Source organism: Sarcophilus harrisii, chromosome 3 (assembly GCF_902635505.1).
Source record: "Sarcophilus harrisii chromosome 3, mSarHar1.11, whole genome shotgun sequence".
Taxonomy (NCBI): Eukaryota; Metazoa; Chordata; class Mammalia; order Dasyuromorphia; family Dasyuridae; genus Sarcophilus; species Sarcophilus harrisii.
Window position 1 is genome coordinate 159,090,868 of NC_045428.1, and position 124,945 is coordinate 159,215,812.

General features: G+C 33.3%; 2 protein-coding genes and 1 long non-coding RNA gene across 7 annotated transcripts; 2 read left to right on the plus strand and 1 right to left on the minus strand.

Moving 5' to 3' along the window:
• The first annotated feature begins 38,638 nt into the window (after positions 1-38,638).
• On the plus strand, positions 38,639-43,465 carry LOC116422278. The gene is made up of 2 exons (XR_004232847.1): positions 38,639-38,918; positions 42,892-43,465. It is a non-coding gene; the product is annotated as an uncharacterized LOC116422278 (long non-coding RNA).
• A 10,079-nt stretch (positions 43,466-53,544) lies between these two features.
• LIG4 (DNA ligase 4) lies at positions 53,545-65,314 on the minus strand. The gene is made up of 3 exons (XM_003765741.4): positions 65,204-65,314; positions 63,613-63,716; positions 53,545-58,178 (listed from the first exon to the last, which is right to left on the minus strand). The coding sequence occupies exon 3, from the start codon at positions 58,148-58,150 to the stop codon at positions 55,415-55,417; it is 2,736 nt and encodes a 911-aa protein (XP_003765789.1). The 5' UTR covers positions 58,151-58,178; positions 63,613-63,716; positions 65,204-65,314; the 3' UTR covers positions 53,545-55,414.
• A 2,413-nt stretch (positions 65,315-67,727) lies between these two features.
• ABHD13 (abhydrolase domain containing 13) lies at positions 67,728-119,926 on the plus strand. 5 transcript variants are annotated; one of them, XR_004232848.1, is made up of 5 exons: positions 70,613-71,268; positions 85,720-86,753; positions 90,042-90,176; positions 118,858-119,144; positions 119,411-119,926. XR_004232848.1 is itself a non-coding variant. In XM_031958701.1 (3 exons), exons 2-3 carry the CDS (start codon positions 85,755-85,757, stop codon positions 90,060-90,062), a joined length of 1,020 nt encoding a protein of 339 aa, XP_031814561.1. In that variant the 5' UTR covers positions 67,728-67,908; positions 85,720-85,754; the 3' UTR covers positions 90,063-90,182. The 5 variants fall into 5 exon arrangements, 3 of the variants coding, with proteins under 3 accessions (XP_031814561.1, XP_031814559.1, XP_031814560.1); XR_004232849.1 differs by lacking the exon at positions 118,858-119,144 and having other exon boundaries at positions 119,411-119,925; XM_031958701.1 differs by lacking the exons at positions 70,613-71,268; positions 118,858-119,144; positions 119,411-119,926 and adding an exon at positions 67,728-67,908 and having other exon boundaries at positions 90,042-90,182.
• Positions 119,927-124,945: the final 5,019 nt, after the last annotated feature.

Consider the following 124,945-nt stretch of genomic DNA (forward strand, 5'->3'; position numbering starts at 1 on the left):
TATGGAATATTACTGTTCTGTAAGAAATGACCAACAGGATGATTTCAGAAAGGCCTGGAGAGACTTACACGAACTGATGCTAAGTGAAATGAGCAGGACCAGGAGATCATTATATACTTCAACAACAATACTAGATGATGACCAGTCCTGATGGATCAGGCCATCCTCAGCAACGAGATCAACCAAATCATTTCTAATGGAGCAGTAATGAACTGAACTAGCTATACCCAGAAAAAGAACTCTGGGAAATGACTAAAAACCATTACATTGAATTCCCAATCCCTATATTTATGCACACATGCATCTTTGATTTCCTTCACAAGCTAATTGTACAATAATTCAGAGTCTGATTCTTTTTGTACAGCAAAATAATGTTTTGGTCATGTATACTTATTGTGTATCTAAGTTATATTTTAATATATTTAACATCTACTGGTCATCCTGCCATTTAGGGAGGGGTGGGGGGTAAGAGGTGAAAAATTGGAACAAGAGGTTTGGCAATTGTTAATGCTGTAAAGTTACCCATGTATATATCCTGTAAATTAAAGGCTATTAAATTAAAAAAAAAAAAAGAGAAGAAAAAGAAATTAAAGCATTTAGAGTAGGTAATGAGGAAACAAAATTATTACTTTGTAGATGATATGATGGTATACTTATAAAGTCCTAGAGAATCAACTAAAAAACTACTAGAAACAATTAACAACTTTTGCAAAATTGCAGGATACAAAATAAACCTGCACAAATCATCAACATTTCTATATATTACCATCAAAATCCAGAAACAAGAGATATAAAGAAAAATTCTGTTTAAAAAAGCTGTAGATAATATAAAATATTTGAGAGTCTTACCTGCCAAGACAAAATCAGGAACTACATGAACACAAAATACTTTCCACACAAATAAAGTTAGATCTAAACAACTGAAATTATATCAAGTCCTCACCGGTAGGCCAAACTAATGTAATAAATGACAATTTGACCTAAATTAACTTACTTTACAAAGCTAGAAAAAATAATAACAAAATTCATCTGGAAGAACAAAAGATCAAGAATTTCAAGGGAATTAATGAAAAATATGCAAAAATAAAAGGTGGCCTAGTTGTAACAAACCTAAAACTATATTATAAAGTAGCAGGCATCAAAACCATTCTGTACTGGCTAAGAAACAGAGTAGTTGGTCAATGAAATAGATTAGACTCACAAGATATAATAATTATTGACCTAGTAATCTAATGTTTGATAAATCCAAAGACTCCAACTTCTGGAAAAAGAACTCACTATTTGACAAAAATTGCTGGGAAAATTAGAAAATGCTATAGCAGAAATTAGGCATTGATGCACACTATACCTAACACCCTATGCCAAGATAAAATCAAAATGAGTTCATGACTTAGACATAAAGGATGATATTATAAGCAAATTAAGAGAACAAAAAAATAGTCTACCTCTCAGAGCTGTAAAGAAGAAAAGAATTTATAGCCAAAGAAGAATAAGAAAACATTATGAAATGCAAAATGGATTATTTTGATTTTTACTAAATTAAAAAGTTTTTGTACAAACAAAACCAATGCAGCCAAGACTAGAAGGGAAGAAGAAAACTGGGGGAAGGGGGTATTTTATATCCAAGGATTCTGATAAAGTCTTCATTTCTAAAATATAGAGAGAATTGACTCGAATTTATAAGAATACAAGCTATTCGCCACTTGATAAATGGTCAAAGGATATGAACAGACAATTTTCAGACAAATTAAAACCATTTCTAATCATATGAAATCTATTTATCTATAAATCACTATTGATTAGAGAAATGCAACTTAAGACAACTCTGATGTACTACTACATACCTCTCAGATTAGCTAAAATAACAGGAAAAGATAATGATTAATGTTGGAGGGAACATGAGGAAACTGGGACTCTAATATATTGTTGATGGGGTTGTGAAACAATCCACCATTCCGGAGTGCAATTTAGAACTATGCCCCAAAGACTGTCATACTGTGCATACCCTGTGATTCAGCAGTGTCTCTACTTGGTCTGAATCTCAGAGAGATCATAAAAAAGGGAAAAGGACCTACATGTGCAAAATTGTAGCAGCCTTTTTTGTAGTGACAAGGAACTGGAAACTGAGTGGATGCTCATCAGTTGGAGAATGGTTGAATAAGTAAGTTATGGTATACAAATGCTATGGAATATAATTGTTCTATTAAAAAAAAAACATCAAGAGGTTAATTTCATAAAGGCCTGGAGAGACTTACATAAACTGATAATAAGTGAAGTGAGTAGAACCAAGAGAACATTGGACACAGCAACAACAAAATTATGCAATGATCAATTCTAATGAATGTGGATCTTTTCAGTGAGGTGAAGCAGGCCAATTTCAAAGTCTAAAGTCAGGTCCCACATTTGAATACTGGCTCTGATAATTCCTTTGTAACTTTGGTAAAGCCAATTAACCTTCCTAGGCATTAGTTCCTTCAAATTCTAACTTGGTGTAATCATATTCTCCATAAATAAGAAGGTTATGCAAATGACAAGTTTGAAACCTAGATTGCATACAGATGGGGAAACTGAAGCCCAGGAAACTGTGCATCGTGCTTTAATATATGTATATGTATGTGTGTGTGCATGTATTAATATATCTGGTATATGGCTATATTTATATATACAAACATACATATATATTCCAGTGACCCTCTTTTCTTTCTTCTTTTTTTGCCAAGCTTATTGCTATTTCCTTCTTTCTCCCATTATCCCCAATTTTAAAAGAAAACCAAATTCCTTGTAACATGTATGCATAATCAAGCAAAGCAAATTCTCCCATGAGACTTGTCTGATTTGATAACTTATTTCCCTCACATTTCTGTCAGAAGATAAGTAGCATGTTCCATCAATCTTCTGGTGTTGTTGTTGGATGTTGCATTGATCAGAATTTTTAAATCTATAAAAAATTTTTTGACAATATAGTTGTTATTATTTAAATTGTTCTCCTGATTCTGTTTACTTCACTATATTTATCCATACAAATTTTCCTAGGCTTCTCTGAAATTGTCCTTTTTATCATTTCTTATGGCATAATAATATTTTATTATATTCAAATACCATAATTTATTCAGTCATTCCTGTCCTGAGTTTTAAATTTTTACAGCAGATAGAAGTACTATACTTATTTTTGGGCATTCTTCCTCCTCTTCATTCTCTTCCTTCAGTATTTTTGAAATATATTTTCCCCTTCTTCTTTGATGTCTTTAGTATACAGGTCTATTCCTGGCATCAGTGAGTTAAAAGGTAAATACAGTTTAGTGACTTTGGGTTGGTTGGTTGGTTGGTTTGTTTCCAAATTCTTCCAAATGGTCAACTAATTCTACTTCAGCAAAGAGCATTAGTGTGTTTCTTTTCCTACAGCCCCTCAAACAATTGTTGGTTTGTTTGTTTGTTTTTCTGTTTCTGTCCTTCTTTCTTGTCATCTTTGTCTGTCTGATAAATTTGAAATGGAATCTTAGACTACTTATCATTTTCACTTCTATTATTGTTCCCTGATCCCTTGGTAAAGGACATATGGTTCCTTCTTAGTCTTTTTAAGCCCTTGTGACTAGGACTTGTGTTGTTGAAGTTGATTAAATAATAGTTCTAGGAAGAAGGGAGGAGAGACTTTCCTCTTTTTAGAGGTAGCTTCTTTGATGGGCTGCATATAATGCTAGCTTGGCCTTGGACCAGAAAGGAGGGGAAAATGAATACAACTTTTTCTTCCTGAGATTAGCCATTTAATATATGATTCCCTCTTCTGTCCTTGTATTTCTTTTTCTTAATATAAGTGACTAAACAGAAATATTGAAAGATGACTATTCCCAATTTTTGTAATTAAATTGCCAATTTAAAAAGTCTGTTGTTACTGAATTAGGTACTGGTGTCCAGAGAAAACCATTCTCTACAAATATTTTCTTTTCAGAAAAAAAAAATGATGATAGCTAGGAGGATGAATCTTTTATATATATATACACATACATATATATATATATATATACACACACACATATATAGTGGCCATCTAGATATTAGACAGATATTAGATAGAACTATTTTGCTTATGGAGTACAAATCTGAGATAAATGCAAAACAACTGTTCAAACAATTCTGAGGAGTCTTGTCTGCTTCCCAGATGAGTATAATGGGAATAATTATGTATAGTTTAAATTTCAAATTTGTATTAATATGAATGTATTAAGTCTTCTGTTGTAAACGTTTGTTTTGTGGTAGAGGAAATAAATAGATGTCCTACATATACAGATATAGGACATCTATTTATTTATATGTATATATACACACATATGTGTAAAATTGTAAACCTATGCATATACACACACACACATACACATATATATATATACACATGCATATATGTTTTATATTAAGATTGAATGCTATCAATTTCTTTTGATAAGACCTTACACAGTAGTTTAGCCTAAGCTTTACTTGAGTGATTTACCCTCCAACTTTGAATTGAAAGTATAATGAACTAAAGAGTGTGAAGGAAAAGCCTGAATCTTTTCTTTGTTGTCAATTTACCCCAGGGTTGGACCTCTTGTGAAAAAGCTATTTCTTCCTGTCTGCAAATGCCAAGACTAACAGACTGTTTAGGTAGGTAGATAGGTAGGTAGATATATATATATATATATATATATATATATATATATATATATATATATGTATGTATATGTATATATATATATATATATATATATATATATATATATACAGGTTAAAAGATTTTATCTTGAATACAATCAAATACAACAAGAACTCAAGTGGGGGTGGGGGTGGGAAGGAGGAAACATTCAATTCACAGAAGTAGAAAGGGAATCCAATAAGCTTCAATTAAGTAAGAGGTTGCTTATTTCTCAGACTTGGAGAGAAAACAACTCCTGCAAGACACAGAAATAAGTTCTATGAAAAGGACCTATATATACAAAAATATTTTTAGCAGCTCTTTTTGTAATGACAAAGAATTTATACATTGAGGGGATGTCCATTAAGTGGGAATGGCTGAACAAGTTGTAATATATAATTGTAATGAAATTCTTTTGTGTTATGAGAAATAATGAGCAATATGCTTCCAAAAAAAAAGAAAAAAAAAAAAAAAAACCCTGAGCAGACAACTAAGAACTGACGCAAAATGATGTGAAGAACCAAGAGATACAATAACAGCAAAACTGTAACAATGATTAACCATGACTCTGAATGCATATCATAGTGATGAGGTGGAGATGATGAGATGGGAATGAATGAGAAAGTACCTTTTGCTCAGAGACCTGAGTTCACCAGTTCTGAAGTGTAAAAAAAAAAAAAAAAAAAAAAAAAAAAAAAAATTGCTGACTCCCAGAGGCTATGGATAAAAGGAGGCTTTATTTTAAAAAGGCCAAGTGGCATTCTGTTAGAGGGCATATCTTTCTCAATGGAGAGAGATCTGCAAATAATCATTTTTAGAAGACCCATTTTATGTATATATCTAGGGGAAGTTTGATAATTCTCAACTGAATATGAAATCTTGCCTGGCATTGTAACTTTCTGACAAGATCAATAGGAGCTTGATTTGCTCTTGAATGGCACAACTTATGGTACTCTGAAACTGTTTGGAGGTATAGATCAAAGGGGACATGGTTTCTGTGATTTTACATAGTTTTACAGAGCTCACTCAGGTCACACAGAGTTCACTCATTAATAGCACTTTTTTAAACTTTATTTTTCTAGGAGGAACAAAAAGGGGAAGGTTTGTCTATATTTTCTTTTACAATATAACTAGTATGAACTATGTTTTGTATGACTGCATATGTATAACTCAAATCAAATTGCTTGCCTTCTCTCTGAGGGCACAGGGGAGGGAGAAGAAGAGAAAATTTGGAAATCAAAATTTTAGAAAACAAGGGCTAAAAAAATTGTTTTTACATCTAATTGGGGAAAAAATAAAATATTTGGGTAAAAAAGAGAAATCATGCCATAATGTTAAAGTGTTTCTCATTACCAAATAGTTGTTATTCTATTTTTTTTTAATTTAGTTAGTTTTTTAGTCAGTAGTATTTTTAGTTATTTGTTTTTTAGTGATCCTGAAGAGGTTCGGGTTTCAGGGTTCCTGGAGGTCAGAGAACCAAATAAAGGGGTTCAGCTCCCTTTGATTTCCAATGGTGAAGAGATTCAGGGTTGTGTCCCCAAATGATGAGGTTCGGTGCAGGGCAGGAAGGTGTGGGAATCCCTTTGGTCAGCACAGGGTCCTTTGTAAAGGAATTTACAAACCCAAAAACCTAGATGGGAAGTCAGCCTTTACTAGAAAGACTGAATTCCTTGGTGGCAAGGTCACAACAGAGGGATAAAGTTTTTAGCAGAAAAATCATATCTTAGCAGAGAAAGTGAATAAAAGTCTTGTTAGGGAAATAGAAACATAAAATAAAGATGGAGCAATGCTGAAAGAGAATACCATATCAGTGGGCAGAGGGTTGAAGCTTATGCCAGGGGGAAAGAGAAGTTCCTTGGCATGGTATATTAGGTCCTCTTCAAGGAGTGAGCCCCAAGTTGGCTCTTTTTATAATTGAAGCCTTGGCTGGAAGCTGGGGACAGCTCTTGATGGGGGCTGGGTGCAGTTTGAACTGGAATCAGAATAGAAAATCTTGGAATTGAATGAGTGTCTCTGGGTTAATTTCCAACTCAATAGAGTTGGAATCTCCAGCTCCAGGTAAGCAGGAGTGGTCCTGTACTCAAATAGCCCCACCTAGATAACAGCATGAAATCTCTTTATCTTGATTCCCTGGAGCAGGTCTCTCAGGGGAGAGCTTAGCTACCTCTCTCAGCAAATTTTGGAAAAAAAAAAAAAAAAAACAAAAACTAAATATTAATTCAGCATGCATGGATGCAGTTAAAAAAATCATATCTCTAAGTCAAACATTATGTGGTGTGATGACTAACATAACCAGAATTTGAGAACTAAGATCAAGAGGAAAAAAATATCTTTAAATTAAATTATGTCAGTGCATCAAAGAGATAGAAAAAGAATTTATCCCTTTAATGTTGCTGTTAAATTGAGTTCCTTATTAAGGGCTATAATTTTAGCTATGGAGCTTCCATGTTTTGAGATTTGTTCTGTGTATGTGTATATATACATAGAAGTATATGTATAAGTATACATATATTTATGTACACATACATACATATGGGTATATATATGATTTATAGGCATACATGTACATGATTTATGGGCATACATATTTACATATTTATGTGTGCATATATATGTATATATAATTTCTTAAGCGATTGATGTCCATATTATTTATGAACCTTTGATAAAAAATTTTCCATCTTATCTATACAAATGAGAAACCTATATTAAGTGGTATTTTGCATATATTTAATAACCAACTCTGAGGGAGGAGAACAGAGCAAGGGGAATCAATGTTGACACATTTTTAAGTTTAAATTTCACTATTAACATTTTCCCCTCACTCTCTTAAGTTTAGAGATGCTCAACAAAACCACAAATTAAATCCTCATTTGTAGCATTTGTCAATTTCTGAAGTGTAAATACTCACATTGAAAATTTAATGATTGACTCTCAGGAGCCAGTTGGATCTGATTCCAAACATATATGCTTATATCTTTCTTACTTAAAGCAAAGGCCATTGCTCCATTATTACTTTTCCCACCTTTCTTTTTTTTTTTCTACTATTTCTAAATTTCAAAACCCTAAGCACTACTTGCTCTATTCCTCTTTACCAAAAACTTATTCCATTTTTTCCTAATATTATGTTAATCATATACCTTATACTCATGAAAGAGAAATACATGCAGCTCATCCATTAAACAGTTGGGATTTTACTTGCTTGTGACAATCACAGGATGACAATACTATTCCTAAACTGAGAAATACTTTCTTAAAAATATTGATTCTCCAAATTCATGCTACATGTATATGTAAATGTATTTTTAAAGTATATGTATGTATTTGTGTGTATATAAATTGTTGTGTATATATAATATATGTACATTTGGGCTTGTGCATGCATGTATGCATGTATATATGTATCAAGCTTAGCCCTAGGGGAGAAACTGTAAGTCATAAAAAGTCCACTTTTTAATCACTGCAATATGCTTTTAGGATATTCAATGCTGCCACCTACTGTAAATGAAGATCACCTTGAGAATATGAAGCAAAATTGAGAATAGCCACAGCATATATATACTACAATTTGACATGTAGATAGCATGAAGAATATTAAATGCATTATTCCAAATATTCAGCTGAATTATTAATCTCAGTGGTTGCAACATCTAAAAAAGATTACAAAGAATTTTATGAGTGATTTTAAAAGCATTGCGCAACTTTTTAAACAATTATTTATATACATATATACATACAATATAATAATAATATTACAATAATGCCTTATCAATTTTTTCTACAAAATTTGTATTATGCTATTTTCTCATACCATAAGATAATAAAAAAGATGAATACACATGAATCTGTAATTCTATTATATACAATTTGCTATTACTTTTTTTTTTCCTGAGGCAGTTGGGTTTAAGTAATTTATCCAGGGTCATACAACTAAGAAGTGTTAAGTATCTGAGGTCAAATTGGAACTTAAGTCCTCCTGACTTCAGGGCTGGTGCTCTATCCATTGCCCCACTTAACTTGCTATTATTTTTAAATATATAATAAACATATTAAATACATAATAAAATCAATATGTAATAAAATAATTTAAATAATAAATAATAAAATAATGCAAATTTCTCTTTTTTCCCCCTTTTTTCCTTCCCTAAAGATAGCTACCATTATACACAATTAGGGGTGTGTGTGTGTGTGTGTGTGTGTACATATAAAATTATTCTATACATACTTTTATTTATCTATTTTTTCTCTAGATGCAGTTAGCATCTTTCTTCATATGTTAGAGTTAGTTTGTGCATTTATAACAAAACAATTTATAGTCATAAAAATTCTCTAAATCATTATTGATTAAAGAAGTATAAATTAAGACAATCTTGAGACATCATTTTATATATACCAGATTGGCTAAAATGATTGAAAGAGAAAGAGACAAATGCTGGGGAGACTGTGGAAAAATTGGGACACTATTTCACCGTTGGTGGAATTGTGACCTGATACAATTATTTTGGAAAGCATTCTGGAATTTGCCCAAAGTTATTAAATTGTATATACACTTTGACCCAGCAAAACCATTACTAGGTCTGTTTCCAAGGATGATTAATGCCTTATTTATTTGCAAAAAGTATGATATTTAAATAAATTTTTTTAATCTTACTGGTTTGAGTAGTCCCTCCTAAGACTCACTCTCTATATCCCTTTTAGAGCTAACTAGATTCTGAGAATGACAAATGCATCAACCAGTGCTCCCCCTCTCTCCATATTTGGTGAGAAAAGTATTTTTGTGCAAATTATCAAATTTGTATCAACTCAAATCAAAGTATCAAAAATGAACAAATCATCAGATTTGGAAGTGAAAAAAGGAAGGTCAATATGACTATGATGACCTTTGTAGGGAATGTGATCTGGTAACTAACTCTATAGATGCTGTAGCCATAGCTACTTAAGACCCTGTAAATAAGATTTTCATCATCAAAGTCCTTGGAATAATCAGTGGCTCAATATTTGAAATAGATCTGATTCTATTCATGGAAATAGCATTAAATAAGATGCATTACTATTTGCTTTGCCTTAATGAAGCACTTGACCTTTTCCAGGTGACTTACAGCTAAAATACCTCCTTTATATGAGTAGTCTGTATCATTAGAATTTGAGCTTCTTTATAAAAGATTCTGTCTTGCTCTTCTTTTTGTATCAATGGCACCCTTAGAATAGTACTTTGCTCATAGTAAGCACTTAGTAAGGCAGCTAAGGACACTGTGGAAAAAGTGCTGATCCTGGAGTCAGGAAAACTCATCTGAGTTAAAATATGGCTTCAAGATTCTAGATGTGACTCAAGTCATTTACTCCTGTTTGCCTCAGTTTCCTCATCTGTAAAGTAAGCTGGAGTCAGACATGGCAACAACAATAAGCATTTAATATATATATATATATGTATGTATACTTATATATGTATATATTACATATTATAATATAATAATCATAGTTATTAATTCATAATCTCCCAATCTTGGAAACTACTACCAATTGATGGACAAATTCTACACTGGTGAACAGTGATATATACTGGTGAACTGATGATGCAACTAGGATTGATCATGTCAGATTTAATAACTGACATTTAATACAAAATTAAAAAATAAATGGACCTTGGGTAGGAAGAAAGCCCCTGGAGTGCACCATGAGGAGTACTTGAATGTGTGGATATTAGAATTAGAAAATTGTGCTGGATATTTTTATGAAAATGTCTCAACTTTATGCCTTTAAGAAATCTATGGGGAATACTTCGAAATCTAACTCTAATAGCCATAGTCATAATAGTTTGGAGAGCAAAATGGAGAGAAATGAATATATTATAAATGTAAGAGCCTCCAAAGACTAAGGTTTGGCCTGAGTGAAAAGTAGATACCTCTAAGCCAAATGCATATCAACACAAATCAGGCCCTGGGGCAGTTCTGTCTGTAGATAGAATTAGTAAGCCTGTTGAAATTTCACCTCACAAACTTTCATTTAACAAATAGCAGACTCCACTGGTAGGAAAAGATTAAGGGACCTCCCTCTGTTTTTCTGGAAGCCAGGTTACTGGTGTTGACTAACAAGAAAGTAAGCACACATCCAATAACTGTGGAACAGTGAGGCTGGGCTACTCTGTTTTAGGGGAGGAAAGGAGTCCCTGAATTTGAGGCCCCCAATAGTAAGTGCAACAATAAGAAGTACCTGAGGCCTATAACAAACAACATTATCTCAACTTGGTATTAAAATTTGATTATAATAATAAGCTACTAAAAATAAAATAGAACAAATTTAAAATAAAAATGAATAAGCAAAAGAAAATAACCCAACCCTAGAGAGCTACAAAGATTTTGGGTTAATATTCAGAGAAAGATAGTGAGGTTAAAAAAAAAAAGTCTCAGGATCCTGTTTCAAAGAATAATGTCAAATCATCCACAAGCTCCCTACCCCCTCCAAAAACAAAAACAACTTTTAGAAGAATTTAAAAAAGGAATTCAAAAATCAAAAAAGAGAAAGTAAAAAAATAGGAAAAAAATAAAAGCAATCCAAGAAAAATATGAAAAGAAAGTTAACCAATTGGAAAAATAAAAAATCCTAAGGAAGAATAACTTCTTGAAAATAAGATTTGGGAAAGCAGAATCTAATAAAAAATTGGTACTCCAGCTTGTGCCAACATATGTAGCCCATGTTCTGTGCCTGCCTTTGCTTATTAATGATCTGGTTTCATCAGGTCACTTCCTGAAGAAATTATATGCTTTCTAAGTTTTTTCAACCTTTGTGATTTTGTGAAGAAGAAGAATGAAGGATGAAGTCAGATAAAGATATGGAGTTAAGAATGGAAAGGAAGGCAAGGCACAAAGATAAATGTAAAAGAGAAGAGAAAAAAAACAGAAAATGGGGGGGGGTGTGACCCAAAAAATCATAAAATAGCCATACTACTTCTAGGGACAGTCATACCATGTACAAAACATTTTATTAAGACAGAAAACCATTTTGAAACTAGGTCAAGACATATATATTGTATCCAGGATATACTATAACATATTTAACATTTATAAGACTGCCTGCCTTCTAGGGGAGGGGGTGGAGGGAGGGAAGGGAAAAGTCAGAACAGAAGTGAATGCAAGGGATAATGTTGTAAAAACATTACCCATGCATATGTACTGTCAATGAAAAGTTATTAATAAAAAGAAAAAGAAAAAATGTATTAAAAAAAAGAAAAGAAACTAGGACAAGGATTCAAGAAGTAACAAGGTCATCTGATATGACCTTAAACTAGTTTTAAAGCTTAGATTGACCTGTAAAGCCCCCTTTAAGGAGCATTTTCTTAGAATTTCAAAACTTCCAGTCAAATAGAAAAGGTCAAATTTAAAACTTCAAATCAGCAGCCTTGCAAACTAATGTATGTACTAAAGAGGTTTGGTTATCACCCTCCTAGCAAACTGTAACAGTATTTGTAAGTTAACTGAACCTTGTTTTAAGTCATTCTATCAATGGGTGCTATGAGTCTTTTATGTTTAATATTTCTTTTGTGTGCTTCATATAAAATACTTGTCCCAACATGATTCACACAATGATAATTGACAACTCTCCATTTTGGAGAGACATAGATACCAGCCAAAAGCTTCATCTTTAAATAATTGTCCCTGGAATTATGGGAGAGTTAGCCAAAGAATGTGAGAAAATAGAACCTCTCATTAAAGGCCAAGGTAGTCAAGTAAAACCTGCTCTATATTGCAGGCCTGGGTCTGGGAGCTGAGAAAAAACGCTTATTGGAAAAACAAGTAGATTCAAATCCAGCTTCTTGGTTCTAACAATAGGTACTTAATGTTAGACTTTTATTCACAAATAAATCACTCCCTATAAAGTACTGAAATCACAACTAGTTGGAAAATAAAGCCTAATATTAGCAACATAGTTTCAGTTCTTTGGAAGGAAAGTGTTATATAAATACCAAGTATTATTATTTCTTATGGTACATTTGATTGATTTGTTTCTTTTTCTGTCAAACATATCTATCCTTGTACTTCCCACTTTCAGAGTGCAAATTTAAGAATAACATCTGCTGAATTACCAAATGTCACCTTTTTTTTTGACTTGCTAATAACAATAACCAATGTCTTCCCATCCGTTTTGGTTGATCAGCTTGTATTTTCAGTTTATGCTTCTAGAATAAGTTATGTCTTCAGTGATTTCACATCATAGAATAAAATTTTAGATGCTTTAAAAAGACTGCCAATCACTGTGAAAGAAATTCCTAACAGGATTTTGTAGTCTATTGGGAATAGAGAAGGGCCTATCATCCTGAAATAGCCAAACAATAAGGTTTATACCCAGTAACTAGACTTGCATTCACCAATATTCAGTCTTTAGTTATAGTGTTTGCAAATATCAATAGAATGGTCTCTTGACAAGATATTTCCTACCTTCATGAATCTTCTTCTAATGGAATGATATCATTTCACTATTAAATATAAGAATATAGAATTATTTGGCCAGATTACTTTAAGGAACTCTTAACATTAAGCTATTGTTTATGAATTACTGCATCCCATTTATTGGTGTGAACTTGGATTACACTTTTGCATCATTCCCGAAGATCAATATTTGCCTGAAATAAAGGAGATTTTAAGTAGAATTGGGAAGCAATCATCCCTTTTCCTCTAACTTTGTGATATATTTCAAATATATCATTACTCTTCTATGAATTTTGTGTGTGAATCAGGCTAGGAGACCTCTATCAGAACTCAATAGAACTCAGAACATCACAAAGAGTTTGTCATATGCTTGGCTACCTGTGTGCTAATTCATAGCACAATACCCACACTACTGCTAGATCAGATGATCATATTTATTATGAATCATTTTTAACAAAAGGGGTTCATTTAAACTTGGTTTTGTATCTCTATACCAAAGAATGAGTCCCCCATCTTTGGGAATACACAGTCCTCGACATAATCAGCTCCACACTATTTCTTTCTTTCTAGAAAAAGGCAAAAATGATCCCAAACCAAGCTAAGTACCCCCTCAATACTGTAGCCTCAATTCTATTCAACAAACACTTATTAAGCAGCCAATTTAGGCAGAACAAATGCATGCTTGAGAAGCTACAAATTTTAGATAAATCAAGTATCTGGCCTCATAAAACCTGGAATCTAATAGACACATGTAAAGACAATAAATAATGTCTTTTTTTGTCATTGTAGAAAAAAGGCAAATACAATAACAACTATGATGCCAAAATAGTCACCTCACTTAATAAAAATAGAGAGCTTCCAACTTGCTGATAATTGTAAATATATTTTATTTTCCAAAATGATTCTCTTGTCTCTATGTTTTACATGATAAGAGCTCTGGTGCATATGGGAAATCAAAAACAAAAAACAAATTTCTAAGACTGAGCAATCCAGCTGGAATGCATCTGACTAAAGACTATGATATTCTTAAGTTGAAGAAAAAAGGTGTGTTATTAAAAGCAATATAGATGTCAAGAAGAAACATCCTAGTTCAATACCAACCCTATTTGATAAATACCTCAAAGATATATTTTTTTCAATTTGAACCAAAAAGTTCCTAATCTTATTTTTAGCATTGTGTTATTTTCTTCACGCTGAAATAATCTGTGATGTCTTTAGGCTAAAATGCTGCCATACCTCTAAAATTATACTTTTCTAATAACTAATAAACTTCTGTCTCTTCTTGCTTGGAACAATCTGAGATTGGTATCATGGTACTTAACTAGAAAATGCAAAATGCTTAATTGTTATTTATGATCTCTTCTCTTATTTTAACTGCAGATTCCTAGTACTAAATTTGTAGTAGTAAAATAATATGTACTATTTCTGTAATAGAAATATTCAAAGTTAGACCCAATTTATAAGAAAATATGTGTATATGTGTTTGCATTTAAGATATATCCTATTTACGTATATATCATATTGTGTGTTTTATGTATATATACATATATAAGTATTATGTGAAACATATATGCATAAAGATTATCTATTCAAAGTCCTCATTTAAGAAAACTTAGGAAGAGTACACAATCTGCATAGGATACCACAACTAATTGGTGACAGAGCCTAAACTGGAACCTCAAAGTCCTGAATCGTTGAATCTTCTAAAAAAAAATGCTATATTTTGTTTTTATATTGTGCAAATGCCCCCATATGTCCCTCTCTTTTTACCTCTATCTAAATAATGATTTCTGGGAGAATAATTGATATAATAACAACAAATTTTCATTTCTTTCTTTCTCAGTGAAGGAATTTCACTAAGCTCTCTGCTTTTGCACTTAATTATCCTGACACATTCTTTATTATTCTTTGGTAGAAGTGGTAAAAACAAAACAAAACAAAAGGGCAGGCAAAAAATCAATTTTATACTGAATATTCAATACCTGAATACTTCTACAATTTTACAAAGCCCTTCCTTTATCAATCATGGATAAATATCATTTTGAAGTAATTTGAGTAGTTCTATACAGATAAGAGTCTGAGAGAGTTCAATCTCTGTTAAAGCATTACCAAATTTCCAAAAGAAAGGATCCTCAGAGTTGACATTTCCCCTATCACCCTACACATCAGTTCCCTTTAATTGCTTCTATTTTTTCTTTAAGATAAAAAAAAAATCTATAGTCATGGAAAGAGCCTTCTGTAATGTCTCATTTTCAGTTCAATATTATCATTTATCTTTAATATTTTATTGGCTTTTTTTCTACCCTTTTCCTTCTTATTCCTAATTTAAAATTTACCATTATGTTAGCATTCTAACTTTTCAACCATTTGTGAATATTTATTTTGCTTTAAAAAAAAACAGCTATTCAGTAAAATTATGTGATATTATTATCTTGATGTATCTTAATTACACTATTATTTGTAAATTCTAAGCCCTCAGTAGAAAACAACAATATCAAGTAAATTACATGTGTAATATTCTGGTTGCTTTTCTGAAGGTCTTGGAGCAGCCTTTGTTTCAGTAGAATAATCACCATGAGAATAGCCAGGTGATAAAGTCCAAATTCTTTATTATCTCCTTCACAGTCTGTTTCCTTCACCTGGGGCCCAACCTAGCTTTCTTGAGGCCCGTTAAACGTCCTTGGTCTCAGTGGGGGAAGCAGGAGAGAGCCACCAGGAGCCTGATCAAAGATGGAATGAATCTCTGAGTCCCAGGGCTTATGCTCCAGCCTCCAGTCACCACAAAGGTAGGAGATGGAATGAATGTCTCTGGCTGAGTTTGTCCCAGCTTATATACTCTGGTATAATTACATCATAGGAGGTGTGACTCTTGTAGAATTATATTAAGTACTAAGTACATGTACTGAACTAGAGAACTATTAATCACCATGCTAAACTAGATAACCATTGTCTTATCAATTCCACGGAGTTAACACCTTATAAGAATCTTTGTTCCAAGTACAGAGTTCTGGCTCATTACAACATGTAAAAAAATAAATTCAAAATTAAATACATTTCTAAAATCATGAAAACTGGAATTATGAAATGTAAAATCAGAGTTAAGTCACTGGGTCACTAATCTCTCTGCTCTCAGCCCTTTATCCCACTAGATAGCACCAACCCACTTCCTCAGGCAAAGATGCACTTATATTCTTATATTCCCCTGTTTATTCAATCCTGGTATCCACTATGACATGATAAATATATTCATTTTGTAACTATAATGCAGTGGAAAAAATGTTGAAATTGAAATTAGAGGAGATGGCTTCAAATCCTGGATCTATAATCTACAACTTATTTGGCTTTACTTACACTTCACATTATTGAACCTCAGTTTCCCCAATTGTAAAATGAGACACTTCTGCTACATGAGCTTGATGTTCCTGCCCTTTCTTACATAGATATAAGGTATAATTAGTAAGTTTATTATATATAACCATAGGGACAATCAAAGAGATTTTATGTTCCTTCACTGAAACTTTTTCTCTAATGACTTATAATAGAGCAAAAATATCATGTCATTTTCATCAGTAGGGTCTTCATGACCCTATTTGGGGTTTTCTTGGTAAAGACACTCTAGTGGTTTGACATTTTCTGCTCTAAATCATTTTACAGATAAAGAAACTGAGGCAAATAGGGTTAAGTGACTTGTCTAGGGTTACACAGCTAGTAAGCATCTAAGTCCAGATTTGAAATTGGAAAGATGAGTTTTCCTGACTTCCCTGACCCACCTAGCTGCCCTAGAATGGTATATATATTGAAATTGGAAAGATGAGTTTTCCTGACTTCCCTGTCCCACCTAGCTGCCCTAGAATGGTATATATATGTGTGTGTGTGTGTGTATACATATAAACATATCATTATATATACATACATACATATATATTCATAGATTATATATACCCTAGAACACAGAGGTAACTGTGCTCAATTGGTTTCTAAGTGAGTTATACAAAGAATAAATTTTGACAGATTCCAACAAGATAGAAAGTTTTTGAATATTGTCACAGAGGCTCTTACTGAAAAATTAATACTAAAAGTTGCATTCCCAGAATACTAGTCACTAGTTTATAAAATTTGGAGCCACAGAAATTCATGAGAATATTTACCAAGGCAAAATGTTATTTTAATCAGAATTGGTGAGGGGCATACCCAAAAAGATGAAATCTGAGAATATCTGTCTAGAATACTTTGAGAAACAAATAAGATCATGCACATAAAGTCCTTTCTTTCCCCCTTTTTTTCTTCATCATCATCATCATCATCATCTTTTCCTCCTTTTAGTTTAAAATGAGATTATAAATAACAATTGACTGTTCTTTCTATTCCTGTCTCTCTCCTTTATGTCTCACATCATGCTGTTGTAGTGGATAGAGAGCTGGCTTTAGATTTCTATCTAGTTTCAAGTTTCCCTCTTATCCATACTGTCTGTGTAGCCCTAGTCAAGCTCTTAAATGCTCAGTATTAAGGTATTTTCTAGAATTTAGGTTGAAGAAATGGCATTGGTCTAAATTGGTAGGAATTCCTTACAGGGAGCAATATATAATATATGAAATATAGATATGGTGATAGAGAGAGAAAGAGAGAGAGAGAGAGAGAGAGAGAGAGAGAGAGAGAGAGAGAGAGAGATGGATAGATGAATGGATGAATAGATAGATAATGTTGCTACCATTATTACTGCATCTTTATCATCACCATCACAGAACAATTATCTTCAGCTTATCTGATAGAGTTCTGAGAGAAATGAACCTAAGACAAGTGGCTATTCTAATATCATTCTATTATGTTTAATATTAAATGAACTATAACACAAGTGGATAAAATAACTGCCTTTTTGTTATTGAATAAAAATAGTAAGATGTAAGCTCACCTTTTGTTAGGCTTACAGTAACACAGTAATAGAACAACAGTGATGCTATGTAATTCATCTATTGCCATATGATATTGATGTCCTTTGGAATTTCTCTGGAACTTTAAAATATATTTTCCCCCATATAGTTTGGATACCATGAATATTTTTATTATAACATTTATTAAAATGATGTTCACAAAATTTGTATGAATCAATGTTATGATTGGGTGATAATGAGTGTATTAATTAACATTTTCAGGATATTGTGAGATCATTGTTATTATCGAAAAGTATGAGGAGGAGGAGAATCTTTGCTGGTGGTGGCAGAGATGGGTAGTTGAAAGCGTGATGATGGGTATGTTAAGAGTGGCAGTGGTGCTAGTGCTGGTGGAGTGGTTATAATAGTCATAGTAATAGTAGTATCATCTTTGTCTCCTATTTGATGGTGTTCAAAAGGCCCAGGGCTGGGTAGCTAACCTGATATTATTGCTTTATATTTAAAGTTGCACAGACTACTACAGAGCTGGATAAAATATTTGTTCTTATTAAATCAATAGGGGGAAAAGGTTACAGAGAGGAAATACTCATTTATACAGTGTTCTAAGCACTGTGGTACACACTTTACAAACATTATCTCATTTGATCATCACAACATTCCTTGGAGATAGGTGTCATTCCATTTTACAATTGAGGAAAGAGGTAAATAGAGATTAAGCAACTAGTCTAGATTCAAATAGCTAAATAAGATTAAGCAACTAGTCTAGATTCAAATAGCTAAATAAGTATCTGAAAGCATATTTGAATTTAGGTTTGCCTCATTTCAGGATCAGCCTATCTATTGCATTACCAGCATGCAAACTCATTCCCTATAGTTTCTCTGTAAGTACAGTTGTAGTAGCAGACAGGACAATATAGTGCATCTCACTATGTTCTCACAAGAGTTTAGCTTTCTCTGTAAGATCTATATTCACAGACACACACACACAAACATATAGAAATACATATGCATATGTATATATACATACATATATGTACATATATTCATATATATGTATATATATATATATATATATATATTTTATTTAATAGCCTTTTTATTTACAGGTTATATGCATGGGTAACTTTACAGCCAAACCTCTTATTCCAATTTTTCACCTCTTACTCCCCCACCCCCTCCCCTAGATGGCAGGATGACCAGTAGATGTTAAATACATTAAAATATAAATTAGATACACAATAAGTATACATGACCAAAATGTTATTTTGCTGTACAAAAAGAATCAGACTCTAAAATATTGTACAATTAGCTTGTGAAGGAAATCAAAAATGCAGGTGGGCATAGATATAGGGATTGGGAATTCAATGTAATGGTTTTTAGTCATCTCCCAGAGTTCTTTCTCTGGGCGTAGCTGGTTCAGTTCATTACTGCTCCATTGGAAATGATTTGGTTGATCTTGTTGCTGAGGATGGCCAGGTCCATCAGAACTGGTCATCATATAATATTGTTGTTGAAGTATATAATGATCTCCTGGTTCTGCTCATTTCACTCAGTATCAGTTCGTGTAAGTCTCTCCAGGCCTTTCTGAAATCATCCTGTTGGTCATTTCTTACAGAACTATATATATATATATATATATATATATATATATATATATATACATATATATATATATATATATATTTCAAAATATTTTTATCCACAAGCTAGGGGATGAGGAATAGTTTATTTTCCAACATCTATTTTTTTTTAAGTTGTGGGAGACAAATCAGATCATAATAATGCTCGATTCCAATATAATGTATTGGTTGAATTCTACAAGATATATTGAGATCATCAATATTATGATATATAATTATATAATCAAGTATATAAAATTATAAAATCAATATAAGCTCACTCCAGAATAAATTCATCACAAGAAAGACCATCAGCATGGAAACTGATCTAGTTTTGAGATCCAACGCCTCTTCAGCATCCTCAGTTGTGTCTCCTCTGTAATGAAGAGCAATAAATTCATCCTAGCGCCTTCCTTTACAGAGTGCTCAGAATTTTCACTTAATATCAACTGGTGCTTGGTTTGGTTTTGACTCCATGAACATGATGTTTCTGGGCCAGGCACCTTTTGGCATAGCTCTGCCCCATCATAAACATACATCCTTTTCATTTCTTTTTGAGTACTGTCTTCCTCCGTTAGATTGTAAACTTCTGGAGGGCAGAGACTATCTTCCTTTTCCTTATTTATATTTTCATCACTTGGCATGACAGAGTAGGCACTTAATATGTGCTTATTAAATACTGACTATTTGTATTATGAATTTTATCATCTATCAGTCCAAGAAAGATAATGAACTTCTGATGTATAGTTATATCCCTCAAGTAATGTCTTGGAAAAGTATTTGGTGGATGATCAATTTTTATAGCCTGTAGTGATGTTAATGTTTTCTTGCATTTTAATTACTGTTAATTTCATTTGAAGTAATTACAACTATATACCCATATGACATTTTGAGCCTCAGTTTACTCATATGTAAAATGAGGAAATTGGGCTTGAAAAAGATAGTTTCTTGTCTCTCATCTATGTTATCAATGTACTGTGATCCTGAAAAGCAAAACTTAATATTGTAGTGTCCCATAGGGTATCAGAATGAACAAAATATAATGTGTTAAGGTAAATAATTCAATTTTTATTTGTAAAACTAAACAAAGGAGATGTGTTGGGGAAAGGTGAGGATTTCTCAGTGTCCTTGAAATCATAATATCTATACAACAAACAGCTTCATCTATGTATAAGGTCAGCCCTGCTGAAATAATAGTTTCCCAATGGCTTGCATAAATTTTAAAAGTAGGTGTTTATATAATGCAGTTTGGATTTATATGACTAAGCCAACCAGTAAAATCTAATATGGTTTGTCATCTAAATTATCTTTAGCAATAGAATTACTATTGTTTTGACAAGTGATAGTCTTTTCACTGCAACATGCCAAAGCATCAAGTATTAACACAGACATTTGGAAGAAATCAAAGAAAACATATAATTTATTTTTAAAAATTCCCATTTGCTAGTGGGCATGTAATTCCCAGTGATACAAGTGGGAGGTTTTCCTTTGCAATATCATGTTTTATCATCATGAATAAGGAATGGCAAACAATCATTGCTCACAGGTAAAATTGTCTCTCTATGAATAAGCAAACACTGAGAGTCAATAAGCATTCAAAAGACCTTGGCCTACATTATGTAAAATTCACATGGAAATAAGGTCTAGAAAAAAATCAAATCTTCAACTTTGAAAGTGATCGTAGACAATATATTTCATTTGTGAAAGAGCAGAATAGAAATATAAAATTTTAAAGCATTGCCTTTTCATAATTTTAACTTGACACCTCTGCTCTATGAAATTTCATGTGTTAGGTCTGAAAATTTTTTTAAAAGAAAAGAAACCCTGTAAGTATACTGTGACTTATTCTGACCACAAAAGGGGCTCTGAATTTTTATAAAATTGTAGTTGTGCTTGACTAAATTCAAAATAAATGAAGTATATAGAAGAATTTCATTTTCTGCATGGGGCTCTTTTTTAAAAAAATGTATTTTCCTTCCTATGTTTTAGAATTTCCTTAGAAATACTTGCAAATGTGCCTAAACATCCTATTTTAATGATACTGTATGTAATAAAGCATTGTGGTCCAATCCAGGCACTAACATTTTGTCATGACTTTGTTTGCCCAATTGGCCACAGAATTCATAGCACTTGAAGAAGAAGACAGGCAACAATGGGAGTCTTGAACAGTGAACTAGAAGGATTCAGGACTCTACAATACCAGGAACCATATCTGTACCCTTATTGTTTTCAGCATTAGATATGTGGCAGTCAAGATGGGCCATGTAGGCATACCCTGGAGATTAAATATTTCATAAAGATCTTCATAAAGATTATTCAATGAGGCACATACAAGGGGCAGATGTAAGGGAGTCCTAAGCAGAGCAATTTGATTTGAAAATTCATCCACGTTGTGACTCTCTTCAACAATGAGATGATTCAAACCAGTTCCAATTATTCAGTAATGAAGAGAGCCATCTACATCCAGAGAGAGGACTGTGGGAACTGAGTGTGGACCACAACATAGCAGTTTCATTCTTTCTGTTGTTGTTTCTTTGCATTTTGTTTTCTTTCTCAGTTTTTTTTCTTCTTGATCCGATTTTTCTTGTGCAGCAAGATAACTATATAAATATGTATACATACATTGGATTTAACATATATTTTAACATATTTAACATGTATTAGACTATCTACCATTCAGGGGAGGGAGTGGGGGAAAGGAGGGGAAATTTTCCAACAGGAAATTTTACAGGGGTCAATGTGGAAAAATTACCCACGCATATGTTTTATAAATAAAAAGCTTTAATAAAATTTTAAAAAGAAAAAAATTCATTCACATATAAACTTAAAAAGTCAAAATAAAAATTCATCCAAACATTCTGAAATGTAATTTGAAATTATTTTAGAAAAAAGCAATTATATTTGATATATGTCTAAAGAGATCAAACATATAAATAAAGGTCCCATATATACCTAAAAAATAATCATCTATATATAGACAGATCCTTAGACAAAGAACCCAGAGTCACCCATGCAGAGAATCCACCTAGAGAATACTGACATAAAGGAATAGGCAGCTTAGTTAAAATTAATAGTGCCCTCAAGTGTTGGGTAAGAGTCATTACATATACATGATAGATTTAGAAAAAGAAAAGTGTTTATAAAATATATACATATATGATTTCAGTTTTAAGTATAGCTCTATCTTTTTTCCTTTGTTCTTGAAGAGAATTATGGCATCAGGGAGGGGATGCCATGACATTCAAGTGAATTGGATTTAAGTGAGTGGGGGCTATTCTAGGTTACCTGCCTTACTTTTTCTTCCAGAGCCACCTGGGTCCAGTGACCAGATATAGATTATGATGATTAGAGATGGCCCTGGATACAATGGAAGACCTTGGCCTTTTAAAGCTAAGATCCAGGGTCATCTCAAGTTGTCTCAATTTACATCTTGCCACTAGACCCTGGTTTTGGAGGGAAAAGTGAGGCAGGTAACCTTGCTCAGCCCTCCCTCACTTAAATCCAACTTCCTTTCATGTCACAGCATCTCCTCCCTGATATCATAATCATCTTTGAGAAGGAAAGACAAACAGCAGGAACATTTACTCATCACAGATATTTCAAATATTTAGACAGCAACACTCCCAAGAATAGCCAGAACCAAAATAAAATGTAATTGGGAGGTATTTAACAAAATACAATAAAATATAGGCAATATTATACTTTAATCTAAATCAGTATGTGACCATATGGATTATTATTCTTTGCTTAATGGTTTCTTTTTCTGTTTGTTGAGTTCATTCATTTATAACAAGTTTTCTGAGTTCTGGTTCATACTACCACCAACACTACTGCTAACTGCTGTTTTAAGAAAGGTTATAATCTAATAGTTACTAATGATATTTACTCACTGAGGGAAAGTCAGTGTGGAACTAAGGAAAGGGTATCTAATTTGGAATCCAAGGATTCAGACCTCTCTTTATTCTGACTCTTCAACCTTGAACAAGCTTGATTAAAAGAAAGATCAACAAATATCATTTCTCTTCATGAGTGGCTAGATGGCACAGTGGATAGAACATTAACCTTAGAGTCAAAAAGTTCTGAATTCAAATCTGTTTGACCTTGACCAAGTCATTTAACCCTATTTGCCTTTGTTTCCCCATCTGTAAAATAATTTGGAGAAGGAAACAGCAAGCCATTCCTATTTGTTTGCCAAGAAAATCCCAAATGAGATCATGAAAAATCATTCAAGACTAACTAATTAAACAATACTTTTTTTTAGGTAAAGAACCAATAGACATGAATTCTCTGGACATTAATTTCTTCATGTATAAAATTAAGAGAGTTGGACTAGATGAAGAAAATTCTACCTCTAAATCTTTTATCCTATGATGACTAGTATTTATCATTGAGCTTCTTGAGTGATTTAGTTATTGTTACACAGTGGCTAATGAGAATTAATTGTAGAATAATTGTCATAGTAAAAAATTTCACTTACCTTATTTACAATAGGATAGATTTTCTTACAACCCAGAGCAAAATTAAATTCTGTAAGTATAAATAATAATTTCACTCCTAAGTGAATCTCACTTCTTCATTTTAGAGTTATTTAATTGTAAAGATATTGGATTCCCTTCTGATAGCCTCTTATACTAAAGCTGTGGGTTCCACTGGGAGAACAAATATTGTTGTCTAGATGAAGAAAGGAATCCTGGGAATTTTCCTGCTAATGTATAGGGCATTTCAGGAGAACTTTGGATTCAGTACATGATTGAAATTCAGTGCCAAAAAGGAAAAGATATTTGGCAAGGACATAAGTAGGTATGGCAGAGGACAAGAAAACTGAAGTGAGAAGAGCACAATAGCAGAGATCATATTAGCAGAATTCATGTCCATTGATTCTTTACCTAATATGTGTGTGTGTGTGTGTAACATATTATTAATCAGTTAGTCATGTCTGATTCTTTGTGACCTCATTTGGAATTTTATTGGCAAACATATAAGAATGGCTTATCATTTCCTTTTCCAATTCATTTTACTGATGAGGAAATGTTATGCCACAGTTCTCTTTAACTGTTCTGACTCGGTTTCCCTGAACTAGTTTCCTTTGTCTGAGTTTCCATAACTGTTCTGTCTCAAATCCCATAAGAACCCACTCTACTCCATTAAGATTGGGAACCGTTTACCCTAAGGTTATAAATTGTTAGCAAGATAAACAAGAGAGCAGAACTCCTGACCCTCACCTGTTCTCAAGAATTTACAATATCCCTCTAAAATATTCCAAGATACCTCACTGACATCTTTATCTCTGGGTATTCAGACATCTTGTCTCTGGCCTTTTAGGATTTATGGTCTCCCCCCCATCCTGACAGAAGTCTTCCCAGGCTTCTTGGTTCTTTGTTTCTAGAGGGGGTATTTAAGAAGCTGGTTTTCTCCTATTGATTGCTGGATTCTTTGAGATGACAGCCTCCCCCAGCCCTGGGACCAACATGGATTCCTTGGTCCCAGTATATCTTTATCTGACTGGATAATTTGAGACGAGAGTCCTGTCCAGTCAATTATACTCTCCAATTAATAAAATATTGAAAACTCTCTAATCTCTCTCCTGCCTCAGTTTCTCCAGCATTACAGAAACAGGCAAACAGGGTTAAGTGACTTGGCCAGAGTCATACAAATTTGAATTCAGAGCTTCCAGACTCTAGGCCAATGCTCCATCCACTATGCCATCTAGCCACCCATTAGGAGACATAATATTTGTTTCTTTCTTTTAATCAAGCTTCCTTTTCATATTTTGTAGCAGTATGCTAGATAGAGAATGAGTGCTAATTGATCAATTACCCAATGAAGAGATTTTCCCAGTTTTTAAGAATGGAAACATGAAACAAGAGAAATGTGACATCTTTATGACTTTGCTATTCTCGGCAACACAATGATTCACAACTACACTGAAGGACTTATGATGAAAAATGCTATCTACACCCACAGAAATAACTGATTGCATATGAATACAGATTGAAGCATGCCCTTTTTAAACTTTATTTTTCTTGAGGTTTTTTGGGGGGCAGAGATTTATTTTTTCTTTCACAATATCACTTTTATGGAAATGTTTTATATAGCTTCATATGTGCCTCTTTAATGGGGGTTTAAGGCGGGGAGGAAGGAAAAGAGAATCTGAAACTCAAAGCTTTAAAAACAAATGTTAAAAAAAATTTACATGTGATTGGGGAAAATAAAAATATTAAATAAAAAAATGTGACATCTTTAAAAGAAACTCAGATCCTTTGTGCCAAAAGCATATCTGATTAATGAGGCACATTATGTTTGCCTTCTATTTTTTGTAAGTAGGACAACATCATTTATTTTAATGTGAATTAAACTGTGGAAGATAAGTACCAAGAAGCTAATTTCCAGATGCAGACTGCTCATTAACTCTTGGATCTCTTTTGTACCTGAAACCAGACTGTCTTGATATGTATGGCTCACAGGGAAGCAAGAATAAACATTTCTAGCCTCTCATTCTCATATCTAGGAAGATAAGCCAGAGATTAGAGTCAGATGTTAGCCCTTCTGCTCTCCTCTGAAAAATTTAGTAACAGGTTCGAATTAAATCTATTTCCTTAAATATTACTAATGTATGAGATGTAATTTTTAGGTGAAACCTATAGCTTCTGACAACTATTTCTTAATGGAAAAAAAGAATGCTTCCTCAAACTTTATTTCTAAGATTTGTCTCCCTTCTAACTAAATGCCAGTTTCACAATGAACACACATTGCAAATAGCAATTAGATCCATTCATTCAAATTGATAGCAAAATAGATCATGAAAAGCATACATATATTCAAAAGCATCATTCCAATTGATAGCAAAATAGATCATGAAAAGCATAAAGACAGATCCTTAGACAAAGAATCCAGAGTCACCCATGCAGAGAATCCACCTAGAGAATACTGACATAAAGGAATAGGCAGGTTAGTTAAAATTAATAGTGCCCTCAAGTGTTGGGTAAGAGTCATTACATATACATGATAGATTTAGAAAAAGAAAAGTGTTTATAAAATATATACATATATGATTTCAGTTTTAAGTATAGCCCTATCTTTTTTCCTTCGTTCTTGAAGAGAATTATGGCATCAGGGAGGGGATGCCATGACATTCAAGTGAATTGGATTTAAGTGAGTGGGGGCTATTCTAGCTTACCTACCTTACTTTTTCTTCCAGAGCCATCTGGGTCCAGTGACCAGATATAGATTATGATGACTGGATACAATGGAAGACCTTGGCCTTTTAAAGCTAAGATCCAGGGTCATCTCAAGTTGTCTCAATTTACATCTTGCCACTAGACCCTGGTTTTGGAGGGGAAAGTGAGGCATGAATATATACACCTGGCAATATAGATTGAAGGAGCTTTCCCACTAAGACCAAGATATCTCAGCTCAACAGAGAAAGAGAGGGCAGCAGGGAAGAGAGGTGGGGGAAGGAGGGAAAGTGTCCCAGATCTTGTAGAGGTAGTCAAAAAGGAAAATTCCTCAAAGTCTCTAGTTCATTAAACTAAGATTACCAGTATGATAGAGACATTTGTTTTTATTCCAGCCTCTTTCCTGCATTCTCTCTTCAACAAACTGAAAAGGGGTTATCATAATAGATCTCTCCAGAAGTCAGAAGTAAGAAACACCCAGAATTTCTCTTTTCTGTCCCTTTTATCTACTCTGCCCACTTCTCATGCAGGAGGGATATTGAGCAATCAGTCTCCACCAGTGAGGACAGAATGCTATGCAAATGGCCCTTGAGCCAAAGATTACATACCTAATAAGTTCTGTTTGTTCAATACTGGCCCTGCCTACTCTTTCCTTTATTCTTTGTTCATGTCCTAAATACATCTTCAGCTATCCTATTGATCTAGCACTGTAGTCCCCTTGTTCCCTTTTTCACCTGGATTTCCTTGGTATATGGCTAATATTTATGGATTGTTGGCATTTCCATTCCTTTAACTGTGAATAGTGAGTGTGGAGGCCACTTGTGAATCCATCCACTGTGCTGTCTTATTGGGTACTTCTGATTGTAATTCTGTTGTACAAACAAGGAATAATATCAAGGAATTTTTGTACCTGAGTGAGAGGCAGGAAAGATCACCTACCATTTGGGGATGCTACCAATTCAAAAACATTGATTAAGTGCCTATTATGTGCAAGGAACTGTTCTAGATTTTTTTTTAAAAAGTGGTCTCTAGTCTCAAGAAGCATATATGCTTGCCAAGGAGATATAATATGAAAATAGAAAAATCTATACTTGATAATTTAAGGAGGATTCTAAAAATTAGAAAGATCAATAAATACTCCTTGCAAAAAGTAGATATGGAACCAAAGAGGAAGTATATTCTAGGTATGAAAAAAGCTTGTGAAAAGGTTCAAAGATGGGAAATATGTTACATATAGAGACTGCTAACTAGGCCACTTTAGCTGAAACATACAACCTATGAAGAAGAATGATATAAAATAAACCTGGAAAATTAAACTATATGAGGGCTAAGTATTTTAAAATGCTAAACAGAATAATTTATATTTTGTTCTAGAATAAATAGGGAGCCAGTGAAGTTTCTTCAGCAAAGGATTGGCATGGGCTGAAGTATTTATGAAATATTATTTTATCAGTTTTGTGGTGGTGACTTGGACAAAGGAAAGCTTGGAAACCATGAATTCAGTTAGGTCAGCTAGTATAGTAGGCCACATGAGAAATGATGAGGGGAATAACCATTAAATCAGTGGAGGAGGCAAATGCAAGAAATGTTTTCAAGGTAGAATAAACAAAATGCAGCAAATGAGTAGATATGGAAGGTGAAAGAGAAGAAAGACTCAAGGATGATCCCAACAATGAGAAACTAAATTATTAGAAGAATGGTGATGCATTCAACAAAAATACAAAAACTTGAAAAAGAGGTAGATTTTGGTCAGGAATGTAATTAATTCTTGTAGTACATGTTGAGTTTATGATGCCAATGGAATGTCTAGTTGTAGGTATTCAGAAAGCAAATGTTTAGGTCCATAGTGATGTGGGACTGGAGCTCAGAATAGAGATGAAGATTGGACATAATAGATCCATGAATCATCTGCAATGAGCTTTTACATAGTCTTATGGGAATCAATGAAATCACTGAGGATATACATAGAGGAGAGTAAACCCCTGAAGAAGAACTTTAGATGGCACTCACATTTAGAGGCTACAACATTAATAATTATCCTGCAATGGAGACTGAAAGGGAGTAAAAAGGCATGTAAGAAGAGAAGTTGGAGAGGGCATTATCAGGAAAACAGAAAAAGAATGGAGAATGGATAATGAAACATATATTCCCTCTGGAAAGAAAAACAGAGAACAGAGAACAGAACCCTCTGTGTTGTTATGTCATGATGTTTTTCCTCAGCTTTTGTGATGAAATAAAAACAACAAAAACTCATGTTTTAAAAAGTTATTGGCATAAAAAGGTATCCTTCCTTCCCTCCTTCATTCCTTCCTTCCTTTTCTTTTTCCTTCCCTCCTTCCTTTCTGCCTTCTGTTCCTTCTTTCATTCCTTTCTCCCTCCTTTCTTTTTTCTCTCCTTTCTTTCCTCCCTCTCTTCCTCCCTTCCTTTATTCTTTTCTTCTTTCCTCCCTCCCTTCCTCTCTTCCTCTTTCCCTTCTTCTCTTTCCTCCTTCCCTCCTTCCCTTCCTTCCTTCCTTCCTTCCCTTCTTTCTTTCTTCCTTCTTTCCTTCGTTTCTTATTTTCTTTCTTCCTGTCTCTCCAAATGGATATATGATTTAATTGGTTTAGGGCTAACTCTCTAATAGCTTGTACCTACAACTTAGTCTTGAACACTTCTTATTTGTACAGGTAACTGAAACACTAAATAACTTTTTTAATATATATGGAGTCTTTTTGTTTAAATCCCTCACTAAGGAAACATAGTATTAAAAAAAGAATAAATCCCTAATTTCTTAGGGTTGGATTCTTAAGGTTTGTTTTGTATTATTGAATCTTGGTTCCTCTTTCTCCAGCATTTATTAAAAAATGTTGCCATGTAACAATTTTTATTCTCTCCACCAGAGGGCAGTCAGAGGAAATTAAAAAAATTAATAATCCGCTTTTTTTTTTTTTTACACAGCATTGTCCAGTTACTATTCCTCTGTATCTGTACCACTAAAAAAGAGACACTCGATTTAGAGCTTTCCTTTCTTCTTTCTTTTTTTGCTTCCTTTCTTCCTTCTTTCCCTTTCTTCTTTCCTAGAAACACACATACACATACATACACAAAAGAGCAAAACAAAACAAAAAAATTCTAGGAAAGAAGAAAAAAAATATAAAGCTCTTAATAAAGTAAGATTACTATTTTAGAAATGTCCCAATATTTATTGGATTGCACATACTATTTGATACAGCTATATCACTATTAAGCTTTTAAGTCCAAAGAGATAAAAGAAATAGGGGAAAATTTTACATGTAAATATGTGTGTGTGTGTGTGTGTGTGTGTGTGTGTGTGTGTGTGTGTTTATGGATATATACATATCTACAAACATGTACTATGTGTGTAAATATGTTAAATATGATATTCCTAAATAAAGTTATCAAGAAGAATTAGTAATACAAAACAATCCTGAAAAGATTCAAGGCTTGATTGAAGAAGAAAACACTTTCCAGAAGGGACTTGCTGAAAAGAAGCTGGGCATAGGGTAGAGAAAAATAAGTGACTGAATGACTAACACTTTCCCCTCACAAGAGAGCTTACACACCTCTAGTAGATAAAGAAGAAAACTACAGCAGTTAACTGAGAAAACAATGTAATGAAAAAATCCAACCTTATTTTCTTTGCATCTATGTTGGGGGGTGGGGTTGGGGAATATTAGCGGATGGGGATGGGGGGAGTGGGGGATGGGGAGATGGTATAGTAAGAGAAAGATTAAGGAGCATCCAAGTACTTTGTTTAGGATGAATATTTAGAATAAATAAGAAGAAATGACAGAGAGAAAGTGAATTTATTAAGCTCCTATTTTGCTTCTGCTTTTTCTACCAAAGAGAATGATCTTCATCGAAAAGAAGAGGACAGACATTATTAAAAGGAAATTAAAATATTAGATAACTTAGGATATAGTAAGACAACAACTAAATGAATTCAAGTCACCTGGCATTAATGAACAAAAACCCTAGGACACTGAAAAAGATTGTAAATGTAGTTACTGAACTGCTGCCAAGATCTTTAAGACTTTTGTGGGAGTAGGAGTGGAGCCTTAGAACTAGAGGTCAGAAAATATTGTTCAGTTTTCAAAAAGATGAAAAGAACAGATTCCACAAAATAGAAGCCAGTCACTGAATCTGATATGAATTTTTGGTGAAACTCTGGAACATATTAAAGTGATGTTTTGTGATCTTTTAGATGGAGGAGTCATCTCTAAAAGGCAACATGATTTAATCAAGAATGAATAAGGCCAGACAAATTTCATTTCCTCATAGGATAAGATCACTAAAATGGTAGATATGAGAACTACAATAAAAATAATATATCTGTATTTTAGAAAGATATCAAAATTTCCCATGCTGAATAAATGAAGATATGTAAGTAAGTTTTTGTAGGTAGGATCCCAAAGTTTCTGCTTGGTAGAGTTCCTGCATTATCCAGAAAGTTAGAGTTGTGGAGAGGCCAGAATACAAAAATTAGTTGTATTCAAGAGTAATTAAAAGATTTAATTCAAAAGTTAGTGAATAAATCACTGTCAACAAGCTAGTGAAGATCCTCAGTAATCTGTCTGTGACCTTATTCCATTCAACATTTTGATAGTAACATGAATAAAAGTAAATGAAATATTATCAAAGATTTATCTATTACAGATCTGAGAAATAGTTAAAATATTGGAAGAAGACTCAAAAGAAGAATGACAGATTTGAATGGTATTTTATTTCTGATGAAAAGAAATATGCTCCAATATTTAAATACATTTAAATTTCTTTCCTTAAAAAATTACTAATTGTATTTAAAATTTTTAACAGCAATCTTTAAAATTTTGAGCTGCAAATTCTCTCCCTCCCGTCATCCCTCACCTATCCCTGAGAAGGCAAGTAATCTAATATTGATTATATACATGAAGTCATATAAAACATGCTCTAATTTCAATGTATATTAAAAACTTACCCATAGAGGTACCCTTTCCTGTGGTGCAGAACACAACATCCTATGTAACTCTCTTCTACATCCTCTCATAAATCCTCCATAAGGGCTCCAATTAACCTGCTGGGAAACCCCTTTGAGGTTTCTTAATATTATGTGGATGCCAATATAGCTCATGGTCTTGCCAATTTGTTATCCCACTTTTGCTAGATGAGCAGTCCACCTTGTTTTCTGGTAACATGCCATCTTGGTATCCTTTAAGAAGTCTTAAACATAGTTTTAAAAAAACTGGTGCTTTTATTTGTATCATACTATGTGCCCAAATGACTTGGAATCTTGGGTGGTCTTTTCATGTTTCTTTCAGTTGATCACATTGATTTTTTCACATGATTCATTTCATAATATATATGTATGTAGCATTAATATATATAATATTCATAACATATTTGTGTTATATTCAATTTATTCAGCTATTTCCCAATTAATAGTGACTATTTTCCAGCTTTCCTACCATTTGTTGTTGTGAATATACCACCACAACTTACTTATCTACTCTCTCTCTTCCTCTCTGTCTTAGTCTCTCACACACACACACATATGTAATATATTATTTCAAATGCAATATATTTTAATTTCTTCTTTCTGTTCTAGTCTAAGTTTGGCCATTGCCCAATTGCAGCGGAAATATATTTGTGAATAAGTTTATATTTGAATTGGATCTTTAAGCTTAGGTACAATTTGAATAAAAAGGAGGAAAAAGGGAATTTCAAGTAGAAAAAAAAAAAAAAAGCCTGAGTAATTCAGTGAAATGGGACTTAATATGAAATACAAAGATGATACTCCTATTAGGTCATATTCCAAGATTTTTTCATGGCATAGGGGCTGAATCTAGGTTCTTTTTTTAAATTTGAAAATAATATTTTATTTTTCCCAGTTACATGTCAAGAAAATTTTTAGCATGTATTTTTATAAGATTTTGAGTTCCAAATTTTTCTCCCTATCTTCATCTCTTCCCTTCCTCTGAAGATGGTAAATATAGTTTATATATGTCTATCATGTAAAACATTAATTTATTTATTTATCTAGAACTTTTTTTGGACTAGATAAAAGAGGAGGTTCTTTGCCTCAATTGCTATTTAGCCTTAATCATCGAATGGGTGTAGCCTTAGTCAAACAGATCTGTGGAAAACGGTTGCTTAAAAAGGCCAAAGTCTCCCATTTCATACAGGACCATCTCCACTCGATCTTGCCAATGATTCCAGACAGTGTGGAGAAGAAAGTGAGGCAGGTGACAGCCCCTGCTTACTTAAATCCAATTCACTTGCATGCCATGGCATCACCTCCCTGATGTCATGGTCTTCTCTGAGAACAAAAGACAAACAATAACAATTTCATATTAGTGACAGTTATGAAAAAATAAATCTATCAAAAGAGGGGAAAAGCATGAGAAAGATTAAAGGAAGTAGAAGAAAAAAATTTGATCTACATTCAGAGTCCGACAGTTTTTTAACTACATTTTCCTTTGTGAATTCTTTGTACTTGTCTTACATCATTATGGATTAAGAAGAGTTGAATAATTCATAAGTGATCACCACACAATGTTACTGATACTGTGTACAATGTTTTCCTGGTTCTGCTCATTTTACTTTGCATCAGTTCCTACAAATCATTACAGGTTGTTTTTTTTTTTCTTCCTAAAATGTTTGTTCAACATTTTTTATTGCACAATAGTATTCCATCACTTTAAGGAATGCTTCCTTTATTCCTATATTCTCTGATGTTTTTCACAGGAATGGGTTTTGCATTTTGTCAAAAGGTTTTTCAGCATCTATTGAAACAATCATATACTTTCTATTCGTTTTGTTACTGATATGTTCAATTACATTGATCATGTTCCTAATATTGAACCAATCATGCATTTCTGGTAGAAATCCCACATGATGTTAATGTATAATTCTTGTGATATATTGCCCTAATTACCTTGCTAGTATTTTGTTAAAAAAATGTTGCATCAATATTTGTTAGGGAATTTGGCCTATAATTTTCTTTCTCTGTTTTGGCACTTCCTGATTTAGCCATCAAAATCATATTTGTGTCATAAAAGGAGTTTAGTAGGATTCCTTTGCCAATTTTTCCAAATAGTTTTTCTAGTTTTGGAATTATTGTTCTTCAAATATTTGATAGAATTCATTCATGAACTTATCTAGATCTTGGAATCTTTTTCCAAAGGAGTTCATCAATGATTTGTTCAATTTATTTTCCTAAAATGGGGTTATTTAGGGTTTCTATTTTCTGATCTGTTAGTCTAGGAAATTTGTTTTTACTATAAATATTCATTGATTTCATTCAGATTGTCATATTTAATGGAATGTAATTGGGCAAATATTTCCTAATGAAGGCTTTAATTCTTTTTTCTTTGGTGGTGATTTCACTCTTTTAATTTTTGATACTTAATATCTGGTTTTCTTCTTTCTTTTCTAATCAAATTAACCAATAGACTAGTGTATCTTTTTGTTTGTTTCACAAAATCAGTTCCTATATTTATGAACTCAATAGTTTTTTGTTTCATTTTGGTTTTATAACTTTCACTCTTATCAATCTCACATTTGACCTTTTAGGATTTCCAATTTGGTGTTCAATTGGGGATTTCTAATTAGTTTTTTCCCCAAGTTTTTTTTTTTTTTCAGTTGCATGCCCAATTTGTTATTCTGTTCTTTTTCCATTTTGTCAATGTAAGAATTTAGAGAAACATATTTTCCCCTAAGTATTGCTTTGGCCAAACCCCATAAATTTTGATATGTTATCTCATTTTCTTTAATTACATTATTAATTATTTCTATGATTTGTTGTTTGACCCACTTATTCTTTAGGATTAAGTATTTCATTTACAATTAACTTTTATTTTTCTACTGTTCTTTGTTCAATGTAATTATTTGCATTATGATTTGAAAAGAATATATTTTATATTTCTGTCTTTTTACATTTAATTTGAGGGTTTTATGTCCTGTTACATGGTTTATTTTTGTCTAGGCACCATGTGGTTCTGAGAAAAAGGTATATTCTTTCCTGTTCCCATTCAGTTTTCTCCAAAGGTCTATTATATCTTACTTTTCTAATAGTTTATTTCCCTCTTTCATTTCTTTCTTGTTTATTTTTGGTTGCATTTATTGAGTTCTAAGAGGGGATAGTTGAAGTCCCAGTGGTATAGTTTTGCTTTCTATTTCTTCCTATAGTTTACTTAACTCTTTTCTCTTTTAATTGGTCTATTTTTGCTTTTACTTTTTCTGCTAGCCCTGATTTTCTTACTTCAACTGAAATATAACAGATTTTGTTCCAGACTCTTATCTTTAGTTTGTGTGTGTCTCTTTTTCAAGTGTGTTTCTTGTAAACAATATATTCTATTGTAGGATTCTGATTTTTTGATCCATTCTATAATCTGCTTCCACTTTAATGGGAACATTCATTCCATTCACCTTCATAGTTATGATTATTTCCTATGTATTTCTCTCCATCCTATCCTTCTTCCTTTGTGTCCTCTCTCTTTTCATCCTATCCCTCCTCACCAGTGTTTTGTTCCTTTCTACTATCTCCCTGACCTGCCCTTCTTTCTGTCAGTTCCACCCTCCTGTCCCCTCCATTACTTAATTTCCTCCTCTCTTCCTTCCCTGTTGAGAAAAATCTAATACCTTTCTCTATTCAACTAATATTGTTCCCTCTTTGAGCCAATATTTATGAGAGTAAGGTTCAAGTGATGCTCATTGCCTATCTTCTCATCGTCCACTCCATTGTAATAAATCTTTTGTGCCTCTTCATATGAAATAATTTACGCTATTCTACCTTACCCTTCTTTCTGCACCCAGTATATTCCTCTTTCTCCTTCCTTATTTTTTTTTACTTCATTCCCTCAAATTCACTTTATACAAATATCTTGTATGTATATTCCTTATAATTGTACTATAAGTGATTACTGAATGGATGTTGCCCCAGTCAAACTGAAATCTGTTAAAGACTTTAACTCAAAAAAGCCAAGGTCTTCCACTGCACCCAATTCCATGTCCAGTGATCCTTATCTATATCTTGGCACTGGACCCAGATAGGATTGGAGGAGAAAGTGAATTGGTGACTTTGCACAGCTCAACCTTGCTTAAACCCAATTCACTTGCATGCCATAATATTACCTCCTTGAACAACAACATCTATTAGTGATACAATTTTTAAGAATTACAAGTATCAGATTCCCATGTAAGAATACAAATAGCTTATCTCTATTGAATCCCTTATGTTTTCTTTTCCCTTTTTACCTGTTTATGCTCCTCTTTGATCTTCATGTTGATGGTCAAGTTTTTTCTAAAATCATCATACTTAAAATTTCTTAGAACATATTAGAATTCCATCTCAATCATATAGAACAATTTTTGCAGCCATTTTCCAATTGAGAGACATGTTCTCAATTTATATGTATTTTTCCCATCAGAAAAAGAAACATTGTAAATATTTGTGTGCATATGGACCCCTTTCTTTGATCTCTTTGGGATAAAGACAACATCAGAATCATTGAACTATCTAAAAGCTATAATCAAAAGGAAGATCTGGACAGCATCTTTCAAGAAATTATAAAAGAAAACTTCTCTGATATTCTGGGGCCAGAAGCTAAAATTGGCATCAAAAGAATCCATTGATTACCTCTGGAAAAGTCTCTCAGCCAAAGACACAAAGAAGATTCTGGATTTCATGTTTGACCAGCCACGTGACTCGGGCTGATCCCGAGGTCCTCCAGAAAGCTAGTCCAGACTTTACATTTTGGCGCCCAATGTGGGGCTGAGAGAGAGAGAGAGTCGTCTGTGTCTGTGGCAGAGAGAGTCCTCTGTGTTTATAGCTAAGAGATTCTTCTATGTCTGAGACTCCTTAAATATGTCAGTACAATTACATTACTATAATATACTATAGCCAACAGTTAGGAGAGCCATTATATCACCATATCACATTAAGTATATATTTAGAGAACCATTATCTCACACTGAGTAAATGCTTAACTATAAGTACCCTGCTGTCCTTGATTCAAGTACGCCTTTGCAGTGGACTTCATGCCTCCTTTAGGCTCTTTACCTCAATTAATTCCTAATTTATTATTATGAATTTTTTTCTTGATTGCACTTTCAAATCTAAGACAATAGCAAATAGTGTGTGTGTGTGTGTGTGTGTGTGTGTGTGTGTGTGTGTGTATGTATGTGTTCATGCATGCACATAAGGGGAGGGTCCATACAAATGCTGTTCAGTCTTGTTTCACTAAATCTATTCTTTATCTTGGCATTGAACTTTATAGGAGAAAGCACTAAGGATATTTGATATGATGACGTGTAGAGAAGTTTAAGGTCACAGATTTAAAGACTGGAAGGGACTGTGAAAGTTATTTAGTCCATTTTAGCAATAAGGAAACTGGGAGATTGTGACTTTACTTAGATCATACAGGTAGCTAGTGGCAGATCCAAGACTCAAATCCATGTCAAACCCATGTTCAGATTTATTTCTTTTTCTACAACTTTCTAACTCAAGCCTTAATCATCTTTCTGTTAGATTATTAGTCACTTTAAAAAAAAACCCACACAAATGCCAAACAAATATTACTCAAATTCAAATCTCACCGTATCATTCTCCTTCTTAAGAATCTTCAGAAAAAAAAAAAAAAAGAATCTTCAGTGCCTTCTTTTTGCCTCTAGAATAAAATGCAAACTCAGTCACTTAGCATTTAAAATCATTTGTTATCTAGCCCCAAGCTCTCTTTTCTGGATAATCAAATATTATTTTCTCTTAATCGCTTCATATTTCAGCAAATTAGCCTAGTTGCTGTTCCTATCACCCACCATTCCATCTTCTCTTTCCATATTTTTTTTTAAAGTTTGTCCCCCATTCCTGGTAGGTTCTCTCTCCTTATCTGTCTTTTGGAATGTCTGACTTCTTTTAAGGGTCTTTTAAATCTTTGTTGATTAGCCCAATTGTTAATATCCTTCCCCTTCACTCCCACAAATATAAATATAATTTAACATCTACTGGTCATCCTGCCATCTGGGGGAGAGGGAAGGGGGTAAGAGGTGAAAAATTGGAACAAGAGGTTTGGCAATTGTTAATGCAACATTTTCGGGTCCCTTCCCAATCTCAACACTGGTATCTAGTGTACCTACTCATTTTGTCTACAATCTCTTCTCCTAACTACCTTTTGCCAAAGAGACTAGCCATTGTGAATTCTTTAAAAGAGTGAACCCCAACATTTGATGCCTAAACATCAATCTCATCATTTGGTGCTAAATTCCAAACACAGCATTTGGAACTAGGAATTGCTACCCTGAACACATCAAAAGGGTAGGCACAGTATGGTGATTTTCTGAACCTCATTCTAATTTAATTTTCAAAATAGTTGGGCTTGTTCACAACCAACAACAATGAATTAGTGGAGCTATTTTCCTGTCTTCAACATTAATCATTTTCTTCATACATCTTTGTTGGCCAAATAGGCACAAGTTGAAGCATCAGAGTTGCTTTAATTTGAATTAACTTAGAGCAATATATAAAACTCAAAAAAAAAAATAGTCCACTAAACCCCATAGAAGACCATATATTGACTTAGAAAATATAGTAGAATTAGATAATATTATCTAATTCTACTATATTATTTATTTTGTTAAATATGTCCAAATTATATTTTAATCTGGATTGACTATGCTCTGGAGTGTTACAGACAGCAGGAAGATCAACGAATATTTGTTAGGGACTTTCCTTCTGAGAATTGCCATGTATGCCATGTCAGCGGGTGGGGTAGACCTGGGGTAAAAAGGGGCTTGTTCTCTGAGGCAGGAGGTTGTGTCTTACAGGTGTTCCTTGAGATGGTGAGGGGTGTGTCCTCTTGCTGTATCTTTTCTCAGGAAGCAGCACTAAGTCCAGATATCTCCCTTCTGCAGATCCACCTCTGCATTGCTAAGTGGACTAGACATAGGGCAACCCCAGAGGAGAGTAAATATAAATGGCCAGCTTTGAGTCCATAGGCAAAAGGATGCGAGAGGAAATAGAGGCAGAGATGTAGAGAGTTGCAGAGATGCAGAAAGAGGGACATAGAGACATGCATATACTTGCTTTTGCTTCCTGCTAACCCCTGCTGAGATTACCAATAAAGAAAGGCTGTTTGGCACATCAGCTTGTCTTCATGTGTATCCGGGGAAGATTGGTATGTATGGCCCTGGCAATCAGTAGTCTAGATGGGAAGTTACAGACATGATCTTTGACTCCTCTGATGTAGAGAATTTTCTTACACGATTATTGGTAGCTAGGATTTCTTCCTTAGAAAACTGCCTTTTTCACATTCTTTTCATGTTTCACATTTACTTCTCTCTTGAGGAATGGCTCTTAGTCTTAGGAATTCATTAACAATTCCTTATCTATCTTGGATATGAAATCTTTATCAGTCAGCCACTAAATAATTTATTAGGCACCTACTACGTGTTAGGCATTGTAACAGTCCCTGAACTTAAGGACTTTTTGCAAATATTTTGCCTGTTGCTTATTTCCCTTCTAACTTTTAGTAAATTAGATTTGTATTTGCAAACACTTTTTAATTTTATATAATAAAACTTGTCTATTTTACCTCATATGAGCCTTAATATCACTTGTTTAGTCATAAACTCTTCCCTATCCACAAATCTAAAAGGCAACTTCTTTCTTACTTCTCTAATTTGTTAATAATAATAATGAAACTTTTTAATATTTGTGTCATGTATCTATTTTGGTTCTTTGTTCATTCTAAGCTTTAATTTTAAAGAAATACTACTCATTACTTTAAAGAAAGTTGCATTTATTCTTATGCTTTCTATGCTTTTAACAGAGAATGGGATCAAATTTTGTTAAAAGATACTTCTATGTTTTTTGTAATAGGCATATGTTTGTTACTAATTGAGTTTGTTACTAATATAATATATAAGAATATGATTCTTTCTTGGGAAAGAATCTTTGCACAAAATATCTTTGGCAAAAGTTAGACATTCAAAATATACAGGGAATTGACACAAATTACAAAGATCAAGTTTTTATGATGGAAAGAAATTATATTACTAGCCAGGGAAACAAATTGAAAGGTCTAAATCTTGGTATGGATCATCAAATGACAGATTTAAAGTTGGAGACTATGTCAGAAGGCCATCTAACAAAAACTTTTTGTTATCCAAATGAGGAACTTCAGATTCAAAGAGAACAGCTTAATATAAGAAAGGTAGTAGATAGTACAAATGATTTGAACCCATGTTTTCTATATAAAACAAATTTGGTGATCTTTCCAGTGTTATACATATCTTTTATGTGATTATTACTTATTTATTTGGATGTTTGCTCTTTGACTTGTTCCTGTTTACTGGGACTTATTTTTTCTTGGCTTCTTACTTTCTCAGAAGAGAAAGGGAATTCCTAAGTGCCTGATTAATCTTCTCTTGCTTCCATCTTCATGCAGACATCAAGTGTAAGGTTAGTTTGGAAAGATTTCATCTTGAAATGTTGAAAAAGTCCCAAAGTCAGATTCATAGATTCAACCTCACTCCTTCAGGAACTAGTGAATGTGAAAGGTTGTATAAAAAATTAAACAAAACAAAACAAAAATCAGCATATGGCACTTTTTTACTTACTTCAGCTGGGACCACTTTATTATCTTTCAGCTCACTGCTCTTTATTAATGAGGCTCTCTAATGCCAGAAATCTGGATGCAGAACCTGCTATAAACTGCACTTATTATTAATGGAGCTACTGATTATAGTGGCTTCTGTATATCTCTGCAAAAAAACCTCACTTTTTTCCCCCATGATCATAGGTCTCTTGTGTAACTTTTCATCCATCTCTTAATTTGTATGAGCCATGATCAGCTGTTGTGTTCTTTTCCAAAACACGGCCAGGTGATAAAAGAGTTCAGATCTTTTATTGTGTCCTTCAATATAGCCCAGTTAGCCCAGAGGCCTATCTTTCTGCTTGGTTCTAAGAGCCTCAGCCCGAATGTCTCCAAATCCAAAGGTTTGTCCTTCGGACTTCAGCTAGCACCAAGGTAGAAAATACGATGAATCTCTCTTTCCTCAAGGATAGGGCTTGTAGGCTTTCTTGCAGAGTGCTCCTCTCCGACTCCTGGGAATGCTCCCAAGAAAAAACTCTCACGAAAAACTCTCCCAAGTCGCTTACTGGAGCTGTATTTATGCTACTTCTCCGATAGTGGGATTGTGGGATATCTCCCAGCATGCTCTCTGGCCCTAAGGGAGGTGTGAATTCAGATATCTCTTTCTAAACCTTGAATTCTCCCAAACATGTGAACTCCATTGAGTATTTAGATACTTATGAGCTCTCTAAAGGTGTGAACACAAGCATTGTTTCTATCAGTTGTACTTAGTACCTTGTTTCAAGTTCTGGCCCAAAATATCTCCTTCTAAGATCAAATCAATCATATTGAACCATGCCAAATTAGATAATTATTGTCTCTATCAACTCTAATGGCTTAACACTTTGTAAAGATTCCAACAATCAGCTTCTCTATTCATTAACATCAAAATTAAAACAGGTAGTTTTTGAAAGGAAAAACATAAGCTATCAAAAAATTTCATTTGAAAAAAAGTGCTTAACATACTAATTAGAGAAAAGAAAATTAAAAGAATTTTGAGATGATATTACTAGGGCAGTTAGAAGGAATATATATATATATATATATATATATATATATATATACACACACAAAAGGCACAGGTGAGTGTTGAATTGAAGGGATAATATCTTAAAATAAAATTAAGGGATCAGGGAAGACTGTATTGGGAGAAAGGGAAAAGGAAAAGTGGAGTAAATTATCTGCCATAAAAGAAGCAAGAAGCAGCTTTTACAATGGAAAGGAAGGGGAAAGGAGTGAACCTTACTCTCATCAGCATTAACTCAAAGCAGAAATAATATACACACACTCAATTAGAAATTGAAATATATCTTATCCTATAGGAAAGTAGGAGGGGAAAGGAATTTGAGAATGGGGATGGGGTAAAAGAAGAGAGGGCAGATTGTGGGAAGAGGTAGTCAAAAGCAAAACACTTTTGAGGAGTGATAGGGTGAAAGTAGAAAATAGAATAAACGAGGGGAATACAATTAACAATAGTAATTGTGAAAAGAATTTTGAAGCAAGTTTCTATGCTAAAGGTCTCATTTCTCAAACATATAAAGAACCGGGTCAAAAAGTATAAAAATAAGAGCCATTCCCAAAAGATAAATTATCAAAATATATGAACAGTTTTCAGATGAAGTAATCAAAGCTATTTATAACTATATGAAAAAAAATTCTAACTTACTAATAGATTGGAGCAATGCAAATAAAAACAATTTTGAGGTACTATCTCACACCTATTAGATTGGTTAATACATCAGAAGAGGGAATGACAAATGTTGAAGGAAATATGGGAAAAATATGACACTGTAGAATTGTGAACTAAGCCAACCTTTCTATAAAGTAATTTGGAACTATGCCGAAAAGGCTATAAAACCAAACATATTCATTGACCTGGCAATATTACTACTACATCAATATCCAAAAAGAGATTTTTTTTAAAGGAAAAGGATATGTAAGTACAAAAATATTTATAACAGCTCTTTTGTTAGGGCAAAGAATTGGAAATTGAAGGGATGCCCATCAATTAGGTATGACTGAACAAGTTGTGGTATGTGATTATGACAGAATACTATTGTGATATAAGAAATGAGAATGAAGATGCTCTCAGAACAACCTGGAAAAACTTCCATGAGCTCATGCAAAGTGAAGTGTACTGTGTACAAAGGAACAGAAATCTTGTAAGATGATTAATTATAAATGACATAATTATTCTTAGCAATATGATGATCCAAGACAACTCTGAAGGAATGATGAAAAATGCTATCCATTCCCAGAGATTAAAGCATACTTTTTTAAACTTCATTTTTCTTGAGGGATTTGGGGGGGTGGTGAGAAGCTATATTTTCTTTTGCAACATTACTTTTATGTTAATATTTTGAATGACTTCACATATGACTTCTCAATGATAGGGTTGGCAAGGGAGGAAAGGAGAGAATCTGGAAATCAATGTTTTAAATACAAATGTTAAAAATTGTTTTACATATAACTTTGGAAAAAAAATACTAGATAATTGTTATGAATTTGATTAAAGGTCTGAGACTCCTGAAAACCCCAAGTCTCCAGAATGAGTGAAGGAAGTGGTGGAAGACTGCATTAGTACAGAAGTAAGAGTATGTTTTTATCAACCAAATCTCTCCTATGTACCACTCTCCTTTTCCCAGTCATTCCTGATTGGTTGATATTCTACTGACTAATAGCACTTCCCTCTCAGCCTTTTTCATGCCTTCCTATATATGTTCTCCCTTCCTTGTCATGCATCTCATGTTCAAAGATGGCAGAAAATTCCTTCTCTGGACCTTATGGGTAAATATTCAACTAGTCCATAAGCAAGCTCATTCTCCATTTGCCCTGCTTCTCCCTCCCTTCCCCCCCCCCCAGTTTGAGCTGGATAGGGGTCTGTTATAAGACTGTGGTTGAAAGATACATGGACCCATTCTGATGGTTCCACCTGTTAAGCAACTTTTTGATTTTCTTTCAGAATTCTAGCTTTCTGTGGTGGATGGTTGGGGAGGGGAGGACACACTATTTTGTTATTCCATCCTGGGGTCCATCTATCACAATAATGAAAAAAAAAAAAGCAATAAATAAATAAATAAATAAAAAGAGTGCAAGTCTATTGAGTTTTAACTTTATCCAAAACCATGACATTTGTACTTAACAAAACAGGTCAATCACATTTCAGATACTTACATTTTATTGAGTTTAAGAAGGTTAGACCTGGGACTTGAAATATTTGTGTTGATCAGCCTTCATCTGTAATGAAAAGAATAATTTCAGGAAGTTATTTTATCAAATAATAATAATGCATTACTGAGCATTCACTCTCTCCTTATTTCACTAAGTCCTACTCAGCTCTGGACCCCCAGACAAGGACTCTTTAATCCTAAGAAAGTCTGAACCTGGTCTTTTAAAAAGATAAATCAAGCTTTCTGGTTCTACATTCTTTGACTCTCTATATGTTCCCATACTGGAGCTCCAAAGAAAATTGTTTAAAACTTAGATTTTGTGTCAAATATTTCTCCAGAGTTTGATAGAGGAACTCCTACACATACCCTGTGCACATGCTAACACCCATACATACTCCATTGGGTGTTGCATGAAACCTCTCAATACACCAAGGACTTCCTATATCAATGGAATCACAGGTCCAAATTTTTTAAAAAATGCAAATTCTATCTTTTCTTCTTCTAAACTGTAAATGCAAGGTCAGTATATTATCTAAATTCTTCCAATTCCTAATGCATTTAGTCAAATACAAATGGTCAAATATTAAAATATTTAGCCAATAAACATTTAAGTGCTTCTTGTGTTTTAGATACAATGTTAAATGCTGAAGATACAAAGATACCCTGATCTCAAAGAGATTACAAACTAATGGGTGGGACAACAGTAAATATGTATAAATAACCTATGTAAATTATAAATAAGGGCTAAAGCATTAGAAGTAAGGGGGATCAGGAAAGGTTTCCTGTGAAAGGTGACATTTTAGCTAGCAGTTGAAAGAAGCAAGGGAAGCCAAAATCTAGAGATAAGAAGGCAGAGAAATCTATGTACAGGAGACAGCTAATGAGATGGCACAGAATTTGCTTTACTGTACTATATTATTGTCAGAAGAGATTTTAGGGATTATCTAATCCAAGTTCAACATTTTACAGATAAGAAAACAGGCTTAAAAAGATTAATTGATCTGTCCAAGGTCATATAAATAGCGATAGTGATGATAGGACATGAAAAAATAAAAGAAGTGCTTTAGAGAGACTGCTGAATCTGGAGCCCTGAGTTCAAACTGTCTGAAGCACTCATTAGTTGTGCAAGTTTGAGCAAGGTATTTAACTTATTCTTATCTCAGTTTCCTTAACTGTAAAATAGGGACAGTGATAGCACCTTCTTCACAGAATTGTTGCAAGGATCAACGAAATGTTTGTAAAGCTCTTAACATAGTGACTAACACAATAGGAACATAATAAATGCTTGTTTCCTTTCCTTTCCCTGAATCCTAGTCTAGTGTTCTTTTTACTATACTTAATTGCCTCTCATTAGGTAGGAAGTATATTAGAATCAAAAATCATAGAGCAAGAGGGATTTTATTGACCATATAGTCTTATCTCTTAAAATTTCCTCTGGGACTATTTCCCTCAATACAACTAGAGTGTTTAAACTTTTAAACTAGTTCATGAAAACACATCCAGCCATTCTGGAGAGCAATTTGGAACTATGCCCAAAAAGGTATCAAACTGTGCATACCCTTTGATCTAGCAGTGTTTCTACTGGGCTTATATCCCAAAGAGATCTTAAAGAAGGGAAAGGGACCCACATGTGCAAAAATGTTTGTGGCAACCCTGTTTGTAGTGGCTAGAAGCTGGAAAATGAATGGATGCCCATCAATTGGAGAATGGTTGAGTAAATTGTGGTATATGAATGTTATGGAATATTATTGTTCTGTAAGAAACGACCAGCAGGATGAATACAGAGAGACCTGGAAAGACTTACATGAACTGATGCTGAGTGAAATGAGCAGAACCAGGAGATCATTATATACCTCAGTAACGATACTGTATGAGGATGTATTCTGATGCAAGTGGATTTCTTCGACAAAGAGAAGATCTAACTCAGTTTCAATTGATCAAGGATAGACAGAAGCAGCTACACCCAAAGAAAGAATACTAAAAAATGAATGTAAACTGCTTGCATTTGTGTTTTTCTTCCCGGGTTATTTATACCTTCTAAATCCAATTCTCCCTGAGCAACAAGAGAACTGTTCAGTTCTGCACACGTATATTGTATCTAAGATCTACTGTAACCTACTTAACATGTATAGGACTGCTTGCCATCTGAGGAAAGGGGTGGAGGGAGGGAGGAAGGGGAAAAATCGGAACAGAAGTGAGTGCAAGGGATAATGTTATAAAAAATTACCCTGGCATGGGTTCTGTCAATAAAAAGTTATTTTAAAAAAATAAAAAATAAAATAAACTAGTTCATGAATCCCATTTTACTCTGGTATATTTATCTTATCTCTAAAAATGTAATTAGTTTAAAGGAAAGGCTTTAAAGTCAAAACTGATATGGTATAGTAAGACAAATAGCAATATCTCTCCCATAAATCTGGGGATCACTCTCCTATAAATATATACTGTGTAAATGGAAAGAGTAGTCACCAAGTTCACAAGTGGAGAGATACATATGTAGATAACATGTGTCTTTAAGGCTCATATAGAAAAGGCTATTTATGTCACCAATACTATAACACTGTAGATATTTTCTTACTGTCCCCACTGACCTTGCCATTTTTGCTGGATGATTGCTTCTGACTACATATCAGCTGTAGTCTGTACCAGCTCCAATTTATGGCTCTGCTGAAATGCTATTCTAGGACTTTTTAATTTTTTTTTCTTTTGAGGCAATCAGAGTAAGTGACTTGCCCAGGACCTCATTTGAACTCAGGGACTCTACTCATCATCACCCAACTACTTCCATCCTCCCCACCTGACAATTCTAATATGAACTTTCAAAAGAACTAGCACCTTAAGATGACAGGGAAAAATAATGATAAATGTTGCTGGGGATATAGGGAAAACTGGGACATTAATACATCACTGGTGGGGTTGTGAAATGATCCAACCATTCGGGAGAGCAACTTGTAACTATGTCCAAAGGGTGTCTCTACTGGGTCTCTATCCCAAGGAGATCATAAAAGAGGAAAAAGGACCCATATGTACAAAAATGTTTGTGACTGTTCTTTTTATAGTGTTAAGAAACTGGAAATTGAGTGGATGTTCATTAGTTGGGGGGATGGCTGAATAAGTTATGGTATATGATTGTAATGGAATATTATTGTTTCATAAGAAATGATGAGCAGGCTGTTTTCAGAAAAGCCTGGAAGTTACAAGAACTGATGCAAAGTGAAGTGAGCAGAACCAAAAGACCATTGCATATAGTAACAAGAAGATATGGGATGATCAACTGTGATGGACTTCTCTCTTTTCAACAGTGAGGTAATTAAAGGCAATACCAATAAACTTATGATGAAAAGTACCATCTGCATCCAGAGAGAGAACTATTGAGACAAAATGTGAATCAAAGCATAGTGTTTTCACCTTTGTTGTTATTTGTTTGCTTGATTTTTTTCCCATTCTGATATGATTTTTCTTGTGCAGAATGATGAATATGGAAATATGGAAAAAGTAGAAAAATTGCACATATTTAACCTATATCAGATTGTTAGCTGTCTTGGGATAGGGGGAGAGGGAGAAAAATTTAGAGCACAAGGTTTTACAAAGGTGAATGTTGAAAACGATTTTTGCATGTATTGGGGAAAATAATATTAATAATAATAATAATAAAGGGGCTAGCACTTATACTTCAGTATTAAGAGAGGCCATGGCTCTAAGGCTTTCTGTCTTCTGAGCAGGATTCTAGCCCTAGCCCCAGCTTCTTAAACTGGTAGATTACGACCCCAGAATGGTGTCTCATAACTAAATGTGGGGGGAGTCACAAAATTATGACTTATTTATTTGTACCACTATTTTATCTAATATATATATATGTATATATATAATGTATCTACCTATATATACATGTAAAAATTTCTTGGGCAAAAAGGGGTCACAAGTGGAACAAATTTAAGAAGCCCAAGCAACAGTCTTTCTGTCCTCTTGTTAATCAATCCCAACTTCTCTGCAGTTAGAGTCTCCTGATTGGACAATGTCATGTGTTTTCACTACAAGTCACAATTATTGAAAGGGTAGAGGGGTGACAAAGATATCTTCTTCCTTTCACCCCTGTACTTTTCTGTATTCTTTGCTCAGTAATTTTATAGCTGGGTTAATTAATCTTTATGTTAATCCTCATCTCTTTACCCCTAGATATTTCCTTACTTCAACAAGATTCCATAACATCTCCCATGATTTCCCTCTTCTTATATATCCCTCCCCTAGCAGTCCATGTCATCCTTTACAAGGAATTATATGATTTGCACCTTGGTTCCAACAGAATCTTTCCTTCTCAAGATGACTTGTTCATTTGTTTGACATCTCCCCCTCCTTTAATAGATTTTTTTTTCTCTCTCATGCAATTAGTTTAAAGCAAAGGCTTTGAGTGAAATGATTTAGAGTATGATGACAGCCTAATGAATAAGGGACATGGTAGGAAAAAAAAGTTTTCTTCTACAAGAGAATCTGGGAAGTTTATGGAGGACTGACTCCATATTAGATTTTCAAAGAAACTGTTAAGAAAGGCAGGAACTGGAGGAAAAAGGTCTTTCAAAATGGTTCTATTGGACACAAAATAATAGAAATGTGATATCTACAAAGCCTTTATGCCTCTATAACCAGAACTTGATAATTCTAATTAATGATTCTGGAGAGCAGCACTGAGCTCTGAAAATCCAGACAGTTGTTTTATATATATATATATATATATATATATATATATATATATATATATATATACACACACACACACCACATAAAGATCATATAATTGAGCCAATCCTAATTTGTAATTTTTCATTTTGAAAGACATGTGAATCAGGCTGAAGTCCTTCTGAAATCTACCTTTGTATATATCTTTACAAGGTCTGTAAAGACACCATATAATGAAATTCACTGAGCTTGATATGACTTGGATTTCAAGTCAAAAGAACATGCCACAGTGGGAACTTTCCAGTACTTTATGTTTTTCTTAGGTATTCGCAAATCATTTTAGTATTTTAGCTTAATCTGCTACATTTCCAGTTATCCAGTGATTACTGGCCAAAGAGAAAATGAATCTGCATAGACAGAAAAAAAAAAAAAAAACAACAACTCTATTTGGCCAATTAATTCTATTTCTTTCTAAGGCTTTAAATCCATGTATGAATATTCATCCTTTTTACATCCTTGGAATAATCATTTTTGTCAAACTCAAGGAAGCTTTTTTTTTTTGCTTGGTTTAAAAAAATCCTTAAAAATAAGTCCTTGGGGCAGCTAGATGATACAGTGGATAGAGCATCAACCCTGAAGTCAGGATGACTTGAGTTCAAATGTGGCCTCCAATACTTAATACTTTCTAGCTGTGTGACCTTGGGCAAGTCACTTAACACCAATTGCCTCAGAAAAAATAAAATAAGTCCTTTAGTATTTTGATGAAACAATTCATATATTGTTAAATTTCAAGAACTGGTACTTGTATAAGTCAAGAAATGGTCTGTGAAGCCTGATGCCTACCTTCTTTATATAAATTGCCTAACTTATCAAAATACATATCCATATCCCTCAAATAAATGGTTTAGCTGTAATACCAACTAGTGAACTGGTATTACCAGAACAAAAACATTCCAAGATAATAATTCATAATCAATAAGCATTTATTGTGTGCTTTGTATCCCCAAAAAACTTTGTAAATACTATTTAACTCAAATCCTAGACATATAAGCAAGCAGGTAATGACCACCTATTTTTTATAGAGGAAACTGACAAGCATTAAGACTGATAGTTTATGCTGAGGGTAAATTAGTTGCCTTAGGAATAATGCAATTCTCTTTCCCATTGTATTCCAGATGGTTTCTGGCAAATATCTTACTCCATCCCAGTCTTTTGGTGGAGATTTCTTTTTTCCAATATATTTCTTCCTTTCTCATCCCATCTAATATTATGTCTCTATACTAACTTTATCATTTCCAAATAACATGCAGAAAGTGCATGTCTTAGCAAAAAAGAAAATTTATTCTCCATTTTCCTGCCCCTTAACAATAACTTGTACAGCATCATGTTGTTCCTGTTATGGATATGGAAAGGAAGATTTTAAAGACCTAAGGACAGATGTGTAAGCATATGTCTTATTTTGCACAATAGACAACATTCTAGGAAATTTAATCTTTTAAGTCAAATCATACTTGTACTCTAGGAGTCCATTAAAGAGTGCACTAAAATCTTCTTAAAGTGAAGTCTTAATTGTGAATAATATTACAATTTATGTTTTATTAGGTCAGATTTTCATACAGCAAGTCATAATGTGATAGGAGTAATATCCTGATTCTCCAACAAATTTGACTACTTAAAAAAAAAAAGGTATTGAGATTAAAATCAATTCCTGGTTGTTTCAGGGGGCTGAAGGTTCAGCCTGCTGACATCACTTCCTAGTCACCTGAATGCACAGAGGTTACAAAGAGCTTCAATAATATTCTGATGCTTAGTTAGTGGATTACTATGGACAACTAGAGCAAGAAAATTTTAGCTTAGTTGAATCAGCTTGAGATATCCTCAGTGTCTATCCTTATTGAATGTCTTTCTCCTACTATGGCTAATAAATCTTTTTATTAACTCTTGAATGAACTACAAGTGTCTGAACTATAATTACTAGAGAACTTCTCTGAATCAGGCCCAACTCAAAGCAAGTAACAATATACTGACGCATGTGCCATTGCATATCCTTCCTTGTACAACCTGGGAATGTTTGATTGATTGTCCCTTTGTGGAGATCAGAGGATGGCTCTGATCTCACAGCCAAGATTATAAGAGAAGGACAAGTCCCATATATCAATTAATATTTCTTAATTCTCAAAGAAGGGAATGATCATCCACATTTGAACACCAACCCACTTTTCACAACAACATCCAACTGTAATATTCTTCAACTACCCAGGCCCCTAACTTTCTTGCTTGTCATTAGTTTTTCCCTTCTCACTGAGGTCACGGGTTTTACTTATATGTGTCACTGTTAATAAACTGATCTGTCTTGGAGAACTACCTCACCTTCCCCTTATTGCTTTTGCTTGCCACACTTTCCTTATTCCTCTCTCCCACTCTACAAATTTCTGTATATTTACTTTACATATCATCATATACCTTGTATAATTTGTGTTTACTTATTTGACTTCATGCTATTTGTGTTACCATTTGCTTATGATATGCTCACTTCTCTCACAATAGAAGGATTGGTGAAATGCTTAGAGGGCTGAACTTGGGAACCAGGAAAGACCTGAGTTTGAATCCTGCCTCTGACACTTAATAGCTATGGGACCCCTGGCAAATTGCTTAACCTCAGTTTCCTCATCTGTAAAAATAATAGCATCTAGTCTTGTGAGTTGTTATGTTATGTTATTGAAATGAGATAACCTATGTAAAAGTGATCTATGTAAATGTTAGCTGCTAAATACTGCTATGAATGTTAAACTGGGGCTATTTTATTTTTTTGTCTCTGCAAAACAAGCTTAATAAATACTTAAATGAATGATCCTTCAAATCTCTGAAGATAGCAATTATGTTCTCCCTAAATCTCTAGAATAAATATACTTAAATATTTGAGTTGATCTGTATATGACAATTTCATCTTTTCTCTGTTCTGATTATTCTCTTTTAGACATAGGCCAGCTTGTCAAAACCTTACCTACAAAGTGGCATCTATAACTGAAAATTCTTCAAATATGTTCTGACCAATAATCTGTACTCTGGATTTGTATTATCTCTCTTGTTCTGTTTATTTTAATAACGTAACCCGATTATATTTTATATTAATGCACATGATTTATGAGTTTGCAGTTTACTAAAAGTCACAGGATTTTTTTTTGTTTGTTTAGACAGATCTTTCCCATACAGTCCTTATATAATTATTAAAAAACAAACAAATATAAGGACCTTATACTTTTAATGTTTTCCCTTCATAATTCTAGCTTGCAAAAATCTTTTCAGACCCCAGTTCTGATATCCAATGTATTATCCCTCCCAATTTCCTATTATCTATAAATTTGAAAAGCCTGCCAACTATGGCTTCATTCAAGTCAGTGATAACATTGAAGCCAACTTTCAATTTAAGGAGGAGACTCAAACTAAAGATACTTTCATCCTTCTCCATGCTGCACTGCTGACCCATTCTTAGTATTTTCTCTATTATGTTGACATACCTATATACTGGCCACTTTTTCTCCACTTTCCCATTTTCAGCTTCTTTTTACATAGTATCTTCTTCCCATTAGAATGCAAGTTTCTTTAGGACAAGTATTGTCTTATTTTTTTTTTTCTAATTTTAGAAAAAGTCCACTTTAGCTAATCTTATGTTAAGAAAATTAAATACTTATTATATGAATTTTTTATGTCCTTTTATAATACAGGACATAAGAAAAGGTGCTCCAAATCACTATTGATCAGAGAAATGCAATTAAGACAATTCTGAGATACCACTACACACCTCTCAGATTGGCTAAAATGACAGGAAAAGATAATAAAGAATGTTGGAGGGGATGTGGAAAAACTGAGACACTAATTAATACATTGTTGGTGGAGCTGTGAATGGATTCAACCATCCTGGAGAGCAGTTTGGAACTATGCTCAAAAAAGTTGTTAAACTGTGCATACTTTTTGACCTCACAGTGTTTCTACTGGGCTTATATCCCAAAGAGACCTTAAAGGAGGAAAAGTGACCCACATATACAAAAATGTTTGTGGCAGCTCTTTTAGTAATGGCAAGAAACTGGAAACTGAGTGAATGCCCATCAATTAGAGAATGGTTTAATAAACTGTGGTATATGAATATTATGGAATATTATTATTCTGTAAGAAATGACCAGCAGGATGATTTCAGAGAAGCCTAGAGATACTTACATGAACTCATGCTAAGTGAAATGAGCAGAACCAGGAGATCATTATACATGGCAACAACAAGATTATACAGTGATCAGTTCTGATGGATATAGTTCTCTTCAACAATGAAATGATTCAAACCAGTGCCAATTGTTCAGTGATGAAGAGAGCCATCTACATCCAGAGAAAGGACTGGGGAACTGAGTGTGGACCACAACATAGCATTCTTACTCTCTGTTGTTGATCGCTTACATTTTGTTTTCTTTCTCAGTTTTTTTCCTTCCTTCTTCATCTGATTTTTCTTGTGCAGCAAGATAACTGTATAAATATGTATACATATATTAAATTTAACATATATTTTAACATAAGAAAAAAGGAAAATGAAGAGTTCCTGAAAGGAACAGACTAATATTTGACTCATTTCTTTTTCTTAGCTTAATCTCAGATGATTATGTAGGTCATCTTGAAAAACATGAGACAAATGGGAAAAAATTCTGGCTGTTATTTGACTCAACTGGGTCAGACTTATCAGTATTAAGTCAAGATACTAGTTAGGGTCATGCTTTCAATATTATTTTAATGTAATCATTAATACAGATATTGGATTTTTTGCTCTGCTTAAATAAACATCTCGTAGAGAAAAAAAATATATATATAATACAGAACATAAGGCCATCCCTCCTGCAAATTTTGTTTAAGTAAAAATCTGCCTTTTTGTCCACATTAACTTCACCTGATGAAAATATGCTCCATGGGATGTCAAAGTTTACTTAAAGTCTAAAAATGTCTTAGATAAGAAATATGTTTTATTTGGTTAATGCATGAAATTATGACTTTAACTAAATTTGTTCAACTTTTATGATTATGGATCTATCTTCTTTTTCTATTATGGCCTAGGAGGAATGTAAGATTTCATTATATAAAAGAATTATTTTTGTCACTGTGACATAATTTTACCTCTAAGAGAACTTTTTTTTAGACTCAAAATGGGAGCTCAAGTTTTCTCTGAGGTAAACCAATATTTGAGCATAATAATAAAACCTAATATTTTTACCTCTTTAATTTCTGTTGTAAATATATTTTGGCAGTAGTTACTTATTTCTTCTGTAACATCTCTACAGAAGCACCCATATTTCTCTATTTGCATTTTCATTACCATCACCCTAGTTCAGATCCTTTAACTCTTCATTGTATGACAAATTGTAAGAATCCTAGTTGGTCTGGCTTCTTCCAATATCTTCTCTCTTCTCCAATTCTTCCCACACATTTATGTAATTTTAAGCCACTCAGTGAAAGACAATTTATATAGCACTTCCTCTCTAAAAATTGCTTAATGCTCAATAAAACTTCTTGAATAAAATTTAAATTATTTATTATGGATTTCAAGGTGCTTCACAATTTAGTTCCAACTACTATTCTATATACTTCTCTTGAACTATTCCCCTATCATATGTTTCAGTCTACTCATACTCCACATGACAGGAATTCAGTTCCTTGCTCCCTTAACTACTTCTGTGAGAAGCCTTTGACCAGTTACCTTCTGCCTGAAATATGTTCCTTGTACCTTCATCTGTTGAAATCTTACCCATCCTTTGGGGTAGAATGCAGGTGAATTCTCACTATTTCCCTACTCTAAAGCAATCTCTTTACTGAGAATTTCTTATGCACTTGTATTTTAATTTTTATTTGTTTTTATGTGCCTTATCTTTCCTATTAGATTTTAAGTTCCATGATGACAATGTTAATGTTTTATTTATCCTTCCATTTTCATCAGAATCTAGTATATACGCTCTGACCCACAGTAGGTGTGTGATGTTTGTTGAATTTAATTAATTTGAACACTAGGGATATAAAAAATGGAATTAGACTTACTTTAGCTAATATGTTGCTTAAGACAATAGTACATGTGGTTGTCTAAAGTTTAGTGATTACTCTGAACTAACACATCATTTTAAATCAAAATGTCAACAAGGTTTTTCTGAAAAAGACCATATACTTTATTTAAATAAATACAACAAAAGCTATAACATCATTTCTAAAATACTTATGAGACGTCTATCATTACCATTTGTACTGACTTTTAAATTGCATTTCCATGTTGTGATGAAAAAGCAGACTTTGCAAAACATTCAAAGATATTTAAAACAGTATTCAGTATCCCAAAATTGGTTATATAATTTAAAAATATAATAAATAATACAATAATCTCCTTATGTAATTCAAATATGAATGTTTTTAAAAATGAAAAAATAGCTTATTTCTCCTTAAAATATAATACAAGAGTTTTTATCTGATTAATTTTGATTTAATGCAGACAAAAGTATCTTCTTAAAAACATAAGAAACACAACTTTTGTTTAAAATTAGAGATGTTTAATTTTATTATATCTAGATCCCAAATTATCCAAAATATTAAGTCTAACAGCTCTTTCTACTTTACCTAAAGCTTGTCAACTTATTAATGTATCTTACTGTCAACTTAAAATTAATGCCTGTAGTTGGATATTACTTCTGACCATCAACTAAGAATTAAGAAAATCTGTAGTATTATATTCCTTCATGTTGAGATATATGCTAGTTCCAAAAGTGTATTTAAAAGCATAAATTTAAAAAAAGATACTTCTGTCATTTATTTAGCAGCTATTATTAAAAATAGGTCATTTTAATTATTTCAGATATTTGAAAGCATTTTATTGCTACTTAATTAAAACTTCTAGTTCTCTTGAGTTATGGTCTGTAATCATCTTTGTTTAACAAACAGTAATTATTTTGTTTTGGTCATAAAAATCACTAAATGTTAATTTGCTGAAGATATTTATTCCTGTATCGTTACCTTTCAATTTCTGAAAAATTAAAATTGTTTTGCTACATCTATTAATGCTCTGTAAGCACAGGTTTTGAACTTGTAAACATTAAAGATATATTGAATAAGCTAGCTACACCTACCTCAGTGAAACCTCTTGGGCAAAATGAAGGGCTTTGCTTATCAGGAAAATTAATTTCAGATCAAGTAACAATTTTCTTCCTGCAAATTACCCTCTTTCAAAGAATCAGTGACCCAAAGATCTTGTAAGATTTTATACTTTTTCTTAAGAGTTCTACGAAAAGCTTTAAATTCCTCAACACGACTGTGATCCTCCCCAACAATTACATGGGACACTCCTTCTTCTAAACATGAAATAACCTGTGCTCCATAAAATCGCAGCTCCAAAGCTTTAATGGACAGCCTGGTTCCCTGGATTTGTGTTGTGAGGTCATTAATAATAGCATACATATCCACATATATGACACACTGTCGGAACATACTGAGAGGGCTGTTATCCCAAGAATACCGATATTCTAAATCTGTAATTACTGGAGACATTTCTTTAGGACTATTCTCCTTAACATTTTTAATTCTTGAGAATACTTCCTTCAGTTGTAGCAGATCTGTATCAGCAAAATAACTGTCCCCATAGCAGTCATATTCACGGGCAAAATGTTCTTTTGTGGATGGACACATGTGAATCATAAAGCAAGGCTGCCATGGAACGTGCTCTTTGGCCTTAAAACACTCTAAGAGCCATTCTGCCTTTACCACATCATGCTTGTTTGAAGAGATGATATTTTTTACTCTCACATTCTCAGTACCTGCAATTATACAATATGTGTCTGGGCCAGGGTTCTGTACAATATAACCACCCAATTCCGCTATGCAATTTTCCAGACTGGATTTTGAATGGCTGTCTGTTCCACTCATAACACAAAATTCCACATCTTCAAATACATTCGAAATTTTGTTTATGTTAGAAAGATCAGGAGCTTTTAAGTGCTCAATAATAGTAATAGCTTTCTTAACCTTAACAGCTTTCCGTTTTTTTTCCTGTGGTTCTTCATCATCACCAGCTATAAAAAGGTGTTTAGTAGCAAGCTTTCCAGATGCTTTTCCTCTAAGGTTTTCTAATTCACTCAGAGTCATACACTCATACCACTCTTTATCTTCTCTTATCTTTTCAATGCGAGGGAAGCGTAGTGTACAATCAGTTTTATACATATCACTGCTGACAATTTCTGCTGCTTTAATTTGAACAATGACAGAATTACAAGGCTCGATATAAACTTCTGGTTTCTCTTTACCACACAAGATGCTATTTGGTGGAGTTCTTTTATGAAAAGGTTTCCAGTGTTTGGATAATTTCAAACCAAGGTCATATAGTTCTTTCATAGTGTATCCAGAACCAACACGACAAAGAGTATGAAATACAGAAGGTTTTTCACCAGGAGGGGGTGTTTCTGCTACTGCACACAAAAAATGAGACATCATTCCTCCCCGAGAACCTTTACCCCAATAACCACCAACAATTAAAATATCCAATTCATCCATTAACTTATTTATATACTCTGGCTTAATTTTTAACCATCCTTCACCACGTTTATCTGGTTTGTAAATGGAAAGTGGATTTTTAATCACAATTCCCTCCTCACATTTATCTATTGCTTCATTTAAAGCATCAATGACTTCTTTTTTAGTGTTAGCCTCTGTTTTTTGTACCACTTCTAGTCTACCTTTTATTGGTGTAAAAACACTATCAATAATTTCATACCTTTTTCTCAAGGTCTCATGTCCCAATTTTTTATTATTGACCATTAACACATCAAAAACACAATAACATGTCTGTAGTTCAGAATCTTCTACCATTTTTTTAATATCAAACTTATTTCCCTTCTGCATAAATATTTGTGTGTTGGGATTATAGGCCATCATCTCACCATCAAGAATACAGTTCTGTATGTTCATTTTGAATGCATTATGAATAAATGGTGTTAAAGAACCTTGAAGGGAAGAGTCACCAAATTGTTCGGTGTAATCATATCCATTTCGAGAAAAGAATTTATACACATCTCCATCTTTGTGCATTTGCATACGCTCACCATCTAGTTTTGTCTCTATGTAGAAACTTTGATGTTTCATGTCCTTTTCAATTCGCTGAATATCTGCCACAGCAGCTAGCATTGGTTTAAAAGCAGAAAATAATGTAATTGAAATATCACTGAGTCCAACTGAAGGATCATGAAGTTCCCTGCACACTTTTTCTAGATCAGTTGTAACATTATGCAACTCAGCAGCATCTCTATGAAAAAGAGAAAATATAGTATGTTGGCTAACACCCAGTTTTAAGTCCTTTATAATCATTCGGATAAGCCACTTTTGTTCAAGAGCTGAACTCTGAGTTATGAGCTGAAGAAGGTTCTTCTTTACCAGATCCTTTCTATTGGCTGACTTGCTGCTAGCAATTAAGTCTAAAACATCATTGACTTGCTGTATGGTTAAGCTTCCTTGCTGTGGACACCGGGGCTTCAACACAAAGTATGCAATCATTGCAAAGTCTCCAGCATCTCCACGAGTTCCAGTTGGTGTTCTGTAATTTAAAAGTTTCTGAGCATCTTTTCCTTCTTTTGGTAAATTAAGCAGCTCAATATAAAGTTTAGCAAACATGGTTTCTTTAATTCCATAGGCCATCCTTTCTCGTTCCAGTTGTGGAAGAATAAGTCTCATGGCTGGATAAAAAGAGTCCGTGACTTCTTTTTCATTTTTATGAATAGCATCATGAAATTTCCGCCACGAATCTAAAAATTCCTTAAAGTATTTGATTTTGTCTGGACGGGATTTACTTTTTTGTATTCGTTCTAAAGTTGAACATAAATCTGCAAAGGGTACCTGTGATGCTACTGTTCGCGAAGCTTGTGAAGTGGCCATTACAAAGTTAACAAATCCCTTGATTTACCTATGGGGACAAAAACATAGTTTTAAGAAGATAAAATCAGGCTATCTGCTCATTACAGGTTCAACACTATAAGCTTTCTTATTGTTCATAACAGTCAAGCCTAGGTCATCAATTGTTTTGCTTCAATTTTAAACATCATAAACAAATGCATATGTAGAGAGCCATCTATAAGCCTTGCCAGCAGGACTGGTAAGTGATTTCATATATTTTGATAGAGTTATAGTCACAATGTCACTAGTCTTTTAAACTATAGCTGATTTTATATATGTTTTATTAAGTTACTTTTCTTTTAAGATACGTTGATAGCATTCTTTCAAATTAATTTGTCTTTTCAATGTCAGGAATGTGATCTTTCTATTTCCATAAGAAATCCACAACTTTATGTCCAAGATATTTTTCAAGATTTTAACTGTTTTCAAATCTCTCATTCAACAAGCATTAAGTGACTACTGTGTATTAGACATTTGGGTACAAAGACAAAAATTAAATTTTTTTCTCAAGAAGTTTACATCTGTGGGGAGAGATAATATGTACACATGCTAGTATATATAAGATATATACAAAAGAAATACAAACTAAATTTGTGGGAAGGTGAGAAAAACTAGCAGCTGGGAGATCTGGAAAGGCTTCAGAGGACTCAACATTTGGGCTGAGCTTTGAAGGCAATTAGAGATGACAGTGGAAAGCAGACCAGGCATGAAGGAAAAATGAGGGAAGAATGGAATGTTGTGTGAAAGACTACAAGAAGGGCAGTGTGGCTGGCTTGGAGAGTATATATAAAGAGGAGTAACATGTAACAGGATTGGAAATAGAACTTGAAGTTAGGTTGGGAAGAATTTTAAAAGTCAAACAGAGGAGTCTATATTTGATTTTAGAGATTATAGAGAGCCACTAGAGTTTGAGTATGAGAATAACACATTCAGATCTGCATTCTGGGAATAATTTAGATGCTTTATGGAGAATAGATAATATTGGAGAAAGAGTCAAAGCAAGAAGATCAAATATAGAAGGTCAATGCAGCAATACAAGAAAGATATTATAAAGGGGTTTTTTATTTAGTAGAGAAAAAAGATAGATGCATCTAACTAATTAGGGCAAAATAAATAAGATTTAATCAGAGATAAGAATAGATATGTAGAGTGAGGGAGAGTAAAGAATCAAAGATAACAATAAAGTTGTGAATTTGGGTAACTGGAAGGAAATTAGGAAGAGGAATAGGTTTTGTTGAGAATGTTTATAGCCCATTCAATATGAAATGTCTAGTAGGCTGCTGCTGACATGGAACTTAAAAGAGAAGTCAGGGATGAAAATATGGATTTGGGAGTTATCTGCATAGAGTTAATAATTGAAACCATGGAATCTAATGATAGGAAGTCAATTTCCTACCTGAATAAGCATTATATCCTCCTGCTCTAGAACCAACATGCTTTATATGCACGTTAGAACAACTGGAGGACACCACAAAGAATCTAACATTAAGGATGCTATTCCTTGATGGCTAACTACGTGATATACTCCTTCCATCCCTCTGTCCTGACTTGTCACTTAGTCTCATTTCTCTTTTCTTGACAAAAATCTAATGAAATTACAAAACTGTGAGAGTCCAGTGTAAGATATAGTGATGAAGAGAGGGGGCATTTATTCTCCCTATAGTTCTGAAATTCTAAAATACTAAATATTTTTTCTAATTAACACTTGGAATACCAACTTTTCCATCATCTAAAGCAATTATTTTTTAGAGTTCTATGCTAGTGCCTCAGCATGGCCTGTAAGTGACACTGAATTCTCAAATGCTATGCCAACAGAGTACTAGTTATGGCAGGAACTATCAAACTGTTAAAAGAGTTTCCAATATGATCCCGATAAGAGACATTGTCTACTTTCTCCAAGACCCTCATCAATGGGCAGATCATTTGGTGATTAATTCTTTGGCCATGACAACCCAATAAAACAACAACAAAAAAAGCAGAATGGCCCTCAGTTCTATGTAGCCACCTCTTCTGCTACTATAAAAATAATGGTAGACTGGTATAAAGGTGACAAAGAATCCTAAGAACTGCAAAAGTTATCATTAAAAATGACAATTATATGTTTCAAAGTTTGAAAAACATTTACATTGATTATTTTATTTGAGACTTTAAAATCTTGTGAGGAAAGACACTATAGGTGTTATTAGACTCATTTTATATATGAGAAAACTGAGATTCTATATTTCAGAGAAGCCAAGTGATTTGTCAGTAGTCACAAAATAGTCACAGATCAAGGGCAAGATCTGAACACTGTCATTCCATAATCAAATCAAACACACATTTTACTACAATTTTTAAACTAAAATATTTACCACTGGTAATCTGAATGTCAGATTATTTTCAAATGTCTAGAACTGGCACACTACTAGACACTCAATCATATCAATATTGACAGTCCCAGTTGCTGCTAAATGTCCCATGGGCATTTCTGATGGTGCATGTCATTTCCTAGCTATCTTCTCAATAGCTGCCATTAGCATTACTCTTTCCTCCTTAATAATTTCAGAGCCACAATCAAATAAATCAGCACTGCCATTTGCTCTTGAATCTATGGTTCCAGTTATATCCCTGCAACTTTCCAAACCAAAATACCTCCTCCTACCAGGTTAACAGTTCCCTAAAAATGTTGTTTTGTTCTATTAGAATGTTAGCTCTTTACTGACAGGGATTGTCTTGTGTGTGTGTGTGTGTGTGTGTGTGCATGTGTGTGTACATACACACACATATATATTTTTTCCCCTTAATTCTTAGTTCAGTGCTGAGTATATGTGAGTACTTACCAAATACATTTTCACTCATCTATCCATTTATCTTAACACAATATGTCTAAAACAGAACTCATCATATTTTCATCCCCTCTGTTACAACTTCTTTATTTGGGTTGAGATATCATCATCCTTACAATCCTCTGAGTTTACAATCTTGAAGTTGCCTTTGACCTTTCCCTCTCCCTTGCTCTGCACATCCAGTCAAGTGCCATGCCTTATTAATTCAACCCCTAAAACACTGATACCATTCTCTCTAATTCACACAACTACTACCAGAATTCAAATATTTAAATTATCTTGCCTGGATTCTTTTGAGACCTAATTTGTCTTTCTAACCAAGTCTTTTTACCCTCCAATCCAACCTCCACACAGCTAGGAAAGTAACATTCCTAGATCACAAGTATAACTATGTCATTTTTCTGCTAAAGATCATTAGTCAATTAAAAATAAAGACCCCAAAATCCAACACTATTTGGCTTTAACCTACCTTTTAAGGTTTACTCTATATTACTTTCCATAACTCTGTTCTATGAAATCAGCCTACATGCTATTCTCTGTACATGATATTCCATCTCTGTGTCTTTATCTAGGCAATTCTCCATGCCTAAAATATATTCTCACCTCATTACTACTCTGTAGAATTAGTTCAAATTCCATCTCCTACAGGAAACAGCCTAATCCCAGTAACAGTTACAATTTCTAGACTGTTCTCCATCAGAAATTATTTTGAATGTCTTTTGTAATTACTTAATTATGTATATATTATTCTTCCTGTAAAATATATACCATTATCATCACTGTCTAGTTCAGGGACTGGCAGAAGATCATAGACTTAAAAGGTAGTTCAAAGACCATCTAGTCTCAGAAAACTAAAGCATTGTGATTTGACCAAAGTCATACAGTCATAAGTAGGGAGCAGATGTGAACCCAGATCTAATGACTCAAATGTAGAGCTTTTTCCTATGCACAACTTATTTGGAAAATATAGTAAGAATATTTTGGAAAAATTGTAAGTTACTAATAGAGGAAATTTCTGAAGACTTCAAAATAGACATGTATGAAAGACAACAACAATAAAACATGACATAACAAGAAACATATATGTTACTTTGAAATTTCACATTCCAGTGCTCATGACAAGTATTTGCAAAAAGATAAACAAGAAAACAGTTGAAGCTTATAGGCCAAAATCTGTTCAGAGAAGGAAGAAAAATTCCATGAAAAACTAGATAATACCCTTAAAATAAAATTAATCTTTGTCTCAATACCCAGTGACTCCAAAAAAAAAAAAATTGGTAAAGAAGGGGTAGTAGAAAAGATGTTGGAAAATGTCAAGAGAAAAAGATAAAAGTGATCAAATATAGTTTATATCTATACATCAAGAATATTTTATTCATCAGAGAGCTAGGAAGCAAGGGACATGTTGAATACCAAATAACACCACCAAAAAAAAAAAAAAAAAAAAAAAGGAGGAGAGAGAGAATGAATTATCTCTTAACAGACAGGAAACACCTGTTTAACAGTTCTAGAGCCATTTCTGAATCAGCTTGTCTTTATAAAATCAGACTGTTAACCTGTTAAGAGTAAGATGAAAATTAACATCAAATAGAATAAAAATGAGAAGGCATGATATATAAATAAAATAGCTTCAACCAACCTATTCAGGGGATCAAAAAATTGACCCCTTCTGCTATGGGAAAAAAAAACAAAGAACAAACATTAAAATAGGTTATTATCATTTCTTAAGGAATTTTACCCAATGTAAATAAACTCTTGCAAAAGAAAACTAAACAAATGCAGAAATTTTTGCCTTTAAACACTTGATATTTGTGCTAAGATGACTAAGATGACAACTAAGGAAAACAGGTATTTAGAATAGTTTTAGAATATAAATTTGTATGATCTTAGGGAGGGTAAAGTATTGTTCCATAAAACATCAAGGAGCCATGAAGGGGGAAAAATATGTTTATAAAAAGCCTGATGAGGAATTCAATTAAGCCATCATGCCAAGAGCATTTAAATATGAAACTTGAAGGCTAAATCATATATATAAAAGTGACAAGATGTATCCAGATTACTATAAAAACTGCTCTCTCAAGCAATGCCAAATAAGCTACTATACTCAGCCTCTAACATCACAACCCTCAATTTGCTGTAAAAAATAGCACTAAAGAGGAGAACCCTTAGCTTAAAGCAAGAAGACACAGAAGTGGTTCATGATAATGTCAACTGAATTTTGATGGCATGGAGGAATTAATCATCAATATATCAAAAAGAGGGAACAATGCTAAATACTTGGCAAAACTAAGATATTACCATCAGCCAAAAATGGCCACTGAAAATACAGCAACTACTAATATCTTTAATTTGTTTCTGATCAGTTCAAAAAATTTTTTAAAATTATCATCTTCGTTATATTTTGAGCTAGCTGAGAGCAAAGACTGTCTCTACTTTTTTTCATTTATGTCTCCTGTACTTAGCACAGACATACAGTGATCACTATGTTTTTTCATTCATTCAATCAAGCATTCATTCACTTATGTTAAAGTCACATAAAATTTTTGAAAGATACAATAGATATATCTTTACTGTTGCCATAATTATCAAGAGAAGCATAAAAGAATCAAAAATGCTCACCAAAGGTGTTAGCCACCTTCATTGAAGATGCAAAGTCCAAACAGAAGAATTCTTTATGGAAGGTGTTGTCCTTAAATGCAAATCCAGAAACACAATGGAACTCCCTAAAATCAGATCCAAAATCATTCTTATAATACCTTATTGGTCCAACTATAAACTGAGTTAAAATCAAGTGAATTTGATACTTATTTGAATGAATATAAGCCATGTTAAAAAAAAAAAAAAAAGAAAGAAAGAAAGAAAAAAGAAAAAGAGGGGCGGCTAGATGACACAGTGGATAGAGCACCAGCCTTGAAGTCAGGAGAACTTGAGTTAAAATCTGATCTCAGAGACTTAACACTTCCTAACTGTGTGACCCTGGGCAAGTCACTTAATCCCAATTGCCTCAGCAAAAAAAAAGTAAGTAAATAAATAAAAATTAAAATAAAAATAAAAAAAAAAAACCCTGCACACCCCATGAGAATTTTAAAAAGAGGTGGGCTAGTCAAGTATCAAGAATCAATCTACATAATGTAGAAATTTCTTGTTTCACTGGTACCCTCATGTTACAAGACATGGGGGAAAATCACCAGCTAAATGGGGGTGAACCCTTTCTGAAGGATTTAAGATAGGGATATAGACAAGGATCATACTGGAAGAGAAAGCAATGATCTATACTACTTAATGGAGCAATCATTTAGCTGTCATCTAATTATAGAAATAAAAGCAATGGAGATGGGGGGGGGGGAGTTACTACCTTACAGTTTTTAGTTTATAGAATTAAAGACCTAAAGATGGAAGGACTTGAGAGGGCATGGAGTCCAATAACCTGATTTTAAAAATGAGGACAATGAAGTCCCAAAGGTTGAGTCAGATTTACACAAATTAGTACAAATAGTACACAATAGGAGTGGATTTGAATTCAGGTCTCTCAATCTTCACAAGATCCTTCCTAAAATAAAAATCTTATTTCATTGTGCTTTAATGTTTATAAATTTTTTTTTTCTCACAACTTATCAATGAGGCAGATGGTACAATAAGTGTTATTTTCACAAAACAAACAAAACAAAACAAAAACCTATAGCAGTTTAGTAGAGGGAGAAAATCCTGCCTTTAATATTTACTATCTAACTTAAGTCAAGTTGTGTTTCCCTATCAGTAACTAATAATGTTACTAATTAATAATAATAATAATACTAATAATGGCCTCAGTTTCCCTATCAGTAATTAAAGGAAGAGGCTCTTGCATCATCAGCTCCAGATCTAGGATCCCATGACTCCATTACAGTGGATGACCTATGCCTAACTTGGGAGCACACCCTACTGAGCGTCAGGGCAAGGAGAAGCTTCCAGGTCCTCTAACTTTAAGTGCACAGTTCAGAATCAGGTCCAGGTCCCTTCTCCCACGCATCCCCAATCCCCAGAGATGGCGTCAGCAGCTTGGGATTCGGTAACTGCGTTAGGGGGGATGCTGGAGGGCCATTAAGGAGGTTGTTGCCCAAAAAAGGAATACAGAGAAAAGGGACAACTATGGGATGCAAGGGTCGAGATGGAGAGAGGCAGAAGAGAAAGGAGCCCAAAGTCACCACCCTGCTCCCCGGCCCCGCCTCACTTTACTCCCAAGCTCCTCAATCGGCAGGGTCCCCGCTCAGCTCAGGAGAACTCTGCTCCGGGTAGCCGGCTCGGCAGAAACAAGAACCCTGCACAGGCGCAGTCTGGAAGCAGCCTCGGCTGGAAACCCTCGGCAGTTACTGCGCATGCTCAAGGAATCTAGCACAGAGAACCTGCTTGCTTTGTGGGATTTAAAATTGTAGACCCAAACGTCTAGCCGTTCTGCTCGGAGCCTTTCATTGGATCAGGAGAGCAAACTGACTTCTTCATAACACAAGACTTATCACAAATGTCCCAACCTACTCTAATCAGAGGCTAGGAAAGAAAGAAAGAAGTGGATTTGAATCTCCTTTATGGTACTTAACTAAAGTTCTGACATCCTCTTCCAGATCAAGTTTATAAGATCTGTAAATCAGAATCAATAAGCATTTATTAGGCACTAAATATGTTCCAGGCATTCATAACTACAGCACTAATCTCACAAGGTTATTTTGAAGTTCAAGTAAAATAGGTCAATTAAAAGAACTTTGTCTTTGCATGATATCAATAAAAAGCCATTTATTGTTTCAATTTAGAAACTTCAGTTCCTATCTTCACATCCTATCAAGTAACAGCTTTTAGTTAAATGAAAGAGATTATCAGTATACTCTGGTACAATACTGTCCTGTATTGCTTCTCTCAGTTTTGCCCCACACGGTTTTATTTGTATATGTGAGGGGGAAAATAAATCTATATTAGTCTGAGTTTGGATCTATTAAATAAAGTTAATAGTAAAAAACATCCATTTGAGGCAATTTTCCTACAGTGTTGGTCCAAGAATAAAAATCATGGTGGCTTTAAAAAATACATCAGGAACAGTAAAACAAGAAAAATAAGAGAATTCAATTCAATCATTATTTATTAAGTTTCTTCTAAGGATAAAGTACTGGGAACTTGAATACAAAATGAAAATTAGTCACTTCCCTTAAAGGGTTTATATGCTGAGTATATTAACAAATATATGTGAATGTACATATACATATATATTTAGATGGAAAAGTAAATAAAAACAATAAGAGTGCCACTGCTGACAAAAAATAAAATGAGAGAGGTAGGACCCTTAAATGAAGAGATCAGAGAAAGATTTCTGTCATTAAAATGGATAAGTGACGCTGGTCAAGGGCAATAAGAGGAAAAAGGTCTGAAAAGAAGTTGAAATTTATACTGTAGTCTAAATTTTATCGGTTGCATCCACTGTGCAAGGCATTCCCCTTTTTCGAGGCTCAGCTTCCTCAGCTTTTGTAAAACCAGGGGATTAGAATGTCTTTAAGATTCCTTCCACATCTAAAATTCTCTATATTATTTCAGATTTTTAATTAAGCATGCTTCAGACTAGAATTTTATTTCATTTTACGGGAGGAAATGAGTTTTCCTCCTTAATTAGTTTGAAAAGGACTCACTATACAGCCACCTTATCGTTACTGATGAGTAAAACGAAGCCAAGTCTTGAGTGACAGAACTGGGACAAGAGCAAAGATACGAGAGGCTAAGGGTTCTAAAGAGAGCAACACTAGGTCCAGAATCGAATCTCTTCTTTGGAAATTAACAGCGGTTGGTCACAATCTCCAGCTACCTACGTTTCTTTTAAGAAAAATGCTTTAGAAACCATGAAGGATTATATAAACATGAGTCATCTCCTGGCTCCTAAACTAAGGCTGTTCAATTAATTTTCCTCTGCCAAGCTAAATTCTCTTGGAGCTATCTGAATTTTTTTTTTTTTCTCAACCAAACTAAATGAATCCATTTAAAAACCTCTGCCTCACCCTCTCGATTCTCCGAATTAATGAAACCCTGTTTTGACATATTCTGTGGGTAGTTCTCACTCTCCGCTCACCATCAATTAAAAGCAAAATAAAAAAGAACTTTTATTGGGTAGACGCAATAGTGGGCGGAGACAAAAGTGCAACTTGATGATGATGCTTGCGGATGATGATGCCAAGAGAAACCCGCTGGACTGTGGTCTCATGTTAGGACATGCACAATTCGGGAGAGGAAAACTTCCGGAGGATCCTGAGAGGGCTGAAACCCAACAGAAATCGAAACCCAGCCTGGAACCCTTCCAGGATATTCCTTGCGTGCGCGGTCACGTGTGCGTGTATGACGTCACTGAAGAACACCTGCGCAGTCGGAATGTTGGGATTTTTAACTCTCAGGCTTCTCTCCTCTTTCTTCTCTCCGCATTTACTTCCACGGTTTAGATAGCTACAAGCTTTCTTTCCTCCGCGGCCACCGTTCAAATCCCGGAACCGAGGACGGAGGCCCGCCCTTACCCCATCCTAACTCCACCTCCCCAGACGCTGACACCACTGCGCATGCCCAGGGGCGCAGGCAGGTATTAGATTTGGGGAAGCCGCGCCACTGGCCGCTGCCTCTGCGGTTCCTGACGCGGCGGGGGGGAGGGGAGAAGGCCGAGGCGTCGGGAGCGTGAGACCGCGGGACGACATTTGGAGGTGACACACGCAGCGTGGGCCGGAAGTGGAAGTGGCTGGAGCGACGCTGTAGGAGCTCCGGAGGAGGTGGCGGCGGCGGTGGCGGCGGCGGACCGGGTCGAGGAGGCGGACGCGGAGGAGGAGGATGAAGAGCGACGGAAGAAGCGGCGGTCGAGGCTGTTGCGCGCTTCCAGGTTTAATGTTTCTGGCTACCTCCGCGGCCGAGGAGCGTATCTGAGTAAGTGAGGTTTACTACAAAGGCGGGCAGGGGGCCAGGGCCGGCCCCGTTCTCCTACAGTAGGACCTCGGGCGGCCACGGCCCCGGGAGGGAGATGACCTGCAACAGGTGCCGGGAGCGGGAGTGTCGGGGGCCGGAACTGAAGCCCCGAAAGAAGTGTTGCCTGTGTCCCCAGGCCAGCTGAACTGAAGCATCACCCCCGGCTTCTTTTTTTTTTTTTTTTTTTTTTTTTTTTCCCCCCCCCCTGGATCAGAACCGGCCGAGAGAAGACCTAAAAGTGAAATAAGCGCCCCCCTTCACGAGCAGGAGAAAAAGGGTTCAATTTCTAGGGCTCATTTGGTTAGAAGTCGTGGGTGGCTGTAACGAGAACCTTGGTTACTGGTGATGTATGTCCTATGGGGCATAAGCGTCTGTCTGTCACTGCGGGAGCTATTCATTCTGTAGCCTAGTCGCCGAAAAGCCATTTTTTGGGGGAAAATAAAGCAGCTTGTTATCAAAGCTTGCGTTTGATAGTAGTCGTCTTCATTTCTTGAAACTTGTAACTAAGCAATCCTAAAAATTATATACGGTTTGCGGAATTGCCTGCGCACTCCAGTGCCAAAAACTTAAATGCTCTTAGAATTGAATTATTCTAATTAGATTGACAAGTCGGTACCCTGGAAGTCCCCTTTCCCACCTCCCTAAAAACAGGCAAGAGAAAGATAAGTTATATAGCTGTTTGCAGTGATATGAGTGATGTTTCCTAAAAAACCTAAGTAGGCCAAATAAAGAGCAATTTTTGGTGATGTAAAAATAAAATGTACCAAACATTTTAAAAGCAAAAAATGAAAATGTTCATAAGTAAAAATTATTTCGAGAAAGTCCTGAAGGTAAGTTTAACTTTTCGGAACAAACCACCCTAGAGCGTAGCATATAACTCGATGAAAAAACCATTAAGATCCTTTTTTTTTTTTTTTTTCCCCCATTCCGTCATTGTTTCATGTTGTGCTGGAAGTTGCTGATACAGACAGAAGTAAAACTAAAGTTTAAAAAAAATTAATAATCTGACTGCCCTCCAAAAGCTTACATTCTAGAACTCATATTCAATGTGCAAACATACATATTTTAGGCATTTAAGGATTAAATGGAGGTAATCTCAAAACAAAGAATTTACTGTGAGAGTAGATCTCTTTAAAGAAGGTAAAATTTAAGCTGAGTCTGAGGGAAAGCAAACCAAGAAAAATAGTTTGATATATTTCTCAAGAAGAGTTTTGTGCTAAAAGTAGCCCCAGCGGGAAAGAGCATTGATTCTCAAATTTAGCGACCTGGCTCCAAGTTCAATCCCTGACTTAATACTTTGATAACTTCAGGTAAAATACCTATACTCTTCCTGTCACTTCTTTCTTTCAAATTCACTTTTTGGAACTCTAAAAATGAGAGGGTTGGAGGAATGGCTCCTCACATCCTTTTTTTTGTGCTGATGATTTTAAGCTTCCACGAATTAGGAATTCTTAACCTTCTTTTGAGTGCTATGGACCCCACTGCATGTAGTCTGATGAAATCTTTGGACTTCTTTTCCAAATAATATATTTAAATGCGTAAAATAAGGTATATAGAATTGTGAAAGAAATCAATTATATTTAAATAAAGTAAATTCTCTGCCTAATACACATCTAATACAAGCAGTTTGTATATCCTATTTTGTTCTGTGGATTATTTTTGTTTTATGTCTTTGTTTCCTCCAATATCTCCTCTTATTTGTCTAATAGTTTCTTCTCGTTTTTTTTTAAATGTTTATATTTCCTAAAGATCTGTCCTGAGCAATTCCTCCCCCCTTTTTTCCTATCTTTATACTTTTTAAGAAATTCATTCACTTAGATGGATTCAACTTACCTTTACACAAATGACTCCAAAACCTCCATCCCTGACCTCTTACCCAAATATCAAACCTGAATTTACAACTGCTGAGTAGATATTTAGTAACTAGCATTTATCTAGCACTTGAAGTTTTGCAAAAATTCTTTATGCATATTATCTTCTTTGATCCTGACAACAACCCTAGAAGGTAGGTGCTATTGTTATGCTCTTTTTATTTATTATTGTCCTCTTTTTAAAGGTAAAGAAACTGAAACTGGCAGAGGTTGTGACTTGTTTAGGGTTACACAGCTCAGTGTCTGAGGTTGGATTCCAAGTAGATGGCCTACCAAGATCTGAGATTTAAATAATCATAAACTGTCTTCCTTTTCTTCTTTTTTTGATTTCCTTACTATTACTCTGTTGGTGAAACTTCTTAGTCAGAGACCTAGCATTTAACATAATACCTATCATAGTACCAGTAAGCTCTTACTGTTTCAGGCAATATGCCAAGCACTGGAGAAATAAAGAAAGGCAAAAAATAGCCCTTGCTCTCATTCTAATAGGAGTGGAGTGACAATGTGGAAATAACTATACACAAACAAGATATGTGCATGATAGATTGAAAAGACTTAATGCAGAAATTGGGATTTTACCTGAAACTTGAGAGACCCCAAGAGAAACTAAGAGTCAGAGATACAAGGAATTCTGGGCATGGAAGACAGCCACTGAAAATGTTAAAGTTGGGAGATGAAGTGTTGTGTGCAAGGAATTGCAAGGAGATAAACCTCATTGGATTGGACACTATATGGAAGAGGGGACGGTGTAAGAAGATTGGAAGGGTAGAAAGGGAGGGGACAGGTTATGAAGGACTTTGAATGCCCAATGAGATTTTATATTTGATCCTAGAGGTGATAACCCCTGGAAATTATTTGAGTAGGGAACTAATATGGTCAGATTGATGTTTTAGGAAGATTAATTGATAGCCCTATGGAAGATGCATTGTAATGGGAGAGACTTTTTTCAGGGAGATCAACCAGCAAAGTTATTGAGACAGTTCAGGTCTGATGTGATAAGGACCTGCACTATAATAGCCATCATATCAGAGAGATGTTAGGAGGGTAGAAATGATAGGAATTAACAATTCATTGGAAATGGGGACTTTATGAGAGTGAGAGGTTGAGGATGACACCTAAGATATAAGTCTTTATGACTGTAACAATGGTGGTATTCTTGACAGTAGTAAGGAAGGTAGTGAGAAAGGAGAGCTTAGGGAGGAAAGTTAAATTTAAAATATCTAAAAGGGAGCTGAACATGCAGAACTGAAGGTCAGGAGAGAAGTTAGGGCTGGACAAGTAGATCTGAGATAATAATTGAAACCAAGGGAGCTTATGAGATCACTAAGTGAAAAATTGTAAAGGAAGAAGAGAAATTGGCTCCAGACAGAGCTTTGGGGACCCCCACTCTTAGTGGGTGTGATGTGGATGAATGTCCAGCAAGGGAGAAAGCTATGGAGCCATCATACAGGTAAGGGGAGAATCAGAAAAGAGCAATATAGTGAAAACCTAAAGAACAAAATATCAAAGAGAAGAGGATGATTGACAGTATCAGAGATTGCAGAGATTGAGGAGGCGGCATCTAAGAAATGTACATAAAATTTATATCATTGATAATTGCATATAGCAGTTTCATTTATGATGATGGAAGTCAGAATGCAAAGCATTTTAAAAAAGAGTGAATTTCAATTGTGTACAGTGTTAAACCATGTTTGAAATAATATTATAAAATCCAGCAAATATTTTAAAATTGTCTGTTACTACCTAGGCTCTATGCCAAGTACCAGGGGTACAGAGACAAAAATGTTAAAAAAAAGTTCTTGCCCTTGAAAAGCATCCATTTTCTTTGTGTGTATGTGTATATACAATGCAGATATGAGGAGATTCAATCTTTCTGAAGGGACCAAACCGGTAGAAGGTGGAGTTAAGTTCATTCAGCTAGATCATAGAATCATTGTAAAATAAATGAGGGCATGTCAGGGAATCTAGTTTATGAAGGGGTTTAAAAAATGTGAAGCTGAAGAATTTGGTTTTTTGTTTTGTTTTTTTTTCCTAGAGACAAGAAAGAACTACTAAGTTCTAGGTTATGTGCCACTTCCTCCATGAATATTTCCTTGTCCCTCCCTCCCCTTTTTGTTTAATAGTAAAATATTCTCCCTTGAATCTCAGCACTCACATATCTTCTTTGTGCAATTATGATGTCTCATTTCGTAACATAGTAACTAATGAATGTTAGATCATGACCTTCATGAAGACAGTAAAGTATGCTAGGCTTTGAAGGGGGTTAAAAGAAAAATTGTACACCCTTTGCCCTCTAGGAGCTGACATTTTAACTGAAATGATCTGATCTAATTAGGATTTTTCAGACAGATTACAGTTGTTTTCTTCTATGACATTATCTTTGGATTTAGGGCTAGATTTATTTAAGTATACTGCTAAGATTATTAAAATGACATTAAATAAAGTTACTAGTGTAATCCTTGTGTAGATAATTAATGTATTATTCATGTGTTATTAGGTTATTGTTAGGTTAAACTAGACCTTTAATTTGTATAAGAGGATGTACCTTATTTTTAGGCCAATCATTTCTAAGAGCTTCTGAATTCGATTATGCTATAACTATATAATAAATAATAGTTATGTGATTGTTACATATACTTATATTCGTGCACATGTAACTATTGTATGTGTGCATATATTCATACAACTGTATGCCAGGCATTGTGTTAGATTCATCCATACCAATATTAATAGTAATAATAGCTAACACTTATATAGTACTCGGTATATCATGGGCACTATACTAAACACTTTACAAATATTATCTCATTTGATCCTCACAACAATCCTTTGAGGGGCAGGTAGTGATATCCCCATTTTATAGTTGAAAGTAAAACAAACAGGAGTTAAGTGACTTGCCCAGAATCACACACATTTAAATATCTGAGACTGGAAACTCAGGTTTTCCATATTTCAGACCCAGTATCATCAGCTTCCTCTATTTGCTTGATTTTTGACACAAAGATTTTATCATGATGAGGAAAGTATATGTATGTTGAATATGTGTTTGTATATATAATAGTTACATATGTACCATGTGTTGGAAACACAAAGTGAAAAAGAAGAGAGAGAGGACCTTAGAAGCAACTCTGATTTTATATATGAGAAAACTGAGGTCCTCAAAGGTAATTTGTTCAGGGTCACACAGCTAGTAGTTATCGGAGGCAAAATTGGATCCCACATACTACTGACTTCAGTTGTGCCATGTTGTCCTGAAAGAACTTAATATTCTGTGGGGGAGTTAAAGGATGTGAAGACAACATGTGCATTTTTTGATATATACAAAGTAAATTTGTTGATGAGAAAAGTTTTGTGAGATATTTTAGGATGCAAGTTGGTAAAGAGGAAAGAGCATTGAACATGGAGATGGTGCTTTAAAGATAGATCCTAAGCTTCATTCCTAACCCTGTTAAATTTTTGGCAAGTCTCTTAACCTTCCTTAGTTTTCATATTCTTCTTTGTAAAGTAAAGAGGTTATATTAGATGAAAAGTCTCTTCTAGCCTTAGATCCACTTCTGTGATCCAGAAGGTAATGGTTGAGTTAAATCTCAAAATAAACTTAGGATTCTAAGAGGAGTAGTTGAGGGGCATTGCATATTCTAGAAATGGGGGATGATCAATTCAGGAAAAAGGAATGGGAAATGGAGTGTCATGTATTGTGGTGAATTATAAGGCCTTACTGACTGACCTTAATTTTTGAAGGAGAGTTATGTAAAGGGGTTGAAAAGGTAAGTTGAAGCCAGGTTGTTAAGGAATTTCAGTGCAAAGGTGGTTTATTTGCTTCCACAGAGTGACTGAGTTGAGAATATGATGTGATCCAACCTTTACTATATCCCTTTGATATTATGTAAAGGTTGGATTGATGGGGTAAGGCATTTGAGATATGAAGAATAGTTAGTGTGTTTCATTAATCCATTCTAGTAATTTTGGGAGCCCTGAGGAGGGCAGGAAGGGACATATGGATTGGATATATAAGCCAAGGGATGTTGAGGGGGCAAGAATGATTTTGAGTTTTATGTACTTGTATTATTGGAAATGAGAATCATCAACAGTAAAAGAATCTTGAAAGAGAAGTGTATTTTGAACTAAATATGAGTTCTGAAAGATCTTTTCTTTGCTCTAACCTGATGCCCTTTTCCATATGCCCCTTTAAAGCAATACACAGTTGAATTCAGTGCTGAGGAGATTTTGATTTCAGTTACCCTAATTTTATCCCCAGTCTTGCCTAGTTTCCTCAGGTATATTTTTTCTCTCTAAACCCCTTCGATATCCAGAAATTCTCTTCAGACTCTCAATTCCTAACCTTTCTATCCTGTAACTACTTTTTCTCAAGAGAGGCAACATGGTACTCTTATGCAGTAATGTCAAAATCAAATAGAAATCATGGCCAGTAATCTGTACATAGGATCCCTGTGGGTCATATGTTAGTTTTAAAATGTGGTATTATCTATGTTTTATTGTATTTGTTATTTATTTGTGGTCTACATACACAGCACTTTGTTATCATTAATGTTTGACTCGTCTACTGTAATGCATATATAGAGAGGGTGAACCTTAAAGCTTCAAAACGAAGTTCAAGCCTTTCTTCTGACATACACTGGCTTGTGTGACTCTAGACATGTCACTTAACCTCTCTAGGAATCTCTCTAAGACCAAATTGTAAATGAACCAACCTGTTAAGGAGCTTTCTTGTCTGGTCCAACTCTTCATGAACTTAAGGATCAATATTCTTCATGAGGCTTTCTTGGCAAAGATAGTGAAGTGATTTACCATTTCCTTCTCTAGCTCATTTTACAAATGAGGAAATTGAGCCAAATAACTTCGGTTAATTTGCTCAGACTCGCATCTAATAAGGGTGTGAGGCCAGATTTGAACCTCAGATCTTCTGATTCTGTTCCCAGCTCTCTCTCCACTTAACCACCTAGGTGCTTTTAAAAATATCAATGATGTTACACAATAATAATAGTTTGTATACTATGAACATTTTGTATTGTTGTTCATTTGTGTCCTATTCTTTGTGACCCCTTAAATCATAGTTTTCATGGCAAAAATACTGCAGTGGTTTGCCATATCTTTACAGTGGAGTAAAGCAAATAGAGTTAAAGTAATTTGCCACCGTCAAACGGCTTGTAAGTTTCTGAGGTAACATTTGAAGTCACATCTTCCTGAGAACTATTCACTAAACTACCTAGATCAGTGAAAATAAAAAAAAAATCTAGCATCTAACCCTTTTCTCAAGCAGTAGTATTTTCTACTATCCATTTAGGAATTGTATTTTATTATATTTCATTCTTTTAATTGTTACTACTTTAATAATACTGTTTTTATTAAAAACTTAAAGTATTTCATCTACATTACTGGTTAAATAGACTTTTAGAGCTTTGTCTAAGAAACTATCCATGTTTAATAACAGTGTCTTTATGGGAAACTTTGTTCTATAATCTATAGAATTGATTTAAAGTAAACTCTTTACAAGATCCATTTGTAAATCATTGAACAATTAAGTAATGTGTAGGGCACTTAACAAAATTTTAACTACAACATTATAGTTTTTCATTTCTTCCTTATCATTGTTTCCCTAGCTTTGACCCAAAAAATGTGTTTATTATTCAGCAAGCACTTACTAAAGCACACGTCTTAAAGGCTCTATTCTAATCATGGATTTGAGAAAGGAATAAAAAAGGCAAAAATTAAAAGTAGACCCGGACTTTGAGGAATTTACATTCTACCGACTTTTATTTAAATATGATTTTTCAGATTAGATTATGTTTGACATCTTCCATAACATGCACCATCCCCTTTGGATTTAGGATCTGACACGGAAGTACAAGGTATTTAGACTACAGTTAACTCAATGTCAATTAAGAGCATTCCCCAGTTTTTGTTCAGAAAGGCTTATTATTGTGGGAATTTTCTTGGGCAGCAAGTTGTCGTCTAATTTATTGATAGTCAGTGATTGTTCATTCACGCCACATGATTATTTAATTTTTTTTCTTGATCATTGTGTATGAAATTAATAGATAATATATTTTATTTCCAACTTTTTGGTGGCACACATCTGTATCTCCATTTCAGATGCCCAGATGTCATAGTTTCCCAAATTTTCAAACCTTGGCTGAAAAAAATATGGATGTTGAGAGCATGTTAAATCTCAATCATAATTTAATGGAAGTGTGATAGGAGAGAAAAGCATCTGGAACTATGATTAAATAGTAGTGCTTTCTCAACACCCCATTGCATTCTACTTATGCTTAATGTATTTAGTTATAAAAACATAATCTTGAATTTTTTTTCTTTTTTTTCTTCCTTTTTTTTTTTTTTTTTTTTTTGCTGAGGCATTTGGGGTTAAGTGACTTGCCTACGGTCACTAAGCCTGGAAGTATTAAAATGTCTGAGGGCTGGTGCTCTATCCATTTGTACCATCTAGCTGCCCCTTGAATTCCCCCCCCCCCCAAAGAAAAAATAAGACATAGGTAATTGCTAAACATAATATAAAGAAATATCATTATCAATACCCTTACAATAAGGAATTTGATACTAATGAATATTAGTAATAACAACAAAATCAGTCCTTTGTCATGTGTTCTGTTAATTCTTTTAATCTTCACTATCTAATTTCATTTATATTTCCATTGATCTGTAGAAGTATATATTGCATAACTCATTAGTTATGAAAATATATTTTATTAATATTGGTTCTGCTATTGTAGATAAAATTAAGATTGATATTTTAATTACCTTAATGTGAATTTTTGTAAGTAAAGTTTGATGCTATGTTGGTATAAAATGTTTTAAATTTTTTCACTAGTATATATCACTATTACAGAGGTGGCTAATATATAGACCACTAGGTGACCTGAGAAGGCCTAGTTGGATGATCATGGATAGGTTATTTCTTCAAGTTCTTGGTTTCAAGACTTTGCAGTTCAGTTATTCTTTACCTAATACCTCTTTTACACTGTTAATTGCTTTCAGAACAGTTCAGATACCATCTTCTATATGAGGTCTTTCCTGATTTCTGCTTCCTCCCCACAATGTTACTATATAGTTATTTTGTATATATTTATAGGGATATATATATATATATATATATATATATATATATATATATATATATATATATATATTCCACCTCACTAGAATATAAACTCCTTGAGGACAAAAATGGTTTGATTTGGTTTTTTTGCTTACCTAATTTCTTTTAGTCAGGGCTTAATAAGTGCTTGATTTTTTTTCATCTGTAAAATAGAAGTTATTGTTTTTATTGTATTTCAAAAAGTTGTTATAATGGTCAGTTGTTTTAATACATACATACATATATGCACATACATAAATATATATAATAAAATACATATCTATATATAAATTATACATATCTATCTATCTATCTATATATATATATCTATATACACACACACACATATTTATATGACATAGGTCAATTCACAAGGAAGACTGGATATAGAATCAGAGGACTTGGATAAGAATCCTGGCTTTCTCACTTACTCTGTGAGACTCTGGGAAAATCATTTCATCATTCTGGGCTTCAGTTTCTTTAACTGCAAAATGAGGGGTTTGGACTAAATCCTAATTCTTAAACTGTGGGTTGAAAACCTTATGGGATCATGTAACTGAATGTAGGGTTACAAAATTATAATTATCAGTAAATGTTTGTTTTGTATACCTATTTTTTATATATACCCTGAGTTGCATAAAAATTTCTTAGGTGAAAAGGGGTCACAGTTGAAAAAAATTTAAGAAGTCCTGGACTAGATGACTATTTGATTCTTTTCATGTCTAAATCTGTAATCTTATGCTTCATAACTTGACAAAATAATATACAAATGTACAATAAATAAAAGGCTTGGGCTTAGGTCATCTATAAAGTTCTTGATTGTTTGATTTTTTTCAATAATGGAAAGGCACAGCCTGAAGAAGTGAAACTTCTGCGGTGACAAAAAAAGAATAAGTTTAATTTAAAAGAATTTATCTACTTCCATTCTCTCTAAATCTCCAATTCCCATTTAACTTAGTTATAGAATGAATAATCCAACATAACAGCAGAGAAGCACTATTTCACTTTTGTCACTGACTATACCCAGATTATAGTTTCTTGTTGGAGGGTAAGGTCAGGATTGCATTTAGGACTTTGAGAAGTAAGTAGAAGTACCCAAATAATACTAAATGATTTTATCACTCGTTGCAAGGCAAACATGATGCTGTATATTTATAACATACTTTATGGTTAACAAAACACTTTCTTGTGAAAGTACTTTCACCTGATTTTTCAATCTATTTTAAATTATTATGTTAGACTTTTTTTTCCTTAAATTATTATGTTAGACTTTATTTTCCTTAGATTCCCCCTCTTCCATTTCCCCTCTCCTCCATAGTCACACATATACTCTGAGATCCACTGGCTCTTGACTGTCTTGCTATTCCTTATACAAGACTTTCTGTCATCTAACTCCAGGCAACTTAATTGCCTGTGCCCAGTGCCCAAGATTCTTTCCCTTTTTACATTTCTTCCTGGTTTTACTGTCTTCCTTCAAGCTAAACTTCCATCTTCTACAAGAATCCTTTCCCTATTTCTTTTAAAGCCTCTATAGTACCTTCCCTCTGTTGTTTATCTCCAATTTATCTAGCATTTAAATTGTGTGTAGTTTTTTCTCCTGTTATGTGCCCCTCTCTCCCACTCCCCACTGCCATTAAACTCTCCGGTTTTTGTCTGTCTTTGTATCCCTTCCACTTAGCACAGAATTAGGTGGTTAATAAATCCTTATTATTTGAACTTTGACTGCTTTATTTTGGAATAAATTTTATTTCTTTTTTTAATATAATAGCTTTTTATTTTCAAAATATATGCAGGTAGCTTTCAACATTCACCTTTGCAAAACCTTGTGTTCCAAATTTTTCTCCCTCTTTTCCCCACTCTCTCCCTTAGACAGCAAGTAGTCCAATATATGTTAAACATGTACAATTTTTCTATACATATTCCAACATTAATCATGCTGCAAAAGAAAAATCAGATCAGAAAAGGAGGAAAAATGAGAAAGAAAACAAAATGCAAGCAAGCAGCAACAAAGATGATGAAAAAACTATGTTTTTATCCACATTTCAGTCCCCACAGTCTTCCTTCTGAATGCAGATAGCTCTCTCAATCTATTAGAATTTGCCTGAATCACCTCATTGTTGAAAAAAGCCACATCCATCAGAATTGATCATCTCATAATCTTGCTGTTACTGTGTACAATGTACTCTTGGTTCTACTCACTTTACTTAGCATCAGTTCACGTAAGTCTCTCCAGACCTTTCTGAAAGTGTCTTGTTGATTGTTTCTTATAGGACAATAATATTCCATAACATTCATAAATATTACTTATTCAGCCATTCCCCAACTGATGGGCATCCACTCAGTTTCCAATTCCTTGACATTGCAAAAAGGGCTGCTACAAACATTTTTGCACATGTGGATCCTTTTCCGTTTTTTATGATCTCTCTGGGATATAGGCCCAGTAGAGACTCTGCTTGATCAAAGGGTATGTACAGTTTGATAAGCCTCTTAGGCATAGTTCCAAATTGCTCTCCAGATTGGTTTGATCAGTTCACAGCTCCAACAATGGTATCCCAGTTTTCTCACATCCCCTTCAATATTTATCATTATCTTTTCCTGTCATCTTAGCTATTCTGAGAAGGGTGTAGTAGTTCCTCAGAGTTGTCTTAATTTGTTTTTCTCGGATCAGTAGTGATTAGAGCAGTTTTTTATATGACTAGAAATAGCTTTAATTTCTACATCTGAAAATTGTTCATATCTTTTGACCATTTATCAATTGAAGGTTTGTATTCTTATACCTTTGAATCCGTTTTCTATATATTTTAGAAATGAGGCCTTTATCAGAACCCTTGGATATAAAGATTTTTTTCCACTTTTCTGTTTTCCTTCTACATGGGTTTTGTTTGTATAAAAACTTTTAAATTTAAAATAATCAAAATTAGTCATTTTGTATTTCATAATATACTCTAGTTTTCCTTTGGCCATAAATTCCTTCCTTCTCTACAGATCTGAGAGGTAAACTATCCTTTATTCTAATTTGCTTTTAGTTATCAGTGTTTTATGTCCAAATCATGAACTCATTTTAACCTTACCTTAATATATAGGATATTAGCTGTTGGTCAGTGCCTAGTTCCTGCTGTATCATTTTTCAATTTTCCCAGCAATTTTGTCAAATAGTGAGTTCTGATCCCAGAAGCTGGGGTAGATTATTTTTGTCATTGATTATTGTTATTTTATGAACCTAATCACTTCCACTGATTTCTATTCTTAATTCTATCAAATGATTTTGATGAATGCTGCTTTAAAATATAGTATGAGGTCTGGCACAGCTGGACTACTTTTATTGCACTTTTTTTTCATTACTTCCATTTAAATTCTTGACTCTGTTCTTCCAAGGGGACTTTATTATTTTTCCTAGCTCTGTAATTTCTTGGTAGTTTTGATTGGGATGGCATGGAATGTATTTTTTTGATATTGACAAAGCCATCGGGTTAGTACAGAAAGAAGAAAGACTCTGCATGTGTGTGTATAAAACAAGAAAAGTTAGGTTCTGAAGAGATGCCCTTCCATATGTTTTGACATATATCTGTTTAGACACACATACACATTTAAGAAACTGAAGATGGATCAGAATGTTTAACTTGGGGGGGGAGGGGAGGTCATATTTTCTGTGCCCTCTCCTCTCTGTTGAAGAAAGCAGATCCTTACTACAAAGGTGGAATTCTTCATGTTGAAATATGGGACTTGGGAATTGGGTTGATCATCTCCCAGATATCTGGGTTCAAGCATATGAGTCATAAATGCCAGAGATTCCAAATAGTATTTTAGGAGTTCTTCTCTGATTATTCTGCTAAAGTGTGACATAAGATACATTGAATGTAGACTATGGCTAAATGTTAGTCCATGATTAAGACATCCAATTTTGAGTGAAAACACATCCAATTTTGATCACTTCTCAGAGAGAATGAACATCATGGGAGATGTTAAAAGATAAGATTTACCAGAAGTAGATGGAATAGATAATTGATGATTTCTCAGACAGTGATGAGGAAAAGATGCCAAATCTGAAGTAAAGAAAAAAAAAATTTCCCCAAGGTTTTGGGAAAGATAATTTCATTGTAAAATTGTCATACTTGAGAGAATTCCTGCATTAATAACTCTAAAAGCTGATACTCTTTTAATTTAATCCATTTTCAATGTTTTTAAAAGTCTTCACTAAAGATTGACATATGGGGTCATTGTATGGGCCAGTTTTAAGTAAGCTGAGGCATTAACTTTATTTGTGAACATTTTATCATATTTCTAAGAAGCAAATAAGGTTTAGGCAATGGACAAAAGTCATTACAATTTAAAAAGTAAAGTTTACTGAATCTCTTTACTGCTTCATTATGCAGATACTGACATAGTATGAAAACTTTGCTTTTTTAAAGTAGTTTAAAATAACTTCTCCCTGGTTGAACAGAGTAAGACTAGAGAGAATTGAAAATATTTATATTTGATACCGAGGGTAAACTCCTGAAACAAGTTTAATTGGCTGACAACTTCAGGATTGTTCCACTGATGTTTTATTTTTAAAAAATTCTTTTTTCACTTCACATTGTATTGAAGGTGATTATTACTTTTCCAAATGTATCTTCACTGACAGTAATAAAGCCAAATACCTTTGGTATAGTTTGACCCTTAAGGTTTTACATGTCTTAATATTATCAGAATATTTTGGACACACCCTATTTCCTGAGCCAAAGTCCAGCAAAAGCAGGCTATGCCCTGAGCTTGGCATAACAATACTCCTCTGCACTTTGGATGACCTCACCCTTTGGCAAAGTATATTGCTTGGACCAATACTAGGTGTTCACTGAGGGATTGAGCTCCCTGTTTTCCAGAACCATCCAACACATGTTCATGATCCTTGTTGCTTTTAACCACCAGGCCACAGAATTCTGGTTCTGTACCTTGAAGATGAATCACAATACAGTTTTTTCTTCTATAAAATGGTGATAGTGCTTATTTTTTCAAAAGATTGTAAGATATACTTTGTGTTAAAATAAAACACTTTGTGAGTGTAAAGTATTATATAAATGTTAATACTGCTATTTCTTTTCCCAAGTTTCTGTTTTCTTTTTTTTCCAGAGGAATATTGTCAGGATAGAGGACTGTAAAGCAGGCTTAGTAGTGATATAGTTAACCTTTGACTTTGTTTCCAGAAATGTCTGTTCTTATTTTTCATCACTGTTAGAAACACCCAGGGAGGAGTCACCTCAGTTCTTTTAATTAATAACTCCTGATTATTTCTATTAGGATTCATCCAAACCAAGACATTTGATAGTCTCTCTGTTCCACATGTTTTAAACTGGATTTATTCTGTTCAAGGAACCACCTTCTTTCTACTCATAACAATGACGTAGGATTTTGATGTTGGTTTTCTTTCTTTCTTTCTTTCTTTTAAATTATTAGAGCTTTTTATTTACAAAACATGCATGGGTAATTTTTCGACATTGACTCTTGCAAAACCTTCTGCTCCAACTTTTCCCCTCCTTCCCTTTACCCTCTCCCCTAGATGGCAGGTAGTCCAACAAATGTTAAATATTTTAAAGTATATGTTAAATCCAATATATGTATACATATTTATACAGTTACCTTATTGCACAAGAAAGATCGGATCTAGAAAGAAGATTTAAAAAAAACCTGAGAAGGAAAACAAAAATGCAAGGAAACAATAACAGAAACAGTGGAAATTCTATGTTGTGGTTCATACTCATTTCCCATACATAGCTCTCTCTCTGGGTGTAGCTGATTCTCATCATTACTGAACAATTGGAATTGGTTTGAATCATCTCATTGTTGAAGAGAGCCACATCCATCAGATTTGATCATCATATAGTATTGTTGAAGTGTATAATGATTACCTGGTTCTGCTCATTTCACTCAGCATCAGTTCATGTAAGTCTCTTCAGGCCTCTCTGTATGCATCCTGCTGGTCATTTCTTACAGAATAATAATATTCCATAACATTCATATACCACAGTTTATTCAGCCATTCTCCAATTGATGGGCATCCATTCAATTTCCAGTTTCTAGCCATTACAAAAAGGGCTGCCACAAACATTTTTGTACATATGGGTCCCTTTCCCTTCTTTAAGATCTCTTTGGGATATAAGCTCATACTAACATTGCTGGATCAAAGGGTATACACAGTTTGGTAACTTTTTGAGCATCGTTCCAAAATGCTCTCCAGAATGGTTGGATCCGTTCACAACTCCATCAACAAATCAGTATCCCAGTTTGCCCACATCCCCTCCAGCATTCACCATTAGCTTTTCCTGTCATCTTAGCCAGTCTAAGAGGTATGTAGTGGTATCTCAGAGTTGTCTTAATTTGCATTTTTCTGATAAATAATGATTTGGAACACCTTTTCATATGACTAGAAATAGTTTCAATTTCTTCATCTGAAAATTATCTGTTTATATCCTTTGACCATTTGTGAATTGGAGAATGGCTTGATTTCTTATAAATCAGAGTCAATTCTCTATATATTTTGTAAATGAGACCTTTTTGTTGTTGGTTTTCAAATTAGCAATTACTTGGCATTTAGTACGCCTTTCAGTTGGCTTTTTTTTTTTTTTTTGGTAGTTACCTTGTAAAATATTATATATTCTAAACCTAATCTAATTATTCCTTTTTGGTCTATATTTTTTTAATATGAGGTTTATTTTAAAATTGTAAAATAAATCAAAATATTTGCTGTACTATATCTATCTGTTCTTTTCCTATTTAAACTTTAGCCAGAATAATTTTAGAACAAAGGAATCATTTATTTCTTCTTTACAAATTAAATATTCCAAATACAGTTTTTTGCTTGTGCTTTTAAAAAATAAATTACCTTAAAACAAATAAGTTTGCATTCCAGTGAGGTTTTAGTAATTTAAAAAAGGACTGGTGGTCCTTAGCATTGTTAATGTTAGCAATGATTACTATAGAATTTATTTATTAGTTTAAGTTTCTGGACCGAATGTTATTAGTATATTATTATTTAGTTTTCTTTTTTATTTAAATGCAAGCTGTCTTTGTCATGAGTATGAAGTTTCATAAACTTGATTTAGCATCTTCTAATATTCATTTTTTCTGCTAATATAAATTAACTAATTGTAATAAAGCATACTACAGCTTGGTGGCAGTGTTGGTTCCTGGGATGTGCATAAAGACTAATAGATTTTTGAAATCTAACTCAAATTTTGGAAATTACAAAATTAAACAAAGAATAAGTACTACTTTAAATATTTGATTATCAATACCACAGTGAAAAACATTTAAATTACACTTGATTTTTTTTTTTTAATTCTTTTAAGCCCTTATATTTTATCATTCATATAGACTATTATTCTTTAGGTCTTAATCGATTATATTTTTAATATCTCAAAATAATATGTAAACTTAAATAGTCATTAACCAAGAAAGAGGTTCATTGTTGTGTAGAAAATAAAGCATTGGACTTGGAGTCAAGAAGATGTTTTTCTGATACTGTCTGACAAGTCACTTAACATTCCAAAACCCCAATTTCCTCATCTGTAAAATAAAGATCTTATATTAAATGACTTTGAAAATCTCTTCCCACTCCAAACTTATTATCCTGTGATACTAGATTGAGGAAAATAAAAATAGTAGTGATAGGGTCTAAAAATGACTTAATAGTTCCATGCAAGATTGTAAAATTTTTTTCCTCCTATGAAGTAGAATTTAATATGAAGGTAATTTAAGACTTCAATGTATTTTTAAAATGCTATATTTACATTTTAGACATTGATGAACCTTATGGGATTATCCTATTCTATTCATATTTTTCTATTGATTTATTTCACATTTTTAGTAGTTTTTCTTAATTTAATTTTATTCTCTATTTTATCTTAATTTTTTTTTTTTGCTTTTCATTCTTTCTCAATTGATTTGTATATATGTAATTTTGGCATAATCACTGTTAGATGTAGTCGTGAAAATAGAGTTTGTGTAAAAGATGAGTATAGATCATAAGGTGTTTAATTCCCTGCCTTTGGGGAAAAAAAGTTTTCAGTTTGTCAGTTGTGGTTTATTTTTCCTCCACTTGATCATTTTTTAATTCATTTGAAAGGAAAGCATTGTCTTCAGATATTAAGAAATATTAGTTTTGAAGTCCTCTTAACAAAAAGATTTATTGAACCAAGGTGTTAGGCCTTAAGGAGGGAAGAAAACTTTTCTTTCCATGTTTTTCTTGAATTTTTATCCCTAATTTTTTAAAAATAATTTTTCTTATTTTAAAATAAAAATTATTAATATTACCAGTTCATATGTGTTTTTAATAGGAAAGCAGTACTTTTAGCTGTGGCTTCCACTATACATATAAACCTGGTTTCATTAATTGGTACATTTTGCGAATTTACATAGGTTATAGAAATAATGTTGTGTGGGTTAGAGTGTAGTCAAGTTATGAAGTCTGAAAATTGATTGAGTAAAGGAGATGATTGAAAGCTGCAAAAAATATTTTAGGAACCACTTTATTATAGCAAGATCTCACTTTTTAACAGAATTTTCTTAAGCTGAGCCCTTCTTAATCTAATAGCCTGATTATTGACTTTTAAGAAGTTCTCAGTCAAAATATCTCTACAAAATTCCTTCTTTTCTTTGGATTTTTTTTGGATTAACACCTCCACATATATAAACTTAAAACCTAATACTTTTGTCATATTTCATAAGAAAGTTTGGAGTTTTTTGTTTCTTTAGTAAATGAAATACTTTGTTGAATTATTGGTTATATATTTCTTTCTTTTCTTTTTTTAGGATACATATGGAATAATAGTTCAAGGAGACCTACAATGGAAAAGTCATGGATGTTGTGGACCTTTGTTGAAAGATGGCTATTAGCCTTAGCTTCATGGTCTTGGGCTCTCTGCCGTATTTCTCTTTTACCTTTAATAGTGACTTTCCATCTGTATGGAGGCATCACCTTACTTGTGTTAATATTTGTATCGATAGCAGGTATTCTATATAAATTCCAGGATGTATTGCTTTATTTTCCTGAACAACCATCATCATCCCGCCTTTATGTCCCTATGCCCACTGGCATTCCACATGAAAACATTTTCATCAGAACCAAAGATGGAGTGCTTCTCAATCTTATTTTACTGAGATACACTGGAGATGATTCAACATATTCCCCAACTATCATTTATTTTCATGGAAATGCAGGCAATATTGGTCACAGGTTGCCAAATGCTTTGCTTATGCTGGTTAACCTGAAAGTTAACCTTTTACTTGTTGATTATAGAGGCTATGGAAAGAGTGAAGGTGAAGCAAGTGAAGAAGGACTCTACTTAGACTCTGAAGCAGTACTGGACTATGTGATGACCAGACCTGACCTTGATAAAACAAAAATTTTCCTTTTTGGCCGTTCCTTGGGGGGAGCAGTAGCTATTCACTTAGCTTCTGAAAATTCCCATAGGATTTCAGCCATCATGGTAGAGAACACATTTCTAAGCATACCACATATGGCCACTACTTTATTTTCTTTCTTTCCAATGCGATATCTTCCTTTGTGGTGCTACAAAAATAAATTCCTGTCCTACAGAAAAATCTCTCAGTGCAGAATGCCTTCTCTTTTCATCTCTGGGCTCTCAGACCAGTTAATTCCACCAGTAATGATGAAGCAGCTTTATGAACTTTCCCCATCTCGGACTAAGAGATTAGCAATTTTTCCTGATGGAACTCATAATGATACATGGCAGTGCCAGGGTTATTTCACTGCACTTGAACAGTTCATCAAAGAAGTTATAAAAAGTCACTCCCCTGAAGAAATGGCAAAGACTTCATCCAATGTAACAATTATATAATATTCTTTTTCTGATTAATGCACTGTATCTTGACTTGTGCAAAGTGATAAAGAATGTTAATTTTTAAATGTGTATTATGTCTGTACTTGCCTAAAGAGTAAAATTAAACTTTGAAAGGTCTTTAATACTTCTCTGTGATGATCCAGATAGTTTTTACATTTGAAAAACTGTCATTGTTGGAATAGTTTCATACATTTTCATCAAATCTTTCAATATGGATAATATCCATATTTTATTATGCCAATATGAAGACTATTCAAAGGGTTCCTGGTTATAGCAGTGGTAATAATCTATAATCTTTGCTATTCTTATACTTTGGTGAGAAGAGAGGTAGATGCGGGAAGAAAAAGTGTGATAGTGAGACATTTTTCTGTATTCTTCACTTTAGGAAATATTGGGACAATCATGGTTAGCAAACTGTGTTCTGTAACTGCATATTTCACTTCAAGAATTAATATAAAATGCATGATAGTATTTTATTCTCTGAATTATGCAATTCAATATTTTTAATGTAAATAGCACCAGTAGTATACTAGTGTATACTATAATCTGGGTTATATCTATTTTTATGTAAACATTTTATTATGTTTGTCAAAAGGATAAACCATAAGGCCTGTGTGCAGGGTGCCATTGACTTAGCTTCTGTGAGTGCTGAAGTCTTTTATCCCCCCTTTAGTAATAAGTAGAAGCCCTTAAACAAATGTAATCATAGTATTTCTGTTGAGTACAACCAAAATCCTTGGCATGTCAAAATAGATATATAGGATTTTACTGCAGCTTTTGTTGGTTGTGTTTATCTAAATTTTTAAACATTTATAGTCATTTTGGTGGCAAAGAGAATTTTAGCTTATGTAAATATCAACAATCTGTAGCTGGACATACTAATAGCAGCCATAACAAAGATTTGAACTTTTTAGAGAATTAACTTTGAAAGTACTTCTCATTATGTGATTGTAGTTACATAGAAGAGTTAAACTATAACCCTTATTTGAATTTTAAGTCCCAGTATCCATGTAAACCCCAAACCAAAGCCAAGATGTCAGCTCAGTGGATTTACCAAAAAAAGAAAAAAGGTAGAAAGAAAACATCATGTTCTTTGGTTTTCTGCTTCATCTGGTATTAAAAAGAATAGTGTCTGTATCAAATGGTAGATTTTATAGGAGGTATTTTATTTCTGTGTGGAGGGCAGAGAATTTCCCAATTTTGCCATAAAGCATATTTTCACAATAAGTATTTTTTTTTTTTTTAAGGTTTCTAGGCTACACAGTTTAGTAGGCTTAAATTGAAGTAGTATTTAGATATGTTTGCAGAAATATTTTCCCTTTGATTCTTGGAGTATTCCATAATGCTACCTTACCAAAAATGTAGCAGATGAGCCATAGATATAAGGTAAGTTGTTTTCAGTAATGTTTGACAGTTCTATGTAAATGAGGTTTGTACATATATATCAACTTTTTCAGTACAATTTTAATTATAATTCTCATTAAGTTCGTATCTTTTTCAATTTGCATTCCTTGACTTAATAAAAGCAGCCATAGTATAAAGACTCAGTAAATCAGTAATAATTTTAGTCTTTATTTGAAAATTGTTCTGTGAAGTTTGGACCAGAAATATTTTTCACAAATCACATTTTTATAATACAATCCACTTCAATATTAAAGATAATAAAGTCAATGAGAGTTATTGGGAGTACTTTTTTTTTTTTTTAACATAACTGAATAATTAAGAAAAGTGCTCTTCTTAAGAAAAGCTCCTCGATTTTGGAAAGTATAATCTATATGGATAAATTTTCCACTCTAAAAACTTACATAATATCTTGTTCATGTGGCCTATTGAGTTTTGTATTTTTAATATTATTCAAAAGAATAATATATATTTCCATCAAGCTCTAATATTATAGAATAAGTTGATTCTGGAAAATTAGGAACAATTAGTAATGTCCATATTTACACAGCAACACTTAATTACACAGAAACACTTTAGGAATTTGTGTTGAAAATAAAATTTTAATTTATGCCAAATGTTTATCCTCACCCACTTTTTGTTAAATCATGAAAATTGCTAACTGGCAATTTTTGTAAGGGTGCTAGTGTATTATATCTTCTGTCTTTTGGAGGAAAAGCGCCTCTGACTTTTGTAATGTATTGAGCAATTTGTATGTGGAGTTTTCTGTTTCTTTCTTTACTAGGTATTTGAGGGAAAGCATCCTCTAGTCAGATGGTTGAGGTGGGATGGGAAATAGACTTTAATAGTACATCAAAGGTCTATGAAATCCATAGCAACCTGTTTTCAAACATATCTCATGTTTTGTGACCAAAAGTGATCATTTAGTCATGACAAAATGAATAAATTCAATTGTTCTCTTTCAGACAATCTGTCAGAAATAATGGAAATACATATATAAATTTTCTGATTTAATTAATACAATAGTTGCCATAAGAATGTTGTTCCCCCATGAAATTTAAATTTAGTACACAATTGTTATTTTGGGGAAAATGTACCTTAAAATAGCATGATCCCATTTTTAAGAATTTTGTCAGGATAAGGACATTCCATTGAAGAATTATAAAAGAAAGTAAATTTGCTTTTGTACTCTGATAATATCAAACACTGCAACAATGGAAGTTATAGGAGATGGGAAGCATATCCAGAAAGGGAAATCTAAATAGGCTTCATTATATTAGAGGTTTGTGACAAAATGAGTTTGATAAGCAAGAAACTTGACCAGCATGTGTTAAAAGCTCTTACAGCCCTTTTGAAATACATAAATTTCTTTGAGACGCCAGTTGATGCTATCACCCTAGAGACAAGAAGTAGTTTTTAAATTATATTGCATTTATTGTTTCTTTAAAAACTAAATCAGGGGATGGAACTTGGATTTTAATGTCTAGAAAAGCTTGCCTTGTCTTACTAGATATTTTGGTCATTGATAATTATATTATATTTTCCAACTTTAATTTTAATGCATCTTTATGCTATTCACTAGTTCTTTTGCTGTGTTCTGGCTTGGTAGAATTGGCAAACATTCAGTTTATTTGACTATTGTTTTATTTAATATTTACTTGTCTATCCAGTTGGTCAGTAATAGAGGGAATAGACTTATTTTGTGGTTTACAAGAAATAAGGCCATAACCAATTTTATGTAAATTTTTATCTTGTAAAATCTGATAGTAATATTTTGTAGTACTATTTTAAATTGCATTCCATCATAATTGGAAGTGAATTTGGGATAAGATCATGAGCATGTCTCTCAGAAATCACTTTTTTTTCTAGGTCATGAATGGAGACTACTAATAAGGATTCAGCGACTCGTTATTTTTGGCATCATTTATGAAATTTTGAAAAAAATGCAAATAATGCTTTCAGATTATCCAGTTAAATTGAGCTATCTTCCTTCATATCACTCAGGTAAAGTTACAAAATGACATAGCACAAACATCTATTTATAAATCTCCCAGTTGAAAGGATAGTCGGTGAAATGCACTTCTGTTTGTTTATATATAATATATGCACATCAGCATCTCTTGGCTAATCAAAAGTGTCATACATTAATTCATATGGTGAAATTAATGCAAACTGTCATCTTACCCATAAATCGATCCATCTTGGCCAAGTGACACAAATATACCTCCATTTATATTTCATATTTTTAGAACTATACTTTAAAATAGGATTGTGTACAAGAGACACTTTACAAAAGTGCCATATATAAATACCCATTTAACAAGGAAGAGTGGTATGTGGTGTTGAAAATTATTTTAATGCTAGCAGAATTCCCATCAGTCCAGTGTATACTGAAAATTAAATTCTCTACGTAAAATAAATTCAGGTTGTTAAAAAAAAAAAGATTCTGAAGTCATAATGTAAGTCATATATATTTTTTCATTTCCTTGCCATTCTTATTTCAAATAGTGGTGTAATGCATTTTATAAATTAAACTTAAACATTGCAGTATATTTATGTGCTAACCATGGCAGTCTTAAACATTTACATTTTGATTTTTTTACAATAAATTTATTTTAAAGAACACTTTCTATTTTTCTGTACTGACATATGCAATAAATTGATACATTAAAAGTTTGAGTAATGTCTAAAAAATCTGTAGTTGGTTGTTTTTATTTCCTGTGAGAGTATTTTAAATTCCATAATAAGTCATGTCTTGTTAATAATTTAGCATTCTGTTCTGGCATTGTTTAAACCTGTAAATTAGAATTTTTCCCCTAAGGTGAATTGCTTAATTATTTAGTTTAGACTAATACTTAAATTAGTGTGAATTCCCTCAACATGATAGTGATAGGAGAAAGCCTCGAAGCATTTTCAGTAACTGAGAAAAGTGAACCTGGTATTGGAATATTGTAAGTGGGTTGACAAATCGATAGCCCTTTATAAATTTCCAAGAATTCCCTATTGTTCACTTAATTATGCTATTAAATGTAATTACCAAACTTCTTAAAAAATGTGCAATAATTTTCCAAGTCTTTGGTGAATTTGCATCCTCATACTCCCTAGTAGAGAAATTTGTTATGGGGATATTCCAAATTGGATACTGGGAAAAGGAAACCCTAAAAATGCTAGAGAGTAGAGAAGTCTCCAGATAGACACTACATAGCCATCCTAGAATAATTCCCATTACTTCACTGTAACAAGTGTATTTCTAAGTTGAAGCTCATTAGTGCCACACTTGTGAGACCTTGGCATTTTGTTATCAGAAAACTTGCCCCAGAATTCCTATAACTGCAGTAAACTTTTACTTTGTACAAGATACTAGGATAGATTCTTGGATGCATGTAGAAAAAGAATTTTCATGGTTTTAAGAATTTACAATCTGGAAGAGGGATATTAGACATGTATCTCGAATAAGTCATACAAAATGACTTACTAGCACTTAAAAGGATGATAAAAAGTTGAGATTGAAGGGAAGACAGAGGACATTCTAGTTATAGAAAATTGCAATCAAAGACTGTTTTACTAAAATATCAGATATGCATTTGTTTCCTTTCAAATCCAGTTTGGCTGAGAAGTAGAATAGTATGAAGTGAATCTATAAAGATAGATCAAAGCTGGATTGTTGAGAGCTTAAATTTGTCATTTAGTAAGATGATGAACACCTGTTCAAGATTTTAAGTAGTGGAATCACATGAAAATACTTGTGCTACATTATAAATTAAAGGGGAAAAGATGAAGGAAATCTTGTTAGAGTATTGTGTAGACCAAGTGATAGATAAGACTGATTTAAAGTGGTGGCATTGACAGTGATGAGTGGACGGAGATTAAAAGTATTGATAGAATGGACATTGGAAAATGAGTCAGATCAATCATTATATGCCCAGCACTACACTTAGTACTGGGGATATCAAAAAAAAAAAACAAGACAGTCCCTGGTCTTGAACATTTCACAGCAGAATGGAGGAAACAATATGGCAAGCAGCTATGTAAAAGCAAAATATATGTGTATCTAAATAGGTAATAGGTCTACATAGTATAAGATGTCAACATTATGCAGAAAGTAGAATCAAGAAAGGCTTCTTGTAAAAAGTTGGGTTTTCGGGAACTTGAAGGAAGCCAGAAAACTAGAGGGCGAAAATGAGGAAAACCAATTTCAGGAATGAAGTATAACCAGTGAAAAATGTGTGGAGTTGGAAGAATTGAGTGTCTTGAAAGGAGGTCACTGTCTTTGGATCATAAAGTATGGGAGATGTATGTATATGGATGAGGTTAGGGGTGAGGAAGTATAGGAAGACCAGAAAGGGAAGAAGGATCCAAGTTTTAGAGGACTTTAAAAGCAGAGAAGAATTTTATCTTACTCTGAAGTCAATAGAGGAAACTTCTGGAATTAATTGAGTCAGTTGGGAGGAATGGCTGTAGTAGTGATGCTGACAGACCAGCATTTAGGAAGATCATTGATGACTGAGTTGAACATGAAGTGAAAAGTAGGTATGGTATACAGACACTATTAGGCTTGTATAATAGGTAAGGACTAGTGTAGTGGTAATGTCAGAGTAAAGGATGTATATGAGAGAGATTGTAAAGGTAAAATCAGCAAGAGTAGCAGATTGGACAATCACACACTGGTGGTAACAAAAAGGTAAGGAGCTGAGGGTGATACTGGCCTGGATTATTGGAAAGCAGTATTTTTTTATAAGTAATAGGCAAGAGCAGAGATAAGAAGGGCAGGCCAAGGCTAGGGAAGATGAGTTCCATTTTGAATGTGCTGAATTTAATATTTAGGTAGAATTTATTCAACATAGAGAACACTGGTGAGGGTCAGAAGTCATTCAAATTCCATTTCTCAACTACTCTTTCTGACTCTGGGAAAGTCAAGTCTAAGCTTTTGGGGCCACATTTTCTTGCGTAGATAATCTTAAAGTCTTTTCCACATTCTACTATCTATGACTCTGATCAGTAACCACTCCTAGGTTATAAACATGGGTGACTAAAGAAAGTAAGTTTCTTAAGCCCCTATGGGATCTCATAATTGAATATTGGGGGTTGCAAAATTAGGACTTATATTCAATAAATGTTTGATTTGTATACCTTTTATACATACTTATATACTCAGAGTCACATGAAAATTTCTCAGGTATAAACGAGTCACAGGTGGAAAAGAATTTAAGAAACCCTTATCTAGAGAAGTCAGGAAGAACCCTAGAGTCACACATGGAGCTTGAGGGTATTGATCGGAACATCTAATTAAAAATAAACAGTAGGCTCTTGGAAATGGCAAATTGCAAGATGAAAGTTGAAATTCTGTAAAGTGAAAGTATCTTCAAGAGAAGTGAATATAGCCAAGGAACAGGTCCTTGGAAAATATCCTGTTTTAAGAATGTGGGAAAAGGAAAAGCAGAGAAGTCATGAAAGTATGTGTTGTTTTTATTTATATTTTTTAAATGAAAGCTAAGTGAATTGAGAGTGTTAAGGAGAAAGAGTATATAATTCTGTATGTGTTCAGTTTTGGTCTTGTATTCTCCCAGCACTTAGCAGAGTATCTATTTACTATATGATAGGGTAAAAACAATTTACAGGTCATGAGAGAGAAAAACTCATAAAAATCAATTTAATTTGGTGATGTAGTGAGGATGTTAATAGTGTAATTTATTGTAAAAGTAAGCAGTAAGGGAATGGTAAAAGAGTAAGCAATAAGCTTGAATGAATTTGATAGAAAAGATGATTTTTTAAATTGCAGATTGCTTAAATATGTTAGTAGACACAGAAATGGAATAGGAAAAAATTAAAGATGCAAGAAGTTGAGATGACAAACATTTGGAGAAGATGAAAACTTATAATTAGATGCTCGGTGAAAAATTCATTCTTGAATAATAGAGTTTATCTGTTCCTAAGAAAGATGAAACAAAGAGGATGTAACATAAATACATATTTTGAGATAAGGAATAAGGACAGGATGAGGGCAATTCCATCCATTGAATTGTTTGTTAGGGAGAGTTTTTTTTAGCTATCTTCAACTTTTTATTTGTTTATTAAATATTTCCCCCAATTATATTTAACAATTTTTACATTGTTTCTTTTTTTTATTTTTGAGTGAAGTTATGTAAAACATTTCCATGAAATTCATGTTGTGAAAAAAAAACCATCTCCCATCCTAATTAAAAAAAAAAAAATAACTCATGAAAAATGAAGATTAAAAAGACAGAAAGAGAATGCTTTAATCTGTATTCAGACATAATCAGCAATCAGTTCCTTCTTTAGTTATGGATAGGATCTTTCTTTCTTTCTTTCTTTCATAGCCTTTTATTTACAGGTTATATGTTATGGGTAACTTTACAGCATTGACAATTGCCAAACCTCCTGTTCCAATTTTTCCCCTCCTTTCCCCCACTCCCTCCTCCAGATGGCAGGATGACCAGTAGATGTTAAATATATTAAAATATAAATTAAATACACAATAAGTATACATGACCAAACCGTTATTTTGCTGTACAAAAAGAATCAGACTGAAATATTGTACAATTAGCCTGTGAAGGAAATAAAAAATGCAGGTGGGCAAAAATATAGGGATTGAGGATTCAATGTAATGGTTTTTAGTCATCTCCCAGAATTCTTTCGCTGGGCGTAGCTGGTTCTGTTCATTACTGCTCCATTGGAAATGATTTGGTTGATCTCATTGCTGAGGATGGCCAGGTCCATCAGAACTGGTCATCATAAGTATTGTTGTTGAAGTATGTAATGATCTCTTGGCCCTGCTCGTTTCACTCAGTATCAGTTTGTATAAGTCCCTCCAGGCCTTTCTGAAATCAACCTGTTGGTCATTTCTTACAGAACAATAATATTCCATAATATTCATATACCACAATTTATTCAGCCATTCTCCAATTGATGGGCATCCACTCAGTTTCCAGTTTCTAGCCACTACAAACAGGGCTGCCACAAACATTCGTGCACATACAGGTCCCTTTCCCTTCTTTATGATCTCTTTGGGGTATAAGCCCAATAGTAACACTACTAGATCAAAGAGTATGCACAGTTTGATAACTTTTTGAGCATAGTTCCAAATTGCTCTCCAGAATGGTTGGATGTATTCACAATTCCACCAACAATGTATTAGTGTCCCTGTTTTCCCACATCCCTTCCAACATTGCGCATTATCTTTCCCTGTCATTTTGGCCAGTCTGACGTATGTAGTGGTATCTCAGAGTTGTTTTAATTTGCATTTCTCTGATTAATAATAACTTGGAGCATCTTTTCATGTGGCTAGAAACAGGTTCAATTTCTTCATCTGAAAATTGTCTGTTCATAACCTTTGACCATTTATCAATTGGAGAATGGCTTGATTTTTTATAAATTAGAGTCAATTCTCTATATATTTTGGAAATGAGGCCTTTATCAGAACCTTTGACTGTAAAAATATTTTCCCAGTTTATTGCTTCCCTTCTAATCTTGTCTGCATTAGTTTTGTTTGTACAGAACCTTTTCAATTTGGTATAGTCGAAATTTTCTATTTTGTGATCAGTAATGATCTCTAGTTCTTCTTTGGTCATAAAGACCTTCCCCTTCCACAGGTCTGAGAGCTAAACTATCCTGTGTTTCTCTAATTTATTTATAATCTCATTCTTTATGCCTACGTCATGAACCCATTTTGACCTTATCTTGGTGTACGGTGTTAAGTATGGATGAATGCCTAGTTTCTGCCATATTAGTTTCCAATTTTCCCAGAAATTTTTGTCAAACAGTAAGTTCTTATCCCCAAAGCTGGGGTCTTTGGGTTTGTCAAACATTAGGTTGCTATAATTGTTGACTGTTTTGTCCTTTGAACCTAACCTATTCTACTGATCAACTAATCTATTCCTTAGCCAATACCAAATGGTTTTGGTAACTGCTGCTCTATAATATAATTTTAGATCTGGTACAGCTAAGCCACCTTCATTTGATTTTTTTTTTCATTAATTCCCTTGAAATTCTTGACCTTTTGTTTTTCCATATGAATTTTATTATTTTTTTCTAGGTCATTGAAATAGTGTTTTGGGAGTCTGATTGGTATAGCACTAAACAAATAGATTAGTTTAGGTAGTATTGTCATCTTTATTATATTTGCTCGCCCTATGGATAGGATTTTTCATCATAAGTCTGAAGTTGCCATGAATCATTGTACTGCTAGAATAGCAAAGTCATTTATAGGTGGTCATCCCGGAACATTTCTATTACTTTGTATATAATATATTTCACTTTGCTTGAGTTCACAGAGGACTTTCCAGGTTTTTTTTTTTTTTTTTTTCTCCTGAGAACATCTTCCTTACCATTTTTAATAAAGCAATAACATTCCATCCCAAACACATACCATACTTCATTGAGCCATTCCCCAATTGATGGAAATTTTTTTTGTCCTGAGAAGAGAGCTGCTATAATTTTTGTTTGTTTGTTTGTTTATATAGGTCATTTTCCTTTTTTTTTTTTTTTTTTAAATTTATATTAATGCCTAGTAGTGTGGTGGTGGGTCAGCATGAATTTATAGACCTTTGGGCACAGATATCTTTCGATCATTTACTAATTGGGATATAGTTCTTATTTTTATAAATTTGACTCAGTTTCTTCTGTTTGAGAAATGAGGCCTTATCAGAGAAACTTGCTTCAGATTCTTTTTATAATTACTATTACTAACTTTATTTCCCTCTACTTATTCTACTCTCCTTTCACCCTGCCCTTCCTCAAAAATATTTTGCTACTGACCACTCCCACCCCCACTATGCTCTCTTTCTTATCACCTTTCCCTCTTCACTTATCTCATTCCCCTTCTATTTTCCTACAGGGTTAAGATAGATTTATATATCCATATTTACAGTGAATATTATTTCCTTTTTGAGTGAATTCTGATGATAATTAAGATTCACTCACTCATCCTCTCCTTCCCTTCTTTCCCCCAGTGTAAAAGCTTTTTCTTGCCTCTTTTTTTTTTGTGACAGATAATTTACACCATTCAACTTCTCCTTTTTTCTTTCTCTCAGTGCATTCCTCTCAATTTTTATTACTTTTTAGATATTATCCCTTCACATTCAATTTAGTCTGTGTTCTTTGTCTATATATACTCCTAACTGCTATAATAATGAAAAAGTTTTCATGAGTTAGAAGTATCGTCCTCCCATGTAGGAATGTAAAACAAATAAGACATCACTTTCCTGATTACCTCCTTATGCTTCTCCAGAGTCCTATATTAAAAAATTAAATTTTTCATTCAGCTCTGGTTTTTTCATCATGAACGCTTCAAAATCCTCTATTTCACTGACCACCTTTTTATCTGAAGGATTATATTCTGTTTTGCTGGGTAGGTGATTTTTGGATATAATCCTAACTCCATTGCTCTCTGGAATATCATATTCCAAGCCCTCCAGTCCTTTAGGAAGCTGTTAAATCTTATGTTATCCTGAGATTGTGACTCCATAATGCATGAATTGTTTCTTTTTGGATGCTTACAATATTTCCTTGATCTGGGAATTCTGGAATTTGGCTATAATGTTCCTGGGAGTTTTTATTTTGAGATCTCTTTTAGGAGGTGATTGGTGAATTCTTTCAATTTCTATTTTGCTCTCTGGTTCTAGAATATCCGGACAGTTTTCCTTGATAATTTCTTGGAAGATGATGTCCAGGCTCTTTTTTGATCATGACTCTCAGATAGACATTCATTTTAAAATTATCTCTCCTGGATCTATTTTCCAGGTCAGATGTTTTTCCAATGAGGGATTTCTCTTTAATTCTGGTGTTTCAATTTCACAGTTTCTATACAATTCTGAAGGCCTATTTTTTTTTTTTCTTTCTGTATGATTATACTCAGTTTTGATGAGTACTTTATTATTTATCCTTTTTGCCTTCTGGAATATCGTTTCACAAGACTTCCACTCCCTTATAGTTAGTAGCTGCTAAATCATATATGATCTTGATTATAACTTTTTGATATTTGAAATAGTTCTTTTTGACTGCTGATGGAATTTTTTCTTTGACATGGAAACGCTAGATTGTAATTATAACGTTCATAAGAATATTCGTATTGGGATTTCTCTCAGAAGATAACTGGTGAATTCTTTCTATTTCCATTTTGTCATCTGGTTCTAAGAGATCTGGGCAGTTTTAAGATGCCATGAAATATTATGTGTAAGCTTTTTTAAAAAAAATTATTTTGGCCATAGCATTGAGGTAGTTTATTCTTCATTATTTTTTTTCTTGGTCTGCTTTCAGATTGTTTTTGCTATGATGAAACTTTAATTTTCTTCTATATTTTCCCATCTTTGGGCTTTGTATTTAATATTTTCTGTTGTCTTATGTGTTGTTTGGCAACACACTTCTTGTGTTAAGCTACTAATTCCTTTCCTGATTCTTCAATAGTGCTCATTTCTTTTTTTTTTTTTTTTTTTTTTTTAATGCTCTCATTTCATTTGGAAAACAAAACAAAAAAAACATTTTAAATTTTTTATATCTTCCAGAAATTGTAGTTGAATATGCTCAAGCTGTGTTATTCTTTGAGGGTTAATTTGTAAACATTTTAGAGTCATTCTTCTAGGTTTATAACATAAGCATCCCTGTCACCATAATAGCTTTTTATGGTGTGATTTTTCTTTTTTGTTTGATCATTCTTCCATACATTCTGACTTTTAAATTTTCAGTGTGAACATTTACCCCTTAGAAATTCATAAATATTAGAAATAAAGGCTTGATTTATTGTTTTGTTGATTGCCTAAGTTTGAGTGATTGAGAGAAAAGTTAATAATACAGATTAAACTTTAAAGTGTATTGTGCTTAAATACTACTGGATGTATACATTGCATATATTTTCAGACTTTTGCAATAGTTTGAGGTTCTCAACCTGCTTTGGCTAATCATTCTCAGTTTTCTTTTCTGAATCTTTATTCAGGTTGTATCCATTAACTTTGCATACTCCCCAGGATTTTGACTTGGACTTTCTTCTCTTCTTTCTGCTATATTTCATATCAGTTCCCATCCATACTATTATCTTTATGCACTTGATTCTCATATTTTTTTTTTGCCCCTTTTCTATCTTCTATCCTAACCCCAAGATTCACATCTTCAACTGCCTAATGGACATATCAAACTGGATGTTTCATCTTAAACTCAGCATATACTAAACTGAATTTTCATCTTTTCCCAAAAATTTTCTCCTCTTCCTCAATTCCTAGTATTATTCAGGGTAACACCATCCTCTCAATTAGCCAGGCTTAAAATGTAGTTGTCAGTCTTGACTCACTCTCAACTCTCCCTCCCCCATACCCACCAAAAAAAAAAAAAAATCAATCGACTAGTCTTATTGTTTCTATCTCTTCAATAGCTCTCATATAAATCTTCCTCTTTCCCTTGAAATTACCACTTTGGTGCAGATCCCCTCATCACTTCATACCTGGATTGTTAGAGTAGTTTGTTTCCTTATCTCATGTCCTTTCCCATTCCATTCAGTTACCAAATTCATCTTTCTAAAATGCATATCTTATCTCTTTACTCTCCTGTTTAATCAGTTCCTTATTGCATTTGCGATCAAATATGAAATTCTTTGGCTTTTAAAGCATTTTATAACCTGGATTCTTCCTTCTTTTCTAGTCTTTTTAAACCTTATACTTCTCATCTCCCAAATACATAGAGGCTTCAGTTCAGTGATACTGACTTCGTTGATTCTTCAATCAATCAATACATACTTATTAAGCAAGTTTTACATGCCAGGAACTTGTTCCTTAAACAAAGACATTCCATCTCCTGCTTTGGAGCATTTTCACTATCTGTCCTCTGTGCCTGGAACTCAATTTCCTTAACTCCCTCTTGAGTTTCCCATTTACCTTCAAGTCTTATCTATAAGTCTTTCTCCCATCCTGCTTAATGCTTTTCAATTTATCCTTTATATACTTATTTTGTTTAAAATTTTATGTTGTCTTCCTTGTAAGAATGTGTGCTTCTTGAGATCAGGGACTATGCTTTGTAGTGTGTGTGTCCTTAGTGCTTAATATAGAGCCTGGCACAGAGTAATTACTCAATAAATGCTTGTTGACTGATGTCTTTCTAATTTTTAAAAACTCTTTCTCTCTGTCTCTATTTCTTAAACATTCTCTTTATTTTTAAAAATATTTATTATATCAAGTGTCCCTTAGAGAGAGAAAGGTAGAGAGATGGTGGGAAACATTTTTATTGTGTTAAAAAAAAAGGGCCTTAGTGAAAATTTATGTTACAGAGTCAACAGCTTATTTTCAATAAACCTATTTATAGCCAATCTATTTCCATGTAATTTAGTATCATCGTACCCTTTTGTTATATTCATTTTTGTTGTGTTCTACTTTCTAGAGCCCCCAGATTGGAGTGACAAAATGTACCATTGCTTTCTAGAGCCCCTACACTGGGGTGATTAAATATACCTTCCTAGTGGAGAAGTGATGAGGTAGGACTCCTGAGGATGGTGGGAAAATGATGTCTGTTTATTTCAAGAGCTTTCCTCTTTTTATAATGCAACAAAAACAACACTGCTCTAGTGGGACCATATAAACAACTTGCTATTGTATGTAGTTTGCCACCTGGTTTCACTCTTCCACCTGCTATCACTCTGCTTCAATCTCAACACAGGTTGTCACTGCCCCCTGACTTCTCAGTTAGGCCAAGAGCCCTTAGGGGAGATGGCGAGTCAAACCAGACATTGTCAGCAGGTTTCTCTGGGCTGAAGAGTTATACCTTACCCAGAGTTTCCCCACTGACTGTGACCCTCTATACATTTTGATCTTAATTAACCTTATAACTTTAAATGACTTTGTCAGAGACCATTCCTTGTCTATTAAAATACATTGTGTTTTTAATGGGGGAGATGTGTTGTGTATTGCCTACCATGTCTAATGTCTTCTGACTGTTCTTTTAAAAGTATAAATGATGTATGTATGTGACATGTGAATAGATTACATGACTTTGACTCTATATATGTATGCACATATATACATGTAGTTTTGGGTTTTTTTCTGTCTCCCTTTTCACATTCATGTCACCAGATATCCCTCTGAGTATCCCAGGCAAATCTCTAAGATTGTAAGCTGTAGAAGGTGGTGCTATTCTGAAGTTTGCAGAGTTTTCTCCCTCAGAATCTCTTGTACCAAAGAAATCACAAATTGATTGATGCAGATATCAAACCATATATTGACTTAGCTTATAAGATCTTGTTAACTTTTTCTCAGAGATCCTTACTTCTTCATTCCCTAACAGGTGTTGCTATACAAGGTGCCATTATCTTTATAGTAGCCCATATTTTTGCTTGTCTTATACACTACAAAGCAAGATGACCAGATATTTATTCTTGACTATGGGTGCAGGATAATAGGTCTATGTTTTATAGTGATGTACATATCTCATTTGTTCCTTACAAATTTGTGATTTGTTAGGGGCTATTTCTCCATTTTTTTAATAAGATAATTAAGTTTCAAAGAGATTAGTTTGTTCATTATATCTTAGTAAGATTAAAATTTAAGTCTTCTTGACCTCCTTTTCCAAAACTATTTATCATATCATACTGTCTTTCTATTGAACTAGTTCTACCAACCAATTTATTTATCTCTCCAACAAAAGATTATGAATTGTTCTTCCTTGATCATCCCATCTGCTTCATTCTTATCACAGAGGAAGTATAATGGGGTCACAAAACCACAGGATTAGGGACTGAAACAAAAATAAATTGCCCTCTTATTCATCAATATGAGTTATTTTAAAGAAGGCTTGTCTCACTTTAAACATTATAAGAGTATTAATTCATGGTTTAGTTATTTCTTATTGAATATAATTTTTTAAAAATTCTGTTTCTTTTGTTTGAAATATTCATACTTTGAATATATTGCTTAACTTCTGATTTCTTTAAAAGTAATTATTCACATTTTTTTATTACTGATGTTGGTTTTGTAGGGTTTTATATTTTGAGATACAAACTTATCTCCTTGTAAATTCAGCTTTATGTAGAACTTAATTAAATACTCCTATTTTGGTTTATGAGGTATTTCTTTATATTTAGGAGGACCAATGCTTTGCATGCTTCAAAAATGGTAGTGTGTCAGAAAATGAAAGCTACTTTGTAGTCACTTTTGAAGCTATATAATCAGTATACTTTGTGGTTAGTTTTCTTCTTGTTTATAGTAATAATATAGTAATATTTTCACACATCATGTCTAAAATGAAGAAAATGTTAAAGTAGGTTTTCTGTATTTCTTTCCACATAAAGTTAACTTGTTTGGTGAATGTGATATAATTTTTGTTGGTTTCATTGAATTTTTTTGGTCTTTTCTGTTTTTTGGGGGGGTTATGTTTTGTTTTCATTTGTTTTTGCATGATCCTCAGAAGACAGAGGAAAAAATGTATTTTAAAAGAAATATTCAAATTTCACTTTTGATGGATGAAGAGAATTACCGAATGAATTAAACCGATTCACCCTAGTAGGTGAAGGACTTGATGATGCTAAAATTAAGAAATTGGAACATTATGCCTTTTGGTAAACTATTCTTGATGTTTCTTTCTTTTTGGCATCTTATGGCTTCTATTGAGCAGTACTTTCAGTCCTTTCCCATTTCCCCTTCAAACCCTGTATGCCATCCTTTTTCGAATACCAAATTAGCAGTTTTCTTGTTTTCTTTTGTATTGTACACAGGTTTTTACATTTATCTTTGGGGGGGGGGGGCAGGACAGTGCAGGAAAACTATATATCTTAAATTATCACTGTGAATCCAATCTTAAAAATCAATTTGTTTAGTTTGTATAGAATTTGTGTTCTTCAAAACATGGTAGGATTGTGATTTTATTCTGTCAGATTTCTTTTATTAACTGTATTTTTGAGTTGCAACTCTGCCATTTCTTTTTTCAGTGCTTTGTTGTTTTGTATAGATTCTTCATCATGTTCTGAATCTTCTCTTGCATTTGAGGTTTTTTTTTTCTTTGAAAGCTCTTATTTTTACTCTAATTTCTCCATTAACACCATTTCTTTTTTGAATCATTCTGGAATTTCTTACTGTTGATTCACTTATATGAAATTACTCTTAAATTTATTGTTTTCCTTTCTCATTTGCCTGTGATTTCAAGTCACCATATTTTGCCTTGTTGATTTAGTAATTGTATTATCTTTTCCAAGATTTTTCCTTATTTTTACATCTTTATTTACCTCATGGTTTTACCTGAAGTGAACTCAAATTCTCTTTCAACATTTTTGCTAATTGTTCCTTTCCTTTCATTCTACTTACTGTTGTAAGAGCTTCACTGTTTGGCACTTCTCTCGGTGCCATTCATTTTCTCATATCACTCCAAAGCTGGATAATTTCAGTGACCACTTTCAATAAAGGATTTGTACTAGGGTTTCACTGGATCCATAACATGTGGATTATCTGAGGGGAAATGACCGAACTTGGGTTTATAGTTCTCCTTTGTCTTGGACATCATAAAACATCCCTTCCACTCTGTACTAAATAGGATTTTATCTGACTGCCCACCAGTCACACCAAAGTCAACATTTTCCACTTTTCCATTGGTAGTACTGAACAAATTCAGTGCTCTCTTCCCCTTGTCACATGTAGAACAGACTGGATCATAGAACCTAATACCTATGAAATAAGATCTTGAAATGTGGGCTTGACAAGATAGTTGGAGTACTTGGTGAAACTAGGGAAAGAAAGTTTCTTAATACGGTTTTTTTGGGGGGGTTCTGGGGGTAGGGGGTTGGTCAGATTCTTATGGGTTGGTGTCATTTTCCTTCTTGTAATTCTTAATATTTTGTTTGGATTACTTTATTGTGAGATGGAAAGGGTCATAATAATAATGACAAAATAGTAACTAGCATTTATATAAAGCTATGCAAGTGGAGAAGAGAAGGGAATAAACATTTATATAGAGCATACTATATGTCAGAAACTATGCTAAATGCTTTTTGCAGATAATGTATTTTACTCTTATTCATAGAATAAACATTTTCTATAATGACAACAATATTCATTATGAATAATCATTCAGTAATTTTAAAAAACAATGAAATCATATGTTAAATGTAAGGATGCTTGTGATATTGTGGTAGTAATCTAAAGTATAATGAACTGAATTGTAAATCAGTTGTAGAAAATACTATCAAAATTTGAAAATGACTCAAGATGATGTAGTTGAATGGGAGTCAGACTGTTCACATATCTATTTCAACAAGATTTTTTTTAAAGAGTAGTAGCTCAAGTAATGAAGTAGAAACTACAGTAAGTATATTTTTCCAACTCAAGTTTATTCAAAGAGACACCTAGAAGCCTTCAGGAATCACTGAAGTGACAACCAGAAAAACCTGAGCTTGATTTAGGTAAATCTTCCTTTCCTGAAGGAATGGGGACCAAGGTTGTGAAAGAGAACTCTAGCTTCTCAGGCTGCATATGTGTAACCTTGATGGGAACCTGGATCAAGGTCTAGGCAAGAAACATCATGTCAACTTTTGCATCCAAAGTTTCCCAGCACAGGCCTTACATATCCACCCAAGTTAATGCAGGATATTCACCATATATTGCCCAGCACATCAAAATGTCCAGCAACTCTGGACCTAAAGAACACAGTCCTTTATTACTTAGATTGACTATAATATAGTTCAGTCAAAAGACAGGCCTCATTCCAATGCACAGTCAGGCCTAGACATAAGTTTTCAATTCATGAAGTAAGGTTGGAAAAATAAGCAAAGACAAGAATATACAGATGATAAGAAAATATTATGGAGCCTGAAATGCTTAAGAAGTAAATTCAAAAGATAAGTTCACATTATCTATCAGCAGAGCTTCAAAGAAATCCACAAATATGACACAAAATTTATTAGAATTTTTATAATTGAAATAATAGTTTAAAAAAGATAATTTTTAGATTATTAAAAAAATGAAATTCTCTCAAAGCTATCCTACTTGCTGTGATTATTGTGGCTTTCCTTCTCTTCTTTCCATTGCATTTCAATAACATGTTTCATTGACCCTCTATTTTTTTTTTTCTGATAACCATTACTTCCCACAACTTCCTCCAAGAAAAAGGGAAAATAAAACCTTTCTGACATAAGCATAAGTCAAAAATTATACATGGACAAATTATTTCAAAAACTGTCTCATTCTTCAGGCTATCAGGAATTAAGTAAGTAGCTTGATTCTACATCAGTCCTCCTGAGTCTGGTTATCATTTGGAATTATCACACTCTTAGCCTACAGACTGTAAGTCACAGCAAGACCCTGAGTGCAGCCCCAACTAGATTCAAGTGTAATTAGAAAATAAATAAAAATACAGTACAGCATAGGTAAAGTTAATTTGATGTTTTCTAAGTCATTGTATAGCCAACAGGGATATTTTCTATATGAATTTGACACTTTTAGATAGATCATAATTCTCAAGTTTTTTTTGAAGTTATTTATATTTGCAAAATTGTTCCCCAGATTTTTGCCTACTTCACTCCACATTCTACTCATATATTTTTTCAAAGTTTTGATCGATAGACTTAAAAATATTTTAGGTATTTTGAAGTGACTGTGAATTATTGTGAATGATATTTTTTTTTAACTTTCTTGCTGTTTCATTCATAAAGCATAGAAATATTGATGATTTATGTGGATTCATTTTATATCCTGATCTTTTGTTAAAAATTAGTAATTGAGTCAGATCTAAACAATTGGAAAAATATTAAGTGCTCCTGGATAAGTTGAGCGCATATAATAAAGATGACAATACTACCTAAACTATTCTATTTATTTAGTGCTATACCAATCAGACTCCCAAGAAACTGTTTTAATGGCCTAGAAAAATAACAAAATTCATCTGGAAGAATAAAAGGTCAAGAATCTTAAGGGAACTAATGAAAAAAGAATCAAATGAAGGTGGCCTAGCTGTACCTGATCTAAAACTGTATTATAAAGCAACTGTCACCAAAACCATTTGGTATTGGCTGAGAAATAGACTAGTTGATCAGTGGAATAGGTTAGGTTCACAGGACAAAATAGTCAACAACTATAGCAATCTAGTGTTTAACAAACCCAAAGAACTTAGCTTTTGGGATAAGAATTATTTGACAAAAATTGCTGGGAAAATTGGAAATTAGTATGACAGAAACTAGGCATTGACCCAAACCTAACACCATACACCAAGATAATGTCAAAATGGGTTCATGATCTAGGAATAAAGAATGATATTATAAATAAATTAGAAGAACATAGGATAGTTTACCTCTCAAATCTATGGAGAAACAAGGAATTTGTGACCAAAGAAGAACTATAGGTCATTATTGATCACAAAATAGAAAATTTTGATTATATTAAGTTAAAAAGCTTTTGTACAAATAATACTAATGCAGACAGGATTAGAAGGGAAGCAATAAAGTGGGAAAACATTTTTACAGATAATGGTTCTGATATAGGCCTCATCTCCAAAATATAGAGAGAATTGACTTTATAAGAAATCAAGCCATTTTCCAATTGATATATAGTCAAAGGATATGAAAAGACAATTTTCAGATTAAGAAATTGAAACTATTTCTAGTCATATGAAAAGATGTTCCAAATCATTATCAGAGAAATGCAAATTAAGACAATTCTGAGATACCACTACATACCTGTCAGAATGGCTAAGATGACAGGAAAAGATAATGACGAATGTTGGAGGGGATGTGGGATAACTGGGACTCTGATACATTGTTGGTGGAGTTGTGAACGGATCCAACCATTCTGGAGAGAAATTTGGAACTATACTCAAAAAGTTATCAAATTCTGCATACCCTTTGATCCAGCAGTGTTACTACTGGACTGGACTTAGATCCTAAAGAAGGGAAAGGGAGCTGTATGTGCAAAAATGTTTGTGGCTGTTCTTTTCATAGTGGTTAGAAACTCTAAATTGAATGAATGCCCGACAATTGGAGAATGGCTGAATAAATTATGGTACATGAATGTTTTGGAATATTATTATTCTGTAAGAAATGACCAACAAGATGAATACAGAGAGGCTTGAAGAGACTTACATGAAGTGATGCTAAGTGAAATGAGCAGAACCAGGAGGTCATTATATACTTCAACAACAATACTACATGATGATCAATTTTGGTGTCTTCAACAATGAGAGGATCCAAATCAGTTCCAAGTGATCTATTGAACAAAACCAGTTATACCAGAACCAGTTATAAAAAACACTGGGAAATGAGTATGGACCACAACATAACATTTCCATTCTTTGTAATTGTTTACTTGCATTTTTTTTCTTCTCAGATTACTTTTACCTTCTTTCTAAATCCCATCTTTCTTGTGCAACAAGATAACTGTATAAATATGTATGCATGTATTGTATTTAACATATACTTTAACATATTTAACATGTATGGGACTACCTGCCATTTAGGGGAGGGGGTGATGGGAAGGAGGGGAAAAATGGAAACAGAAGTGTTTTCAAGGGTCATTGTTGAAAAATTACCCATGCATATGTTTTGTATATAAAAAGCTATAATAAAAAAAATTAGTAATTGTTTTAATTGATATTGGATGACTCTTGTGTCATGTGTGATGGACACATCATTTTCAAAAAAGTGATAGTTTTATTCTTTTTCTCTGCTTATTTCTTTGATTTAATTTGTATGTGTGTGTGTTGCTATGGGTGGCATTTCTAAAATTTTATTATAGTAACAATAATAGAAATCTTTGCTTTTCCTTTAATCTCCCTTAAAGTTTCTCCATTACGTGTTTTCTTCTTGAAACTGTTCATGTGTTTTATTGAAAACAGCTTACCACATTAAAGAATGGTGCATTTATTCAATGCTTTCTATTTGTTAACTTCATTTTTTTAAAACCAAAATAAATTTTGGATTTTGTTAAATGCCTTTTCAAGCATCTTTTCAGAATCTTAATAGTTTTTTTTTTAATTTTGTTATTAAAATAGTTTTTATTTTCTATATTTTAATTTATTTATTATGTATATATATTTATTTATAAATAATAATATATTATTTATATATTATATAGTTATGTAATATGTAATATTTATTGTGTATAATATATAATTAATAATACTTATAAATATAAATTTATTATATATATTTATATTTCATTACAAATGAACTTTACCTATGCTGTACTATATTTTTATTTATTTTCTAATTACACTTGAATCTAGTTGGGGCTGCACTCAGGGTCTTGCTGTGGCTTACAGTCTGTGGGCTAAGAGTGTGATAATTCTAAATGATAACCAGACTCAGGAGGACTGATGTAGAATTAAGCTACTTACTTAATTCCTGATAGCCTGAAGAATGAGACAGTTTTTGAAATAATTTGTCCATGTATAATTTTTGGCTTATGCTTATATCAGAAAGGTTTTATTTTCCCTTTTTCTTGGAGGAAGTTGTAGGAAGTAATGGTTATTGAAATGAAATATTGAAACTAATATGTTTAATATATTTGTGTCTATTAATTAGAGATATTGATTTATAGTTATATTTTCTTTGTCTCCATGGTTTTGCTATCAAGACCATATTTTTTTATCATAGAATTTGAAGAATCTTTTATTATTCTTATGTGGTCTATAAAATTTAGGAAATTTTCTTTCATGTTTGATAGGATTCATTTATAAATCCAGCTGGTCTTGGGATTTTGATCTTTTAGGTATCACCTGGACTTAATTCAATTTCTTGGTCTGATATTGAGTTATTTTAAAAATGCATTTCTTGTCCTGACAATCTGCTTGTTTTATATTTTTATAAATCATCCATTTATTTCTCACTTTTGTTGGCATTTGATTGGCAATGTTTCCGTTTCTCTTATTTCATCTTTTATTTGCTGTGGATTATGTTTTCTTCATTTTAATATTTATCTGGTTTTTCTTTTATTAATCAAAATTACAGTTAATTTAGTTTTGTAAATGGTCATAATTTTATCAATTTAATATTTTTAGACTTGTTACTTTCAATTTTGTTATGCTTTTCTTTAACTTTAAAGATTTCTATTTTGGTGTTTAAGATTTTTTGGCCATCTGTTGTTTTTCTTGGCTTTTTTATTTGTTCCCTTCTCAATTCATTTATCTATTCTTTATTTTTGTTTTGTTTACCTTTTTTGTTTTTTTGTTTTTAAATTGATGAATGTATTTTAAAAAGAAGTCAGCTAGGTGACTCAGTAGATGAACTTCTGGGCCTAGAGTCAGAAGACCTGAGTTCAAATTTGGCTTCAAACACTTACTCTGTGTGACTTTGGGCAAGTCATTTAACCCTTTGTTTGATTTAATCCACTGGAAAAAGAAATGGTAAGCCACTCAAACACCCTTGCCAAGAAAGCCTCATGGAGGAGCAAGTAGGTGGCACAGTGGATAGAGCACCAGCCCTGAATCAGGAGGACCTGAGGTCAAATGCGTTCACTTTAGACACTTAATACTACTTAGCGGTGTGACCTTGGGCAAGTCACTTAACCTCAATTGTTTAAGCGCAAAAAAAAAAAAAAAAAACACTCAAGAAAAAAATAAATGGATTTTTCTTTATATAGTAAATATCTATATAAAAGAGCTAGTATTATATGTTTGCTTTGTTTCTGAATTTAACATTAAATAAAATTACCATCCTCATATACATAATAAAACAAGAAAAAAGAAGATTCCATGTGAAATTGTAAATCTCTGTTGGGTAGAGCTTACTTTTCTTTTTAAGGATATATTCAAATAATTTTCAAAATGTAATGAAAATAAACTGTGAAAACCTTTCCAATAAACCTAGAACTAAAGTAAATGTATTCATTATCACTACTTTTGCTTAACGTGATGCCATAAATGCTAACTGTAGCAATGGCGAATAAAAAGAAATTGAGGAAATAATTATAGGTGAAGAAAAAACACAGTTATTGCTTTTTGTATATGTTATCATTGTCTGCATAAAGAACGCTAAAAATACCAGTAAAATTGAGACAATAATTTTCTTTATATATATATTTTTTATTATTATAGCTTTTTATTTACAAAACATATGCATGGGTAATTTTTCAACAATGACCCTTGCAAAACCTTCTGTTCAAACTTTTCCTTCTCCCCACCCCTTCCCCTAGATGGCAGATAGTCCAATACATGTTAAATATGTTAAAATATATGTTAAATCCAATATATGTATACATATTTATACAGTTATCTTGCTGCACACAAAAAAAATCGGATCTAGAAAGAAAGAAAGAAAAAAAATTGAAAAACAAAACAAAAATGCAAGCAAACAACAACAGACAGAGTGGAAATGCTATGTTTGTGGTCCATACTCATTTCCTATAGTTCTCTTTCTGGGTGTAGCTGATTTTCTTCTTGACTGAACAATTGGAATTGCTTTGAATCATCTCATTGTTGAAGAGAGCCACATCCATCACAGTTCATCATTGTATAATTTTGTTGCCATGTATAATGATCTCCTGGTTCTGCTTCTTTCATTTAGTCTCTCCAGGGCTCTCTGAAATCATCCTGTTAGTCATTCCTTACAGAACAATAATATTCCATACCACAGTTTATTCAGCCATTCTCCAATTGATGGACATCCATTCAGTTTCCAGTTTCTCACCACTACAAAAAGGGCTGCCACAAACATTTTTGCACATGTGGGTCCCTTTCCCTTCTTTAAGATCTCTGGGATATAAGCCCTGTAGTAACACTGCTGGATCAAAGGGTATGCACAGTGTGATCATTTTTTGAATGAAGTTCTAAATTGCACTCCAGAATGGTTGGATCCATCCACAATTCCACCAACAATGTATCAGTGTCCCAGTTTTCCCACATCCCCTCCAACATTCATCATTTTCTTTTCCTGTCATCTTAGCCATTCTGACTAGTGTGTAGTGGTATCTCAGAGTTGTCTTAATTTGCATTTCTCTGATCAATGATGATTTGGAGCACCTTTTCATGTGACTAGAAATTTCTTCATCTGCAAATTATCTGTTCATATCCTTGTGACCATTTATCAATTGGAGAATACTTGATTTCTTATGAGTTTGAGTCAATTCAATTCTCTATATATTTTGAAAATGCCTTTATCAGAACCTTTGAATGTAAAATGTTTTCCCATTTTGTTGCTTCTCTTTCAATCTTGTCTGCATTAGTTTTGTTTATATAAAAACTTTTTTACTTAATATTATCAAAACTATCTTTTGTGATCAGTAATGATCTCTAGTTCTTCTTTGGTCACAAATGCTTTCCTCTTCCACAGGTCTGAGAGGTAAACTATCCTATGTTCTTCTAATTTATTTATAATATCATTCTTTATGTTATGATCATGATCCCATTTTGACCTTGGTATACGGTGTTAAGTGTGGGTCAATGCCTAGTTTCTGTCACACTAGTTTCCAATTTTCCCAGCAGTTTTTGTCAAATAGTGAATTCTTATCCCAAAAGCTGGGGTCTTTGGGTTTGTCAAACACTAAATTGCTATGGTTATTGACTATTTTGTCCTGTAAACCTAACCTATTCCACTGATCAACTAGTCTATTTCTTAGCCAGTACCAAATAGTTTTGATGACCACTGCTTTATAATATAGTTTTAAATCTGGTATAGCTAGGCTGCCTTCATTTGATTTTTTTTTTCATTAGTTTCCTTGAAATTCTTGACCTTTGGTTCTTTGCGATGAATTTTGTTTTTATTTTTTCTAGGCCAGTAAGATAACTTCTTGGCAGTTTGATTGGTATAACACTAAATACATAGATTAGTTTAGGTAGTATTGTCATCTTTATTATATTCACTGGACCTATCCAAGAGCACTTAATATTTTTTCCAAATGTTTAGATCTGACTTTATTTGTGTGGAAAGTGTTTTGTAGTTTTACTCATAGAGTTCCTGACTTTCCATTGGCAGATAGATTCCCCAATATTTTATACTATTGACAGTCATTTTAAATGGAATTTCTCTTTATATCTCTTGCTTTTGGATTTTATTAGTGATGTATAAAAACGGTGATGATTTATGTGAATTTATTTTGTATCCTGAAAGTTTGCAGAAGTTGCAGATTATTTCTAATAGTTTTAAGTAGATTCTTTGGTATACCATCATATCATCTGCAAAGAGTAATAATTTGGTTTCCTCATTACCTACTCTAATTATTTTAATCTCTTTTTCATCTCTTATTGCCAAAGTTAGCATTTCTAATGTAATATTGAATAGTAATGATGATAGTGGGCAACCTTGTTTCACTCCTGATCTTATTGGAAATGGTTCCAGTTTATTCCCATTACATATGATGTTTATTGATGGTTTTAAATAGATACTACTGACTGTTTTAAGGAAAAGTCCATTTATTCCTATACTTTCTAGTGTTTTTAATAGGAATGGGTGTTGGATTTTGTCAAATGCTTTTTCTACGTCTGTTGAGATGATCATATAGCTTTTGTTAACTTGATTATTGATATAGTCAATTATGCTAATAGTTTTCCTAATATTGAACCAGCACTACATTCCTGGTATAAATCTTAGTTGGGCATGGTATATTATCCTGGGGATGATTTTCTGTAATCTCTTTGCTAATTCTGTACGATTTTTGTATCAATATTCATTAGAAAGATTGGTCTATAATTTTCTTTCTCTGTTTTCAACCTACCTGGTTTAGGTATTAGTATGATGTCTGTGTCATAAAAGGAATGTGGTAGGAGTCCTTCATTCCCTATTTTTTCCAAATAGTTTATATAACAGTGGAACTAATTGTTCTTTAAATGTTTAGTAGAATTCAATGTAAATCCATCTGGTCCTGAGGATTTTTTTCTTAGAGAGTTTATTAATAGCTTGTTCTACTTCTTTTTCTAAAATGGGACTATTTAAGCAATTTAATTCCTCCTCTGTTAATCTGAGAAGCCTATATTTTTGGAGGTATTCATCCATTTCACTTAGAATATCGAATTTATTGGCATAAAATTGGTCAAAGTAACTCCTAATTATTACTCTAATTTTCTCTTCATTGGTAGAAAGTTCTCCCTTTTCATTTTTAAGACTAACAATTTGATTTTCCTCTTTCCTTTTTCTAATCAAATTTACCAAAGTTTATCTATTTTATTGGTTTTTTCATAGAACCAACTCTTAGTTTTATTTATTAATTCAATAATTTTTTAACTTTCAATTTTATTAATCTCTCCTTTTATTTTTAGACTGTCAAGTTTAGTATTTGATTGGGGAGTTTTAATTTGCTCTTTTTCTAGCTTTTTTAGTTGCAAGCCCAATTCATTGATCTTCTCTTTCTCTATTTTATACAAGTAAACCTCTAGAGATATAAAATTTTCCCTTATTACTGTTTTGGCTGCATCCCACACATTTTGGTATGTTGTCTCATAATTTTCATTCTCTTGGATGAAGTTATTAATTGAGTCTATGATTTGCTGTTTTACTCATTCATTCTTTAGGATGAGATTATTTAGTTTGCAATTACTTTTTTAATCTATTTTCCCCTGGCTTTTCATTGAATGTAGTTTTATTAAAGTGTCATGATCTGAAAACAATGCATTTACTATTTCTGTTTTTCTGCATTTGATTTTGAGGTCCTTATGTCCTAATATATGGTAAATTTTTGTATAGGTTCCATGAACTGCAAAGAAGAAAGTATACTCCTTTTTGTCTCCATTCAGTTTTCTCCAAAGATCTATGATACCTCACATTTTTAGTATTCTGTTTAGTTCTTTAACTTCTTTCTTATTTATTTTGCGGTTTGATTTATCTAATTCTGAGAGTGCAAGATTGAGGTCTCCCACTATTATAGTTTTGCTGTCTATTTCTTCTTGCAGATCTCTTAACTTCTCCTTTAGGAACTTAGATGCTCTACCACTTGGTGCATATATGTTTAGTATTGATATTGCTTCATTATCTGTGGTACCCTTTAGTAAGATATAGTTTCCTTCCTTATCTCTTTTAATTAGATCAATTTTTGCTTTTGTTTTATTTGAGATCAGGATGTTTACTCCTACTTTTTTTTCTTTACCTGAAGTATAATAAATTATGCTCCAGCCTTTTACCTTTATTCTGTATATATCACCCTGCTTTAAATGTGTTTCCTGTAAACAACATATTGTAGGATTCTGGCTTTTAATCCAGTCTGCTATCTACCTCTGCTTTATGGGAGAATTCACCCCATTCACATTTATGCTTAAAACTACTAATTCTGCATTTCCTGCCATCTTATTATCCCCAGATTATACTTTTTCTCCTTCCTTTCCCCCTACCTCTCTCCCCAGTATTTAATTTAGGGGTACACTTGCCTCAAGCAGCCCTCCCCCTTTGGAATCCTTTTCCCTTATAGTCCCTCCTCCTTTCTTATACCTTTCGCCTACTATTTCTGTATTCCTTTCTATTTGTCTACCCCTTCCTTTTTCCCCTTTCCCCTACAACTTTGCTATGAGGTGAAAGAAATTTCTCTGTAAACCAAATACGTCTAATATTTTCTCTTTGAGCCAAATCTGATGAGAGCAAGATTTATACAATGTTCATTCCCCTCCTTTCTTTCCCTCACAGTAGGTTTCCTTTGCCTCTCCGTGAGATGTAATTTCTCTTTTTTTACCTCCACTTTTCCTTTTTTCTGGTACAATCTCCTTTCCAACTCTCTTTCCTTTTTTATATTATAGTGGGTTTCCTGTGCCTCTCCGTGAGATGTAATTTCTCTCTTTTTACCTCCACTTTTCCTTTTTTCTGGTACAATATCCTTTCCAACTCTCTTTCCTTTTTTATATTATAACAGTAAAATCAAATTATACATACACTCTCTATGTATGCCCATAAAAGAAATACAGTTCTCAAGAGTTCTTTTTACCTTTTTATGCTTCTCTTGAGTCCTTTATTTGGAGGTTAAATTTTTAGTTAGCTTTGCTTTTTTCATCAGAAATAAATGGAATTCACCTGTTTCATTGAATGTCCATCTTGTTCCATGGAAGAAAATGCTTAGTTCAGCTGGGTAGTTTATTCTTGTCTGCATTCCAAGTTCCTTTGCCTTTTGGAATATCAGATTCCAGGCCTTTCAGTTCTTTAATGTGGAAACTGCTAGATCCTAAGTAATCCTTGTTGTGGCTCCTCAGTATTTGAATTTTTTTTCTGACTGCTTGTAATATTTTTTCCTTGATGCAATAGTTCTGAAATTTAGCGACAATATTCCTTGGCATTTTAATTTCAGGGTCTCTTTCAAGAGGTGTTCGATGAATTCTTTCAAAGCCTATTTTCCCTTCTGATTCTATGCCATCTGGGCAGTTCTCTGATTATTTCCTGAAAAATAGTGTCCTAGGGTCTTTTTTTCATCATGATTTTCAGGGATTCCAATAATCCTTAGATTATCTCTCCTAGATCTGTTTTCCAGGTTTGTTGTTTTCCCAAGTAGGTATTTAATATTTTTCCCAATTTTTTAATTTTTTTGGTTTTGCTTGACTGATTCTTGATGTCTTATCAAGTCATTCACTTACATTTGTTTAGTTCTGATTTTTAATGAATTATTTTCTGTATTCACTTTTTTTTACTTCTTTTTGTATTTGTCCAATTGAATTTTTAAACAAGTTGTTTTGTTCTATGGAATTTTTTCCATTTCACGATTTTTTAAAATAGTATTTTCTTTTTCCAATTCACAAATTCTTTTTTTCCTGGTAGTTCTTTACCTTTGCCATTTCACATTTCAGGGAGTTTTTTTTTCTTTTTTTTTTTTTTACTTTATCAACTCTTTCTTTTAATGAGCTATATGTCTTTTCCAAACCCTCTCACAGAGTTTTCCTTTCCTTACCCCCCTTTTCTTCTAGCTCTCTTTTAAGATCCTTTTAAATTTCTTTTAGGAGAGCCTTGTGTGGTGGGGACCAAGTTATATTCCCCTTTGGGGTTTCATCTAGAGACAATCTGTTTTTAGTCTCCTCAGGGTTTGAAATTTGTTCTCTTTCACTATAGAAGCTGTCTATACTTAGAGCCTGCTTTGCCTTTTTAGTCATTTTTAAAAAATTGTTGGGTTCTGCTTTTAGGGCAAGGAGGGGCTTCCTCTACAGATACCAGGAAGTGGTATTGGAGCAGTAGCTGTGCTGGGAGGGCGCTGACTCACTCCGGGTGGTGCGTGGGCATGACCAGGTACCATGAGACTCTGGCTCTTTGGGGTACACTCTTTACCTTTTGCATTTGTGTTGGATATTTTATAATTTCTTTGCTGATCTTCTGGATTGCAATCAGGGCAAAGTAGCCAACACTGTGGTAGAATCCTCCCTGTAGATTTTCCACCCTATGGAGACTGCACTCCATCCCCAGTCTGCTCATTATGCGTTAGACTCCACATTCTGCCTCCCTGCCTGTGCCTGGCCTCCTCCTGTGCTGGCACCCAATCAAAACAGACCCTTTCTGGTGACCTTTGAATTTGTCTTCTGCTGGTAATTTGCTGCACTAACAGTATTCTTCTAGTCAAGCACAATTTCAGAGACTGAATTTTATAATTTATGTGAGGGTAGTGGGAGAGCTCAGAATGTGTCCTCCCTGCAATCTTGGCTCCACCCCCACAGACAATAATTTTCAACAAAGCTGCATATATAAACTCAAAGAATCATCAATTTCAGTAAAGTTGATATATATATATATATATATATATATATATATATATATATATATATAATAAATTCAAAGAAATAATCAGCCTCTTGGCATATTACTACTAAACCCATTAGGAAGAAATAGAAGAAGAAATTTCATTTAAAATGTATGCACAATGAATAAAATATTTAGGAATTTACCTATCAGATACTTGAGCTATATAAATACAATTTATTTGTATTTGAAGTATTTGAAGAAAAGTATTTGAATAGTATTTGAAGAAATAAAAACCATACCTAAGTAAATGAAAATATGTGTGTATGTATGCCTACATATATATTATTCAAACACTAGCAGAACCAGATCTCAAAATGTATTGCAGAGCTCTAATCATCAAATTTAGTACATACCAAAAAATAGGTTAATCAGTGTAACAAATTAGGTGCAAAATATATGTAAGTATACTAGCATAGTGTTTGACAAATCCAAATAATTTAACTACTGGGGTAAGGACTCACTATTCAAACAAATCTGGAAACTGTAAAGCCATCTGGAAGAAATAATGTATAGTCCAAGCTCTAACACTATATAATACAAGTTTAAAATTTATATATGAATACAGGATATAAAAAGTCACATTATAACCCTAATAGAAGTGCAAAAAAATATAAACTTTTCAAAATTTATAAAGAACTCATGAACAAATAGGAGAATAGAATGTATTTTAGGAGATAATTCTAGGACAACTTTTATTATGCAAAATTGAGAAGTTCTTATAAAAATTGAACTAATAATAAAAATTAGAAAGTAAATAATTTGGAGGAAGGATTTTGCAATAAGCTTTAATGAAAAATATCTCATATTCGAGATATAAAAGTCAAATATATAAAATGATAACCATTCCCCAGTGCTCTAAGTCACTCAGAAGTAGAGAATTTAAAATCAAAATAGCTCTGAATCTCTTCCTTATATGTATATGATTGTCAAAGGAGGAAAAGAGGAAGTCACAATCATTGTGAGGACTATGGAGAGAGACACAATTGTGCACTTTTTTAGACGGTTTTTTAGAAGCTTGATTCTAGACAACAGTTTGGAAATATGCCCTCAGAGTAAGCAGTTAACTCCTTGACCTAGTAATATCACTACTAGTTCTATAGCAAGTATAATTCTATAACTACTATATCTTGTTTTTGACAAAGAAATGGAAAAAAATATTTTAAATGACATCTATTTTGTTATAGCAAGGAGCTAGAAACAGGGAGTGGCCATTGCTTTTTGAATTAACTGAACAAATTATGATCTGTAAATACAATATTATAATAAATGATAAATGTCATAGGTTCAGAGAAACCTAGGAGGGAAAATCTGTAACTGACGCAGAAACAAATGAATGGAATGAGGTGGTGATTTTGTACAATTACAGTTTAAAAAAAACAACTCTGAAAGACTTAACTCTCATCAATAGAATGACCAATCATGACTCCACAGGTTTGGTGAGGAAATATATTACCTAGAGGGATAATGGATTTAATTTAGTAAATAAGACATGCATTTTTATACATGGCAAATGTGTGCATTTGTTTTGCTTATCTATACTTACTCGTTATAAGGATTGTTTTCTTTTTATATTTGGTAGAACTTGAGAATAGAATGTTAATAGGATTATAAAAAAGTAGTGTCATTGAAGCATTTTTGGAATTAGCGGAAGAGTATACTGAAAGAAGTTCAAAAATCATCATTCAAGAAAGTTTTGAAAATAACATTGAATTTGTTAGATATTTAAAAAATTGAAATATATGAGAGATTAACATTTTCACATGCAATATTCTTTCAACTCTACTTTATAAATGGAAATGTACTTTGTGGGGTGTTTTATTTGGGACAAAAATAGTTAAAACTAGGAAGAAAAATGATTCTTCAGAGCATACACACACACACTTTCTCTCTCTCTCTCTCTCTCTCTCTCTCTCTCTCTTCCCCCTTTCCCCCCTCCCCCCCATTGGTTCATGAACACCAAGACCTAAAGCAGTCACCAAATAAATTGAGGAAGCATTTTCAAATGAAACTGATAGTTAAGGTCTTGCAGAAATCAAGATGACTTATTAGCAAAGTTTTTTTTTTTTTTTTTCCCTTTTGTTTTTTCAGTGGAAAGAAAAATAAACGTCATTAAATGTACAACTTGAAAGAGGAAATGTTTGCTGAAGTGGAAGTAATGGGGACCTTGTGAAACGTATACAAAGTATACTACTATGGCTTAAGATTATAAAAGCAAAGACAGCTGAAGCAATAGAGAGGCTCTGAAAAACTGATTTTTGAAAATAAAATGGAGAGCAATTCTAAAGAAAATGTCATCTAAAGTGATGGATGTAGCTCCATAGAAAACTCTTGAATAAACCACATTTTCGGGGATATGTATCAAAGTTGGAAGGAGGGTAATTTAACCAATCATGATTTTTAAAAAATATGTAGACTTCTGTTAAGAATATAATAAGTAAAGCTAAAGTCCAATATGAGATGTGTCTAGGGAATGATGCAAGTGACATTAAAAAACTAACAAACAAAAAACTCTTACATGTATTTAGGTAAAGAAGAACTAGAACATGGATAAACCTACTATTTGAAATAGATGATGTAATGTTAACAGTAGACAAAAAAAAGTTGAAGTACTCAACTTTTATTTCATTTTTGTTTTCTCTAGAGTGAAAAAAGTAGAACAATTAAAGTTGAGAGAAAACTGAAGCACAAGATATAAGTGAGAAGATAGTTCTCAAGTAGATTATTGAATGAATGTTTTGTGAATAGTTGGAAAATGAAATGAAAAACGCTGGAAGCCTGCAGCACTCTTCTCTAAGAATTCATACCAAACAAACTTCGTTTTCTTTGTCTATAGTTAAAAAATCAGAAAAATGCCATAGATAGAGCTTATCAATTGTATCTTTCAAGGAGTCTGGAATAATAAAGTCCAGTAGTAAAAGAATGGAGATCAAAGCTAACCGAAACCTCACTTTAGGAGCTAAAAGCTATGAGTGAGGAGATCTCAGGAAGTAGAAGGGATCTCTACTTTGAAAATTCTTCCAGTTACAGAAGATGCCAGGAAATAATTTTCAGACTCAGACATGGAACAGCCAACGTTTTGGAATCTGATTGTTAAATCTTTTGTGGGAAGGCAAGACATTTGAAAAATAAACAGAGGAGATAGAATATTACTGTTGGTACCGTGTTGAAAGGGCAAGATTGAGAGAGGAAAAGTAGTGCCAGTTCTTAGAGGGGAAAGAGTAGTAGCTCATATGTAATCATAAACAGCCTGATTGGTAGTTATAAAAGAGTCATAAATGATTAGATCTAGAGAAACCCTAGAGATAAGAAAAGTAGGTCTAAGGAAGTTAAATTGCTGAAGGTCATACAGTTAGTGGTTAACAGAGCTAGAATTCAAAGCTAGGTATCCTGATGCCTAATGTTTTGCTCCATTATGCTGCCTGTCTCCTAGAAAGTAATTCATTATCTCAGTGAATTTAAGGGAACAGACACTTCTCTAGGGGTTGGCTGGATCATTTGGCCTTCCCCTTTGTTTCATAAAAATGACCTGGTCATGCCAGTTATCTGCAATGATTTTGAAAATATCTGGATTTCATGATTGACATTTTTGTGGACAGCACAAGCAATCCAAGCTAGATGAATTGAATTGTTATCTGTTAAAGTAACTATATCTAAAGAATATTAATGTATCATTTTGAATTTGAACAAAAATCCTCTAATGTTTTGCCTCAGGGCCCTGTTCTTGATTCTATTAACTATGAATATAATGGATTAAACATACAATAACAGCTCATTAGGAAAGGAGTTTTAATTAAAAGCAATATTAGGTTAATACTGCCATATGGTTGACAATACTGATGAGAACAATAAATAAAGCTAAAGAACCTTAGGCTTCATTAATTGTATCCAGCAAAAAAAGAAGTTAATATTGTACTAGCATGTATTAGAACTAGTATAGTGAATCTACTAGAATGTATACAGTATATTAGAACAACATTGGGAAAGTATTATCTTACCATGATAAGGTAATGTGTATATTACCATGTCATTTAATAAATTTATTAAATGTAATGTGAACAATGCACTATTATGGGTGCTAAGGGAAATTAAAAAAAAAAAATTGGATAAAACAAGGTCACCGCTCATGAAGCTTAAAGTTTTGTGGAAGAATAATGTACAGACTATTGTGACTTATAATATTGTATGATAAATGCATTAAAATCATAAAATAAAAATGCTAAGTGAAGGTCAAGGAGAAAGGTCATTAAAGATGACATCCTAAAAGAGTGCATTTGAGTTTGATTTTAAGGGTTTTTAAATGAGGCTTCACAAACTTGTTAATATATGTAAATTTTGATAACTACAATTATTCTGAGAAAGGGTCCTTAGACTTTGCCAAATTGCCAAAGGGGAAGAAATTAATCCATGACATGGAAAAAAAAAGAATTCCTGCTGTGAATTTAACAGCTAAGGAGGAAGAAAGAGAATGAGAAAAGGCACAAATTGGGAAAGTCCAGAATTTTCATAGTAGGCTAGTTTGTTTGGGTCATGGATACAAGGAAGGGAAAAAAATGGGATAGAGCTATAAAGTTTGGGTGGTGTCAGATGGTAGAGGACTTTGGATGCCAATCAAAGGAAACACAACTTTATTTGTTAGATAACAGAAGGTCACTGAATATTTTTCAAAAGAGAAATATTTCTTCTCCTAAGTTTCTTGTAGCATATTGAAGAATAAAGTAATTAATAGGAGTGAGGGGTAATTGAAATAGAAACACCCTTAGGAAACTATTACAGTAACCCTGACAAGTGATAATGGTAATAGAGAGGAAAAGACTGAGCCTAAAGACGCTATAGTAATGAAGTTAATATGACTTGATCATTTATGGAGCATGAGAAGTCAGGAGGCAAGGAGAATCAAATATGAAACTAGACTTCAAACATGGGAGTCTGTGTGAATTATGGAATGATGGTATCATATACAGAAAGAGAAAAGCCAAAATGAAAACCTTAAATTTAGTTTTTGGATCTACTGAATTAGAGGTTCCAATGACTCATTCAGGCAGATACACTTTGACTATGTGATTTGTGGAGTACAGAAAAAAAGGGCAGGGTTGGAGATTTATTGCTATGAAAGAGAATACAGGAACAAAAGAGAAAGATGTAAATGATAGAAAAGTGATGTTGCAGAATTGGAAAGAGACTGAGGAGACAAAATAACAGAAGAATTGGGTGAATGTAATATATCTGGAACCAACTGAATGGGGACTAGAAAAGAGTAGTTTTTAAAAATGCCAAAAATTGCAGAAAATTAAAGAGTAGGGGGAATGGAAAAAGTCATTTATTTTGTAGTTGAGAGATCATTAATGATAATTCAGAAACATTACATTGGACTGATAAAGAAATTGGATTGTAGGGAGTTTAGAAAAATGAACAATAAAAACTGGATTAAATGGATTTTTATATGGCTAATCTAGAAATTTAGCAGTGAAAGGGAAGAAAAATGCAAGACAGTAATTGGATAGATTAAAATAGACATGGGAAAGCTTTTTATATATTTAGATAGATATATAGGAAAGAGAGATAATGTCAAAGAATTGATTGAATTTACATGGGATAAGAGAGAAGGTTATTATTGCTGGAGTAAAAAAAAAAGTATAATTCAATTGGTGACGAGATAATTGTATTTATAGTCAGAGAACCTCGTTTTGAATATAGGTTTATTCTACTTATATGACTGGGCAATTCACTTTAATTCTCAGGATTTCAATTTCCTTATCTATAAAATGTTGGATTAGATGATCTCTAACATCCCATTCAGTTCTAATTACATGATGCTATAGATGCTAGAGGTAAGATCTTTAGCAAGAAAATAATAGAATAAAAAATGCAGGTTATAAGATTTAATATTAGTGAAGACAATAGAGAACTTACGAGACCAAAGAAAATGAGAAAATAGGGGATACTACTGCAAAGTTTTGAGGAATGAAGAAAATTTATATTATTTGGATTTAATCTTCTATGGGAAGTATTAGGCTAAGTCATATAGTATATATTTGGGAGTTGTGGGTCTTTATGTATACTAAAACAAAATCAAGTTATATGTAGTAAAAGATTTATGTGTATTTTTGTGTTCTTATTTGTAGCTGATTTTTGTCAAGTTCAAAATAACTAAAAATGAGTTATATATAAAGACCAGAGGTCAAAAATCCATCTGAATAGAAAACACAAATCACTATCACAATGATAAATATAAGATATATAATGTTTGTGGTCAAGAGTTACTAGATCAAAGAAGAGACATTTCAAGCAGTAAAAAAAAAGACACTTGCACTTGTTCTGTACCCCCAGAGTTAACTGGGAGTTAAGGGGGAGAAAAAAAAGAAAAGATTAGAATATCATATATTGAAAGGGAAAGGGGAAAAAGTTTCAAACAAAAATTACATCATTCAAAATTGAACATAATCCTAAAAGGGAGAAACTGGCCTTTTAAAAAAATTTTTAAGAAATTCAGAAATGGACAGAAATTCAAACAACTAGCATTTATTAAGCTTCTACAATATCCCAGCACTGAATGATGGGTAGACAGAAAAAAGGCAAGCCCATTCCTCCCTTATCCTCCCAAAAGATCTTAGCTCACAAGGAGCACATGGTCAAATGGGAAAGACAACATGCAAGTATGTACAAAAAGATGCATACAGTCAAATTGAGGATAATTTCAAAGGGAAGGCACTTACCTTAAGAAAGATCAAGAAATACTTTTTGCAGAAAATGGTATTTTATCTGTGACTTTGAAAGAAGATAGGAAATCCAGAAGAGAGGGAAGAGGAGAAAAAAAAAATTCCAAGCATGACAGAAAGGTGATTAATATACCTGTTCTGTGGAAACAGTCTTCTGCAACAGCAAAAAGTAGTATCACTGGAATAGCAAAGAAACTAGTGTCATTGCCTCACAAAGTATGTTGGAGAGAGGGTTACTAGATGACTGAAAAGATAGGAAAAGGCCAAGTAATGGAGAATTTTAACATCCAGACAGAGGATTTTATCCTAATGGAATAGGGAGCCACAGGAATTGATTTAATGGCAAGTGAGGGAGTGGGGCTCAGGTTTAAAACATGGTAAAATTTAAATTTCATAAATAATAATTTGACAGCTAAATAGTGGATGGATTGGAGTAAAAAGAGAACTGAGGCAGAACTAACCAGCAGACTACTCTACTTGGAAAGTGATGACAGCATGCGCCCATGGTGGTGTCAGTGTCAAAACAGAGAAGGGAAAAATATTGATAAGGCAGAAATGATAATACTTGGTAAATGATTGGATGAAAGGCAAACTCAATAGACCAAAAAACCCCAAAACAAAACAGCCCAAACAAACAAATTTAAATCAGATCAGATAAAGGAACAAATTATACTATTGGCTGAAATGTTCAAAAGTAGAAGTGACAAAAGATATCCATGTGAAAAAAGAGTGCAGCAGGAAGGAGGAATTTACTATTTCTTGTAATTAGAATGTAAACAAGAGTTATTCAAACATTATAATGGGCAGGGAGAGAAATGGAAAAACCTGAGTCTTAACTGGAGTATTAAAGTAAAGGTTTAAACATTAGAAAAAAATGTGGGGGATAGAGCACCAGCCCTGGAATCAGAAGGACCTAAACCTTATTGTTATTTAACCCTGTTTGCCTCCAAAAAACAAAAACAAAATGTAGTGCTAAAAATGTGAATTAAATGGAGGCTTGAACTGGAAAAGTTGAAATGGAAATAGCCTCAAATAAATGAGGGCATAGAAAAACAAATGTTTTAAAAGTATTTTAAAAAGAGATAAACAACTATCTCACCCTGAAAGGGAAATGAATACTCTCATAATATGAGAGAATGGCAAAATAAAATGGGAAAATACAACAATTTGTTATCTGTAAGCTACATATTAAAAACATTAAGATACTTCTAGAATTAAAATGAAATGTTAAAATTGAAATTGTCACACCTCAGCAGAAGATGAAAAATTAGGAGTAAAATAGCTCTTTTTATTTTACATGAGAAAGTGATAAAAATGGGCTTTTTAAGAGAGAAAAACCAGGAAACCACTATTTTTAAAGAGTCCATAGATGGTGAAATGATAAGTAATATAACAAGTATACAGAATATCCACTGACTAACCTACCTTTTAAATATTTATAGGGAAATCTAGCTAAATTA

Excerpts from the sequence above, each read along its gene's own strand:
- ABHD13 (XM_031958699.1), top strand. The coding sequence starts at position 71,220 with ATGTGGATGAATGTCCAGCAAGGGAGAAAGCTATGGAGCCATCATACA. Across the intron at positions 71,269-85,719 it reads GCTATGGAGCCATCATACAG|GATACATATGGAATAATAGT; the intron begins GTAAGGGGAGAA and ends TTCTTTTTTTAG. Across the intron at positions 86,754-90,041 it reads TGGCAAAGACTTCATCCAAT|GTCATGAATGGAGACTACTA; the intron begins GTAACAATTATA and ends TTTTTTTTCTAG.
- LIG4 (XM_003765741.4), bottom strand. The coding sequence starts at position 58,150 with ATGGCCACTTCACAAGCTTCGCGAACAGTAGCATCACAGGTACCCTTT.